General features: G+C 37.6%; 1 protein-coding gene across 1 annotated transcript; it reads right to left on the minus strand.

The window, feature by feature from the left end:
* Positions 1 to 28,276: 28,276 nt before the first annotated feature.
* On the minus strand, positions 28,277 to 110,597 carry FGF10 (fibroblast growth factor 10). Its single transcript, XM_086678455.1, has 3 exons — positions 109,339 to 110,597; positions 33,994 to 34,097; positions 28,277 to 29,915 (listed from the first exon to the last, which is right to left on the minus strand). Exons 1-3 carry the CDS (start codon positions 109,709 to 109,711, stop codon positions 29,718 to 29,720), a joined length of 675 nt encoding a protein of 224 aa, XP_086534581.1. The 5' UTR covers positions 109,712 to 110,597; the 3' UTR covers positions 28,277 to 29,717.
* Between the last annotated feature and the right edge of the window lie 33,582 nt (positions 110,598 to 144,179).

Genomic DNA, 144,179 nt, shown 5'->3' on the forward strand with positions numbered 1-144,179 from the left:
TTGAGGTCAGGTAAGATTAGGAGGGCAGACTATGGTTGGCTATCTAAGAGGAGTAGAAGTAGTTTTCAGGACTTCAGGAAGTCATGGATCTATAAGACTAGAGATTATGGCTTTTCGTTTTTGGTGTTTGTGTGGATTTTGAGCTTCTCTGGGATAATAACAAGGCTCAGTATGTAAGAGGAGACTAATCCAGGAGTGATTTGTCCCAAGTGAGTGAGGTTTTGGGCGGTGATAGGTGATGGTACTAAGTAAAAGTGGCAGATTGGTTCCGACATGAGGTGCCCAAACCAGAGGTGCCACGGGTATGCTCTCACATTTTCCATCATAGAAAAATGCTATTAAATGAATATGCCATGTAACATTTATCAGAAAGAATATTGTAAATAGAGTATTTCACATTATCTGTTATTAAGCAACTTACATAGTGACATAATTTAGAAAGGTTTTAAGACATAAAAATCTAAGAAAGTGGCTGTTAATACTGAATAAACATTATACTCATTTGGGGGAGTTAAAAAAAACTAATTCCTGGCAACAACCCAATCCCTAGGTTGTTTTCACTTTGTTGATGATTTGCTTTTGCTGTATTAATAGAAATTCTTAATTTTAATGTAATCTAATCAACCTATTTTTTGTCATCAGTTTTTTCTTGTACCCAATTTAATACATTCTGTCCTTCCTCAAGGTCATGGGTATTCTACCTTGGTTTCTTAAATTTTAAAGTTTTCCTTCCACATGTCTTTAATCCATTAGAAATGTTTATAAATAGCATAAGGTACTAATTAAATTTTAATTTTCCTTTGTGGTCTTATTGGTGATCCCAGACTTTTTTTTTTTAAAGGGCTCAGCCTTTCTTGAGGGAGTTATAATTCATTTCTCTCATTTGTCTCATATTCTCATATCCTTAGATGTATGGGTTTGTTTCTGGCCTTCCAATTTAGTGACATTAGTCAATTTGGCTATCCCATTTCCATGCCATACTGTCTTAATTATTACAGCTTTACAATAAACATTGATGTTTCACGAGGGCTTATCATACCATCTTCTTATCCTTCTTCAGCAATACTTTGATTATTTTTGTTTTTCCACTTAAACTTAGAATGAGCTTATCAAATTCCTTGTAAAACCCTTTTATAATTTAGGTTAAAATTAAATAAATCCGAAAGTCAATTTGAGAAGTGACATCTTAAAACATTGAGGACTCCTACTTATGGTGCAGATGGTTTACTCGAAATTCCTGATTTTAAAGTACTTTCAGTGGAGTGGAATTGATACACCAAACATTCAAGAAAGAAATATCAATTCTACACAAACTTTTCCAGACCACAGAAGAAGAGTAATAACTTCTACATTCATTTTATGAAGTCAGAACCTTCTAACAAAACCAAAGACATTACAAGAAGAGAAAACCATAGACTGGTATTTCTCATGAGGATAGATACAAAAATCCTCAGTAAGATATAATCAAATTAAAATCAGTAATTTTAGGAAAATGTTAATACACCAAGGTTGAGTGGGATTTATCCTGGAGAAGCGGGGCTAGTTCAGTACTCAAAATCAATGCAATCAACATGTCAATAATTAAAGAAGAAAGTCCATATGATCATATTTATACAAAAGAAGCAGTTGACAAAATTCAACATCCATTCATGATAAAACTCTTTACAAACTAGAAATAAATGTTTATTTTCTCAAGCCAGTGAAGGGATCTACTCCCCTCCCATCCCCCACCCTCCAAATAGAATTAACATAACACTTCTTTGTGAAAGGCTGAATTCTTTAACCCTTAAGATTGGCAAAGGGGGAAGTATGCTCCCTCTCATCTCACTACTATTTGACGCTTTGCTGGAGGTCATAACCAGTGCAATAAATAGATGCCATAGAGATTGGAGAGAAAGGAATAAAACTTACTGTATTAATAGATGAGATGATTGTCTATGAAGAGTATGCACAGAACCTACAAAAAAGTTATTAGACTTAAAAATTGACTTTAGCAAGGTCAGAGGATACTAGGTCAAAATATAAAAAGAATTTGTATTGCTACATACTGGTAATGAGCAATTTGAAATTGAACCAAAATCTAGAGAGGAATTTAATGACTGGTCACTTATTAATTTAGTAAAGTCAGCTTATTTTTCTATATATAGGATGTCATTAAGAAGCTTGGTCAGGATTTGACTTGGATTTTCAGAGCCCTTCAAAGAAAATAATTTATTCATTGGTTGGGACTTCCCATGGTTCAACTCACTCTTGGTGTTATTTCAAATCTCCAATGATGCAGTCACAACTCTGCAGTTGTTACATCCAACACAGATTGACAAGAACTGTTGTTTTCAACAACAGATCTGAAATAGATTTGGCTGAGTTCAAATAATTTGTGGACAGAAAAAGGCATGTGATCTGCATCATGGCATCTCATCACCCAAAAACATATGCTTAATAAGTTATAAGGAAGGGACAAAAATGAAAAGATTTCCTGAACAGGAAGCCCGTTGGTGACAGTTGAAAAGACCTTCAGATATCTTGGAACCCAGCATGTCACTGTGCATTTCATAAAAAATGTCTGTCTTTCTGAATTGCCTACAGGATGAACCTGTTAATAGATAATAACTTGCAAGTGAAGCAAAATGTGGTCTGGTGATAGTTCAGCTTTTATTTACTTTTAACTTAAATGTTAAATTTTCTTCAAATCATTGACTTGAAACATGGTAGGTTCCTATCTCTTTAATATAGATTTTTCAGCCTGGGCTTTACAGGGCACCTTATATAATATGACAGTGCTATGTTCATAAGCTGCCAAGGTGTTTCTTCCTAGCTCCCTTGATGATAGATGTACCGTTATATGTGCCTCCACCAGAGCTATAAGGCATTGAAATTTTTTTTCTGCCACATGTCTGCAAGGCCCTCAAAAGAGGAAATAATTATTTTCAGGCCACCTCCATGAACTAAGTAAAAACATCTGGTATTTCTACATCAGTATAATGTAGGCACACTAAAAGCGACCCATTTGATGGTTAAATAGTTATTTTAGAGGGCCATTATATATTCCATAATGATAAGATTTTTAGTTTTCCCTAAATATTTCTCTATATACATTATTCATTTGTTCAAATATTTGTCTCAAATATTCTTCAAAGCTAGTGCATGTTAGACACTGAACCAAGATGCATAGCTGCATAGGAAGCAAAGTGATATAAGATTATATGGAATTATTTCTAAGAACTAGTCAGCCCAGAGAAATAAAATCTTCAGACAGAGGCAGTAAAATACGCCAATTAGTTCTCTGTACACACAAGTAAGCTTACCTTTTCAATCTGCTGTCTGAGAGGGTACCTATACAGAAGACAGTGTCGCATGGCCTGTCACCGTTCTATGGCTTTGAATGTCATGCACAATTTTTTTCCCCACTTTTTTCTTTCAGATAAGAATGCCAAATTAAATATGTAAAGCTTTTAAAATATGAAATGTTGCCAAGAAGATTAAAGGATATGTTACTTCCTGCTGTCCTGTCAAAATAACTTTAAAATGTACTTGAGCTGGAAGAAAGTGAGATTGATTTTAAAGGCGGTTGCCCTCCAGAGGGGTAGCATCATTTCAGAAACAAGAGAAAGTGAGAATTCAGTAAGTGAAGTCTAAGAACTTTTTGTCAGCAATGGTTGGTGTTCATGTCCTTGAATTCTGTTTACTCAAAAGAAAAAACAGGGTCAAAAAGCCCAGAAACATTTTGTGGGCAGCTTGTATAGTTCAAAACCAGTTTATTTGCTTTGGTGGCTAATTCTTTGTAAGCAGATTCTCCTGTTTTTCCAGCCACAGTAGCCACACCATTGCTCAGAGAACACTTTCTGTATTCTAATATTAATAACTAAGAGTGAAATGTTACCACAAATGTGGAGAGGAGAGGGAAAAACTTAAAACAAACATACTTCTTTTATATGAATGATGCCATTGGAAAAAGAACTTTATAAAATCGGAGGCAAGACTTAGGGCACATAAATGGCATCTATTAGTTTTTACAAGTTTGTTTTGAACTCACAATTTAAGTTTGGGGGTCTAGTTAGCAGAGTGCCTTATTAAAAACCTGCAATCTGGTGATCCCGATTCAGATAAAACCAATAGAAATATATGTAAGTCCTTATGTGTTTTTACAGATGAATTTAAGTATTTGAACCATTTAGCAGATTTAAATGAAAATATCACTTTGATACTAGACTTTAGACTGAAAGGTCTTATTTGGCCAAAGGGGATGTATCTAAACCCCCGGAATCCTTGTGATAGCTATGGGAAGATATTCTTGTTGAGTTCTTTGCATCTTTAGTGAAACAGCGTTTGAATCCTCTCGAGTTGTGCCTTAGATTTCCCATAACACAATACCAATTTTGCCTTTATTAAAACACAGAATATGAGGTCACTATATCAAATTATATGGTTTCGTTGATACTGAGAAGAAATTTTAGGACGTTAGAAACATCTTACCAAAGAATATGTAAGCTCAGGGGCTCCTGGGTGGCTCAGTTGGTTGGGTGACCGACTTCGGCTCAGGTCATGATCTCACAGTTTGTGAGTTCGAGCCTCGCATTGGGCTCTGTGGTGACAACTCAGAGCCCGGAGCCTGCTTCCGATTCTGTGTCTCCCTCTCTCTGGCCCTCCCCTGCTCATGCTCTGTGTCTCTCTGTCTCTCAATAATAAATAAATGTTAAAAAATAAAAAAAAACAGATGTAAGCTTAGGTAATTTTTAATATCTTTTACCTCATGCCAGAGGATATGCCAGGGAATCAGAGGAGGAGGAATAGCAAAGAGACAAATGGAAGAAGCAGCACACTATGGGGTAATCAGTATGGTGGAGTTTGGATTTCAGAAGTACAAGTTGTAGTACAGTGTATTCAGCTCAGTGAAGTGTGGATCCCGGGAGTACAAGCTCTTGGTTTGGAAGATATTCTATGTCCATGAACATAGAATCCTCAGATATAACATTAGACATTACATATTTATAACCTAACTTGCAAGATCATGGAAAGCCAAAGAATATTGCCTGATCCTAAGCTTAGAACACAGTTGGTCCCCAATAATATCTGGCTTCTCTGCTTCCTACTGTTGCATTTATTATTCAGAATGGGATTTCTATTTTAAGCATACTGGATTTTGAAGTCCTTGAGGAATGAACCGTGTCTCATTCGTATTTATACTCTCTGTGATAATGGAATTCAAAAATATTAAATGGAAACAATTGAATTTTTGTGTTTAGGAAGTCCATGAGGGGAAATATTTCAAGAATAAGCATGTTAAAAGTTACCTAAGCATTATTGGTGGCACAACAGTAGGAGTACTGCTGGTAGAAAAATAAATGGTTTTCAAATGTGGTGAAGGATTTCAAAGTCAGTGAAATATGGTCGAGGCGAGTTCTTTATCAATCACGACAGATGTTTATTAGTTCTTAGTTAACAACTCTGTAAGAACTAAAGATGCACTTGATTGTTGAGATCCTGTTTGCTCCGAGGAGGAAGTGCTTTTCGTGTGTGCCAACTCTAATGAACTCTCCTTTTTTCACGTGCTGTCACATTCACGATCAAGATGATGGTCAGAAACAGTCCAGACTATAAAGTTCATTGTTACTGTGTACCAGGCAGTGTCTTAGTCCCTGAGGATGGAGCTGAATAAGACAGCCAAGGTCCCTGTTGCCAATGTCATTTACATTCTAGTTGGGATGTCAACATTAGGCTGAGACCTGATTCATTTTTTAATTTTCCGTTTCACATGTATAAATTTTGTCTCCATTCCTTTTGTTCCCAGCAAGACCGATAGTTCCATTTAAATAAATTGTCAGGGCACTCGGTGACTCAGTTGGTTAAGCGTCGACTTAGGCTTAGGTCATGATCTCATGGTTTGTGAGCTGGAGCCCCACACTGAGCTCTGTGCTGACAGTGCGAAGCCTGCTTGGGATTCTCTCTCTCCCTCTGCTCCTCCCCGACTCGCTCTCAAAATAAATAAATAAATAAACTTAAAAAAAATTGTCATGCACTTCTTTCATAGCATTACCCTTGCTGGGGTTAAATGTCTAAAAAGCAAAACAAGACAAAAACTAGTGGCTGGGATGGGACCGTAGGTTCTCAATTTGCTGCTCTCAGTCCTACCAATCTTTGTGTCACTTAGATCAATTTCAGGAAATAGAAATGGGTTACTTAGGCATATTCCTAAATAGGAATGGTTGGAGAAACTCTTAAAAGAGAAGTGCTTAATCATCAGATAAAAATGCTTACTGTCAAATCCACAGTAGGGGCTCCATTGACACTTCCCCCAATAGCAAGTTGTCTTAATTATCGGTCAGAGGTGCACTGTACTGTATTCACCGCATAGTGCAGCGTGAGACAGGTCACAAGAAAAATAACATGTTGGAATTCTAACTAGTGAATGGAATTGATGAGGTGAAATTCCACACCTAAGGGTCCTAATTATTCTATAAGCTATTGAGATGCAGCTGAATCATTTTTTCCCCTGGGATTCGCACGCCCAAGTTATAACGGGATGGCTTATAGTTAGGTTTCTGAATTCATTTATAGACAACTCATCTGTGCTGAGAGTGCTGTCCAATACAAACACAAAAACACAAAATTATTTGCTAACCACCAGAGTTTTTTGGTAACTTGAAATAATAAAATTCATAATTCCTTACAGAATTGGAAAAACACCAGCATAATAAAATCTTAAAAATCCAAGAAATATTTAAAAGTAATTAAATTACTTCAGCAGGAATTATTATAGAACATGCAGAAGATTAGGTTTCTCCAACTAATAGGATTTGCTTCCGTGTGCATGTGTGTGCAAGTTGCTTTAATTCACACGCACACAAAGGAAGGTCACATGATGAAGTGACAAAACACTTTCTTTAACAAGATGTATTGACCTAACATGAAAAACTACAAAGGATATTGTTTCTTCTTCAGTATCTGTACGCATTAAGTGTTAAATAAAATCAATAAATCCATATCTAACTTTAATTAGTAATATTTAGTAATTTGGGGTGAAATATAAAACATTAAAAAATGGAAAACTTGGCTGGAATCAGACTAAAAAGATTGTTTTATTATATTTAACGTAAGGAAGATATCAAATAGACTAGTATTTTGAAAAGAGGATATGAGGATGGTCAATTTGCAGAACCTTCAATGCAATACATCCCCACCTCACATTAAGTACTCCAGGCAAGGGAGAGCTATATATCTACTCTCTGTTTCCTTCTAATGTCTCTTTACTTGTGGGATAACATACCGTGTTTTGAAAATACCTAAGTTATTCACCGTGGAAGGAGCTTGGCGGCGGGTGTGGGGGCTGAGGGTAAACCTTGATGTTCTTGAAACAGAAATGAAATGCTAGTTCACCTCCTTATATGGAATGACTAGTGTCTTAGAGAAAGCAACCTCAATAATTCCTGGAAGTAACAGGAAGATCTCTGCAAAAGGAGGGCAGGCGATAAAGAACCCAGATGTTTTCTAGCCTGCCTTATGATCTAGGGGAAGAATTTGAATGTTGAGAGTAAGAGGATGGAAACTGAAACATTTTTGTCTCCAGTGTGCAGAACTGATCTTTACTGTCTAGAAAAATGCTTGGAGGATAAAGTTGAAAAAAATGTACATACAAACCCTTCCAAAATAGTGTATTTCTAATATTAAATGCTATAGTCATAAATGTATAATAATGTCTAAAACCTGGGAAATGGCACACTATTTCAAGAGGAAGCAAATAGAAAACCAAAACAAAATGGGAAGTTCTAAGAAATAACCTTATGCTCTGCGTTTTATGGAGGGGAAGGGCTCACCTCTGGCCTCAGAAGGGAAGCTTCATTTTCTTATATAGAATGATATGATCATACTTGCGTAAGTAAAAATACTTAATTTGGTGTCTACATGATTCTGTTGACTTGATTCTTCTATTTCTTTTCTGGAAATTATTTATTTTTATTACCTTTATTGGAATGGTGAATTAAACATTCTTTCTTTCTTATTTAAACTATATATATTAAGTGTGGCAGAAAATCCCAGATGGGATTAACTCAAATAGTTAACATATATTTATAAAAATAGCCATCCAAAAAATATATATAAAATTTATAGTGGCAAAAATACAACCACTCACAAATGTTAAAGGTGTAAGAACAAACAAAAGATTCCAATGACTGTACCATTAATTTTATTGTAACATATGTCTTTAATAAGAAAAATATCCATTAGGTTCTTGGACTGTGTGGATATTATAAAAATATATAAAGATTATTTGAAAAATATTACTTTAAAATAATAGCTTTCTACATGATTTTTCTCTGTTCAAAGAATAATGAGGAAAGGTGATAAAGTAAAATATAATTGTGTGAAAAAGGGAAGGAGGAAATGATTTTTGATACATAGAGTCTAAGGAAACCGTGGACCCAGAAACTGATGGAAGAATCAATAACAGAAAGAACTGCATATTTAAAAACCTTGAGGCACAAAGGTCAGGCACATTCAGAAACCTGAAATAAGTTCTCCATGGCTGGAACCTATGTTTAACTTAACAAAACATTAGGGGCGCTTCTATAGTGGATATTGAGCCAGCAATTACAACTGATCTGTGGTCATGATTTTTAAATATTCCTGTGATCTGTAACTACAGATCTGTTAAATAATGGTTAGTAAATCTAATTTTAAACTGCCTATCAAACAGTTTGGGAAATTTAAGGGCAAGCCAATGTTATCTGAGCATTACTCTAATTAGAAGCAAGTATTCTTGTAGATCCAGTGCAAATGATAAGAAAAATCAGAGTTAAATAAGAAACATACCATTCTGCTTTGTTTCTACAGAACCGACCACAACTCTAAAAGATATGTAGCAACATTTTCCAAATACCATTGGTTTTGTTTTCAGAATCCTTGGTACCCTCATAAAAACAGTAGGATCTTACTATGCCACTACTCATGATTTGATAGAATTCACGTAGTGCTGTTTGATTATTCGTCATTAATTTAAGAAACCAGTACTGGGGACATACCTTATGCCAAGAATGACCTATAAACATATGAAATACTCATCTTTATTAATAACTTCTTTTTTCATGATTATTTTCATGATTCTTTTCATGATTATCACACCACCAGGTCACTAAACTATTTTTTTAAAGTTCTAAAAATACGGTGTGTTGGTAAGGAATTGTTGGGATGGGAACGTCATGGAAGTGTAACTATTACCATTGCTGTGAAAAACCATTTCATATTACCATGTAAAGTAATAAATGCACACATACCAGCAATTTCGCTACTAGGTGTGTGCACATCCTTGAAGACGTGTTACACCAGCAAAAACTAAAAAAAATAAAACCTAGATTCTTTAATACTAGAATAATTAGTTACATCTTTATAAAACGGCAAAAAAATATGAATTAACTGCAGCCAATTTTTCAACGTGGATGAGTCTCAACCCCAAATTTGGGTAAAATAACAAAATACAGGGGCGCCTGGGTGGCTCAGTCGGTTAAGCGGCCGACTTCGGCTCAGGTCATGATCTCGCGGTCCGTGAGTTCGAGCCCCGCATCGGGCTCTGTGCTGACAGCTCAGAGCCTGGAGCCTGTTTCAGATTCTGTGTCTCCCTCTCTCTGACCCTCTCTCATTCATGCTCTCTCTCTGTCTCAAAAATAAATAAACGTTAAAAAAAATTAAAAAAAAATAACAAAATACATACAGTTGGTTTCTTTCACATGAAGTTCAAAAGTAAGTTAAACTAAATAGTAAGTTGCTTAGGAGTATATCCATATGTGATAAAGCTATGATGGAAAAGCAGATATTGATTATCCCAACACCGTTTTCCCTTGGTTCCCTTCTCCTCGCCTTAATGGTACTATTCATTTGGCTTTGTGCTTCTCCTCTTTCTCTTCACCTAAAATCACCTGTTAAAATCTTACCCTGTTTTGAACGGCCAAATGTGAATACTTTTTCTCCATGACCCACCATTTACCCAGTCTTTTCTATAATATGTATTTATTGTATTATCACATTATATTTTGTGCAAGATTATTTATCTACTTGTCCATGATTCCTTTTATGTTGCTGACATCTCAGATAGAGATAATTAGTCCTTGATTTTTTTCAACCTCACAGCCTTTAGCAAAGTGCCTAGAATATGTACAAGTACTCACATTTTTTTAATGGAATTGTATTTTAACTGAAATTCACTTTATTATAAAACCCTTAAAGCCTTATAATGAGGTTATGTAAAGGAAGAAGACTTTGCTCTGTATCTTCAAATTTTAAACAAAATATAAAGAGGAGGATTGTTTTAGGGGCAAAGTTATGAAAATGGAATTAGGAAAAAGAATTCACAGTGTGTGGTTCTGTATATGTATGCACATGTTTGTGCATAGGCACAGATATTTGAGATTTTTTAAGTAATATATATAATTTTCAATATAAAATCATAACAATAGAAATATTTCCAAGCCTTTATTTTCAAATTACTCTTACCACATAATGAGTGTGTATTTTTTATAAAAGCTTTACTTTCAAGCTCATTGATAAAATTTTACTTTGGAGAAATAGATCGTTTATATTTTCAACAACTACACACAGTATTACTGTGTCAGATGGGGTTGCTCAGTTACTGTTTTTTTTTTTTTTTTAACGTTTATTTATTTTTGAGACAGAGAGAGAGAGAGAGAGAGAGAGAGAGAGAGCATGAACAGGGGAGGGTCAGAGAAAGAGGGAGACACAGAATCTGAAACAGGCTCCAGGCTCTGAGCTGTCAGCACAGAACCTGACGCGGGGCTCGAACTCACATACCACAAGATCGTGGCCTGAGCCGAAGTCGGACGCTCAACCGACTGAGCCACCCAGGCGCCCCACTCAGTTACTGTTTTGAACTTTGTGATGAAGCTAAAGCTTGTTCTTGGAATAGAAGTGCCAATTCTAGTATTATAGTTGTTTTCTTGTGCTTCTATTAATGTTATCTTTATTCTGAATATTTATAGAAATGCTTTAAAGTCATTTAAAACATAAAACAGTTGTCCATCTCATTATCTTGTTAGGGCCAGTTGAATTAAAACTGGCTCTTACAGGGGCGCCTGGGTGGCTCAGTCGGTTAAGCGTCCGACTTCGGCTCAGGTCATGATCTCGTGGTGCGTGAGTTCGAGCCCCGCGTCGGGCTCTGTGCTGACAGCCTGGAGCCTGTTTCAGATTCTGTGTCTCCCTCTCTCTCTCTCTGACCCTCCCCCGTTCATGCTCTGTCTCTCTCTATCTCAAAAATAAATAAACGTTAAAAATAAACCAAAAAAACCCCCAAAAAACTGGCTCTTACAGGGGCGCCTGGATGGCTCAGTCGGTTAAGCGTCTGACTTCAGCTCAGGTCACGATCTCAGTCTGTGAGTTTGAGCCCCGCGTCGGTGTTCTGCTGTCAGTGCAGAGCCCACTTTGGACTCTCTGCCTCCCTCTCGTTCTGCATCTCCTCTGCTCTTGGGCTTTCTCAAACAAACAAACAAAAACAAAAACAAAATTTAAAAAACCTGGCTCGTATAACCTAATAAGTCTACTTTGCTGGCCACACGTCAATTCCCTTATACCTAACCTGCCAAAAGCAAACAAATCTTGAGGGCCTCACTGTCCCTCTTCCTCTTCCCTTAGGACATCTCACCTAGTGAGTGATCGTGGCTCTTGGACAAAAGGACTACAGGAGGTCAACAGTGTCCATGCATCTGTTAGACTTGAAGAGAGTATAGTTTCTGTTTTACTTTTTCACTTAAACTATACAAGAAAAATTTTCATGTATGACACAGATAATTTTGTGGCTTCTTCATTCCACTTTTGAAATCCTATGAATTAATAATCTATTGATTATCGATGCAGCACGAAGAGATGAAGAATTAACAAAGAAGCTTTTACACTGTCATTGCATACATATGATTTTCCTCTCCACTGTATCCCTGGTTGAGGACCATGATATTAGGTCACAGTGGTCACTTACTTGGATAGGGAGAAAAAGAAAATTCTAACCGAGTGAGTATAGATGTGAAGACAGTTGGCCATCCAGAATTTGAGACCATCAAATAACAGTAATTCCCCAAACAGGATATTCTTTTTCTGTGTTTCTTCAACTCTGCTTCTTCTTTTACTTTTTAAATCACAAGCTTAAAAAAAAAAGCTATAAAATTGTATTTAGGCTGTAATTCCAGCACATGAGAAGAAATATCCATATGGAAAGAGATGGGAGGAAAAACAACAGGAAAATTGAAGTGATCAGTCATGGAATTGTGAATTTCATTTTTTTAGTGATTTTTTTGGTCATTACTCTGAAGCCAGGCTACCTGAAGTTTTGTCTCTTCCATCGCTTAACTTCTCGGGGTCTCTGTTTCATCATCTCCGAAATGAGTGGGTTGAACTGGTTGATCTCTAAGTCCCTTCCAATACTAATGTTATATCAGGTATCTGAAAAATTTAGGAGGCAAGTCAGTTTTTTATTTGAAACAAATATCAGTAAGAATCTTTAAAGCTTTCTTATTAGAATTCAATTGGTTTTGCATTTATTGAACATTTTCTGTAACCCAGGAGCTGCCCTGGGAGCTCTGCATGCACTGTTTCAGGTTTTTATACTAACCTTTGAGGGGAGAATTCTAATCCCTATTTTATCGTAAGTAAAGTTCCTTTAAATTCGGCTAAATGAGTAAGCCAGAATTTGAATGCAGGTTATGTCAGACTCCAACATTTTTTTAAAAAAACGTTCATTATTTATTTTTGAGAGAGAGAGACAGAGTACAAGCAGGGGAGGGACAAAGAGAGAGGGAGACACAGAATCCGAAGCAGGCTCCAGGCTCTGAGCTGTCAGCACAGAGCCTGATGCAGGGCTCGAACCCACGAACCGTGAGATCATGACCTGAGCCGAAGTCAGACGCTTAACCAACTGAGTCACCCAGGTGCCCCTGTCAGACACCAATATTAATATTCTCTCCACCATACTAAGATTGTTGAGGCTAGTTCTTTAACAAGCCTATGAAATGGTTTACGACAAAATGTGTTGTTACTTTACCTTGGGCATGTAGGGGGGCAATAATGAGAAGGGGCGAGAAATGCTAATGATTATCATCATGGTACAGTATACTTTCATATTACTGAAGGGAGTGGAAGGTAGTTCTTTCTCAAACTTGGTAAGTTTGGTTTTAGGCTAAACTGCATAACAACTACATGTAAAATATTTTCTACAAGTGTTTATTTTTTATTTTCCTCTATCTTTGAAAACTGTTGTGTATGAATGTGTACACTATCATATATATTTATTGAACCTGTAATTCTACATAGGTGACAACAAATCTGTTGAATATTTCATGCTCAATTAAAAAGAAATCTTACAACTCTTCCACGTATTATGGAAAGATCGACATCTGTCCCCCATTTAATTAGGTCCATCCTGATTATGTTAAATGTGTTCTGGCTCCCGTTAAGAAAATTATCTAAATATACGTGAAGGAGAACCTAGTTAAAAGTGAACTGTCAGCAAGAAACAGGAGGGATTTACGGGGCGCCTGGGTGGCGCAGTCGGTTAAGCGTCCGACTTCAGCCAGGTCACGATCTCGCGGTCCGTGAGTTCGAGCCCCGCGTCGGGCTCTGGGCTGATGGCTCAGAGCCTGGAGCCTTTTTCCGATTCTGTGTCTCCCTCTCTCTCTGCCCCTCCCCCGTTCATGCTCTGTCTCTCTCTGTCCCAAAAATAAATAAACGTTGAAAAAAAAAATTTTAACATTTAAAAAAAAAAAAAAAAAAAAAAAAGAAACAGGAGGGATTTAAACAAAGAAACTCCAAAGTAGAGCTTAACCAAAAATTTATCTCAAACATGAGTGATCAGACTGAATAATAACCCTCCCCCTTCTTCTTTCATAATCGATCCACACCAAAATGCAAATGCAACTTGACGCCAATAGTTTTGGAAGCTTCAAGAGTTTGGTTAATTTTTCCTTCCTGTTACTTTTCACTTTAGAACACCTTTTGGCTTCTGGGATCTGACTGCAGCCAGGAGAGGAAATGCCAAAATACTTTGGGGAAAGGCTTATTCTTGGGGTAATTTAGACCTGATTTGAGGAAGCCAACTTCTGCTATAAATTTTGCATTAAAAAACTTCTGTCTATGAAATTTCTAGTGGGTTGAACAGATGGAAGAATTTCAGATAATAAAATTTAGATAATAATGTAGAAGTAGAGAATTGTCAGAATTCATGGAAGAGATTGATTGAAACTTTGGATCCTGAAGCTTGGGTTCTACTCTTTGTTTTGCCAATAATTCTGTGATTGTCTTCAAACTTGTTCTCTGAATTCCTACCTTAAAAAATATGCAGCAGTAAGATCTCCCCATGCTTGATCACTAGGGATATACAAGCATCCTAAGGGGGTGAAAATTCCTTCTATCATTTACTTATTCATTTGCTCAACAAATATTTCCTTGCTAACTACCTGTCAGGAAATAGTCTAAGTTCTGGGGATATAATAGTGAACAGAAAGAATCTGTTCTTTTAGACCTTAAATGCCAGCGGAGAATACACCAATACTCGGTACGTTGAATTGTATTAAGTGCCATGCATAAAAATGAATCCATGTACAAAAATATTTTATGTAGAATAGTTAGGAAAGGCCTTTATGAAAAGTGATCTTTAGGCAGAGACCTGATTGAAATGGGCGAGGAAGCCATTAGGTGCCCTGGGGGAAGAGTCTCACAAAGGAGGACCAGCAAGCACAAAGCTCCTGAGGTGCCCTCATACCTGTGTATTTGAGAAGCAGTGAGAACAGTGTGTTGGAGATGAGTGAACACGGAGGAAAATAGTAAAAGGCATGTTCAGAGCGTTAGCAAGGAAGAACTCCCCAGTTACTGAGTCTGGAGCACAGGCTGGCATGTGAAAAAACCAGTAATAAGCAGGTTCATTCATTGACACGGTTGCTGTTCTACCATAAATTCGTAGTGCTGCTGGAAGGGCTCTGCCACATGAGTTTAGAATTTCAGACTCTTCCCTTTGCCAGATTTGTCAGAACATTGGCAGGGATGCAATGAAAAAGGAGGAAACCTAAATACACAAGAAGAGGTGGAAAGCTTGCTGAAACAAGAGAAGCAGATAATTGAGAGAAAAAAAAAATTCCCCTAATTAGGCTATGCATTTTTAACAATTCAGGCAGCATCCCAAAATGATGCCTTCTTTTTCTCTTTTCCTTCCCTCCCCTCTTCTTGCTTTTACTTTCAAAAGGTTACATGCTTTATGATTTCATTATATGACATTCTTGAGATGACAAAACTGTAGAAATAGAAAACAGATTAATGGTTGCCAGATGTTAAGAGCAAGGGAGTGAGAGGGAAGTAGGTGTGGCTAATAAAAGGGCAATATAAGGGGTGCTCGTGGTAATGAAAATGTTCTATATGGGGGCGTCTGGGTGGCAGTGTTGGATAAGCGTCTGACTCTTAATTTCAGCTCAGGTCATGATCTCGCAGTTCATGAGTTCGAGCCCCATGTCGGGCTCTAGGCTGACAATGCAGAGCCTGCTTGGAATTCTTTGTCTCCCTCTCTCTCTCCCACTCCTCAGTGGCTCAAGCTTGCACTCTCTCTCAAAGTAGAGACATAAAGTTAAAAAAATGTTCAATATGTTGACTCTTCCTCCCAATATCCTGGTTGTGCTATTGTAGTAGTTTCACAAGATGTTACCATTGAGGGGAATTAGCTAAAGGATTCAGAATCTTGATCTATTATTTTTTGCAACAGTATGTCAAATCTGTAAGTATCTCCAAGTATAAGAGTTTAAAAAATAATGACCATCATGATGCTAGAGGGCAACTTGAGGCAACTGAACTCTCTCACTCACATCACAGTTCCTCTGGCATCTTTCTACTGAGGCTGTCTTGGCACTCTACAGTCTATGGCATGTTTATCCCTTAGTGTATTAAAGCACTTGTATCCCTTGGTGCAAAAAAGCAACATTATTGATAATTTAAATTCACTGGTACTCTCCTAGGCAAGTGGGCTGTGATGTGGCCAGCTGAGAACAGAACAGCTACTCAGATGAAGCAAAACAATTTGCAGAGGAGTAAGGTGAGTTGATTTGAAAACTCATGTAAAATCAAAAGGGCTGTGGAGCATTTTGGAACATTTTTGATGAAGATGCTGGGTAGATTGTTCTTCTTTTTCCCTCTCTGTTTGACAAGACCCCTGCAGTACCTACGATTTTCCATTTTACCAAATCTTCTCCAGCACTTAGTGTTGTCAGAATTTCTAATTTTTCCTAATTTGATGGATGTGAAGTGATCTCTTTATTTTAGTAGAGGTTTGTAGTTCTCGATATGTTCTGCATATTAATCTTTCTTAGTGTTATGAGCTGCAAATATTATTTCCCATCTGAACTTTATATGAAAAAGTTTTCTACTGCAAGATCCCATGGTTCTTAAAATTTTGTTAAAACTGGCCTGAAATTATCTGGCATTATATATATATTTTTAATTTTTTAACATTTATTCATTTTTGAGAGAGAGATCGTGAGCAGGGGAGGGACAGAGAGAGAGGGAAACACAGAATCTGAAGGAGACTCTGGGCTCTGAGTTGTCAGCACAGAGCCTGACACAGGGCTCGAACCCACAAACCGTGAGATCATGACCTGAACCGAAGTTGGACACTTAACCGACTGAGCCACCCAGGTGCCCCGCTATCTGGCATTATAAACTCATCACTAAAATTGTGTGTTGCAGCTGCAGGCATCTAAGCTTTAACGGAGGAAACCAAATAGTCAAAAAATAGAACCACACACATATTTGAATTTGATTTATGAGTGAAATGACTATATGTCCCAGTTTGCATGGGACAATTTTTGCTTATGCTTGTCTGAGCATAATTATTAACAATCACCCCTTTAATTTCAAAAGCACTTTGCTTTCTATGAACAAAAATATATGGTTATCCTATATATATGCTAAGTTTGGACCTAAAAGTAAGTAGGGAAACCACTGGCTGTCTATGTTGAAAAGAATAAACTTGTATCCATATTCCACACATAACAAAAATAAATTTCACATGAATTGAAAATCAAAATAGGAAAGAAATCTTCAGAACTTTTAGAAAAAATCTTGTAAGAAAAATTTTATAACATTAAGATGGGGAAGAATTTCTTTAAAATGACATGAAAACACAAACCATGTTAAAATTAATTTTTTTTTCTTTTGGAGAGCAACTTGACAATATATGGGAAAGTTCAAAGGTGATAAAACCCTAGAGTCCATCTCTAATTACACACTGAAGAGGCCTTTTGACTTTGTACCCCAGGGGACTTGCATGAGATGTTTTACTGTATCGCTGGCTATAAAAGTTTAGAAACAAACTAGATGTGTATCCATTTGAAGATAGATGAATAAATGAATAATGTTACTTTCTTAAGATGGAATGCCATGTAGCAATTAAATATGCCAAGTTAAGACTTGCACTAAATCATAGAGAGATGGATGTTGGCGTTTCTTTCCAGATTGATGGAGCCACCTGTTTTCTTGTGTTTTGCATAACCAAGTCTGCTGAAGCCAGCAATTATGAGCATAAAGACCTCATTATTTTTGTGAAAGTGGAAAAAGAGGAATACTATATACCTTTATATTTTAAGATTTATTAACAAACTCAATATTTTTTTAAGAACCCAACATATTGTATATTGTGTTTTAGCTGCCCAGGGAGATCTTAGATATAATGAGGAGTGAAGTTTTTAAAAGGTTCAAGGATACATTTTATTTTTTTTAGATTTTTTTTTTCAACGTTTATTTATTTTTGGGACAGAGAGAGACAGAGCATGAACGGGGGAGGGGCAGAGAGAGAGGGAGACACAGAATTGGAAACAGGCTCCAGGCTCCGAGCCATCTGCCCAGAGCCTGACGCGGGGCTCGAACTCACGGACCGTGAGATCGTGACCTGGCTGAAGTCGGACGCTTAACCGACTGCGCCACCCAGGCGCCCCCAAGGATACATTTTAGAACTTAAACACTTCCCAAATTGTTGTCCTATCCTACATTAAACTTATACGTGTTAATACAAATATACTAGTTCATATAATACTTTAGAACCTCCAGAAAAGAAACATTGCACATGTAAGGTGAATTAAATATATTTTGTGTTTTCTTGGATCAAATTGTTATACCATATAACTATCTCTAAAATTTGTTTTAATCTAAGTTTGTTCTCACATCAGAAGGCTGTGTATTCCCTATATTCCATTTCTGACTTGAGTTGTTGAAATATTTTTTTAATCCATTAAAGTAATAAATCCACTAAATTAATATTTACCCTTGTCTCATGGAAATTTGGGTATCTATCTCTATTGGGCTTGAAGAATGTTTCTGCTTTTCATCTTTGGTTTCACTATTGGCCACCATTTTACCACAGTATTAAAACTGTATATCAAGAGGCTACAGGGATATCAGTCCTAAAAACAAATCACTTGCTCCCTGAAACTTGCAGGTTTTGGTTAATGTTGAGGAACCAGTCCAAGGACTGAGACTCAGGGATCTGGTCATAAATAGTATCCAAGGTGGAAGGCAGCATGTTCTTGTTCTTTGGTCCGCTCTCATTTTGCTTCTTCATCTCTGAGCTGAACATCTGTCTCCTAAATCCTATTTCTTTTTGCCTCTTGTCATGCCTCACAAATGGTAAAGTAGTTAACAGGAGGGTGTTAAGGCAGAGATGATGGTGATAAGGATTTAGTTGAGTGATTAGGAACCTTTTTCTGTCTGCTTTATATTTTAATGAGAACCTGGATCTTGTTGATACTGCCCTGTTTGAGAATTCTTTAAGTAATTTCTTTCAGAAGTCTTTCATAGAAATAATCGTGTTTTGTGTTCTGTGTTTCTTCAGAGGCATCTAGAGTATGCTCACCAGAATATAAACTGGCAAATACCAGCATCACATAACAATGTGGAGGCCCTCTGACTTGTGAGAAACACTGTACCTCATTTCTTTGACTGGCCTTTGCTATGTGGTAATTGTTAGGGAAACATCTGGTTACTGTCACATATTTTAGTATCCGATCTCATTGCGTGACATTTTGTTCTGTGACATTTAGTTCCCGCTTAGGACTTGGAATTGAAAACCTAAAATTAAGTTCCATTTCCAACATAATAATAGGGAATTGTCCTGGATAATGATGTCTGAGGCTCTCAGTAATGGAATTTCAACATAGCACATTGGGAAAAAAAAATAATAGCAAATTGTTATCAGTGATTTTCTTTAGAAAAATACAAATACTTAGGTTCCAGAAACTGTTTGGAGGGGCTGCTCTGGAACTTTTCGTAGTTTTGAGAATAGCACCCTTGGCTTTCTGGACTCCTGGTAAACTGAAATGAACCCTCTTACAGTGAAGTTCATATACCTACACATGTCTCATTTTATACTGACCTTTTTTTTCCTGTAAAGAAACATTTGGGAATGTTCCTTTTTAAATGTCTTGAGTATACTTTTGGGGCACCGGGTAGTTCAGTCGGTTAAGCATCTGACTTCGGCTCAGGTCATGATCTCCTGATTCGTGGGTTCAAGCCCCACGTGGGGCTCTGTGCTGACATGGAGCCTGCTTCCGATTCTGTGTCTCTCTCTCTCTATTCTCCTCCCACCCTTGCCCTGCTCACGTTCTGTCTGTCTCTCTCTCTAAATAAACACTAAAAAAAGATTAAAATGCCTGAGTATACTTTTTTAATCCTTAGGTTTTCCACAATAGAACCGCATCTACCATAACTTCTCTCTGCGGGTTCTGTCAAAAAATAAAAAGGAAAGACTTTTAGACAATTGCCATTTTGCCCTTGTATGGCTTTGCGCTTAGCTTATTGCCCATTGACCTCTAGTTCATATCCTGCAACTGGATTGGCAAACCCATTCCCAATCTCTTATGCTACTGGCTCTCTCCATGCTAGTCCTAAACATTGCTGCTTCCCGCATCAATTTATTCCTAGGAAGTGTTGTGCATCCTTAGGTTTCTCTGGTGGACTTCTTAAACTCACATGCTGTTTAAGTTAAAACTGAGGCAACCATCGTTCAGAAGAAGGGGTAGTCATTTTGCTACAGTTTTGTCAAATAGTCCCTACCTTAAAAACAAACAAACTACACTTACAGGCTGTCTTCGATCTAGTTCCAAGAGAAACGGACTCTGTGATGGAGGTTTGCATGTAGGAAGTTTATGGGGGAGTGCTCTTGGAACGAACACCTGTGAGAGGTGAAGCTAACAGCTGTAGGCAGAGCGAAAAAAGTTGATCTGAGATGAAGTCACAAGAGATGTCTCAGCTGATCCCACGGGGATGACCCGTCAAATAAGGGATGAGCTTTATGCCCAATTGAGCAAGGGGGCAAGGCTTTAATACCTGCATTGATGTGACTGCCACAGCAGGCGGCAGGGGGAGCATGCAACTTGCCTTTAGCACCCAGGGAATGAGTGCCTCGGTCCTGCAAAGAGCATATTTACTATTTACTGTGGGCTGAATAGTTGTCACTTTCACTTTCTATGAAAGTGAGGCTTGTATTAGTTGGGAGGGAGAGGGAAGCTGAAATACTGCTAAAACACTGCTAAACGAAAACCTCTATAATTTCTCTAGAAACCCTTGCGCTCATAGTGTTTATTCTTCCTTCCAAGTGAATATTTTAAAACGTCGATCCCTCTTGTTCTCAAACCAAACTTTCCACAGACAATGTCACCTCTATATCTGAAGAAAGCTATGTCCATGCTTACGTTCTTTTCATATTATCTGTGCCTCCTTTGCTCCAGTGCCTCAGAAAGCCCGTTTTATTCAGGTGAGAAAATCGTACTTCAGAACCACAGTACTTCCTCACAAGCTGGCCCAGAGCCCAGTCATCAACAGTGCTGGAGAAGCTGATTTTAATATACAGTGATGATCTACTCAATGGTCAGAAAAAGATTTGAAGAAAGGAAGAATCATAAGTTAAACCTGGAGTCTGTGTGTTGAAGTAACCTCCTGAGTAATGTAGAGATTTTGACCCAGTCATTATTTTAGCACATTGGGACACGTTTCATAAATATTAACAGTTGACCAACGAGAGGGCAAAAAACCAACATGTATTGAGTACTTATTGCTTACCAGTCATTACACAAAACAGTTAACAAATATGATCTTTCCCAACATTAGGAATTATTCAAGTTTTTTTTGTTCATTCATTTTTATCTTAAGTGGGGTAACTTTTTTAAGTTTACACTGCTACAGAATGGCAGAGCTAAGATTAAAAATTGTATCTCTGGAGCACCTGGGTGGCTCAGTCAGTTAAGCATCTGATTTTGGCTCAGGTCATGACCTTGCGATCCGTGAGTTCAAGTCCCACGTCGGGTTCTGTGCTGACAGCTCAGAGCCTGGAGCTTGCTTCAGATTCTGTGTCTCCCTCTCTCTCTGTCCCTTCCCCACTCAGGCTTGCTCACTTGCGCATGCGCTCTCTCTCTCTCTCTCTCTCAAAAATAAATAAACATTAAAAAAAATTCTATCTCTCTGATTCAAAGTATATATACTATTCCTCTCAAAAAATCATCCATAAGAGGAGATGTATCACTACAGGAAACACCTTCATTATCCTTAGACGTACATTGAAAAAAAACAACAACCTTGGACTGTAAATGGTGTGGTTCTCTATTTATTTATTTGTTTGGCAAAGTTCTCATCTAATGGAAGGAAGAGTGATTTTGGCATCAGGAGACCTGCATTCATTACCTAGCACGGAGCTCTGGTAAGGAAAATGAACCTCAGTCTTATCCTTTATAAAATTAGGGGAAGAGCCGAATGACAGAGCTCAACCTTTCAGCTATTTTACTGCATTTGATATAGGAGACAAATCTTGGACAAACCTTCCAGTGATGGTATTATGTTGTGTCCCGGAACCAACCTGTGATATTTTGAATGTTGAGTTTTCTTGTGGTTAAATGCAGCACTGACTCAGCATTGGATTATCCTGGAGTTATTTTATTTGCCTAGCAGATGTCTGTTTTGTTGAAGGCCTGCTAGCTTCTTGCTTATTTGATTACTAGTTGTACAAAAGAAGATGGACGTTCAGATGGGAAATGATCAAAGGAGGAGGAATAAACAAATTAGGAGAAACGGTTTGGCAAATGCGACTATATTTACAGAAGATCCTTGTAGTTTTTGAGTACATAACACAAGCATTTCATTGTTTTATACATTTTTGGTTCTGGATGGATTTACTAAAGTTTTTGAAGATGGCCCTTATTAGCCATCCATCTTATGGTTGCACAACAGTAGGATCATAGAAACAAGTTCAGTAATGTATTCGGACTCAAAAGCTAATTGTGTAATTCTACTGGGGAAATTAAGACTAAAACGATAAAAGCTAGGATTGTAAATGAGTGTGAGCACAGGTGCCCATCTTTGGTATGAACTACTATGGATGGGATGGAACCAGAAAGTCCCCGGCATCAAATCAGTGCTTTGAAAAGGAGGTAGGAGCTGAGAACATTTGATTTCTAGGATGAAGAATATTATAAATATGGTCTCCTAATGTTCTCTGAAGTGAGCAATATTCATTAGACGTATACATTTTAATATATTAGCCAATTCCATTATGTTATCGTCACGTCTTCGTTGTAGTCTATTGTAAATATTTTACATAAAATAATGGAGATGCTAATTCATAAAATTGTCAGAAATTAGTGGAGGCTACCATATGTAGATTTATACTTTACGTACTAATTTGATTGTTTTTTGTTGTTCCTCTAGTAAACAAGGAAGGTCAAGATTTAAAAAAAATTAGAACTCCCCAAAGTATGTCTGTTTCCCACTAAATTTTCTGGTTACATCAAATTCATCTAACTACCATTTTGAGATTTGGGTCAAGTGTAGGTTTTTGAATCTATCATATTTGGGGTCATTAAGAAACCACAAAATTTGTGGGGAAAGTATAACATGATTGTGGGGACACTCCAAAAATTTATGGCATAAGTATAGATTTATTGAGCAAAACTGTACATTGGACTTCTCAGGGACATGGCTTAGGAGTGTGTTACAGGTTGTTTGATATGACGGTTGATGTCAAACAATTCTATGTACTGACATGAAAGCATTATGATTCCCAATGTGTCAAACATCCTCCTGATTTCTGTGGGTCTTAAGTTATGGACTCTGTATTAGTTTCCTAGAGCTACCGTAACAAAGTATTATAAACTTGGTGGATTAAACAACAGAATTTCATTGTCTCACTTGGCTGAATGCTAGAAGTCTGAAATCAAGGTATTGGGAGGGTTGGTTCCTTCTAAGGCCTGTGAGAGTGGAGAGCTTTTGGTGGTTTACTGGAAATTGTTGGTGTTGCCTGGCTTATAGACTCATCACCCAGTCCCTGTCTTTGCGTTTGTATGGTGTTCTCCCTGAGTGCATGTCTGTGTCCAAGTTTCCTGTTTTTTTTTTTTTTTTTTTTTTTTTAAATTTTTTTTTCAACGTTTATTTATTTTTGGGACAGAGAGAGACAGAGCATGAACGGGGGAGGGGCAGAGAGAGAGGGAGACACAGAATCGGAAACAGGCTCCAGGCTCTGAGCCATCAGCCCAGAGCCCGATGCGGGGCTCGAACTCACGGACCGCGAGATCGTGACCTGGCTGAAGTCGGACGCTTAACCGACTGCGCCACCCAGGCGCCCCACAAGTTTCCTGTTTTTATCAGGACACAAGTCATGCTAGGTTAGAGGTCCACTCTAGTTTTAGTGATTCATGACTTACATATAACACCCAGTGCTCAACACAGGTGCCCTCCTTAGTACCCATCACCCATTTATTTAATAGGACTATATCCTAAAATACTGGCAGTTAGGACTACAGCTCCTAGTAGGTCCTATGTTTAAATTGTTTTTCTTTTATTCTTAAAAGTAGAGATGAGTAATTTAAATGATTAGGAACCACTAATTTTTATCACTAGGGAATATTTATAACCATAGAGAGAAATAGGAATAATAATGACCAGAAAGGAGAATGTAACAATTCCGAGCACTCAATATTAGAGGCCTCCAACAATCTCTACTAACATTATTATTGTGGAGTCTTTACTTGTTTGAAGCAGCTGAAGGTAGGTATGGATATAAAGTCTGTCTTTTCTTATGAGTCTAACAGGGAAGTCGATTTCACATAGCTATTTGATATCACCTGGAGTTAAAAATGAGGAAAGAGAGAAAATGTTGCAGTTGAAATGTGGGGATTTGAGTGTTTCTTAGGAGATTTTAGAGGATGGAATGCAAAACTTCCCTGGGGTAGGATGAGAAGGAACATTATGTAATCGGACCTAAAAAAATTATTAAATATTATTAAATTTCATTTGTTTCCTGCATGAGGATACAATGCATTTTACATTTAATATCAATTTATTAGGAAAGTAAATAAGATATTATTTGCATCTTTGCTTATTTGCAATACCATTTTTCAGTGTTTTGTTCGTTGCAAAGCTCCCTAAATACAGATTTTTTTCTCATATCAGTTTTACAGATATTGGCTGAAATACTATTAGTGTCTGAATATATTGATCATGTCACTGAAAAAAATGGATATTGAAAAGTCTGGTGTTTAGCAGATGTTAAAACATTTTTAATGTTGCATTGATAAGTGACCTCTCACCTGAATATCTGCTGTAACCATAAAAGGCAGTCTTTGTTGTTGTTGGTTTTTAAAATAATACCTATGAAACACTGATTTTAATTTACTGCTCCTTGAAAGACCTAGGAATCTTTGCATTGTCAGCAGCTTAAATTGAGCACAGAAATGATAACTAATTTAGAAAATTGTAAGATTATTTAGTCATTTAGGATGTATATAAGGTAATTAAAAACAAACCCTTAGGAGGGTTAAGACCTGACTGTAGTTGGTTACTCTGTAGCTGGGGTCACTGCCTAAGTTGTACGAAGGCATATGTTCAATTTACAGTTGTAATGAGGAACATGGGATGTTTTGATTCTTCATTTGCCTGTGCTCATCTCTAGAGGATGCAATGGCCTGTATTAAAAAATGAATATAGGCTCTTTTATGGGGGATAATAAAAATGTGTAAGATAATACGTGCCACATGCATATATGGTTGACATATGGCTTTTCTCTTTGAGTATGGAATTGTTGCCCTTAGCTGCTATCACGGAGCAGCCACATGGGAATATTCATTAATAGCCACTTAGGAATGAGACCAGTTCCTTTGATCTCATTAGTTTGATCATGATTATTCCATTTTAATGAATACATAGTGTTTGTAAAGGTGTTTTTCAGTAGATTAGTCCCTTGCAAGGACATTCTGTGTTTTATTCTAATCAGCAAAAGAGAGAAATGCATGTTATAAGGTTTTCTTTTGGCTCATAGTGAATGTATAAAAGATGTAGTAAAAGATATAAAGCAGGTTTTTTTATTTTTCTCTCCTTTTTATTCCATATTTTAAATAACGAATGGCATTTGAGTTGCAAATTTTTTCTACATGTTGATAGACTTGAAAATACTGGGATATACTCTTGAGTTAAATAACTTTTCTTGTTATTATGATAGAGGCTGGTATTGAGTAGAAGAATTACCTTTTGACTTAGTGAAAACTTTCGTTCATCTGTTATTATTCCGTAAAGTTTACAGAATTACAGTGATCCTGGCTACATTCAGGGTCCTTCTCTTGGCTTTAGAACAAAGCAAAACAAATATAATCTTTCCATTATAAAAGATGCATAAAAGAAAAACAATCTTGAGATGTCTCTGATTTGAACAAATTAGATGAAGGCTAATTAGAATTAGTGAAAAATATAAGATTAAAAGATCTATGTTTTAAAAAGAGATACATGATTAGGTCAGTGGTCTCACTGATATAACTAAGAACCGTTTTGGGTTTTGCACCTGTCCAGCACTCTGCCCTTTCCTTGGTACACTGTTCTTCATTACTTCCAGTTGTGGGCAGAAGCGGCACCTTGCAGCTCTGTGGTCATGTGCTTGACACTTGGCCGGTCCCCATGCCAGACTGTTTGCTCTAGAGGTTGTGATGCTCTCCACACCTGGCCAGTAACAGTCACACCTAGTGTATTTGCACTTGGAGATCTTGAGAAAAAGAGATTTGCGGTTTCAGAGTTGGAAGGATGGAAATCGGTGGCAAGCAGTAAGTAGCCCAGCAAAAAAAGCCAGTCTGAGGTAAGAGGAAATGAGTGGCTGTGAGGAGGCGGAGCTTAGTTGCCTCATATCCCAGTTCCAGTGGAACTCAGACTTGTCCTTTTCTTTCCAGTACGCTTCCAAAATACTCCTCTTTTTTCCTTACTGCTTTAAGTTGGAAAAGTTCTGTCAAGTGAAATAGACAAGAATTCTTATTCAACATGGTATTTGTTTGCATGTAAATGGGTTACTTCTAATGCACGAGGTATTGTAAGTATTTCATGGTTTCCTACAGTTAACTTTTTTAAGCAAAGTTTGGAACAGCTAATGCCTTCACTGATAAGGAAAGGGTAAATTTTATTTTTGCTGAATAATCATAAATCCTGAATGAACAATGTCCAAATTATTGGCACTGTGCAGTATTCATGCTGGCCAATTTAGATAGTGTCCATAACTTTTCTTGGGTCCCGGACACACCTTGCATAATTATATGCTTTTCTGTGTCTACTTCTCAAATCAAATTCATTGGCCTATTCTCTCCCCTTGAAATCAGATTTTGCAGCCTCCTGGCTTTCCTCCAAAAGTCTTTCATTGTTTCACAAGCCATCCTTGTTTTCAATTCATCCTTCTTTATCCACTGTGTAAATTAGGTGGACCTGAATACTTAGGAAAAATCCAAAGCATTTGGTTGTTATTAGAGTAAGGATAGCTGACTCACACATGTAAAACATTAAAGAAAACTTACAAATGTTTGAGTGATGTTTTTCTTTTGTTGTTGTTTGGGACTGTGGGGCATTTAACCACATCCTGCCATGCACAGAACACTAGAGCCTCTCTTTCTATTCCCAGGTATAGTTAGGTATAGGCTAATAAAACAAACAAGGACAATATTTCTGTTTTCTTTTCCCAGCATTTTTATTGATTTACTTAAATGTAACATACTATACACTGTTCAGCCTTTTGGGAGGTAGGAGGAGGAAGGGATTCTATATCTTTGTGAGGAGTCTTCTCCGAACCAACACTCAGATGGGGACATACATTTGTGGCTGACACGCTTTGACATCATGGCCAGGGGCCACACTTCCCACAGAGGCTGAGCTCCCCAAATCATGATGATTTCTTTTTAACATATAATATTCCGGACTGGAACTGCTTTTTCTTCAGTAGCACAATCCAGCTGCAGAGGGGACCAGAATTCTGTCTCAATTATCAAGCAAAGATGCCATTTTTAAATGCAGGAGAATCTCCTTACTCCTTACCATACTGTTTCTGTTCTTATCTCTGTGTGTGTGTGTGTGTGTGTGTGTGTGTGTGTGTGTGTGTGTTGGGGGGGAGGTGAGGGATATGTTTTCTATTTTTGGCTTCTGCAAGCTTTGATACATTTTGCTAGAAGCTGTTTTAGTGTTTCGAGTGCAATAATGATGCCTGTTTACACATAGTCTCCTTGGTAATCTAAATGGCTATGTGAAATACGAATCCAGTTTGTGCCCTGTTTGCTGTTAGTGTAGTCATCTAATACTGTATTTGTCTTACCAAACGTTTAATTTTGGTTTTGGGTGGTCCGTGTTCATGTGTCAGGTGCAATTATTATTTAAAATAAAAGAACAAAGATAATCTAGTTCTGATAGCAATACATTACATTACAACTCTCAGACTCAGTTACCAATTATATTTTAACATACAGATTCCAACCACAAAAATTAAACATTTTTAGAATCTGATTTGTCAAGAAGCAAGTTGGAAGCCAAATGCTATGAAATGCAACTTTAGCCATAAGCCAAAACACTCTGCCTCAAATGCATATCTTTTGAAATTCCAACTTTTTTAAGGAATGAAAAAAATAAAGACCTGTAATGGAATAACTTCATGGGAAAATGTCTTAATAAAACTAATTCTTAAGTAACAGATTAACTGGACGTGCTGGTTAAGTATCGACACAATGAAGTTGTAAGAGAGGATCACAAAACACCAGCCTTTCTAGAGGTTAAACTTTAGTAAAAAGACATTTAGTGAGTCTTTCCCTTGTACCAAAATGCTGTGTCTGAACAATAAAAATAAACAGACCTTTTCAAAACAAGAAATATGAAGATAAAACCGCAGCATCAATATAATCTTATAGTTATGATTTAAAGTATTTAAAACAAATAGTATTTTTCTACACTTTTCTTTTAAAATCACTACAGACACTGCAAATAAGGCTTATGTGTTTATTTAGTGGAATACAATGTGACGATGACTGGTATATTCCTATGTATTGTTTTCTATGCCTGCTCTAACAAAATGAATTTTGATATGGTTACATTATGGAATCTTCCAAAGCTCTTTAAATTTACAGAAAATAAGTTTTATTTGGTTTTGTAATGACTAGGCCATACAGCTGGAACAGGTTTCCGTATGTGATTAGACATATACCAGGATATATTTGCTCAGTTTAAGCCCCTGGAAGGGTTGCACTTCAAATTCCTTGATAATTCCTTTGGGGGAGATGTGCTATGTGGGACTTACAAAGGGTTCTTATATATGCAGACAGCCTCTTCATCACTTACTACTGTGAGCCATGGCAAAAAAAATCATTAGCAAATAATGAGGCTAGGCTACTAAAATTTACTTCACAATTTTCCTTCTTTTTGTATTGGAGACCCATCGATATACTGAGAGAAAAGAATTTGGCGTTCTGGTCTATTTTTTATGAAAGGAAGCCTTAGGAGTGATAGCTCTTTCTAAATGATGGCAGATATGTCTCATCAAGCCATGCCCCAGCACTGTCATATTTACTGTTGATTCTTCTTGTTGCAGAAGTGATATTAAGTTAACTGATATTACACGGGGCTCTCACCCTCCTTCCCTAGCTCCTCTCCTAGTCTTAAGCGTTTGCCAAGTTTTAAAAACACTTTGTCATGAACATGCATGGGGTGTGCTGAAGAAAAAGAAAAGGTAAATCAGAGGGCAGCTGCTGTGGATACTCTTTAAAACCCCAAAAGATATTTAACATCCTATTAAATAAATAACTTAGAAAGAAATAGAAAGGGATGAAGGCAGAATGCACAAGCATACCATACTATTTGTTTTGTTAGAACAGTTTTACGCTAACATGTTTACATTTTTAAATCTTATCCAATTCTTCCGTGATGCCACGCCCAAAGCTCCTTTGGTTGTGCATATGATATGACCCAAGTGCTTTCCAGTAAATGCTTGCATGTCCTACTGCTCATTGAATCACTAGGCTTGAATGAGCAATGAAAGTTTTTGATACGAGTTCGTATTCCATAAATAGCTTTCCCGAAGATCATTCAACAGATTGTTCCATGTCCTTTAAGTTCTATCTCAGAGGTTCAAAAACAAGAACATAAACAAAAACGTAACCAAAAACCCAGCCACAGTGTCGTTCACTTAGGAATAACTTCCATCCCATTTAATCTGCCTATTATCTCGATTATAAGGCATGACACAGAACTAATTAAAAGAACATCATATGTCAGCAGTGAGTACAAAACCTTCAAAGACTTCCTTTCTTGCAAGCAGGCAGACATCTGCAATGTGTCTTTGCCTTTTGAGCTACTGTCTTCATGAAGAATACCGACTAGTCCTGGCGAAAGGGCCTTTAGTTCTGCTGTGTCCACAAACATTCCTTCCTCTATGAGTGGACCACCATTGGAAGAAAATGAGCTGAGGTGTTTTTCCTTCGTGTTTTCTGTCCTCTCCTGGGAGCTCCTTTTCCATTCAGTGCCACATACATTTGCCTTCCATTGTGCTGCCAGTTAAAGGATGCATACGTATTGTATCCGTTTTCCTCTATCCTCTCCTTCAGCTTACAGTCATTGTTAAATTCTTTCTGCAAGTGAAAAATAGAATCTTTTATTTCTGTGATGATGATACTTCATTCCATTTGACACAAACCATCCGGAGAACTCCAGTTCAAGAGCTTTCTTTGCTGTTACCATTTGTACCTAAGTTGTGCACTTAAGGCACATTATCAACAACAGCAGAGTAAAACTCAACCACAAAGCAGATTCTGTGTTTGAAGGCTCATGATTCATTTTAATTGACCATCATAAACATATTAGGGTCCCTTTAAAACGCTAGTGTGTTTTGAATATGACATGGTTTAAGTGCCTAGAATGATTGTCGAGAGCAAAGATTCTACTGGTGGTATTTGTGAAGAACCAATGACAAACAATAGTGTTACAATCCTGTTTTCAGAGTAAGGACCATGGGGTCTCATCGGAAAAATAGAATTACAGAAAAACCTGTGTTTCTCAAGTTTGCAGACTTTGCCTGTAAATCCATAATAAATACATCCATGTTGGTAAGAAAACAGATCTTATAGGAAAATCATAATAGTTCTAGATAATCAAGAGGCCAGGGAGGGGTGGAGGGATGCCTTCCTTTCTTAAAAATACTAGATTTCTCCATAACCTGGAATTTTAACAGATTTTACTCTGAGCTCTAGGAATGATTGAAAATTAGGACATGAAATGCCTTGCTTTGTGAATTACCATATCAAAGAAATTACAAACATGGTGACTGATCACTGTGTATATTGTATAAACCTGAGACTTTGACCCTCAGAAATTCCACTCAGTTGTCACAGTCCTTTGGCTTTGTTATAGGTGACCATGTGTTTTTAAGGGGTCTTTGGGACAAGAATTGATTTTCCTTCATTCCATAGATCCAGTGTCTCACTCTGGAGTTACTGATGTAGAGGAGGTACCTCACTAATCTCAAAACTCTGGCTTTGGAAATGTCCCTCTTCCCTTACACTCACACTAAAGCAGGTAAGAAGCTAAAGAATTGGAGCTTTTGCTCTTCTGGTTCTACCTTTTCCAATCCAAGCCAAGGGTATTATAGGCATCTTTCGTTGGCCTCTACCGGGCAGTTCAAACAGTTTTTCTCACCTCGGGATTAAAAAAAAAAAGTTACTAAATTCTTAACTCCTGAACGTGTGTATGTTTAAATATTCAGGTTTCTGTGAACTGGATCCTAATTTTGAACATTATCAGAACCATCACAAACAGGTATATATTATGTTCATGTTTCTAGTTTAAGCTTTGTTTCCTGGAATTTATTTATCCAATGTGCTTCTCTTCTATAACGTAATATTGAAGTGTAAGATTCAAATGGTTCATTTGGTTGAAAGTAAGAGGAAAATCGGTAAATTATTTAAGGTAAATATTTTAATGTGACAAAAATTCTGCATTAGAAAGGAATTTAAGTCCTTCCTATGTTTTTTTTTCCCATTTATTCATCTTAGTTTGTCTAAAGCTATGTGGCTTTCAAAGCAGAGATGATTTTTTAACATAGTTATATTCATTCTAATAAAGGGGGCGCAGTTTAGAGGCTGTGGGAGGACTGAGGTTTTTGGGATGACTTTATTTTTTTATTTTTATTTTTTAAAATTTATTCCTTTTGAGAGAGACAGAGACAGTGCAAGTCGGGGAGGGGCAGAGAGAGATGGAGAGACAGAGAATCCGAAGCAGGCTTCATGCCATCATCGCAGAGCCCAACGCGGGGCTCAAACCCATGAAGCCGTGAAATCATGACCTGAGCCGAAATCAAGAGTTGGGTGCACTTAGCTGACTGAACCACCCAGGTGCCCCGAGATGACTTCATATTCGCAACAGAGCTGTATATAGAAAAGAGCAGTGGATGTGTAGTTATTTTGTCTCCCCAATATAAATTTATAGAGCAATGTCTCTTAAAGTGAGGTATACCTGTGGCAGACTCCTAATCTCAAGTGTTTTTTGATATTTACACTTTAGCTCAAATATATCAGAATCTCTGGAGGAGGGACCTAGGAATCTATGTGTTTACAGCATTTAGGCGAATCATCAGTATTAAAGTTTAAAAAAAAAAAAGTCTAGGCTAGAGCAAGATCTCAAAAGTAGGGTTTTGGTAGTTTAGAGAAAGGTTTTAAACTTCCTCAGGATGCCTCATAAATTTCTTTGGTCCTCAAATCAGGCTGGATGAGAGCCTGTTTTATTTAAACACCATTTTCTAGTTAACCTAATTCTGTCAGTCATGTGGAAACCAAGAATACCATAGATGCATTATTCAGAGAAGGAATAATGTAAATATAAGAGAGACATACATTTCCCAAAAGGGAACAGAGGAAAATATTCAATACAGAATAGAATAAAGAGCTGGTTTAGTTAATCACTCTGAGTGTTGGCCTAATATTTTCAAGAAGGTTTCTGGCATCAATGGAGATCACCTGAAAAAAAGATGACAGGTATTTATAAGCATTGCCACTGATATACAGAATTATATTAGGTATGTCCTCATGAATTTTGATGGCATACCCTTCAGTGCAAAATTCCTAGTCCTAGTCCACCCTGAGAGGGACATTCAGTTTGAGTAGATTTTTCATTTAATTTGAAGCCATCATAGTTTACTCTTCCTGGTGGTAATGGAAAATTGCAAACCAAATGCACTGTGGTTAGAAAATGGACTTCTTTCTGAAATGGGCTGAAAGTGGAGAGTACAGCCTCCGATGGGATGAGCTGCTAGGAGAGGTGGTTAGGTTTATGCATTTATGACTTTGTGCTCTGGATGGACTGCGTGCTGAGGGTATAGTGCAGGACAAGGCAGACCCTGCCCAATTGAAGTTTACAATAAATTGGGGGAAGATAGTAAACACTAAACACAGTAATGAGAGCTTTTTCCGATGAATCCTATTGCAGATAAGTAAAAGGGGGTGCTATGCTAGAAAGTGGGCGTCTACTTTAGATACAGAGATGGGACAAGATAATTCACACATCTTAGAGTTCAAGAAGCATCATAGGCACAGTACATGAGCTGTGTTGGGACAGAAGAAAAAAGTGGGGAAATGAGAGAAGTAGTAAATATTTTGATGACACTGTTCATTTAAGAATTATCCATTTCTTGAGGTGCCTGGGTGGTTCAGTCGGTTAAGTGTCTGACTCTTGATTTCAGCTAGGTCATGATCTCACGGTTTGTGGGATTGAGCCCTGCATCAGGCTCTGCACTGGGAGTGGAATCTGCTTGAGATTCTCTCTCTGTCCCTCTTCCTTTTCCCGTCCTCTGCTTGTCTGCTTGTTCTCGCTTTCTCTCTTTCTCTCTCTCTCAAAAGAAAGGAAGGAAGGAAGGAAGGAAGGAAGGAAGGAAGGAAGGAAGGAAAGAAAATAAAGAAAGAAAAGAAAAAGAAATGCAAATTCCTAGACCTTACCACAGCTTTAGTGTATCAAAAAATCTAGAAATGTGATTTAATCTTCCTGGTGATTGTGATGCATACTGAAGTTTGGGACCTGCTGGCTCTACGCAGCCACTACCATCATCCTTATGCTAACCAACAAAATAAGGTTATTTACACATTTTGAAGTGATAGTCCTTAATACTTGCTATGAAACACCAGAGATATATGTACTCAAAGCATTGGCTGGATTCCAGCTCCATCATTGAATTAATGATTGTCGCCCACATAAATAAAAATATGGAGTTGATTGAACGGCACACAAATAGTAAATTTCTTAATCTGTCTCCCCATCTCATATTTTAAAAGAATACAAAATACCAGCTCTAAAACACAGTATATGATTTCCTCCTTAATTTAAGATCTTTGTTTTCAATGATTCTTCTCCAAGTTGTCTGCAGCACCCGTGCCAATCTGACCAGATGCTTCCGTGAGAGTCTGACCCTTTAACAGTTCAGAGCATAGACTGACGAATGCCAGTAACAGCTTGTGTGGTAGACTGATGGGTGAACAACAGAGGAAATTACAGAGTTGCAAGAGCCGCTTTGCCAGCCCTTGAAACTCTGGTGACCAGCCCACTGTGGCTCTATTTACTAGCAATAGAATGATAACAAAGCTCTTCAATGTCTGAGGGAAACATTCCAAAACTCTGGTAATGATTTACTACAGCGGACTTGGAAAATTAAAGCAGAATACTTACTGAGCCATAGAGTTTCCCCTTCTTGTTCATGGCTAAATAATAGTTGCTGTTAATGGCTTTGACGGCAACAACTCCGATTTCCACTGAAGTTATCTCCAGGATACCTAAACCATACAATGGAAAAAACAAACACACAAAAAACAACAATAGCTAAACTTAAAGAGTCGCATAAATTTAGGTGAAAGAAAGAAAATCAGAAGACCTACTGAGTTTTAATTTCTGATCGTTCTAAAATTAGTAGATTTTGGGGCGCCTGGGTGGCGCAGTCGGTTAAGCGTCTGACTTCAGCCAGGTCACGATCTCGCGGTCCGTGAGTTCGAGCCCCGCGTCAGGCTCTGGGCTGATGGCTCAGAGCCTGGAGCCTGTTTCCGATTCTGTGTCTCCCTCTCTCTCTGCCCCTCCCCCATTCATGCTCTGTCTCTCTCTGTCCCAAAAATAAATAAACGTTGAAAAAAAATTTTTTTTAATTAGTAGATTTAAAAAACTGGGGAAAAAAAAACCCAAACCTCTTTCAATGTGCCTAAAAACTGAGGAGTTATATTGAAAAAATAGTAAGTCTTTAAAAGAATTCCCCTATTTTTATTCTGAGCATATAAGGAAAAATGTTGTTTTAATTAAAATACTTCCTTTGCTAACTCTACATTTTCAACCCCATAAATATTGAAACAACTCTATCGTAGCCTAGATTTCACAAAAAACTTATCAGAACACACATCTGTACTATGGTATTAAATTAAATCCATAGCATATGTCAATAATATGTCAGATTTACCTCAATCTGTAAAAACAGTGGTAAACTATTTCTCCATTGTAGGATACTCAGATAAACTAAATCTCTTGGCTACACTTAACTGATAAATTCAGTTTCGGAAAATGTGTTGACATTCTGAGATACAGAAAGACTGATCCCAACATCCACATTATCTGTAAAATGGCAAAATCACTACTCTGAGTTGGGAGAATATCCAGTATTCATCAGCATTTTTAAAGGCTTTTTCCCCCCTAAAAAGAATGGAACGCTGAAGGTTTTTGTAACTGATAGACAAGAGAACTTTTGTCCTCATACACATATTTTGGTTGGTGCATCTAAAGGTAATTTTCTCTGAAAAGTATGTAGGTAACTAAAGGGAGAGCATTTGATATTTTACCCCAAATCTATTTTAGGTTAAGAAACCCTCAGGTGCTAAGACTACTTCTTATTCTAGAACTCGGAAAAGCTTACTCAGGTGAATAGCAAAGGCTTCTGGATCCAGAGTGTCTGGGTTTGAATATGGCTTTACATTTACTGGTGAATGACCACAGGAGAAGTCACTGAACTGCTTGTGTTTACATTTCATTTGTAAAATGGGCAACACGATAGTACCTCCTTCCTAGTCGTGTTGTGAGGAATAAATGAGCTGGTACGTATAAAATAATTAGAACTTGCCTACAGCTAGAGCTTTAGTGCCTCCTTAAATATTATTAAAGAAAATAAATTTCCTCTCACACTTAATAGATTTTGGAACTCCTCCTTCACCAAACTGTGTAAATCCTGGACAGAACATACAAATTCCCATTGGCTTAGCCCATAAAATCTGAAAGGTGATTATACGTTATCATTTATTATGTATCAACTGTCATAAGAAATGCCGTTCTAAATGTGCTCAACAAATTGGGTGTTTATACATATACCTTCCCGTAGGGGAAGAGTGGCTTGTTCTTAAGACATGAATACCTTCTTTCTTCCTCATCTGTCCTAGGTGGACCAGCCATGTGGAGACCAATAGAAATGTTTGAGTTCCCCCACTGCAAAGTTGACAAAAGCAGAGAGCTAGACTACATGCCATGAATGAATCATTCTTTCCATGTATCTTGTAGGAAGCCTCTGACCTAACACAACACACTCCCTCAATAATAGGGTGAAATAAATCTCAGTTGGCAAGCTCAAACCAAGGATAGGTTACAAAGGGTGAAGGAGACCGTATCTGTATTTTTAGTATCCTGTTTCCTTATGCAGCTAGTTGCCCTCAAGGTACAAACAAATACACTCACTTATTTGCATATTTTAAAATATTTTCTTATAGTTTATTTCTTTAATTCTCACAACAGTCCTCTAAGATGGGCATTGCTCTTAATTACAGATGAAAAAAACCAGAGGATATGAGATTATATAACTGATACAAGATGATGAGGTGACACAGGTCAGTAATGATGGCTCCAATACCTAAGCTTCTGGCTTTCAAACTATTTCTCTCCATCTCTGACTACTTGTCTCTCCATCATATCTCCCCTCTCTTTCCCATTGTCTCAAGGGAATCCTGTTGGAAAACCATCTGACAAAATGACTCATCAAGATAATAGTCTTTAATAGGCATGCCACAGAGGAAAATGTCTAAGTATCAGGGAAGGGAATCTAATATACTTTATGTCACAAGCAGAAGATACAGAGTGAGGCAGGAGGTTGAATTCTGGGGCAAAATATTTAGGCCAGTATTTACTTTGCCTAAGAAACAAGTAAGCACTGTCAGTAAATTGCAAGGTGTTCCCTATATGTGCTTTTGTAACTGGAAATTGTTAGAATGAAAGATTGAAGCAAAGAGTAAAGCAGGATTTTTGAAGGTGAACAAGATGTAGTGGGGTTAATCTATAGTAACAGACTGAGTTGACAAAAGGAGAAACGTGAGACAAATGTTACCAAATCCTTGACCAATCACTTTTGAGCATGCACTGCACATGATATATCATATTTAGCTTGGAAACCCCTGGGTTTTTCTGCTGTGCACAAAATAGAATCTCGATATTGAAAGAATCCATTCAGTCAATGAACCATTTTCCCCACTCTGTAACCAGTTAAGACTAGTGTGAAAAGGTTCACTATGCTTCAAAATACAAAGTGGGAAGAACTAGATGATTTAAGGGTCTTTCAAATTCTGAAAAAGAACTTTTATGGTATAACATATGCCAGCAAATTATAATCTGATAATTTTGTGGTAATGAACAATGACTGTCTTTACTATGAATATCTGTTAATACGGAAGTGACTTTCTGAGGGGCTCAAGTCTAGAGGACTTGTCCATTTTTCATAAAAAATCTCTCCAGTGTTCTATGTTCTTTGGTGAGAATGATCAAGTCTTCCAATAAAAAAGTATTTTTGCAGGGCGCCTGGGTGGCTCAGTCAGTTAAGCATCAGACTTTGGCTCAGGTCACGATCTCATGGTTCACGGGTCTGAGCCCTGCGTTGGGCTCTGTGCTGACAGCTCAGGGCCTGGATCCTTCTTCGGATTCTGTGTCTCCCTCTCTCTGTGCCCCTCCCCTGCTCATACTCTGTCTCTCTGTCTCTCTCTCAAAAATAAATAAACACTAAAAAGAAAAAAAAAGTATTTTTGCAAAGGAGAACCAGAATTTTGCTTTATGGTTGTTAGACTAATAACTTAGTGTCTTTTGGTTCAAAATTCAATGCCAATTAAAGGATGACCTCCTAAGGGAAAGTAAGTGAAAGACATACAAATTGTTCTGTATTTCTTAACAACTTATATGAGCATACAATTATCTCAAAAGTTATAAAGTACTGTTTTGTTACTCAAAGAAACTAACACCTAAAAATTATATCATCAATGAAAGGGAACACAAATTATATTTCCCATTCATATAGGTCAGCTGTTTTTTTTTTTAATTTAAAGACATATTCTTGTAGTGAAATTTGTTGTAACAACATCAGTTTTGATGTCTCTTAAAAGATGAATATCCCAAGTGGTTTTCTAAATCTGTTTAAGAGCTTCGGGACAGTTTAATTCAGAACATAGGAAGACCTATGAGGAGAAGGGCACTCTTGTAGGAAATGGGAACATAAAGTCAAATGAATCAATCAAAATCTAAAATCCCTCCTCCTCAATCAAAATCTGTGCTCTACTGGGAGTAAAAGACAAACACACAGGGAATTACAATAAAACATATTAAGTGATAGTGAGAGCTAAGATGGAAGACAAAAGAGGCAAAAATAAACGTGGCTCATATTGGCTGTGGCTCCAAGGCAGACTTCCTCTTTGGAGATGAGACTTGAACTGAGTTTTGAAGGTTGCACAAGAGGCATTCAGGGGAAAGGTGGGAAGACATGAACAAAAGCATTCATTAAGGTGAAAACAGTATGGTGTTTTCCAGAAAAATCATAAGTTTGATTTACCAACTAGAGAACAAGGAGCAAGGCAGAAAGTCATAAGAAGTGAGATTAGGGAGTTAATAAGGCTCAAGGTATCAACAATGCTGTATTCTGGAAAATAGGAAGTATTTTATATAAAAATATATTACTTAAAAACCGTATTAGAAAAAGCCGGTATTTGGCAAATTCAAATTCATGTAAGTAAATAATAGCAATCTGTAAAGTTTATTGTGAATTATACTTAAAATCCTACATGATGAAGTTTGATTATTGACATTACAAGTGATTGTGACATAAATCAGCTCCTGTTGATGAGCAGATTCTACCAAAGAATGGAACATCACCATAGTAATGGGGAGGATTTTGCAAACTGATGAAGTCCAAATGGAAATAACCTAGAAGTCACAATTTTCATGTAAATCATCTTTTCTTTTAACTTGCCAAGGCATGAGTTATGTTTTGATGAATCATTGGGTAGTTAATCTGAGGAGGGCCATTCACAAGTTTCTCTTCCAGTTTATGCTTTTCATCCTTCTCCAGAAGAGAAGCATCTGACTGATTTTCTCCCCAGCAATCAGGTTGGACCAAGAATACTTCTCTTTTGGGGCTATTAGAATAAACAAGCTATTGGCCATCATGGTAACTTTCTCCTTAAACATTTTTTTAAAAGTAAGAGGCAACTTTAAAAAGTAGGAGAAAGTAAAAGGCAAGTAAAACTTTAATAAAATTGGTACAGACAAGGGGAAAACTAGATATAAAAATAAATGCAAAATTCCGTTATTCTCTCCTAAATAAAGAGAACGTGAATATATAAAGGAATCCTAGAGATTATTTGAGTAAATTAATTTGGCTAATACCTATTAAGCAACACTGTGTAGGATTTATGTTATCTCTCACTATGGAGGAGGCAAAGACAAGACACAATCTTTACCATCAAGGAGTTTTAAACCTGGGTAGAATAAGGACACAAATAATTAAAGTAATTACAATACAAGGAGAATGTTTTAAGTGCCATATGAGAGAGAAAATACATTGTCATGATTTTAAATAATAAAATGTTGTCCTGAAGAAGATGGTTGATGTTTTGGGTGAATCTTTCAGGGATAGGATTTTAGTAGGTAAGAATTTGAAAAGTCGAGGAGAATAATCTGTGTGGAGAGAAGTGAATGAGTAAAGAAAGGCATGGGGGAGGGAGAGGGTTTCAGTGTGTATTTGAGCTATGGTTGACTCTCTCCACCAATTGTACTTTGTGGGGACCACTCTCGATACAAGTATAGATTGTATGTTATTGAGTAGCAGTGGTGCTCTCCTGGGTGAAGAATGTACTTTTGAAAAACTTTGTTGTGAAACTTGGAAGCACCTCCATAAATGTCAGAGCCTCACGAATCCAGAATCTGTCATATCTGTTATTTCGCTCCGAACATTTTACTCAAAATTATAATGTTTGATAGTTTTAGACAATGTACTGAAACATATTATAATTAGTATAGTGTAGTAAACAAATCCTAACTTCTCTAAACTAAATCTTTCTCATGATTGTTGTCAAGTGTCCCAAATAATATAATATAATATAATGTAATATAATATAATATAATATAATATAATATAATATAATATAATATAATATAATATATCCTAATTATAATTTCTAATTATATACTAATATAAAAAGGCCTGTACTCCCGACTCTGACTTTCTGGAGTTGTTATCACATTTACCCTATACACCTCAGAGATTGTGTGGCCATACCCTAGAGTATGGGGCTAAATGGCTCCATCTGCGGTCTTGAGAATCACCTGTGAGTCGTATCTCCGTAGTGTATCTTTCTCAAAGAACCATAGAAATCGCAGTGATGTTCATTTTTTTTTTTTTTAATTAGAACAGGGCATACATACATGGTTCATAATATGAGCTCAATATATTTTTATTGAATGAATCATAATGAATCAATGAGTGGGCAGTCCAGCAACTAGCTGAATAAAGGAAAACTCAGCATTCATTAAATACAGAATTTTTTTCTTTCGATAGTATAGTAAAATTTGTAAATCCTTGAGATAAATTAATAACTCTACATCCAAATAAAATGAAAATGGAAGTAAAAGGAAATGCCAAAATGTGTATACTTCAAAGGAAAAGTCAGTGGATTGCAAAATATAAATATTTGTTATTTATAGGCAATTATTACAAATCTGAAACTCCTTTAAACTTTCTTAATATATGTATGGCTCTTCAACTAGTCATTATTAAAATTGTGAGAAAAGGGGTGTCAGACATGGATCAGAAAGGCTATCTAGAGCATGAGGTCTCAAGGCAGCTTTCTTGGTTAAGAAAAGCACCGGTTGGGGTAAGTTGAATTGGAAGAGAGTAATGGTATAAAAATCAAGAACTAATACAGAATGACTGTCTTGTATCATATACTTTTAATATTCATATCTCAGTCTCACAAAACGTATCAGCTAAGCATTATTTTCTGTACATGTTGAAATTGGGCCTTGGAGAAATTCAATCAGTTGGTGAACACACACTCACCTGGGGTAGGGTGGGTTCAATGTTTGGATCCAAGGCCCATTCTCTTTCCACTAAATCAGGTTTTGTTGAATAAAGTTAAAAATAGCAAAATAAAAAAGGCAGTAATAAAGACTGTTTTATCTGTTTTGAATACTTTTCTCCATATTCTAGCAGACACTTGATTTTTAGATTTCAAAAGGTATTTTAGAGACGCATACCGATTAGTTAACACAAAGAGATTAATTTTTATATAGATTAATTTTCTAGGTAATTAAAGTTTTATAGCTTTTTAGACTTTATTAAAAAATAATTTGGCACCTTCATCTTCAAGTTCATTCACTTTTTTGTTCATATATGGAGATTACTAATCAAAATTTAATGTTTTTCTTGATGACATTATCTCTAATGACTTCCTCTGCTGTGAAAGTAGGATGCTCTAAGGAGCTTATGAGTACCTCCATTAAAATAAGCTGATAAATTAATATGAGGTCTGGTTAGAATTGAGTCAAAATTATGAGCAGGTTTTGATGGTGTTTTTTTCTGAGTACAGGATATGAGGTTTTGTGTAGAAATCCTAGAATCTCTTTTTGATACATTCTTTCTTACATTCCAGAGAGTGAAGTTCTATACAAATGTGCAAAATTCTGGGGAAACATGATAATATTTAGGCTTATATTTAGAACAAATTGTTAGTTTTATCTTTTATATTTATGATAAAACAAATATAATTTTCTTATGTTATAAAAATTGTGATAATTTGCCAACAATCTAATGGGGTATAATTTTGCTTCATAATTACCAAGGTTGCAAAAATTATACAGCAATTATTATTTCAGCTGGTAGTTCATTTACACTCTTTAATTTCTTGAAAACATGATTCCACTCATGGTTTTTGACAGTGAAATGCTACTTTACATCTAGGAAGTCCAATAGATTCTAGGCTCATAAGATTATGTCCAGAAAAAATACCTAGCAGTTTTCAAAGCTAATTAGTTTCCATCGTAATAATTAAAAATATTTCAAATAATGTTTTCATTTCTCTTTAATGTGAAAGTTAAATTAATTGAAACCTCAACACATTATGTAACTGCTGCTCTCACAGAGCACAAAGGATCTTCCCTGAACACTTTGCAAAGAGACTTGACCACACTTAAGCCTGCCTTCCACCTGCAATAGGCTCTGTCCTTAAAGGTGACCTCGGGTCCTATGCTGAGTCTTTACTTAAGAAAACACAATTCTATCCAGCTTCAAATCATACGTTGTCCAAACCTACCTTCCCAGACTATTTTCAGTGATTCTCTACTTATTCCCTTCTATAATTTTTCACTTCCATGTAGACTCTTCTCTTTTTTCTCACCTCCTCCAGTCTCATAATCCTTTGTTCTCCCTTAGAAACCTCATTCATCTTTGGCTTAGTTGGAGTTGAGCTCAGTTAATATTGTAATCTCCCTCCCTTACTACAGTAGTCTGAATAAAATCTGTCTTATCACCTTTAACAGCATTTGATGCTGTTTGTTTGCTTCAATTACATGAGCTCAAAAAGTTTCACAGAAATTATGAGTAGAAAACTGTTACCAAATTCATGGGTAGCCTATGCCCTGCCAAATAGTCTATGAGTGGTGAATGCAAAAAGGAAGAAGAGAATATGTTTTTGAAGACTGGGAAAGAAAAGCACATAGCTGAGGGGTATGGCTCTTAGCTTAAGTAGCCCTGTTTGGAATTGCATATTCACTTGATTCAACAATATCAAAAAGTGCATCTAGACTCTAGCTTAACTGTCTTGAAAGAATGTCAAAATGTTTCTAATGCTGTAAATGGAGGGTAACTGGACAGCAACATTTGTGATACTACTTTTATTTTTTGTATTGCCTACTTATATTCTCATTTCATTTCTCTCCACCCTGCCTTCCACCATCTGTCTGTCTGTCTCTCAATCACGCACACACACACACACACACACACACACACACACACACACACGCACAATGAGGCAGCCAGCAATTTCAGACACACATCCACACAGAATTTTAAAGGGAACATCAAAGTCATATTTTATGTGACGAAATTAATGGAAGAAGTATAAATGAGAGGGAAGTGGCTCTAAAAGAGCAGAAGAACTTGGCTTAGCATCTCAGCCTTGTTACTTAGCCATCAAAATGACTTTTAATAAGTGATTTGTAATTCCTGAGTCTTGGTTTCCTCATTTGCAAATTGGAACGAATTGCATACAGTTCATGGGATTGCATGGAATCTGGAGAAGTGGGTATTGAATAGGTATTTACTATCTGCTGAAGCTGGCTCATGTTTTTTATATCAGCTGTTCTCAAACTTAAGCATGCGTCAGAATTATCCGGAAGGTTTGTTTAAACACAGATTGCTGGGCTCTTTAATTTACTCGATCTGGGGAGGTGCCAGAGAATTTGAATTTCTAGCCATTTCCTAGGGAATGGCTGAATCTGTTGGTGCAAGGACCACACACTGTTCTATACACTACAGTTCAGAAATGGAGCAGGTTTTTGACATCAAAAAAGCATCGACAGAAACAGAGAAACAGAACCACAAACAGGAATAGACACACATAATGTTAGCAGCCTAACATCAATGAAAAAATTTTAAAGAATGTGGAAAGAAGCACTAGGTTTTTCTTTTGTGTATTTTTAAAATGTTTATTTATTTATTTTGAGAGAGAGAGAGAGAGAAAGAGAGAGGGAGGGAGGGAGAGAGAATCTTAAGCAGGCTTCACCCTCAGCGTGGAGCCAGATGCAGGGCTTGATCCCGCGACCCTGGAATCATGTCCTGAGCCAGAATCCAGAGTCTGAGACTCAGCCAACTAAGCCACCCAGGCACCCCTCTTTTGTGTATTTTTGACAGGTGTGGGACTCAACATCTGCATGACTATAGCCATGTGGACTTGGTATTTGTGTACAAATCTACCTTATCGTTGTCTATAGGTAATTTTTTTTAGAGATTTGCAAGCAGATTATCATAATCATCATTTTCTTACCCTGAATAAGAGTGTGGAAATGTTGGTTGAAACTTAAGTGCCTTCAGTTACTCCTTTAAGTATTTTACATGCATTCTCATAGGGCTACTTGTGTCCCCATTCTAAAAATTAAGGGACCATGTGACCCCTTTATTGTTATGCTTATGGCCAAGAAATTGCTACAAATCAGTAGAGAGTCACTTGATCTGTTATCCTCCACCCAGAGTTAAAGGCATATACTTGCTCTGGAATGATCTCCCCACTTTTAAAAAGAGGACACCAGAGTGGGCTAATCATTAGCCTAGTTCTGGGCCACCCTGTGCTAATTTAGACTCCAGATGCCCTTTCAGCATAATGCAACCGAAATGATTTAGTTTCTCTATCATCCACAGTTCTTTGAGATACCGTGACATGAATTTAGAACCGCAGACATAAACAGGACCCGCATTAGCAGAAAATTCTCTATATAAGAGGATACATATTTTTCTTAATTTGTTAAAGACCAGAATGACCTTTTGACATTTTTAACTGGTGCTTCAAGGACAAATGTAGTCATTAGCTTGGCCTTATTGATGAACACAGTGGCACATTCTAAATCATTTCTCAATTTAAGGCTATATTCAATTGAACAGTATTATAGTTTAGCCATTGTCATTGACCTACCGTTAAAAGTACCAGAAACTAACAACACAATTTTAGGGACAATACTCCCGATTGTAAATTAATTGTTAAAGTGTGTTAAAGAATAATTTTCTGCTGCATTTTTAACTGCAAATTAAATGTGACTCTGGAGTGTTCCCGATTGATCATCAGTCAACAAATACTTGCAGGTGGTCATTTAAGGTCTCTTCATGGCACTGTGCTAGATCAATAGATTTAATAATACAACAAGTTTTCTTTTTTATTTCCCTCTCCAAAGATTGCTTTTTGTCCATTTAACCTTATTGAATTATGTCAGGAAATAATTATTTATCAGCATTTTAGGCAAGTGTTATTTCACACTCATCTTTGTGCAAGTCTTAGTCAACTTGTCTGAATAAAACATGCTGAAAATTTAGTATTTAAGACTAGAAGGTAGGTTACAACTACTATGTACCTGAGTTCTTACACATAAAATATTTCTGGGATCCGGATTATAGAAGAAAAGAGATGAAGAGAAAACCAAAACTGAAAAGTTGATAGAGGAGAAACACTGCAAGAAACAGAATGAATGCACTGACTTGACCTAAATCATGCTAACTGCAAATGTTTCACTTTACTCAAAATTTTATCCAAAATTGTGAAAACCCTTAAAATTTGGGGGAAAAATTATATGCAGAGAAAAGTTGTCTTAACTTCTTTGTAGGATACATTAGTTACGCTGGATGAAATGCCACAATATTATATTTTGAAGAAATGTTTCCATTTATGTTTATTTATCAAAATCTGAAAACATCCCCCCCAGAAGACTCAATTAATATTATTTAATTCATACAATAAATTGTAAGAAGGAATTTGAATTCAGTTGCTCGATTCAGACTAGTGTATATAGTATTGTCAAATAATGATTAAATTCACCTGAAATATGATAATTTATAATAATTTATGATGATTAAAATTTCAGTGTATAGATATGGGATAGGGAAAACAGGAGCTAAAAACTTGAAAATAATTTGTCAAACTGCCATTGAAATGGCAAAATACATTTCTAGGCAAAGTGGTTGGCTTTTGAGCAAGTCAGGTTAGTAAATTAATTGAAATATCTATAAAAATCAAGTAGCATTCAATAGTTTCATACTATTTGATTTCTATTGCAAATGTTTCCTCCTCTCCTACTAATTCTAGATAGCCAAAAGAAAACTCTGATTATAATATTATTTAATTTAGTACAAACATTGAAATATTTCAGTGGAGATTATTCTTGGGTAAGATTCAAAGTAAACCCTGTTTGGGGCGCCTGGGTGGCGCAGTCGGTTAAGCGTCCGACTTCAGCCAGGTCACGATCTCGCAGTCCGTGAGTTCGAGCCCCGCGTCAGGCTCTGGGCTGATGGCTCAGAGCCTGGAGCCTGTTTCTGATTCTGTGTCTCCCTCTCTCTCTGCCCCTCCCCCGTTCATGCTCTGTCTCTCTCTGTCCCAAAAATAAATAAACGTTGAAAAAAAAAAATTAAAAAAAAAAAAACAAAAACAAAGTAAACCCTGTTTGTTTTCGTATAAGAATCTTTACAAATGATGTCCAAAGAGATGTCAAATCTAGTGTCATAATTTAATTTTAGGAGGAGCTATATTTAAAGTCTCCTTATTTTACCAAAACAGACCCAGAAATCCAGGACCATAATACAGTATACATTTTTGGTCAGTGTTATTAAATAGATATATGAATAGAAACATGCACGACTGTCTTATCCAAACAAACTGGTTAAAATACAATCATAAAAATTAAAAAAAAAAAACTAAGCAAATAAATAAATAAAAATAGACATGCTCTGAGAAAGCTCAAAAAGCATGATTAAACTATGGCAGACCATAGAAATGGGGCTGAGGAATAAAACTATTAAGCAGTTTTTATTTATGGACAGGTTACAGCTACTCTGTAGCTGAACTTAATTCTTGATGCACTGATAAAAGAACTAGGCCAATTTTCTTATCAAGGAGAAATGGTTCAGTATGCCTATTGCAACTTCTTTCAAAAGTCTGATCGTGGATCATTTGGCAGAAGTGAGAACCACAGTGAAGAACAAGGAGAATGAATTTGGTTGGAGGTAGAGTCTCAATTTTCCCTTAGTTTATTGAAAGCATGACTCTTTTGTTTGTTGTATGGGCCACATCTGTACTACCAGCACCTTGCCCATAGCAGATGCCCAATATGGAATCATGGAACAAATTAATTTATCTGAATAAATTAATGTGCAAAGTACCTGTTTCAACTTCGGCCTACTTACTTTCCTCTGGAAAGAGGAAAAGAGAGAAAGCTATTGGCAGATATCCCTTCTTAATCTGGGGTGCCAAGCGATCCTGGGTACTTGGGTAAAATCAGAAGCCAGTTCATTTTCACCTTCTGTGGCAGATAGGAATGTAGAGGAGCACAACATTGTCCCCCTCCACTGGCCCAATTTTTCTTCTACTGGGTCTCTGACCCAGAGACTGATCCCTCACATTAATCTTGGGTATATATATTCAACTCAAAGTTATGAGTCGTTACCTCGAGGGACTGATTACCTTATGTAATCCTATGAAAACATTAAAAAATACTGGATGTTTACTGTGTATGAAAGCCACCTACCGAGCATGAAAAGAGCCACCGTAGCTCGCATGGTATTGGAAGAGAAAGAATAAAATGAAGTCCCAAACCTAAGTACAGAATTATTCTGCTCAGTCTTTTCCTCCTAAATTCTACTCGCTTCTTCCACAACAAAAGTCAAAGACCACTTTATTCCTTCTCCTTACATAGGTGTGCAGTCATAAGAACCTATTTGAAAAGCTTTAAAAATGTCCCCTAACCTTGAAGTCTAGTATCTCAGTCCACACCACTCCAGTGGACTCAGTCCACACCAAAGGCCTGTCCTTTGCCTCAGAAACTTTGGTCAAGAATGTTAAGGTAATGAAGTCTGCTGCCAGTGTCCAAATACAAACAATTACTTGTTGACTCTGAAACCCCAATGGGTGTTTTCACCTTGAGTGCTTAACAACTTTCTGACGTGGTGGGAGATCCTATCTTTATTCCTCTAGCCTACAAACAGCCTTCTCATCCCTCTTTGCTTTCTCAGTCAACACTTTAAGTCCGGAGAGGATGACAGAGTCTTTTCTTTATGTTGAGACTTAAAAGCTCCTAGAAGAGCACAGCCATTTCACGCCCTGCCCCATTCATCATCATCAACTCCTCTTTTTACTGTTTTTCTAACCTGCCATTCAACAAAAACAGCCGCTAATAATTATGTTTGTGGTACTAGGCTATGTGATCTAATTGCACAGACTTGTGGCACATGTCTTGTCCAGTTACACAAACTTGATTTCCAAAAACAGAGCTTCTGAGACATTTTCTTAGCTGTCTGCCCACTCACAAACTTCAAGGGATATGAACACCATCCTGTGAAATGCCTGTACCTGACCATTGTTTCCATTTTTTTTCCCTTTCAACTTCATTCAGCCTTCCAAAAATACTGGCATCCCTAGAGAGTGAGGAGTGTACTACCTACTGGAATCTGATTGTTTTCTTTTTTCAGTTGCCCTTGCTCACTAATTACTGTGTAAGGTAATCGTGTTGGAAAGTCAGAGGTATTTTTGACTTTTAAATTGAAGCAAAGTATTGACACACTAAGTCTTTAAGTAAACAGAATGTTTTGATCAATTTATTAGAGGCAGAAAAACATATAGTTATTTTCTTTGCAAGATACTTTCTCAGATTCTTCATACTTCCCTTAATTCTTACCATAGCCTGACAGTCTTACCTATGTTCATAAATACTTTAAAAAGATTAAGGAGAAAACTATATAAGGAAAATTATCTCATGTAGATCCCTATCCAGAATAACTTGTTGATATATGATATATTTGAAGAGTTGATATTACAAATGAAGATTTTGCTCTTACTTTTAGCAAACAGGTACATTTCATTGATTTTTTTTTTTTTTTGACTTCACCAAATCTAGTTTTTATGATGTCTGTTGAAGCAGATCTTGTCCTAATAGTTTGGCATATTTTGATAGTAGGCTTTTAACCTGACACCACTCTCTTCTTCATCAACACCTCCAACCTCAACCAGCACCCATATTGACATGATAACTTAAGTGAAAAATACCACGGAATGAGCATATACTCAATATCAAAAACATTTGTTTTGACATCGATGGCTCAGACCTTCTAAGTAGTCCTGGCAAAATTACCTTCTAGGCTCCAACAGAAAACAGCTGTTGTAGGTGGCAAACTCTTGTCAGCCCTTCAGAATGGCTAACTGGCAAGATCTTGTTCCAATTCATCTTTAGCCTCTGCTGAATCTGGACAAACAACTGTGAATTTGTGCCAAATTCCTCTTCCTGAAATAGGCACCCTGGCTTCCCACGGAGACATAGAGTTTTTAGAGCCTTAGTGTCCCCAGGGTATCTGCTAGTACAAAGCTGGTCTAGGATAAGCCACATTAATAGCAGTTTCCTCTTGTCATTCTTAAGCTGTCCTTTTATATTTATGAGCTCATCCGTATGAATTAAATGTTTTGCATATATTTTTGCTACTTCAATAGCTGATACGTACTCAAAAACTGCAAGTTCTTTAATCCTTCAGTGAATAGCTTTTCAACATTTCCAAAAGTATTTGATTTTCAAAAGAAAGTTGACTAAAAAGGCATTATAAACAAGGTGCAAGGAGACAGTTGTAGTTGATAACTGCTCTTTCTCAACATATGGCTTATGTTACAACTGAACAGGTCCTCAGCTTTTATCTGTGGGAGCTGTGAGGGTGACTGCTTATAAAGTCTCATTGTCTAATTAATCCTTACTTAAAACTCACCTAAGTAAGTCTAACATGGATAGGAAGTTGGTTTCTGTTAGCTGTTCCACCTTTCACCCTACCACACATCTGGGAAATATTCAGTTTAAGATCAGACCCAAGCCTTTTGGCATTAACCACCTCTAAACATTAAGATATCACCAGCAATTTGCCTCTGCTTCAGAAAATTAAAAGCATATTTGAGATATAAACATGAATATGCCACTAATGTTACTGGCAATAATTGAGAGCTGTTCTTTTTATTATAGTGGGGAAAAAAAAGAAAGAATATTCTCAGATGAAATACATAGCGTAACTCCAAATGGTAATATTCTCCTAAATAACTGCATATACATTTTTATATAAATGCTAAAAATAAAGTTTATTAAATGCTACTGTTTTTCTTTATGGTCATACTGTTTTTATAGTAGGGGAAACACCCTATAAAAGTAGTTAGCAATTTAAATTGTTTACAGGTTAGGGATTGTTTATTTGCTCAATTGATTAGATATTGTCATTTTTTTGCTAAACTGTTGCCTATTCAGTTTAAAATAGAAACAACTACTTGGATCTTTTATTCAGACTGATTGAATCATAGCAGTTATATTTCGCATTCATATTCTGATAATTAAAAATGATCTTGTGGGGCGCCTGGGTGACTCAGTCGGTTAAGTGTCTGACTGTTGGTTTCTGCTCAGGTCATGATCTCTTGGTTCATGAGTTCGAGGCTTACATCAGGCTCTGTGCTGACAATGCAGAGCCTGCTTGGGATTCTCTCTCTCCCTCTCTCTCTCTGCCACTCCGTGTTCACTTGTTCTCTCTGTCTCTCTCTCGGTGTCTCTGTCAAATAAATAAACTTAAAAATAAAAAAAATTAAAAAAAAGATTTTGTGGCTAACACTATAAACAGTTGCAACCGGTAAAATTATTACCATTGGTTATGACATCATTTGCACAGGATAAAGGTTAAAAGAGAGGTGGTACATGGGAAGTAACTTGGAAAAAATTATTTGGGAGCTGGATTGAAATTTTTTGTCAACATAGAAATTAAGCAAGATTAGATACTTCTTTAAGAAACATATGCACTAATTTTGGAGCTTCTTTGTTGCTGGGGTCTCCCCAGTCAGATGTTGTTTCACCATATTTTTTTTTTTTTTTTATCTTGGAGGTTTGCTCAATAACTGAGACTCTAGGAATCTGCTTGCATTATAGCCATCAATATCCAAATGCTTATGTCTGCTAATTTTTTTTTAATATGAAATTTATTGTCAAATTGGTTTCCATATAACACCCAGTGCTCATCCCAACAGGTGCCCTCCTCAACACCCATCACCCACTTTCCCCTCCTTTCCACCCCTAGTTTATTCTCAGTTTTTAAGAGTCTCTCATGGTTTGCCTCCTTCCCTCTCTGTAACTTTTTTTTCTCCCTTCCTCTCCCCCATGGTCTTCTGTTAAGTTTCTCAGGATCCACCTAAGAGTGAAAACATATGGTATCTGTCTTTCTCTGTATGACTTATTTCACTTAGCATAACACTCTCCAGTTCCATCCATGTTGCTACAAAAGGCCATATTTCATTCTTTCTCATTGCCAAGTAGTAGTCCATTTATATATATAAACCACAACTTCTTTATCCATTCATCAGTTGATGGACATTTAGGCTCTTTCCATAATTTGGCTATTGTTGAAAGTGCTGCTATAAACATTGGGGGTACAAGTGCCCCTATGCATCAGCACTCCTGTATCCCTTGGGTAAATTCCTAGTGGTGCTATTGCTGGGTCATAGGGTAGATCTATTTTTAATTTTTTGAGGAACTTCCACACTGCTTTCCAGAGCGGAGCTCTGTTTTGAGGAACCTCCACACTGTTTTCCAGAGTGGCTGCACCAGTTTGCATTCCCACCAACAGTGCAAGAGAGTTCCCATTTCTCCACATCCCTCCCAGCATCTATAGTCTCCTGATTTGTTCATTTTAGCCACTCTGACTGACATGAGGTGATATCTCAGTGTGGTTTGGATTTGTATTTCCCTGATGAGGAGTGATGTTGAGCATCTTTTCATTGCCTATTGGCCATCTGGATGTCCTCTTCAGAGAAGTGTCTATTCATGTCTTCTGCCCATTTCTTCACCGGATTATTTGTTTTTTGGGTGTGGAGTTTGGTGAGTTCTTTATATATTTTGGATACTAGCCCTTTGTCTGATATGTCATAAAGTCAATACTACCCAAAGCAATCTACACATTCAGTGCAATCCCAATCAAAATTGCACCAGCATTCTTCTCAAAGCTAGAACAAACAATCCTAAAATTTATATGGAACCACAAAAGACCCGTAATAGCCAAAGTAGTAGTATTGAAGAAGAAGACCAAAGCAGGAGGCATCACAATCCCAGACTTTAGCCTCTACTACAAAGCTGTAATCATCAAGACAACATGGTATTGGCACAAAAACAGACATATAGACCAATGGAATAGAACAGAGACTCCAGAGTTGGACCCACAAAAGTATGGCCAACTAATCTTTGACAAAGCAGGAAAGAATATCCAATGGAAAAAAAAAGACAGTCTCTTTAACAAATGGTGCTGGGAGAACTGGACAGCAACATACAGAAGAATGAAACTAGACCACTTTCTTACACCATTCACAAAAATAAATTCAAAATGGATGAAGGACCCGAATGTGAGATAAGAAACCATCAAAACCCTAGAGGAGAAAACAGGGAAAAACCTCTCTGACCTCAGCCTCAGCAATTTCTTACTTGAGACATCTCCAAAGGCAAGGAATTAAAAGCAAAAATGAACTATTGGGACCTCATGAAGATAAAAAGCTTCTGCACTGCAAAGGAAACAATCAACAAAACTAAAAGGCAACCAATGGAATGTGTCTGCTAATTTTACATAACTTTAGTTTTTCTTAAATAATTGCATTGATAAGAGAAAAGGGAAGAGGGAATTGAAAATGTAGCTTTGTTCCTTTAATTGGAGACTCCGAATTTTTCCTCATGCGATTTCCATGTTTGGTTCAATGTTTTCTAAAAAAGCACTGACATTTAAAACATTCTTTAAAAGGTCATTTTGAAGACATGTGAGCAAGTTGTACTGAGGGTGTTGTATGTGCAATTAGGATTCCTTTCTCTGTAAAGCCTCGCCAGCTTCTTAGATGAATGAGGATATACCAGTTCAGTTTTCATCATCTTCTGTATCTTTGGGTCTGACACAATGTTGTTGATCCCATTTTGCATGCAAAAAACCATATGGGACTGAGAATTAAAAACAGTTACCAGGCAACCTATTATAACACACAAAACCAAAGACCACCAAGAGCAGAAACCATGCTAGCATCATGCTAAAAGGAATGTGAAACAGTGCCATGAATATTATGGTTACTCAATACCTAATGATTGGTTGATATTTACATGTGGACACTTTGGGTCTGGAGCTGCAGACATCTACTTTGTTTCTGATGGTAGTGCGGTTGCATGCAAATAGCTGAAGGGAAACACACACACACACACACATGCTTCCCTTTCTATCTTCCCTCTTAAGAAACAAGAACTAATAGTGTTAAACCCACCATATGTGTAAAGCATAAAAATGAACTCCATTTTACCATGGAATACTACAGAGATATGTTTAGTGTTTTGTTAAAAACTTTTTACTCTTGGTAGGGAGTCTGTTGATAGTAGTTCCAGCTTTGGCTTGGCAGATAGTGAGTATATGAATTTGGAAGAGCCAGTTAACCTCTCAGAGTCTCCTTCATCATCTGTAAAGTAAAGAGGTTGCCCCAGAGGTGATTATCAAAGTCTTTTCCAGCTTTATAATTCTGTGATCTTCGAACAAGAGCCAAAAATACAACTTAGGATTTGGCACCTGACTTTATACTATGCTAGTGCCATGGAACTGCTTTTTTCATTAATCTCACATGTTGAATTTCTCTATGTAACCTGGTTTGACTTTGTGGTTTTTTCCTTTAAAGGAACTAAGTATACTATCCCTGTGGCAACTGCAGGTGATTCTTAAAAGAACTTTTTTTTTTTTTTTTTCCAACGTTTATTTATTTTTGGGACAGAGAGAGACAGAGCATGAACGGGGGAGGGGCAGAGAGAGAGGGAGACACAGAATCAGAAACAGGCTCCAGGCTCTGAGCCATCAGCCCAGAGCCTGACGCGGGGCTCGAACTCACGGACCGCGAGATCGTGACCTGGCTGTAGTCGGACGCTTAACGACTGCGCCACCCAGGCGCCCCAAAGAACTTTTAATCATACTTGAGAAATAAATGCGGTGCTCGGTGGTGCACACGTGCTACTGCCCTCTAGTGGGTGAAACCATATCTTCCCTAGATCGCCCACAAAATAGGTTAGTTAAGGTAAGGCTTCTCAAACTAATCACCTGAGGTGGGGGTCTCAGCTTCTGCATTACAAATTCCCAGGTGATTTCATTGCTTCTGGTCCTAGAATCAGCAAGAGTTTGACTAGCAAAGAGTTTAAATGATTAGTGTTCTTTGGCACAAAATTGGTCCAAGTAAGGAAGGAAACCCATTCAGCATGTGCTGAGAAATAAGTTTCTAGTTAGTAAAAGATGAAAAGGAAGGAGAAAAAAAGGAGGAGGAGGGAGAAGTATAAGAAGAGGAGCAGGAGAAGGAGGAGGAGAGGGAAATAAGTGCACCAGATTGAAAGGACTCATTTGGCAAAGCCACACTGCTCTCGTTCAGTGGCTATCTCTAGAAAGTTTCTAAGTCTAGGCTTCATATGACAGTATATGCATTAGGACTTAGGGCCCCTCTAATGTTGTATTGTATTTTAGTAAATTTTAATTAACAGGCCTACCAAAAAATTAGAACTAATTGAACCTAAATATAGAAAACAATTCTATAATTATGGACAAACACATTGGAATCAGTCTAGACAGAAAATGATCTCCATATTTGTGTAATTTATTGCAGAAGGAAGCTGTGTTGATGGGAACAATGAGTACATATGTCCAGATGCACTCAACTCTTGGCATCGTGGGATTTCTTTTCAGACAGAAGAGCAGTCTAAGTTTAGCAGCAAAACATTATATCTGTTCAAAGCACTGTGCTGGGTGTAGACCTACCCAAGGAAGACAACAGTGGTATTTCGTCATTTCACAGAGGGGAAGAGAGAAAATTAACATTAACTATGATAAAGTGTAATGAAGCTTGTAGGAGATTAATAATCGCTCCAGTGTATGGGATATCACCATGTACTTGACCCTAGGCTAAGCACACTGTGGTCCTCACCTTGATGGCCCCATTATATGCATATGGAAGCTGAAGTTGAAAAAGCTCAGAGTTAAGATCCCATCTCTTATGAGACATCAGATGTGTAGGCTCTTAACTGCTAGATTATGTTGCATTTCATTGGTTTTCAAAATGTTAAATCCAGTTGACTAACAGATGAAGTCAATCCTTTTCCTGTGTGTGATTTGTTTCCATATTCTCAGTAACCACTTCTGTAGTGCATTGGAGGGAGATGATGCTGAGACTGCCAGTTTGAATAATAAATGATGTGTGTCTGGATCCCACTATCTCTACATTTGTATTTTATGTGTGGGGAGTTGACTGTAGGAAGAGGGAGGAGCTGGCAGGAGGAGAGAAGGCAGAGCCTGACCCTCTCATCTGTTTTTAGATCTGGCTTCCTTCTCCTTCATGAGAGCATTCATTCTCTTCCACTACCTCTTCTGGGCCTCACTCTCTTTTCAGAAGCAAATGGTCTCATGGTACAAAAAGGTGATTATCACTTCTTTTGCTCCTACAGCTAGCAAGGGCACCACTCCCTCACACTAAGTGTTTCTCCAAATTTATCTTCCTAGCATTATGCTTCCAGTAAGCCTTGGTCTTGAAACTTTGTGATCATGAACATTCAGATCATGATTCTGAATGAGGATACAAGCTCCCTATCATCATGTCCATTATTCTAGGCTCTCTATCTTCTCCCATTTTGCCATATTATCCCTGCACTCTAGAATGAGAATTCCTTTGAAAAATACTGCTTCTTCTAGCCCTTTCCTTAAATGTGTTTTGAAGATTCCTAGGCATCTTCTGCAAAGATTTCTTGAAACCCAATACCAACATAAATTTTCTCCCAATTCACTGAAAAGAAATGCTTGCCACATTCTCATCCCAGCTACGAAAGGGAATATAGTCACTTCACACAAAAACTACATTCAGAAATGCCTTAGAAGCTTATCAATAGCAATGCTTATAGAGGTAATATTAAAGAATATCAGTAATTTGGATTGGACAGACTAGATGTACACAGTAGTTAAAGGAATTATCTCACTTTATACAGTAGTGGTTAGTCCATGTTTTTTCAACCCCAACTTAATGTTCTTTCTACTAGCTCTAGAAAAATGATGCTATGCAAAGTAGCTTCTACCTGAGATGGTTAATGACAGGAAAACAAGAAAGCTGATGTCTAAGAGGTTCAGTCATCTGGAAAACCAATTTACTGGTCATGAATCAACCTCAGGAAGGCTCAGTGGAAATTGATCATAAATGCTGAGGGGAAATAACTGAGTGTAAGAAAATGTCTCTCTCTTCCTAGTCATTCTCATTTGAACGTTTTCCCTGGTAATGTTATATGATTTTTTAAAGATCTGCTATTGCATGTAGCCTAATCTCTTTTTACATAGTGCCAGACTCAGAATTTAGCTTCAACATGAAGAAGGGTGAATAACAACAAGAGAATAAGTTAAAGATGGGAATAGATTGTATTTTTCTAACTACCAGTTAGAAGGACTTATGCCTACAGGCGGGAATATGTGGGTCACAAAAAAACAATGATCATCCACAGTGGTTGCTTACCAAGAGACACTCATGCATCATCATGAGAATGACCTACTCCACCTTACCTTAAGCAAACGCTGATATATTGGAAAAGTCTCCAGATTTCTTTTTGTATCAAGAAATGTTGATAATTTTGATAATTGAAAATCTTCAGTTTGGGCTGTACCTTCAGTCGTGTTCACAGCTAATTTTCTGCTTAGTATATATCTTGGTATATAATAAAAAACCTTTCATATTAAGTACACTTTACCAAAAGAAAATTTAAACAGAAGTCTTCTTGGGAATTCTCCTGGGTGGAAACATTCAGATTTTATGATCCCAAAGCTACATGCCAAATACAACTTTTGGCATGCTAAATTATATGCTGATTTACAACTTGAGCATCATTAATGGAAATCAATGTACTCTTTAATACATGGAAGCTAATCATGGAAAACAAATCCTTTGTACTGATTCACAGAGTAGTTAAACTATATGCCTAGACTTTGCCTATATATCAAGCTTTAATTTACTGTTTTCCTCCCTGTTAACTGTACATGTTGGAAAAATCCAGATTGTAAAAATGGAAAAAATAATTCTGTAAACAAACTGTAGAATATACTATATTACATATGCACACCCAATTTAATAACCCCTATAACTTTATATTCTTGAATATTAAAAATATCAGAATATAATTAGTGAAGGTTAATAATGATAATGACTTGAACACCAGGGGTGACCTTCAAATATCCTTATAACCTATGTTCTTCATCACCTGACTCAAAGTGAGAAAAGAATCTATTTTAAGATAGAATACCACATTTACTACTTCTACTATTATAACAGTTTCTCCAATCCTAACAATGGATCTAATGGTTGTTATTATGAATGTTATTTAATTTTCAAAACCAGGTAATCCCATGCTATATTAATGATCTTTTTCTTTTTTTTTTTTTATATATGAAATTTATTGTCAAATTGGTTTCCATACAACACCCAGTGCTCATCCCAAAAGGTGCCCTCCTCAATACCCATCACCCACCCTCTCCTCCCTCCCACCCCCCATCAACCCTCAGTTTGCTCTCAGTTCTCAACAGTCTCTTATGCTTTGGCTCTCTCCCATATATTAATGATCCCATTTTGCTTTTGAGAAGAAAAAGCATACAACTGACCCTGAAATGTGATAAAGATAACACAAAGAGAAAGCTCCGTTGCATCTTAAATAAAATACTAATTAATCAAATTCATTAATACACTATAGAAAGATGACATTATGATCAAGTGAGATTTATCCAGCAATTCAAACATAGTTTAATACCAGGTAACTACACCCTCTGCCACAACCAGTATTTAATATTAACCAAGAAGTTCAGGTCAATGAAATACAACATTAAATAGAAATTAGAAGGATAAGTATTGAAAAGAGGAAGCCATACTATCATTACCTTTGGGTGATAGGATTATCTAACTACAACATCAAAATAATCTGGAAACCTTAACAGTTCTTTAAGTTGGTTCAATACAAAGATATTTAAAATTAATAGTTTTTCTATATGCTAACTACTATTTCGAAATAATCCCTGTGGGGCACCTGGGTAGATCAGTCGGTTAAGCATCCCGACTCTTGATCTCAGCTCAGGTCATGATCTCATGGTTTGTGAGTTCGAGCCCTGCACTGGGCTCTGTGCTGGCAGCACAGGGCCTGCTTGTATTCTCTCTCTCTCGCTTCTCTTTCTGCCCCTCCCTTGCTCACATGTGTGCTCTTGCTGTCTCTCCCACAATAAATAAAAACGTTAAAACAATCTTTTAAAAATCCCTTTATAAATCATAAGAAATAAAAAATAAGAGATAATCATGAACAAAATACGCATGGCCTATGGGAAAAACTTATGCAATGTTGAGATATAAAAGAAGGGGAGTATAAAGAATTACGAACATTATAAGCATTTCAGTTTTTCATTTATTATGTGCTTGATTCAATTTTAATGTTTTCACTTGGTAAAGGGGTCTTATCTTTCATTGAGAAAAATAAATAGTTAAGAATAACAAAATTTCACCTTTAAAAATACATAATTCTGAGGCACACATTTTCTACCTGATCATAAAATGTGTTATACAGGTATAAGAATTCCAACAATGCGACAGTGGCACAAAGACTGATGGGTGGAATAGACAGCTGGGACACTGGTTATCCTACATATAAACATTTCCTTCAAGCAGAGGGAGTGTGGACTTCTGTTAGACATAAGACATGACCTTTTATCACTTCTCGGCTGGCTCATGCAGATGTCCTTTCTAGCCTAACTCTTCGAATTGCTCATCGTCCTCCTGCCCTCAACTGTTTGCATGCCTTCGAGGCACTTCAGGGACCTTCTCAGCTTGGATATTTCTGAATTTGTGGCTGCACAGTATCTTTAAAAAATTGTGTAGTGGTATGAAAAACGTTGAAGGATATGGATTCTGTTCTTACAGTTACGATTTTTAAAACTGTAGTGAAATCAAACTTAGCAGAAAGTCAAAGCCATGGGCTTGAAAATAGCCTGTTAGTAAAAATGTTGCTGTTTGTTACAAAAACAAAGAATATATTTTACCACATTCTGGTGTTCTTCATTATAGTTTCATTGAGCAGGTAATTTGTAATTTTTAAGAGCGTTAGTTTTTTATACTTATGAGTCTTGAATCCTGCAACACACCAAACTTGTCTATTCTCACTAGATGCTTAAAAAGCCTAAGGTATGCTATTTATGGCCCATTCCTTGAATAATTATGATGGAAGGTAAAAAATTTGTGTTATTATTGACTCCACATACAATTTCAATTATTATTTTTTCTTTGCTTAATTTTACCTGTGTTTTATCCTTTTCTTTACATGCTTTCTTAATTTAGAATTAAACACAATGTAAAGAAATAATAAATGATTAGCATGTCAAATAGAGTTTATGATTCAGGTAGCATGAAAAATCAGAAGATTCAGTATAGGATGCTGAGCAATTACCTATCTGGGCAAAAAATGAGGGGTGGGGAGTGATTAGATCCTGTCCTCAAATCAATATTACACTCTCTGAGTTAATGAAAGCATTCACTTTCAAAAGCAATGGCATCATGTAATCAGACATAAAAATATAGAGAAATAATGTGGTCTGGGGCATAAGAAAAAAATAAAATACAAGGATATACTCTCAAAGTGAAAATGATATATTTGAATATAAAAAATTAATGATTCTCTATGTCAAAGTACATAATAAACCAAAATGTTATAAAAGAGAACATTTCTACCACAAATCTGACAAGGAAACTAACCCCAGTCCATTAAGAGCTCACATAAATCAATGAAAAAGAAGAACTAAAATTCAGCAAGAGGTCACCTGGGTGGCTGAGTAAGTTAAGTATCTGACTCTCAATTTCAGCCCAGGTCATGATATCATGGTTTGTGAGTTCGAGCCCCACATCGGGCTCTGAGCTCTCAGCACTGCTTTGGATTCTGCGTCTCCCTCTCTGTCTCTGCCCCTCCCCTGCTCGTGCTCTGTCTCTCTCTGTGTGTGTCTCAAAAGTAAGTAAACATTAAAAAAAAATTTTTTTTTTTAAACTGTTAAACCCTTTAACCAAATAACTTCACTTTTATAAATCTGTGCAAAAAAAAGTTAGGAATGGAAAAAAACAGATTTATATATTAAAAAGTAAATTGACATCATTACATGTAATACCAACAAATGGAAAACAATCTAAATATCCAACTAAATGTACACATGAAATTATTATTGTCATATTATTATATTTCCACTGGCAATCATATAAAACATGTTAGAAAAATGTTAAAATAACATTATTTAGTGATAGGACGATTTGATAATAATACAAGCTTTCAATATGATGCTATATGATCACCATCCTGTAAAAGCTACAATTCAGCACATATCTTATATATCACATATAATTATCAGAAAGGAGGAAGATAATCTAAAATAATCGTGATTATTTCTGAATGATCACTTTATTGGTGATTTTCCTTTTTCTTTTTAATCTTCTGTATTTTCCACACCCAATATTTTGAATGTTTTTTTTTTCTTCTGAGTGCAAAATTGTCAGAAAAGATGACATAATAATAAAGCGGAGAGATGCTAGAAGACATAGAAATTTTGAAGCTCTGTGTAGGTCTTCTAGAGTTCCTGAAGTGATGGGGCTCCTGTTCACCTTTGAGAGAAGATCAGTGCCACATCTCCACAGGAAGATGGGCACAGACACCATCCAGGTTGACAAAAGCACCTGTCCGACATGACTGGCTGTCTACATGTGTTTAAAAGATCAGCAAAGCTTCCCTGTGCCTTCCCTCACTGCAGCACAAGTTCAAAGAAACATTTATTATGAAGAGACTAAATTGTAACAGAAGCTCCTCCTAGTTTTGATTTCCAAAGTAAAGTTTATCTGCAACTTTATCAGAAATGTCCCAACAGCTGAGTTAAAGTACTCTATTAATTTTCACTGGGCCTTTGCGATGTATGTGTTCTGTTTGAAGTATCAAAGACAAATAATAGAGGCATCTTGTTTTTCAGTGAGGAATGTCATGAGGTGGAAAATTGATTTAGAACAGCAAACTGTATTTTTATAGTGTGAGATTGAGATTATCTAACCAGCTACTTAATAATGAATTTAAAAGGTGGGTTACAAATGTCAGTTAGAATGTGGATAGAGAGGGGCGCCTGGGTAGCTCAGTCGGTTAAGCGGCCGACTTTGGCTCAGGTCATGATCTCGCAGTCCGTGAGTTCAAGCCCTGCATCTGACAGCTCAGAGCCCGGAGCCTGTTTCAGATTCTGTGTCTCCCTCTCTCTGACCCTCCCCCGTTCATGCTCTGTCTCTCTCTGTCTCAAAAATAAGTAAACGTTAAAAAAAAAAAAAAAAAAAAAAAGAATGTGGATAGAGCTTCACGTAAAACCAAATCAATGAATTGAATTTCCTGGTCATTTAGCACCAAGTATATTTAATTATAAAAAGTGCCTTCTCTCTTATTGTTTTCCTTTCTAAAAGTGATCAAAGCAAACAATGAATATGATTTAAAGAGGGTATTTTTTGAAAATTTCTAAAATATTGAGTCTGTCTCAAAGGAGAGATTAAATCCAAGAACATTTAAAAATTTTATTTACCTATTTTTATCTGAAGTCTGTACATCTTAGGTTCTAAGTGTTGCAACATGATGATCAGAATAGTTAAATCGGTTTAGAATTTAGTAACACAAACGAGTGTAAATTAACCCACACCTCAAACATGTTACACATATCATAATCTAATTGATGTTTAACTTTTAAATGGAGAGATGATAATACCATTCTTATATATTAAAGAAACGTAGGGTTGAAGACAATAGAAAAAAAAAGTAAAAATTAAAATGTAGTAGAAAGCATCCTGTAAGAGAAATTATCCTTCTTTTATGAATGAGCTATGTTCTGTCCTAGCAAGAGAATTTTTCATGTTGTGTATTTGTTGATTATCTGAAATGCAGTGATAACCTCCTATCAACACACCATATAAGAACCAGTGACCTATTAGGCCCATGCTGAGAAATTTCCACTTACTTCTTTGTTTTCCACTTTGAGATCCTTTGAACGGTGTCCTCTTATCTTAAAGTTTTCCTCTCGCCATTTGACCCCTATCTTTAACATCTTGCTTTCTGCTCTTTGCTCTTCAGCTTCTCACCTTCTCACGTTTGACTGAATTCTCCCCCTTCTTCAGGCTCTTTATTATCTTGAACAAAGGACTACCATTCCAGGCCATCTGTCCCCATTCTTTTTATGCTCCTATCAACACCCATCTCTTGCCTCTGAAGACTTAGGTCTCCATTCTTAGATACCTCTTTAAGCCAAGTGAAACCTTATTCATTTCCCTTAACTTTAAATTTCTTTCTTCACTATTTGGTTAATGGGACAGTAAGTGGAAAGAAACTGGAATTTATGGAAGACTAGGGATGAAGAATTTTAGAATATAGTCATTATTTTTTCCACTTACCAGTTGCCACTATCGCCAAAGTGACCATGAATTCTTCCACTTCACATGCATTTGCTACTTTAGACAGTTAAGGAGGAGTAGCAGTAAAGAAGAGAGGAATATATAGAAGCTGAAATAGCAGGTGGAGGGAAAAAGTGGCAGTATGCATCGACACAGAATTTGGAAGGTGGAATGAAAGTAGCCCAAAGGACAGGAATAACATTCCTTGGGCTTGCTTCCCTCCCCATCCCTACAATAATTGCCTAAGAGCTATAAACTTGAGTGAGAGTCATAAACCTTTGAAATCTACCCTTGTACCCATAAAGTGACTATCCTTTTTAGCTTCTTGATACTTGCCTTTAACTATTAAAAAAAAACACACACAGCACTGGCCTGGTAGCAAAATATTATGAGACATAATAAAAGTTTGAAAGTTTAAGAACATGGCCATATGCAGGCTCGAAGAAGCAGTTAATTCCAGGACACAGTTAATTGTTTCTTTATAATGATGGCAATAGGCATTGTCTTTTGCCAGTGTGATAGTTTAACTTTTCATTATTCTGAGGATAGTAGCATAAATGATTGCTAGCCCGTACCTCTCACTTTATGACTGAAGAGTGGTAGCAAACATTAAATGTTTCTTTTCTTTTTTTAAAAAAAATGTTTATTTATTTTTGCGAGGGGGGAGGGGTAGAGAGAGAGAGGGATATAGAGGATCCAAAGCAGGCTCTGCGCTGACAGCGGAGAGCCCAATGTGGGGCTTGAACTCAGAACTGTGAGACCATGACCTGAACAGAAGTTGGACACTTAACCAACTGAGCCACCCTGGTGCCCCAGCAAACATTAAATTTTGAAAGAGAGTGCCCTTTGAGAATTTAGGCTCTGATGGAATAGCTGTTTTTGATACATACCCCTCTTCTAAGATTTAGAATCTACCTCTTTGGGCAAATTCAAAAAAGGAAGAAAAGAGAATTAAGATTTTGTGTATTCTTTTTTACCCAAAAGGAAAAAAAAAAAAAAGATGAAGTCAAAGGTAGAATCAGCCCAGGAAGAAAAAAATCCACTTCCTTATGAATGTCCTAGAAATTAACATGAGAAGCACCTAAATTAGGATGGATTTGTGTGATGATCTGATGGGTATCACTGTCTGTCTAATAAGAGAAGTTACTCTAATCAGTTCTTTATGTGTTCCTATTTTTCACCACTCTGGGGGTTGTCTGATATCTACATTCCAGAGAGAAAGCTTGCACCTGAATTCTTGAGGAAATAAATGGTAATAAATGTGTACAAATCTAAAAATATGATAGTGTAAGGTTTAAAACAGAAATTGCTTCTTTCCTATTTATATTATGCAAAACCATTGAAAATGTCTTCTTGGAATTTGATGTATGTAATAAATACTGGTCTGAGTAAAAATTGGTTAGATTTCACTTTTAAGGAATTCTTAGAAAGGAGCAAAAATTTAAAATAAAACTACATCAATCAGTTCTACCTCATTAGGTCATGGATCTGATTTACCGAATACAGTGAAAGACCAATATAATATGGTTCATTATTTTACATAGAAAGTAAGAAGGAAAGAAAGTAAGATAGAGGCGGGGAAGAGGAAGGAAGGAAGGAAGGAAGGAAGGAAGGAAGGAAGGAAGGAAGGAAGGAAGGCCATAAAATGAGTTTACAAGTGGGTAAGTTATTTTACAACTCAAGACATTGAGCAAAACAGTAAAGGCTCTATAATGTCCACATTATAGACCACCCCCATGATAAGGGAATTGTCTTAGAAGAGATTTCACACCCATTATTTGAAGACCTAAATCAATTAGAGAACTATCAGGATTACTCAGCACTATATATTTTAGGACCCAATTGTAAGAACAGAACCATCACAGTAAATGATCTGAAGTGACTGGGAAGAAATCATAGGATAGTGGATTGATCATAGAATTTAAAATCAGACAGACCTGAACCCAGTTCTACCTTTTATTATTTTAGGTGATGTTGAACAACCCTACTTTCTAGAATTCATATAAGGAATAAATAATTCAATGCATGGAAAATGTTCAACAAATAATGGCTATTTTTAGTTCTATATTGTAACTAATCCAGTAGGCTTTGCAGAAATACCATTTAGTGATGATAGAGCCAAAGCTGGGAAGGTTGCTCTGTCTTTTCTAACATAAGCTTTAAAACCTAGGTATGTATCCCTTAATAACTCCATTGTTCCTTAGATATGTGTGAATTTAGTACCATTTAGAAGCTGGTAGATTTATATTTTCAGTCTTTACCACCTATTGCTACTTATTCCTTAGTTGTCTCCTCCATAAAACATATTCTTTTAGCTTTAAATTTGAACTTCATAAGCATCACAGACAAATCAGTGACCCTTTGTCAAGTACCATATGCATACTTTACTGCAGGAAGTACAAGTCACACTCTAGCATCTAGACCTTGTTCTTAGTCCAGTTACTAAAATTCACTGAACACCGTATTAGGCAAATCCTGTCAAGGGGCAAAACAATTTGTGAAAAGTTAACAAATACTAGTTAATGATGTCACAAATCCATCTATAAATATATATGTTGCCAAATGAGTAGTACAAACAATAACTTCAATAGAAGTTCAAGGGAACAAGGATTTTGGATTAGGAAAGTTACAGAAGGCTTTATGGAGACAGCAGAATCCATTATTCAAAGTATTTACTGACTGCCAGCTCTAGGTCAAGCACTCTAGGAAAACACAGGTAGGAGGAGGGAGCAAGGGACCCTTAGAATAAAGGAAATGAAAATTCTTTGTAACCTTGCCCACCACATTCAAGCACACCTACATTTAAAAACAAAAAAACCCAGTTACACACGTTGACACATTTCAATAATTTAGACTGGGAAGTGTTTCTCCTTAGAGTTCAGTGTTGTCTGCACATGTAACTCTGGAAGAGGAAAAAATCCTGCATGTCAACATTTCAGGGAAAAGCTATGATGAAGAAACCAGAGAGGTGGACGGATAGGTATCCAGACATAGGGACCAAGTGGACAAGGTTTCTGTTAGAAATCTGGGCAGAGAGCAAACAAAGGGACATCCAGAGAGAACAATGAGTTGGGTGTGCATGACAGGGCAGTAAGGGTATCTGCTCCAAGGCTGAGCAGAGTTCCTTTCCCAGTCCAAGCACTTCAGTGCAGTCCATTGTCACAGTCCAGTGTTGAGGCTCCAGCAGACTTTATCCCTGCATGGGGATACCTTCAGGCAGATGAGGGTACCATGTTCGAGTAAAGACAAGCTGGTAGCAAAATAGCATTTTGACCAACTGTAGTTTTCACTAAGTTGCTATAAAACCACAGGATATATCATTTGAAAATTTTAAAAAGATTCAGTGAATGTTTTCATCCCTAAATTTAAATTAAACACAGTAACAATGCCAGATTTAAGCTGAGTTCTAATTGGGCAATAATTTTTCTTTTTACCAAAATTAGGGTTTTCTCAGTTTTTTTCCCCTACCAACTCCCTGACCCACTTCTGTTTCCAGGGATAAATATTTTGTATTTCCAGTAATTAGGATTGAGAGAGTACAAGTATTCCTTCAAGATGATTTTCTGTGAAACATTTGCTAATAATAACAGTTTCAGCATTGTTCTGATTTTATGGTATGTACTGGGTCAATGGTTTCTAGGGGTCAGTAAAGGAAAGGAAGTGTTCGGACTTTCAAAGGATTTCATTTGAAAATAACTTTTTGAATTTGGATAAAAGCACTTGTATAGTCCTAGAAACTTCCCTGATTCAGGCTACAGTAGTAATTACAATTACTTGCTGGCTCCCTTTTTTTTTTTTTTTTTTTGTATTGTATGTGGACCTCCAATCTGTGGCCTTGGGTACCTTAAGGATTTCAGTTACTGTGGTCAGTGGTCACATTACACATCACCTATAACCTGAAAAAACATCATTTCCCAAGCATATAGACTCTTTTTCAAATACATTTTGCAGTGATATTTTGTAGAATATTTTGTAGTGATAAAATGATAAAATTTTTTAAAGCATCTTATTAGCTTTTTATCATTATGGAATTATAGTGATTACACGTGGAAGTCTGCAAGATATCTTAACCTAAAAAATGGTCTTCAGATGCCAAAAGATTAAGCATTACTGACAGCCTATTGGTTGTTTTCTTGAAAAATAGCGATAGAATGAGAAAATGAGAAGATTTGACTTGAAGGTACATTAGGGAAAAAATAAGTAAAATAAAACTGAACTAAGATTGTATTTCCCAAGACCTCAGATTTCAACCACATTTGTATTGTTTATAAAAATGTTAATACATTAAAAATTCCATTATTATTGAAATTCCATTCATCTTTGCTCAAGCAAAAGGCCATTACCATTATCAATTTCAACCCAACTACAGGATCATTCTCTGCAATGTGTTTGAGTATCTCTTATCTTAAAAACAACCTACCTTTTTTTTTTTTTCTGGATTTCAAGTTTTTTATTTTTTTAAATTTTATTTAAATCCAAGTTAGTTAACATCAAGTATTTTTTTAATTTTATTGTTTTTAATTTTAATTCCAGTAGAGTTAACATACAATGTTATGCTAACTTCAGGTGTACAATATAGCGATTGAACAATTCCTATATATTGCTCTGTGCTCATCATGATAAGTACCCTCCTTAATCCCCATTACTTATTTACCCCACCCCCACCCACCTCCCCTCTGGTAAGCCTCGGTTTGTTCTCTGTAGTTAAGAGCCTCTTTCTTGGTTTGTCTCTTTTTTCCCCCCACTTTGTTCATTTGTTTTGTTTCTTAAATTCCACATATAAATGAAATTATATGGTATTTATCTTTGTCTGACTTATTTTGCTTAGCATTATACTTTCAGGCTCCATCCATGTTGTTGCAAATGGCAAGATTTCAATCTTTCTTATGGCTGAATAATACTCCATTGTATGATTGTATGTATGGAAGATATATATATATATATATGTATGTGTGTGTGTGTGTGTACACACACACACACACACACACACACACACACACACACACTTTATCCATTCATCTATCAGTGGATACTCAGGCTGCTTCCATAATTTGGGTATTGTAAATAATGCTGCAATAAACATAAGGGTGCATAGTATCCTTCTGAATTAGTGTTTTTATAATTCTTTAGCTAAATACCCAGTAGTGTGATTACTGGGTCATGGGGCAGTTCTATTTTTAACTTTTTGAGGAACCATACTATTTATCACAAGGGCTGCACCAGTATGCATTCCCACCAACAGTACACAAGGGTTCCTGTTTCTTGCCAACACTTGTTGTTTCATCTTTTTGATTTTAGTCATTCTGACAGGTGTGAGAAAAACAACCTACCTTTGACCTCAAGTTTTTCTCAAGTTTCTCTCCATTTTTTTTCCTATCTCGGAAAAACATAAGTTGCTTATAGATCCCCATTTTCTCACTTTTTATTCTCTTCCTCAGCTCAATAAGACTGGGGTTCCACTTGGTACCCTTTCATGAGGCAGCGATAATTTCCATGTTGCCAAGATCCAGTAGTTCCTTCTTGTCTAAGCCTTTTGCAGCGGCATTTGAAGTAACTGTTCTTCCATACTTCTGGAAACAGTTTTCTCACTTGTCTTCTGAGATATCGCACTGTCTGCATTTTTCTCCTATTCTTTGGGCACTCTTTGTAATATAACTATATTCTTGTGACTTCTTGTCATCTATTCAGTAAGGAGATATTGGATTGACTTTGGAGTTAGACCCAGGTGCAATAAATGTATGAAGGAAAAATGGATAAATGAATGAATGATGAATCCATCCCTTCTGCTTCTTGCTGAAGTTAGGCCTGTGTCATAAAATCCCTGGTTTATCTTCCCTTGAGGACTACTTCTGCCTCACTTAAATGTACCCTTAATGTCACCGTCTAAATGATCCTTTTGAGTTACATATGTGTTCAAGTCACACACTACTGCTCAAAACACATTGATGGATGTCATGAGAATCCCTTAATGATATGGTGACTTCTGCCCAGCTGGCCTTCCTTACCTCCTATGTTACACTCAAGAAATACTGAAGTGTTTGCAGTGTTCACACATCCCAGTCTGGTTTGAACAAGACTTCCTTTTCGTGTTTAGGATACCCTTATGTATCCTTCAAAAACCTGAAGGTGTGCTCTGTATGATGATTCACCCATGGCAGATATTCCTTCTCTTGCTGAGAATCACTCCCTTTTTTGTATACCTTTCATATCTCACCCATGCTTTTATTGCTATATGAATATATTGTACTTAGGTTCAGGGACAGTGACTTATGTTGTAACCTCATCACAGAGCAGAGGTCCTATATGTAACACATAGTAAGTGCTCCATCAATAATTGTTAATTAAACTCAGCTCATGCCCTTATAGTAGGATTCCATAGCACTGGTGGATGCAACCCAATGGCTCTGGCTCAAGACTCTTATTATTCCTATCAAAGAAGAAATTTTTTTCTTTGCATTTTACTTCTATAGAACAATTAGTTTTAGTGTCTGGAAATAGGATTTTATTTATGTTGGGGCCATATTTTTATTAAATTTAGAAGGTAAATATAGGAATCTTCAATACCACCATTCTGCAGTATGTCACTTTTCTTAAGGCTGTCATAATTTGGTATAAAATGTAAATAGAACCTGAGTGAAAATATTTCACAAATATGAGAATGGTTAATAGAAGATTCCAAGGGCTCTACCTGCCTTCTGGCTGAATCATGGCTGCTAGGCCAGCAGCCTTTTTCTTCTTTATTTTTTTATTTATTTTATTTTTTAATTATTATTATTTTTTAATTCACATCCAATTTAGCATATAGTGCAACAGTGCTTTCAGGAGTAGATTCCTTAGTGCCCCTTACCCATTTAGCCCATCCCCCCTCCCACAAACCCTCCAGCAACCCTCCATTTGCTCTCCATATTGAAGAGTCTCTTATGTTTTGTCCCCCTCATTGGTTTTATATTATTTTTGCTTCCCTTCCCTTATGTTCATCTGTTTTGTATCTTAAAGTCCTCATATGAGTGAAGTCATATGATATTTGTCTTTCTCTGACTAATTTCACTTAGCATAATACCCTCTAGTTTCATCCATATAATTGCAAACGGCAAGATTTCATTCTTTTTGATTGCTGAGTAATACTCCATTGTGTGTGTGTATGAATATGTGTGTGTGTGTGTGTGTGTGTGTGTGTGTGTGTGTGTGTGTGTCTTCTTTATCCATTCATCCATCAATGGACACTTGGGCTCTATCCATACTTTGGCTGTTGTTGATAGTGCTGCTACAAACATTGGGGTGCAGTGCCCCTTTGAAACAGCATACCTGTATCCCTTGTATAAATACCTAGTAGTGCAATTGCTGGGTCATAGGGCAGTTCTCTTTTTAACTTTTTGAGGAATCTCCATACTGTTTCCAGAGCGGCTGCACCAGTTTGCATTCCCACCAGCAGGGCAAAAGAGATCCTCTTTGTTGCCTGAGTTGTTGATGTTAGCCATTCCCGGAAGCCTTTCTTCCTTTTTCATTTAAATTTTTAATTTTTTTTTTCCTGCAGCCTTTCTTTAAGGAAATGTCTTAGCTATTCTAAAGAGTTGTGCATTTAGAGGTGAGTGAGCAGTGAGTTGTTAAAAGTCTAATTTTCTTTTATGGAACCAATAGTAAGATGGCAAAGTAGGATGAAGTATAGGTATCACACTATTATTAACTATTAATTTTATCTATTAATACTATTTATTAATTTATTTAGAATTTATTAATTTATTTGGAATTTATTAATTTCATCAATAAATTAAATAATTTTATTGATTTATTAATTAGAATTTGTTAATTTAATAAGAACTTAATTTAATTTAGTATTACTTTAATTAACAAGAATTTTAGAATTTACAAATTAATAAATTTATTTTTATTTTATATTTTTTGTATTTATTTAGATTTTATTAATCTATTTATTAATACTATTTATTATTAACACTAATAAAACTTGCTAATGGAATAGTCCTGTCATAATGGAAGCAGAGCTAGGGACAGAAACAGGGTACTGTTTTGTTCTGGTCAGGCTGCTGTAACCAAATACCAGACTGGGTGGCTTATAAACAGAAATTTGCTGCTTGTGGTTCTGGAAGCTAAAAGTCTGAGATTAGGGTGCTGGGATGGGGGTGAGAGCTCATTTCTGGGTTACAGACTTCTAATGTTCTCACAGGGCAGAAGGGAGCTCTGTGAATCTCTTTTATAAAAGAGCACTAATCCCATTTGTGAGGACTCCACCTTGGAGACCCAATCACCTCCCAAAGGTTCCACCTACTAACACCATCATCTTTTGGAATTTAAGATTTCAACATATGAATCTTGACAGGATGCAAACATTCAGAGTATAGCAGGCACTTGAGATTTTGCTAACATTCTGACACTATGCATATTAGAGTTTGCCCTATCCTCTGAGGTGTAAGGAAAATTCTTATTTAACTGTATTTTATCCGGCAGCCTGCTTGGGGAGGGTGCTGGGAGGTGGTGACTTTTGCTTCTTTTCATCACCTCTGGTTCTAAATTTTTGCTTGTACTAAAACCCTGAATCTTAGGTGTCAATTTCCATCTCACTTTCCATGAATCTTCTCTTTCTTATGCTCCATACTGATTGCATTGTGAAACTGGGCTCCTTCTCTGTAAATGTTTTCCCCTGAACTCATTCAAGCCATTATGTATATAGTGGGCTTCCCTTAACATTTGCAGCTAGGGAGGGGATACAGGTCTTCACAGTGTAAATAAGATTCAGGAAAGATGAGCTTATTTTCCAGGATACTTCATCCCACTTTGCCCTTCTCCTACATTCCACTCTGAGCAAATTTCTCACTCACCACTTACCTCTATAATCTTTTACTTCCTCCTATTTTGTTTCACCTCTTCATTTCTTCTCTTACTACTTTACCCCAGCAGCCAGATTTCTATTCAGTTCACATGCAAGGCAGTTAGCTATCTTGTCTTTTTTTTACCATCACTTTACAGACCATGTCTTCATGGCCTTAATTTTTTAACAATGGCAGTTCTTCCCTAAGAAAAATCGTGTGTGTGTGTGTGTGTGTGTGTGTGTGTGTGTGTTTGCGTGTGTTTGCGTGCTTACGTGTTCTCTGTATCTCCCTACCTTTGGTGAAGTCCAGGTATTTCCCTTGCTGGAATGTAGTCTCTGTTTTGAAATCAAGTTAGACTTGGTCTAGGTGTACATGTCATTATCAGTTTGATTCATGCTTGGTTTTGAAAATAGAGAGAGGGAGAAACAGAATCCCAAGCAATCTCCGCTCTGACAGCGCAGAGCCTGATGCAGGGCTTGAACCCATGAATTGTGACATCATGACCCAAGCTGAAGAGTTGGTCCCTCAACTGACTGAGCCACCCAAGCACCTCAGGAATGTTGATTTTTTTTTTTGTAACTTACATGTTGAGAAAACTTGCTTATATTTGCATCATTAAGTAGCTTAGAAAATAATGCCCAATGAAAACTTATATGTGTTATATTGCACCTAAGAACTTAGAAAGTACTTAGGTAAATATCCATTTCTTAAAATTAATCTTCTCAGGTCAACTTGCTTTCTCTGGCATTGTTAAGTTGATAAACATAAGCTAATTCAGTTTAGCCCAAGTTAAAATTTAAATTCTCTTGGGTTTTAAATAGTCCTATTTTCTCTCTTTTGAGAGAAGATAATGATCCATGATATGAGTTTCTTATTTATCTTATTCAAAATATACTAATCAGCACACAAGGCATGATTTAAAGACATGACAGTGTCTTCCAATTTTCTTACATAAAGAAGTGCTTTATCATTCAATGTTAGATAGATGAACAGATAGATAATAGATAAAATGAGTCAGTGATTCATTCTCTTATTATTTATGCTTAGAGGTTATGCTTGATAAAAGACAGGTCATGTTCTCTGATTTGTCTTATTTAATGTAATCTACTTTGTTTTTAAAGTTACGTGGGTCTCCAAATATTTAAAAACAGAAAAATCTCTGAGGATCTGAGAACGATAAGTAAAACTTGAGTCAGATGATTACAAACACTGCCTGCTTAATTAAACAGAGAAACATGCTACAATGCATGCTATCTCTGAAAACCAGAAGTAGGTGTTTTTCAGGGCAGATCATTGTTGGAATCATCTTCTTTTTTTTAAATTTTTAAAAAATATTTATTCATTATTTGAGAGAGAGAGAGAGAGGGAGAAAGAGGAAGGGAGAATGAGTGGGGGAGGGGCAGAGAGGGAGGGAAACACAGAATCCGAAGCAGGCTCCAGGCTCTGAGCTGTCAGCATAGAGCCCGATGCTGGGCTCAAACCCACAAACTGGGAGATGATGACCTGAGCTGAAGTACGATGCTCAACCGACTGAGACATCCAGGTGCCCCTGGAATCATCTTCTTAAGGAAGGAAAGTTTCCATGTCATCACTGACTAATTTCTATGCTAGCATTTCTTTTTTATTTTGTTAATGTTTATTTATTTTGAGAGAGAGAAAGCAAGTGTGGAGGGGCAGAGAGAGAGGAAGAGTGAGAATCCCAAGCAGAATCCCCATTATCTGTGCAGAGCCTGATGCAGGACTTGATTTCCATGATATCATGACCTGAGCCCAAATCAAGAGTCAGACGCTCAACTGAGTCAGCCAGGCACCCCCACTATGCTAAGTAACATTTCTATTGCTACTTTGCTGTTAATAATAATAGTCTGTTATTTGGAAGTACTGGATTGGACCATGTAAATTTCAATTTTTTTCGTAGTTAAGATTTGGAGGAATAGAGTTAAAAGTACATGATTCAACCTAGTAGTTTGTGCTAAAAGATGCACAATGGTCATGTTCCTTTCTTCAAATTAAAGACACACACACACACACACAGATACACACTCTAGAGTTAAATTATTTATTGATTTATGTCTTACTTATTATTTTGTACTATAAGTTGTGAATTTTCCAACAACTGAGAACTGTGTTTTAATTTGAATTCAGTGGTAAAATTTAAAAGCTAGGGGATATTTGTAGGATCGGTCAATTATTCTATTACTAGTGATTCCATCTCAGGCTAAGAAGAGCCCAAAACAATCAGAATCATATTCCATGAAAGATGAGCACACAAATTGTTATGAGTGGGTGACTGTCATTTAGCACTGGTCATAGCATTGGGGTTGAAAAATGCAGAGTCAGCATGACCCTGTTCTGGCCCAGGGTCCAAACCAGGCTCTTAGATTTTAGGAACAAAATATCCACTGCATTTCAGAAGCTTTGCCTGACTCCTTCCCAGCTCCTGTCAGAGCTTTGAGATAACTGATTTTTGAGATCAGCAGTTGAAAGCCCAAGAATATCAAAGTATTCTAAGACGCACACTTGTGTTAATTTAGATCACCAGGAGTACATGATTTAGACATTATCCTGGGAACCTTCTAGGTTCTATAATTATGAGAACGTTGGAAAGTTTCCTCCTCAGTAAAATAGATATTAACAGTACCTAACACAAGGGGGTTTCTGAGGCTTAAATGAGTTGATGTATGATGTGTGCTCCGTAAGTGCTAACAGAAGTTGTGTTGTTACTATTAGAAATAAGCTTTCAGTCTCCTTATTATTATCCTAGACTTGTCACAAAAATGGATGAGATACTCTGAAAACATGTTTTGGAATTTAAAAACATCTCCCTTAATGTGACATAGGGCCATGTGTAGGTAGAATTAAATCACACAGCCTCTGTGTGGTCATCCTTCTCACAGAGTTAATACTATTCATTTCACCGAGATCTTGTAATGTTTATGAATTAAATGACGTAGGCACCTAAAATAGCATCTGGTCAACATTCTCTACGTAGTAATATTAGTTTCCATTTCTGTCAGCCATTCCCTGTCTTCAGTAGTCACAAAAGAATCCAATGCCGAGATCTAGTTCTGACTGTCCAGATAACCTCCCCGTTGTTTTGCTTTTCTATTGTTGTTGAGAACGATTGCATCGTTCCATTTTTTGGTTTACCTTCAACAATAAGCTCAGAGCTAGATGTTATGCTTAAGAGCAACCTCTAGCATAGTTTTCAATAAAACTATTGCAACAAAATTCTTGTATAATTCCTATTCTTATTTCCTTATTTCAGTGGTGGTGTCTTGCGTTTGTATTTTTTTTTAATTTTTTTTTAACGTTTTTATTTATTTTTGAGACAGAGAGAGACAGAGCATGAGCAGGGGAGGGGCAGAGAGAGAGGGAGACACAGAATCCAAAGCAGGTTCCAGGCTCTGAGCTGTCAGCCCAGAGCCCGACGCGGGGCTCGAACTCACAGACCGCAAGATCATGACCTAAGCCGAAGTCAGACGCTCAACCGACTGAGCCACCCAGGCGCCCCTAGCGTTTGTTATTTTTTAATTGCTTCAGATCTTTTGGTAATTAAGTAGAAATAATAAACAAGAGAAATCCCGAGGGTACTTTCCAAATGTCACAAGAGTTTCTTAGATACCTTCTATTTTCTTTAAGTGTATTTATTTACTTTTAGAGAGACAGAGACAGCGCAAGTGGGGGAGGGGCAGAGGGAGAGAGAGAATCCCAAGCAGGCTGCATGTTGCCAGCCTAGGGCCCAGCCCTGGGCCTGAACTCAGAAAACCAAGAGATAATGACCTGAGCCGAAACCAAGAGTCAGAAGCTTAACTGACTGAGCCACCCAGGTGCCCCTTTTATATACCTTCTAAATAGGAAGATTCTGTTAGTAAAATTGGATATATCTGGAAAACTACTTCAGCAAAAGAAACTGGGAAGTAAGGAAATTTGTGAAGGCTTTACAATTACTTCCTATTAGGTTTAGAAGTAAGTCATGATTAGGGAAAGAAAAGTCATTTATCATGAAGAAAAAGGCTCTTATTTTCCTTGCTAGAAAGCAGCTATGCTTGAAAGAGTACTTCTAATTTATCCTGCTAGCTCATGTATTTCCATTTCTTTTTTTAAAAATTATTTTTAACGTTTATTTATTTTTGAGAGTCAGGGAGATATAGATAGAGTGTGAGCAGGGAAGGGGCAGAGAGGGAGACACAGAATCCAAAGTAGGCTCCAGGTTCTGAGCTGTCAGCACAGAGCCCGACGCGGGGCTCGAACTCAAGAACTGTGAGATCATCACCTGAGCCAAAGTCAGACGCTCAACTGAGCCACTCACGTGCCCCACGTATTTCCATTTCTGAAATGAAATGAATTTGTAACAAATGCACTTATTTCATAATTTGAAGATTTTTCCCTGTATTTTTGTCATTTCTACTGGTAGTAATACAACTAAGTAATAAAGCAAAGCACAGAGTAAGGTGGTAAATAAGAAGCTATAACTCTCTGGGATTCTTTTCTTAGTTTAGGAAAATTAGAGTATGTTAGATATACCTTACCTTTTGAATGTTAGAAAGGTTCCTTTTTTAGGAGAATGCAAACTGCTTAACAAAGAATATATAAGATTCTGAAATTGCAGTTGTAGTAACATTTAAATCTCCTTTTCAAGTTAAATTCTTAAATAGAAATTAGAGAGTGGGTGACATGTTAAATGTCTATGTTCTCAGTTGTTACTAAAATGTTTTGCCTAGCAGACATGTTGCCTTAGTATTGTAATTGATGGCATTTCTCATATTGATTAAGAGGAAGGTTAATTAGAAGTGTTTAGGGGCGCCTGGGTGGCGCAGTCGGTTAAGCGTCCGACTTCAGCCAGGTCACGATCTCATGGTCCGTGAGTTCGAGCCCCGCGTCAGGCTCTGGGCTGATGGCTCGGAGCCTGGAGCCTGTTTCCGATTCTGTGTCTCCCTCTCTCTCTGCCCCTCCCCCGTTCATGCTCTGTCTCTCTCTGTCCCAAAAATAAATAAAAACGTTGAAAAAAATTAAAAAAAATGTTTATTAAGAAGTGTTTATTATATTAGAAGTGTTTATTACACATAAATATAATCTGTAACATATTGTATTATATATACGTGTATATATATATATATATATATATTTATATGTGTGTGTGTGTAGTAGTTAAAATAATAAGTCTTCCCTGACTCTCCAACTATCCTATATTAAAGGACAATTACACTGGCTTTAAGTCAAATAACCACTTTACTCTTAAATCTAATTGCTTATGAAGAACTTGAGAGCCCTCAAATTTTGTTCATTGCCATGGCAAAGCTTTAAGCACCTAACATACATATCTAAACTTCCTCTCCTGCTGAGAAGGTGTCCAAATAGACCCCAGTCTTCATATTCAACATCTCTAAAAATGGCAGGATGTTTACTTGTTACACCAGGTGACGTATGGGCATTTGTTCCATTAGGAAAGTTATAATGCAGCTGGTGTTTTAATACTAAATCTGTGATGGATAAAACCCAGAGCTACTGGTCCAGCTACTGCCTGCCCTGAGTCACACTATCTCTTCTCCAAAACACATGTAACATATTAACAATCCGATAATTAGTGCACATTCCTGCCTGCTCCTTAAAACCTTACTCCCAGATGCGGCTTTGGTTGGATCTTGGTTTTATTAGGTTTTATGATTCACTACTGTTGTAATACTAGTGCCCTTTTCCTTCATTAGGCTTTCTCTCTGGCTAGGCAGTGTTGATATAAACCCGGATCTTAAAAAGACAGTGACTTTCTCCTCTTTGCATCCACCCAGTCTCTAAATTATATGTCCGTGCACTGCAGAACTGTGGTCCAAATGGCATGAAAGGGAAAATAGCGTTTATAAGAACATTTAGTTCACTTGTATGTAATGTTGGGAGAATGGGGTAGGTAAGAAGATAAGTAATTCAGGAAGTGTAGTCATTGCCTCGTGGATTCTTAGCATCTCACCAAAACACTCTTAACATATGTGGCCCCACTCTAATATTACAAATGATCTTCTAATGGGCATATTTATAGAAAAGTCCAAGTATATTCCCTATCTACATGGGATAATGCCTTTGTTGTGGACATGTTAAAAGACTGAACAGAAAGAGCAAACAGGTTACAAGGATCTGATATGAATAGTCTTGAGTAGCACAGAAAGCTTGTTGAAGACTCCCAAGTGTGGATATATCCTGCTTCAAGCCACATTATAATGGTATTCTTTACCAAGAAAATAGAGAACTAATAAACATCTCAGATTTATGAGCTTCAAAACAAAGGATGACTAATTAAGTGTTAGTATACAAAGGTATGAAAACAAGGAGAATTCAATGACCCATGTTTTTCTGCAATATTTGAGCAACCATAAAATAATAAAAGTACAACATAGTACAGAAGACTACTTATGTATGACTCCACATGGCTCTTTAAGAGCAGGCTGCATTTATTTTAAAGCATCATGATTCAATTTTCCTAATCTGAATTTTATAAGTAGAATAAATTGAGATGAATTATTCTGAGTGGTACTTTGGGTCAAATATTCAAAGCACAGCACTGCTTTTCCCAAGAGGCCTGATCCACTAATGCCTTAACAAGGGAATGCTGATCATACAACTCTCAGTGTCAGGAAAGGGTGGGAGGTGAAGTTGTTACAGTCTCCCCTAGGAAATTAATGATGGGGATCTAAGGATTTAATTTCAGTTCCATTCCTAAACTTTTACCAACTCCATTCCAGCTCAGAGTCTATAGGTCAGCCAACAGGGACAATAAAGAATAGTCTTTGCCAACTTTGTTTTAACAAATTTGAGAATCAAAATCAATTAGAAAGATGACCATTAGCAATTCGGTTAAGATTGGCCAATTTCTCCCACTGAAAAAGAGTGGTTCCCATGGGTGGTATCTCAATAAAGGATCTCACCCCTTACTATCAACAAAAAGTTGGGTATGTTTCAGTTTATCAGAAAATCAGCTCTCTCTTGTCCCTTTGGGGAAGAGAATTAGACCCAAATTCAACTTCGATTTAAGTCTAAAATAAGTAATTTTATTAGCTGATCTACCTAACACTTTATTACACAATGCATTCAATGTTGTAAACATGATTTTTGGCAATCTCTTACTTTAGCTCAGGAACTGAGTTGGAAAACACTGGATAACATTTGGATAATGACAATCTCGTCTTGTCTTCTTTGGAGAGTAATAATGTAAACAAAACGAGCTCTTTACTGGCAGCCAAATGCAGTGGAGTTTGTGTCTGTTCCTTTTCTAATATCAATGTCCCAGGGATATTTCCTGAACATGTTTCAGGAGGCAGAAATGCTCCGTGTCTTTATTCGGTGTTAGGATCTTATACGGCATCATTAATTCTTTCTCAGATTCTTCTCATGAGAACTATTTCTTAAGAAAATCATTAATTTATCTGTTTTTCAAAAAGCAGCTCTAAAGTTCTCTGATGCTTTAATGGAGGGAGTGTCCCTGAAAAGGTGTCTAGGATGGTTTTAGTTGTTAGGAAGGGCACGAGAGCCTTATCAAACTGATACAATATTACTCAACGGCTACTCTGAAAAACCAAGAATGAGGTGAGAGAGAAAAGAATTACACACTTTAGACTAACCGGGTGACCTTATAACCCTTTCCCTGCAATATACTTTGCTTTCAAAAATCTAATGTTTCACTTCTTCCTGCTCCAACTGCCAAAACTTTTAGAAGGATTGTTACAAAGAAAAAAAAAGTGTGTGTGTGTGTATGTGTGTGTGTGTGTGTGTGTGTGTGTGTGTGTGTGTATGTAGGTGAGGGATGCCATTTAGATCACTAACACTACCTGTAATTTCCTAAGATTTGGTGAGAAACAAATACTCTAATGCAATTTGGAAACATGGTGAGCTATTTTGGCTTGGCAACAACAACTCTAGGGTTAGAGTAATTAGACATTAGACCTGAAGAGAGCCATAGAAGTAATCTACTTCAACCTCCTCATGTTACAGCTGAGGAAACTCGAACCCAAAAAGATCAGATAATTGCATAGTCATACAGTTCACTGGTGCTGGGATACAAAATTTAGGTATCTTGTAATGTGCATGTGTTTACTTTCCCATTAGTTTACAGATATAAAATTTTGTCTGTATACAAATGGCTAACGAAGAAAATGGTATTAGAGAAATGGATGGAATCGATAATTTCCAGTTGAAATTTGAACGCTTACCACGTATCAAGTCATTTAACCATCGAATAGTCCTATGAGTGAGATGCTATTAGTATCCTAGTTTACTGAGAGATAACAGGCACCTGAATCTTAGGTAACTTGCCTGAGGTCATATGTTAAGTGGTGAAGCCAGGATTCAAGCAACATGGATCCTGTGTCCTTGATCTTAGCCATTGGGCTCCTGTTCCTCTCTCTGCAAGGTGCTTAAGCACTATAATGACAAAGATGCCAATTTGGGGCAAAATTCTCCTACTTTGTCAACATCTTAGTGAATATAGGTTTCTCTTTGTGAGCACAGTACCTTTTTACTTACAAGATCTTCAGGACCCTCAAGCTTCCTGCCCTTTTCATCTACAGAGGTAATTCAGAAGACCTGTAGGAATTCTACATTTCCCTCTGTCTCCTCCAGAATGTGTGAGACCCACCAGATGATAAGATGACGAAGCAGAGCCCTTATGAGGAAACGTGGCTCTGGTGTACTCCAGAGGCTGAGTGATGTCGAAGTTGGGAGACTTGATGGAAAACAAAAGCATTCCCAGGCCAGCCTAGACTATTGGGCCCCCAGTGTTCTTCTACCTGCTCCCCGCACCTTTTTGTTGTTGTTGTTATTGTTTAACAACTGAAAGAGTATCACAAAGGATTGTGATTCATTGAGAATTGGGAGACTTCTACATGGCAGAAAATCCAACAGATAAGACACAACATCCTCAGGGTAGGAGACCTTTCACAAATGCTTGTTGGCTAACTTCTTCATCAAACTTCTGCAGGTTAGGGAGGCTCCCAGCACTGCACCACGGACTGTGGAGTTCTGGGTGAACACTGGGATGCTTTCCCTGTGGTGCACCGGACTGCTGTCCTGGAGCACATGATCTTATATTAGGAACTATTCTTTGACACTGAGAATTTATATTCAATATTTTGATCCTCTTGGCTCTTGTTATTTGACTGAATAAATATGGATTTGAATAAACATACATTAAGCAAACAGAGGGCTATTTGAGTCAAAGTCTCTAAAAACCAAGAGGACATTATAGAACACAGACAGCTAGCTGCTTTCTTGCTCTGCTAATAAAGGACTCCCTCCAGATTGTTTATGTAGTGTGCACAGACTGTCAACTGATGTGGATTGTGCTGGAAACTTTCAGACATAATTAACCTCAGTAGCCTCGTAATGCAGTTTCACCTATAATCCACAGCTCAGCCTGTACCCCAGAAGAATCTCACAGCTAGCTCACCCCAGGATTGCAACATTTCATGAAGAATCTGTGATTAAAGCCAGACATATAGACAGTAAGAAACCATGTGGTCCATATTATCTCCACACATCAGTTTTAATGGTACATGCTCAACCCATAAGAACACTAAAAGCTAGTACATTGTACCTTAAATTGATATATCTATTTCAAAAGCCAAGAAAAAATGGAAATTATATAATTAATAGGATTAGCTTCCCCAAATATTCAGAATGATATGGTCTAAGAAAGACTCTGTTTTTATGGTACATTTTCTCTCTGTGTGATGCAGCATACACAGGCCCAACAAGCCTCCAAACCTCACTATGCACAAAGGCTCAAGCCTTTCAGCAGTTGACTATGTGTAGTCTTATATCCCAGTGAGAGTCCCCTAACAAGATTCAAAGTCTTATAAAGGCAGGTACCATCTGGTAGTTCTTTTGAATCATCCATAGTACATTGCAGAGTGCTTATATTTAGTTTGTGCTAGTGAAGTCCTCAGGGTTTTCTTTCTGTTGTTGGATAAGCTCTGAACTTTCACATTTTTACATAATGGAATTTTTAAGGAAAGAATTATATTGACACACATTGGATGTATCTATGGCAAAAATCAGATGCGTATTCAAAGACACTGATATATGACATTCTGGGTATCCTAGAGAAAATAATCCTTAATTATTGTACTTAGCATTTGTCACTGTGCAGTTTTCCAGGGAAATTACAAAACCTTCCACTTTACTGGGGAAGGGAGAAGTCTGGATTAGACACACCTTCTTTGGGCCAGTCGTGCAGGCTGCATCAGGAGAGTATTGTACATTGGACATTTCAGTAAGGACCTATACAACGGCACATGTAAATCATTTGCATATGGCAAATATTCTTTAATGGTTGATTTTACTTTGTCCCTTACTTCCCAAGGTAGCTTGTGCTAGCTAGGTAATGGTAGGCTAGTTTGGACTGGACTGGAAAACCTAATTCCAACTTGAACAATGGGATCTATATTTAGCTCTGTGATTGTTTAGAAAATGCTACCTCCCTGGAATGAATTATCTTTTTGTAATACCTGTATCCTTTTATTAACTCTTCGAGTTAGTCTTGAAATCATCCCAAATCCTCACAGTCCTAGAAACCACAAAAAGGCTTTGTATTGACCAGTGTTCATTCAACACATTGGCTCATAATGACATATTGTGATTTCACAGGATGACATTTGCCAAGACACATTTGGAGGATTTTGGAGCCCAAATGTTAACAATTCATTACTCCACTATAAAATGACGTTATCTTAACCACATAAGACTCATCTTTGATTGAAACAGACTTCATTGTTTAAAATATACCGTATTAATAAAAGTAGTTTTGAATGGTAAGACATTTAATGTACTATTGGACTTTCCTTCTGACATTTAAGATATTCTGACAGCTTTTGATATGCCAGTGTAGCTTTTCCTACGAATATCTCACATTCTCTGCCCTATGGCAGCCGTTGATTCTGCCAAAAGCATCCGGTCCTAGATCCCTGAACATACAAACCATAGTTCCAATATAAGCCACGGCCACCACCTTGAGTTCCTTGCCATCTCAGCCACTTTTCTAGATTGCATTCTTCCTTTAAAGGGCATCTTTCAAGGATGCACGGCTTCTTCATGCCTGCCTTTGTATTGACTTTACATGCCATTCTATTTGTGTTCAATAATTAGGAAATTGTGTATGTTCTTATAATTATACTACCAACCTTGTTTCCTAAATTAGATTGTAAGACTCTTAAGCTTGGGGGCTGGAATCTTATGTCACTTTGTGTTATGCCTGCAGGAACTCGGTGTTTGCAGCACATGATGATAATCATTTTCGCTACCACTAAAAGTAGCAAGACACCTGTAGCAACCCCATTACCAGTTGACTGATTGCCAAAGAATAGTAAGGGCGTGACTTTGTCTAGAAAATATTCTGTCTAAATGATATTTCAAGACTTGGATCCTCTAAAGAGGTCAGATGCTGATGAAAACATGGGTGAATTGCTAATTTTCTGAACTGAAACTTCTTTTTCTGAATGACCGTCCTCTTAGTTTTCTCATTGACCCAGTATAGAATACAAACCAAAGTGCCCTGAAGTTTTTGTATTAAAAGGTATTGTACTTACAAGCAATAATACAAATTTGTAAATGGAAAGAGTTGCCTGGCAGAGCAACTGTGTTAAGATTATTCCCCAGTGTTGAAATCTTGAATGATGACAATCAGAGTTTGCTAGTTCAGCTAAAAACGGCTTCTGCCGTCCCACAGAAGCTCTCTGGGCCTTCTTAGTTTGTAGTTTATTGCTTTCTGAGTTCAAAAATTTTTTAAGCTGGAGAAATAACAGCTGAGATTTTTCAGACACTCATGAGAGACTTCTATTTTAATGCAGAGGCATTTGAAGGCCACTCAAGGGGTCCACCCATCCCTCTCCTTCCCAGGGGCAGTGTCATAGATTTGAGAATTCTGACAGTCTCCAAGAACTACTGGGTGCATGGAGATGACCCATAGTGTTAATTAGGAGAGCAAAGCTTGGTGCATTACTCTGAAAACCCATTGGAGAGTAAGAGTTCCACTCCAGATGACTGATCATCAAATAAGAATTTGGAAGGGGTCAGAGCATCTGGAATTATCTCTCCAGATAATAGCTCTGTTTAGGAGCCGAGCCAGGGAGGAGAGAGAAGTCTGTCTTGCATAGTCTGGCAAAACTTAGAAATATCGGGCTTCTACAGATTCTTTGTGCCTCACAAACTCATTACTATGTTGCACTTAATAAATCTACATTGGATATTTTCTGTGAGTTTACTTGAAAATTTTCACTGATTTCAATTTGTCTGCTCAGCAGTTTCGTAGTTTCCATTTCCTGAGCACCTAGATGCCATTTTTTACTCACTTACATCTGCATTTGCAAAAAGTCTTCCTCTCAACTACACACACACACACAAAACTACCTCCTACCACTCTCTCAGTTGCTCCCTTTACCAGCAAGGTGATCTATGTTTATTTTGTCCAAATAAATCCTGTGCTTTTATGCCTTCTGCTTCCATTTCTCAAAGGAGGAGACTGTACTCTCTAAAAAAAAATCTTACTGAGCCAGATAAGACACACAGAAGAGGAAGAGTATTCTATAAGGATTAGATCCAAGCAGACCTAACTTGGCATCAGGGCTTTGCTCTTCACTGTCCTCGTCAACTGTGACAAATTATCCTTTAATTCTTCTGAAAAATGGAAAAAAAAAACCCACTCCATCTGTTCCATACTATTTTTGATAGAATTAACCAGCACATATGTAAAGCTCCTATAAGCTGGCATACAGCATAACCAGCTATTCTTACATTTCCTCATATTTGACAACATTAACACTCACAGCAGCTGGTCCTATATCCATTTTGTCATTTTCTCCATCCCACGTAGAGATATCCTAGAGTAAAAATGAATGCTATGTGCTAGAGAATAAATCTGCAGTGTATTCCTCTTTGCCTTATATGTGCTACTCTCCTTCCATTCACAATGTCCCTAACCTCTTGGAGATATTCCATATATCCTGTCTTCTCTGCTGAAGAGATTCTTTCCTAGAGAAGCTTGAATTGCCATCACTTATCTCTGCATGTTCCTGCCCAAAACACTCAGACTGAGGCAGGTTTAAGTCGTCTCTTTTCTTGTGCCTCCACTGCCCTGTTCTTTTGCACTTCGTGTACTATATGTGTGTGTGTGTGTGTGTGTGTGTGTGTGTGTGTGTGTGTGTGTGTGTGTGTCTGTCTCTAGTTCCAGACTGTGAGCTCCATGTGGGAAACAGCAACGACTAATTTTGTTATCCCCCAAATATTTCACAGGGCCTAGAATGCAGTAGGCACTCAGTATTTGTTGAATAGTGAATATACTCCTGAATATGTTTGCTCTGTAACTTGTCCAGTGTTTCACAACAGTATCAATTTTCCTGGAGTTCAGTTTTGGTAAAAGCAAGAGATGAATATAATTTACCTAAAATTAGCATGTTAATGAAGTAATTTGTTTCACTTCATATCTCTAAATGCCTGTCATTTAATGCATAATTAATATAGTTTTCAGCTTTTCGGCTTTTCAGTTTTCAGCTCTTTAAGTAAAAGCTTGCATTGGAGTAACTCTTGAATTTCAGTTCAACATATTCTCCTTCAATAGGCAATTGTGAATGTTAACAGGAAACTTAAATAGTCGTGGTGAAGTAAATATTTAACCTTTCTTAAGGAAATAAAATTATTCCTTAGGGAACCAGCAAGATTTAGTCATTAGATATTCTCAGAATCAATAACGATTTAAAAGTATGTAGATTGTAAGGTTTAAAGACATTTCAAGTAAAACTTGACTACTGTAAATTTCTGTGAGAATTTGGACCAAGCAAATTTCAGAATATGGGGTTTGACACAAATTATCTTAGACACCCAAGAAGCACTGAAGAAGATATGTTTGTTGAAAAGTGAAAAGAGAGTGTGAAGGATTTGTCCAGTTTAAATGTGACTTTCCAGTAAGGTCACTGACAATATCTTCCTTCACTAATTAATGAGACCCTCTTTATAATATGCAGAAAGTAATTTTTTTTTTTAATTTTTTTTTTCAACGTTTATTTATTTTTGGGACAGAGAGAGACAGAGCATGAATGGGAGAGGGGCAGAGAGAGAGGGAGACACAGAATCGGAAACAGGCTCCAGGCTCTGAGCCATCAGCCCAGAGCCCGACGCGGGGCTCAAACTCATGGACCGCGAGATCGTGACCTGGCTGAAGTCGGACGCTTAACCGACTGCGCCACCCAGGCGCCCCGAGTAATTTTTTATTTTAGAGAGAAAGCACGAGTGGTGGAGAGGGACAGAGGGAGAAAAAGAGAGAATCTTCAGTAGGCTCCATGCCCAACATGGAGCCTGGCACAGGGCTTGATCACATAACCCTGGGATCATGACCTGAGCTGAAATAAAGAGTCAGAACTCAACTGACTGAGCCATCCATGCACCCCTGTAGAAAGTAATTTTTGGCAAGTTGGTATATGTTCTATGTCATAAGGAAATTTATTAAATTAGAAAGTGGTTATTTACATATCTACTTGCAGTCACTCATAATTTTGCATATACTTTTGATCTATAGGAAATCTCATTTTTTTTTTGTTCTCATTAGTTATTTTCTTGGTTTCTCCAGATAAATTTTTCCTTTGTAATTTGTCTCTCCAAGTCTTTCATGTACCCCTGAATATGCAAGTAAGATAGATAGCCCTGGATCACATGGTAATGAAGTAACAAATTAATTGGTAGTAAACATGATTTCTTCACATTTGAATGGCATTGTAAAATTTACTATATATTTCAGTAGCTCTCAGCTTCAGAGTATACTATAAAAAATAAGACTTCAGGGCTCAGATCTTGGCTATAGACCAAGGTCTAGGTGGCTAAGAGATTTCCAAACTTATCCAAGGTACATTTTCTTCTTTTGCCATTTAAACTTCTAAGAGAAAAAGAAAAAAAGAACATTTCTTACTGGACTCTTTCTAAAGGAAAGATGGAAAATTACCTTATGATGGGAAACTAAAGGCCTTAGAAGAATTACGGGAAGGTAGTAATTTATATCCTCTGTGAGTGAATAGACACCCTTGTTATCAAAAAGGTGACGACTCAACAATTCTATGTATATTAATAGGAAGAATACACATCTTACATTTAAGGAATTTCAGGATAACTAATAGAAATTGAATACCGTTATTCTCCAGATATGATCTGCTTGGCAGCCTCTCAACCCATGGCCTGTGACAATGACAATTTTTTGTTGTCACAATTGGGACAGGAATATTACTGGCATCTAGTGGATAGAGACCATGGACACTGCTAAACACCCTGCAATGCACAGGACAGCCTCCCACAACAAAGCATTATTTGATCCAAAGTATCAAATGTGCTGTGGCTGAGAAAGCCTGATCTAGGAGAAACAGAATAGTGCAGCAGAAAGATTATTAATTAGAAATCAGAGGAAGAGAATTCTAGGTTAAGTGCAATATGATTAGTGTTTTCATATATATAATGAAGATATCACCACCTACCCTGCCTAATTGAAAGAGCTGTTGTGAAAATCAAATAAGCTCACATATGTGAAAGTATCCTGTAAACCAAATAAATATCCAAATGAATTCAACGAGTATAAGAGTCCTTTTGCTTTAAGGAAGTCAAGGTAGAAATATGGCAGTATAATCTCTGTAGATGCTCTTCATGTGGGAAATATAAAGTTGGGGGATACAAAATCAACATACAGAATCAGCCATGTTTCTACACACTACCCACCAACCGTCTGAAGAAGAAATAAAGAGTACAAACTCATTAATAATAGCATCAAAACCAATAAAATACTTAAGAATACACTAATATATATAAATAATATATTATATATAATACATATATATATATATAATCTCCAGATAGCATATTCAAAACTAGAATTGGGTATTAATGAATACTGTAGATTCTCCAATTATGATGATTTTTAAATATCTGTGTGGGTGTGAGCTGGCTAAAATGAGAGGAGTGTGGTTTGTGGAGAGAGAGAGGAGGTGATCTAAATGACCTCTGAAAGCTCCTTCCACTCCTACAACTTCCACTCAGACTCTATCCCCCAAGATTAGCTGTCAGCAGTCTCTGGCAGGTTGTGTGTAGGATTCCAGACATTGCCACGTTTAGGAGTTCTTCAATTAATTATCTTCGTTTGGTCTCTTCATGCCCCTTTACTGGTGGTCAATCCAGTTCTCAGAATTTGCCAAAGAAAAAGCTTTCTTTTAGTTATTATCTTCCTTTTTTCATAAATCCTGATTCCGTAATGCTTTTTTAAAAATACACTTGGAAGGAAATTCAAAACCTTCTTCTTGCACCTCCCCCTTCTTGCTCCATAAAGTTTCTACTCCACGGAGCCATGACTAACATGTACAGTATGCTTGCAATGAAAATTGTTTTTCTCTTTCAGTGTCCTAACTCCAGATTTTCACTCTTAGTACTTTAAGCTTGATTAAGACATATGTTAAAAGTAAAGATCTGCTTTCATCCCAGTCCTAGGTCCCTTCCTTTGTCACTAAGGTACTTGATAGAAAAATCTCATCTTACCATATGTTGCAGTTCATTACAGCATGGACAACCATAAATAAATAATGCTATTAAAAGAGGGTAATGCACTCTTTTAGGGGGTAGCGAACTACGGTCAAAATTAGCCAAAAGAGTGTGGGTTGTGTGTCTTTGGGTAAAAAGAATCACAGAACATCTGGCTCTTCTTTAAAAGTATTAAAAAATGTAAAAACTAGAAATGGTAAAAATAGTGTAGCTTGAACATGACTGACCACAGTTGGACAGTTTCTATGTGTGTAGAATTAAGATAAATTCTTTCTTTCCCTTCTATAAATATTATACCAATCATTTATTATTTGGCACTTTTGAAAACCACTCTTCCATCTTTCTGATCGTATTTTCAGGTTTTAGCCAATCCACTATAAAAGTTCATTCTCGCACCTCTGTATCAATTATTTCCTATTGTGTATTATTTTATTTGTCTTCCCTAATGGAAGCCAACTAGAATAATGAGGGCAAAAGGTTATATATACATCTGGTCCCTCCATTTAGCATCCTGGTTTATCTTTTATGCTTTGTTGAGAACAATGGTGAAAGGTGGGCAGGAATACGTTCTTGTATGTATTTTCAGTGCAAAAAAAAAAAAGCATTCAATATTTTGTGCATATGTGACATCTGAAATAACTCAGACATGGTAACATTAAGGAAATCATTGCGTCTTCGTTTCATGTTTAATTGTCAGAGCCAGGAAGGAAAGAGGTGAAGAAAGAAGGCAGGACTTTGCATGGGCTGACACTCTGAAGGACTAGGCTGGAGCAGGCATGGCTTTCATTATATTTAAGTGAATTAGTCTGTTTCCTTTAAACAGGAGAGATTAACAAGCCACCAAGGGCCTGCTGTGGATTCTGACACTTTTAGTGGCTTGTGACCTATGATTTGTGAATATCAATTCACCTTCAAAAGCAGAGAGCAAATCTACCATTAGCATAGGTATACCAAAAGCTGAGTTAGGTTAGTTTGGTTAAAATTCATTAGGAAAGACATTTGCTAAGATAGGGGAGTAAGTCTTTTATTTGATTCGATATTTGGATCATTTTTAAGTGCTATGAATTTAGAAATGGCTACATGTAGATGTAGGGGTTAATCTGAATGACTTTCTTTAATAAAGAGAATACTTCAAGTCTTGAACTTGGGAACTCTGGGGACATTAAATAAAAGGGAAAAGTAAACTCTTAAAATTTTGCTTTCTTAGTAAAAGAATATATCTTTGGGTAGTTTGGCTTCAAGACAAATATTTCCCAAACTGCAAGAAAACAAAATATTTTCTCCTCATATGTGATTAGGTCAAAAGTATTATCTTTGATATTAAGTAAATGACCTAAAGAATTTCAAGCTGAAAGAATTATAGAAAAATAAATTCATACTATAAAACTTTATTTTTAAAACATTTCCAGTTTATCATTCTTTAAAATGTTTACTACTGGAAAAGAAAAAGTACATATATTTTTTTTGATCTGTTTCTTTTTTTAGTCATCATATCAAGACAAAAGTGATCAGGAGCCAACCTTTTGGAGCTGCAGGTACAAACTTATAGATAGCAAGAAGAGATCTTCTTTGGTCTTGAGTAGGCAAAGTTAAGTCAGGAAAGCATAGAATACTGCATAGAGCTCCCCCCGCTATAAAATGCAATTTGCTGATGCACCATACTGCCCAGTTTGCCTCTGCTTGACTAAAGGATTTTAGGTTAGACTTGTTGTATGTTGTAACGTATTGAAGGGTACAATTTCATACTGATAAAGTACATGTACACTGGAGCCTCTCTACGTGGGTTCCAGTCCCACCTCCACCTCTTGGTAACTTAGTGAAATTACTCCGTCTCCTAGAAGCTTTAGATTTTGCCGTCTGTAATTGGGATGATACTAGTATCCACACCTTAGGGTTGTTTGACGTTGAAATGAGTACACGTGTGAAGTATTTAGGACTAATGAAGCATTTAATGGCTGTTATTATTTTATCCCATCCTAAAAACAGAACTGAAACAGTATCTCAAACTGTGGAGCTAGGTATCAGTAGTTAAGACTGTTCGCCCAGTTTGCATCCATCATTGAATGTTGCCCAATAAAATCCTTATTATGTTGTTTTTTAAATAAAGCTTTCCCTGATTATTCAGTGGATTCTGCTGATATCCAAAATGATAAAACAAACAATCAATAGGACATGAGGAACCCATATGTTAATGAAAACTTGACTGCTTCCAAACATTGTCAATGATCAACACAGGAAAACAAGGATTTTCTATGTAGTTAATCTAAGAGATTATAGGAGTATTACTGAATGTTTATTGTGCTTAAGGTAAAATAAGGATGACTTTAAATTTTTTTTTTTCAACATTTTTTATTTATTTTTGGGACAGAGAGAGACAGAGGGGCAGAGAGAGAGGGAGACACAGAATCGGAAACAGGCTCCAGGCTCCGAGCCATCAGCCCAGAGCCTGACGCGGGGCTCGAACTCACGGACCGCGAGATCGTGACCTGGCTGAAGTCGGACGCTTAACCGACTGCGCCACCCAGGCGCCCCAGGATGACTTTAAGAATACAACTTTTCCTCAGTCGTTTTTCTTTTTCTAGTATCTTTCTGGTTTTGCTGCATCACAAAATGTCACTATTACTTTACTTCAATTGAAAACTTTTTACTTCAATTAAAGTGTCAGTCACTGACTATGGCCATGGGATGGTGGGAAGGTCCCGAACAACATGCTTTTATTCTATAATCCTTGTCATCAAAATGGAAAATAATATGACAACTTATGGGTGGCACTTTTCTGATGAATAAAATCAGCAGTGTTCAATTTGAGATTTTTTTAAAAGTTGAGAAAATTTGATGCCTTCTTTGGAGCATAAGACATTAGGGCAAAAACACCTTTGGCCAGGCACTTCGTATAGCACATCAGGATATAACAAATAATTTAAAACCCTGTGAAGTTTTTTGGATTGTGAAAAACCCAACCACACTACTTTGGGTTGGTCAGTATAATAACCATCTCAGATTAATAAATTATAGCCAGCGTCAGTGGTTACATATAGCTAAACTCAGATGACTATATTCTGACTAATCTTATTAAATGCCTTCAAAGCCTTCACAGTACAAAGAAAAAAAATACAAGAAGAAAGAAACATGGGAAAAAAGATCCATCAGAGGGTATGCTAATTGTTGACTTTTTTTTTTGAAATTAACATTTTCAGATTCATATTCCCTGTGACTTCGCAGGAGACATTCTATAAGTTATTTGGGCTGTAAATCTGGTCTTTTGTAGGTATAAAGACATGTCACTGAACCAGAAGGGAGCCTATCATTTGCATATTCATGAAGCACAAGGTGGACATTCCACAGCCTTCACCATAGTGTCTGCCAGTCCGATTCATCTGAAAAAAGGGTCATATACAGGAACTGATGCTCAAATCATTTCCACAAGTGAAAGAAAGAGAACCTCACAACAAAGAGGAATTCCTCTCAATAATGCCGAAACCATTAAAGAGCTGCTGGAGTTTGAAAGATTGTTTCCGGGAAACTACAGAATGTCATCTGTATTCCTTTTTCAGGATTCTAGCTTTGGAAGTGGATCACTTTGAGGTTTATGTTCTTGCTAACCCTCTTGGGATAGAGGTGCTTGGTCACAGATTCCTGTGGCTTAACCAATCACAGCAAAACAAGTGGGAAGGAACCCTGAATCTGTAAAAGTTTGTTTGCACAACTGTCATGAGGTGTATACCCCTGGATCTTCCTCATAAGTAGCAGCCGCAGAGCACCCTGACACTGGGCGAAAACAGGCAGCTGTAGACGGCGGGGGGGGGGGGGGGGGGCGCGGGGAGGTCACATCTCCGCTCCCCTCACCCCAGATTTGGCATACACGACCCATGCACTTTACAGTAGGGAGCTGTAAACTGACCTAATCTCAGATGTATCAATATTTTCCACCGGTGAAAGAGTATTTACACTTTAGCATATGTTTTAACTCACTTTTAAAATTACTTCCTCTTTGCAAAATACACTGGCACTTTCCCCATTTCCAGATTATGTGCAAAAATGGAAAATATGCAGACATGGAGTATGTGTATGAAATCCATTCTGCCAAGTTTTTTGGATTATTCCAAGCTCAGAATACCTTTGGCCTTTCATCTCATCACCTCCACGCTTACCTTAGCGTCATCCTTAATTTCATTGTTTCTCAGAGGTTTGTTGGCATTGAGAATTGCTTGAGGTGTTTATTAAAGTTCAGATGCCTGTGTGTATACCTCTTATTAGTCTCCTCTTCCCCCGTGCAGCCCTTCTGAAACAGGACTCTTACCATTTGTATTTGGAGCATGCACCCTAGTTTATTCTGATCATGTGGCCCAGGGGCCCAACTCTGAGAAATACTTGGCATTGTCTATTCTTATTAGCTATTATAATCTGGCCTCTCTCTCTCTCTCTCTCTCTCTCTCTCTCTCTCTCTCTCTTTTCCCTAAATGTCTTTTCTGTATACTTTTTAGAAGGAATCTTATTTTTTAAGAGAAATAGGTAGGGGCTGCCTCTCAAGCCATAACTCACAAACAACCATTCTGTTGCTAAAAATGTCTCAGAAGTGTGGATTTACATGGACCTGTGCGATTTACCTGGTCTCAGAGACTGTAAGTTACAATCTTTGAATGGCACCAAGGATGGTAAGATTGACCGTGACCACTAGCATGCTCATTGTGCTCAAGATAATCGTGGATCAGATCTTTCATCCAGTTCCCTTGCAGAAGAGTCCTATTCCTAATTGCACCCACTTTCCCCCCAAATCACCACCATTACCTCTCTTCTCAAATTATTATAGGTCCAGCACTCAGTTAACAGTGAGTGCAAAGGAGAAAAAGGAGTGAGCCCCATAACACTCCAACCTAGGAGATGTCACTGTCCGCCTCAGCTTGGGATAAAAGCCCGTTACCCTAAGACATGACAACAAAACATTTATCTATTGTCTAAAACTTCATAGCCCCTGTTGCTGTGAGAGAAACTAATTTTCTGTAAGAGGAAATGTCAGTTTTTGACTCATGCTTTTTTTTCCAGGCTTTAAAATTTTAGGTGATCTAAACAGCCGTGATAATAAATTTTAGGAGAGTTGTACCATTACGGAAACATTTTGCAAAGTGAAAAGTTTAAACTAGGGTGTTAGGTGAATTTTATCACCAGTGACAGAGGAGGATGGAGGATGTGGGATATAGTTTCACAGAGAGCAAATGGAACTTCAACATAGACATTGAAATACTTTGGAAAGTACCACTTGCTTACATTTTAATCGTATTAATTATCCATTTATTAAATAGATCTTCTATCACCTTTAACTCTAAAAGGGCCTCTTTCAGTTGAAAAAATATGGGTATAGCATGCACGTTCAGGAATGTGGCTTCTGGACCAGTGAGGAGGAAGAGAACAGATACTTCTGGATCCGGATTGAATTTACAACTCGGTGGAAAATCAGACCACAGGTACAGCCAGGTTCTGCATCAGAGAATCAAAGCCCTTCCTTTGCTCTGGTAGTGCCCAGCAAAGAAGGTACTAGGTGCAAATAAACTATATTTTTTAAACAATGTTTTACAGATATATAGTCACTGAAAGTCAGCATCAATTTAGACTCAATTAAAATTTAAGGTTCTATTATAAGCTTGCTACTTGGCTAGATATTTTTACAGAAATTATTTTAATCTTCACGGATCAGACGAAGAATCCAGACACCCAGGAGGTAGACAAAGTGTTTGAACTTACATCTGAGTCCATGCTTAGTACTTTCCATGGCAAAATATTATTTTTGTCCAATTATCCTTAATGTGAGTCACATAGAACTGTCATAGGAGGCTGTATTAGTTTCTTAGGGATGCTGTAACAATTACCCCAAAGTTGGTGGCTTAAAACAACAGAAATTTATTTTCTCACAGTTCCGGGGGTCAGAAGTCCAATATCAGTGTCACTGGGCTGAAGTAAAAATGTTGGCAGGGCCACATTTCCTCTGAAAGCTCTCTAGGAGAGAAACTATTCATTGTCACTTCCAGATTCTTGAGCCATGTTCCTTGGCTCATGGTCCTTCCTTCAGATTCAAAGCCAATAGTATAGCATCTTGAAATCCCTTCTCTGCTTCAGTCATTAGATCACGCTCTGCCTTCTCGGTTTATGTCTAATCTCCCTCTGCCTCTATTTTATAAAGACATTTGTGATGGTATTTAGGGCCTACTTGAATAATTCAGGATAATCTCCTCATCTCAAAACACTTGACTTAACCACAACTGTGAAACTTTACTACATTTGATAACATCCAGAGGTTCCAAGGGTTAGGACCCAGTATCTTGAGATGACCATTATTCAGCATACTATAGTCCATCTTCTAGACCTGCAAAATTCACATGCACCTCTTATGTAAAATAAACTACATTCATCCTATCCCAACACCCCCCAAAGTCCACACCCAACATAAACTCCAGTCCTAAATCTCATTTAAATATCATCTTTTAAGAAATCCCAAGTCTCATCATCTACATAAATCTAAATCAGGTGTGAATAGACTCTGGGTATGAGCCTTCTTGGGGCAGAATTCCTCTATACCTCTGAATCTGTAAAACTAGAAAATATCTGTTCCCAAAATACAGTTGGGACGGGCATAGTACGCCAGGTATAGACATTTGCATTGCCAAAAAGCAAGCGTGGAAGGAAGACAAGTGTCAACAGTCTCCACCAGTTTCAAAATCTAGCAGGACAACTGCCCAGTAGCTTTCAGCACCTCGGAATAGTCCTCTGTGGCTTGAGGGTCCTGGCTCTGGGCCTGTGGTTAGTCTCTGCCTCTGCACCTACGGTTGTACCCTCTGTGCCCAAGGCTCTTCCCTCATGGTGATCCTGATGATCCTGCTTTTTTTTTTTTTTAAAGCCAGCATGTATTTGTAGCTGAATAGTTTTATCTGTCTGTTTCCTGCCTGTACAATTGTGGGAGTCGGACAGCTTTCCTTCATTTATCAGCTCTCTTTCAGTCCACGCTGGCAGTGTTTCTGCCGATGCGGCATTCTCAAGAACTTTGTGAGTCTCCTGTGTATGTCATAGGCATTCATGCCAGTAGTCACAGGGTCCTCTTCAGGTCTTGCTTTTATAATCTCTATTCCTAGCTTCTGTTGAGACGGCTGAAGGAACCGCTCAGTCAAGTGCCTCATCTCTCCGGCACTAGATTCAAGCTATTCAGCCACACCCTTGGCTTTGTCTTCACAGCACACTTCCTTAGCAGTGTACCTCCTAATTTAGCATCTTTTGCAATCTGGATAGGCTGAGAATTTCCCAGATCATTGAGTGCTGGTTCTGTTTTGCTTAACAGTTCTTTCTTCACTTTATTTCTTTCTTCTCACATTTTACTAAAAGCAGCAAGAAGAAATCAGGCTGCACCTTCAACATTTTTCTTGGAATTCCCCACAGTTACATTTCCAAGTTCACCACATACAAGTTCTGCTTCCCACACGACTATTAAACACAGCTCAGCTAAGTGTCTGCCACTATATAACAGGGACAGTCTTTCCTCTGGCTCCAATAACATGCTCCCTGTTTCCTCTAGCTGTCGTAAGAATCACTTTTATTTTTTATTTATTTTTTAAAATTTATTTATTTTTTTTTAGAGAGAGAGAGAGAGAGAGCACGGAAGGGGCAGAGAGAGAGGGAGAATCCCAAGCAGGCCCCACACCGTCAGCACAGAGCCCCATGCAGGGCTCAAATTTACGAACCGTGAGATCATGACCCGAGCTGAAGTCTGACATTTAACAGACTGAGCCACCCAGGTGCCCCAGAATCAAGTTTAATCTTCGTATTTCTACCAGTATCCTCTTTATGAGGATATATGCGTTCTCTAAGATAACATAGGCTTTCTCTTCTGTGCTCTTTACTTCCTTCTGAGCCCTCACCAGAGTGCTTTCATTGTATTTCTACCAGAAGTCTGTTTCAGACCATCTAAGCTTTTTCCATCATGTGTCTCAAAATTCTTCCTGCTTATAACAATCCAATTCCAAAGTCCCTTCCACCGTATGCTGAGGTATCAAAATCTGTATTTGTTTTCTTTGGCTGCTGTAACAAATTGCCACAAAGTTGTGACTTACTGCAATAGAAATTGGTTCTCTCATAGTCCTGGAAAGCAGAGGCCCAATATCCATTTTACTGGGCTCAAATGAAGGTGTCAGAATGGCCAAGCTTCTTCCAGAGGCTCTGGGGGAGAATCTGTTTGTCTCCTCTTCCAGCTTCTACAGTGACATTCCTTGGCTTGTGGCTCCTTCATTGTCTTCAAAACCAAAGCATCGCATCTTTAAGTCTCTCTTTCTCTGCTTCTGTCACCAAACTGTCTTCTGTGTGTGTGTCTAAACTCCCTCTGTCTCTATCTTATAATAACAACAAGTGACAAATGTTGTTATAACAACAGGTGGGTGGAAAGCCCACCTGGAGAATGCAGGATGATCTCTTCATCTACGAACCCGTAACTTAATCTACCTGCAGAAACTTTGTCATAAAAAGTAACATTCACAGGCTCTAGGGATTAGGATTTAATACCTTTGGGTGGCTATCATTCAGCATATCATAGTTGATATCTCCTAATATAGGTACGCTTGTGGAATTTGGTCCTTAATCTAGGAAATGAGTAACTTGAATAAAAACATTTTAGTACTAATTTAGTTCAATTCACTCATTTCATAGATTAGGGTCCAAGGTCAAGTTAAAGTAAATGGCATGCCTAAGGTTGCACAGTAAATGTTGTGACATGACCAAGACTATGAACCATATGTTCTGCCACTGTTCATAGTGTATACACTCTTCTTCTATAAATGAATTACCAAGAATTGATTATTTCTTAATTGGTACTAAATTACTCCAGAATCCAACTATAACTCTGAAACCAAAACTGTGTCACAACCAGCGTCAATTTTAAAAGAGAGCAGTCGTCACTTATATCCACTGATCATAGTCAATAGTAATCTTAGGAAAACTGGAGAAATATGGGAAACAATCCATTTCAGGGATTACACAATATTTCCGTTCAGAAGTTGGTATGACTTTAAGTTCTTAACATTCAGTTAAGTAATGATGGCCCTAACATTTTCAAGTTCTCAGAACTGTGGAACTTAGAACCTAATGTAGTTGTAAAAGATAATTTACTTCAACCACATGTTTTTAGGTAGGTGGCATATTAATCATACTTTCCAGACCAAGTGACTGAACCCAAAAGTCTAAGTGACTTGGATCAAGGATATGCAGTTAAAAACAATTTACCTGGTAAATAATATAGAAAGGACCCATTATAGGCCAGACTCTGTATTAAGGGCTTGGATGCAAAGGTCAATATGATGTATATAGTCCTTACCCTTCAGTAAGTATTCTGTGTAAGAGGAAACTAGATGGGTAAAGTAATCAAGTGTGGGACTGTGTTAAAATACCAGAGACAAGGTGTTTGGGAAGTGTTCAGGAAGGCTTCCTAGAGATGACATCCAATAGAAAGTTGAAAGGAAGAAGTACGAGGAGCAAAGATAGAAACGTCACTCCAGTCAGACCTAGTAATGTGTGCAGGGTCTGGACATGAGGGGTCAAGGCGTGTTCTAGAACTAACATCAACTCAGTATACCTATAATGGGAAATAGTAAGAAATGGGGTGAGTAGTCAGTAGGGAACAAATACTGAGGGCCTTACATGACATGCTGAGGAATACGGATCTTGTTCTAAGGACACTAGGAAGAAATTAAAGTATTTAATAGGGAACTGACTTGTGTAGATTTGTGCCTTACACAGACCAAGTTGGTTAAGGGTGATTTTGTCATGTGAGACCTGGAGAGTGAATAGGGTGCTATTAATAATACGCCAGAGCAAGAGGCACATCTGAGGCTGTTCCTGGGAAACCAAGTTAGAAGATGAAGGTCACCTTTGCTAAGACTGGCCTAAGTTTGAATCCTGACTCACTTATGCTAACTATCCAACTTCAGCCTGGCACCATAACTTTTGGACTCAATTTTCTCACCTAAATATAGTTTGGGAATTACAATGACTATTTTACCCATTTTATGGAAGTTTTCCAAGAATCAATTCATGAAAACATTAAAATACTTCATAAAGTATAAAATGAAGTAAAATAGTATGATATCAATTTCCTGTCTAATTTTATATTAGGCCATGGCTTAGGGATCCTTTCAGAATATGGGATAATTAAGGGACACCTGGGTGGCTCAGTCAGTTAAGGGTCTGACTCTTGATTTTGGCTCAGATCATGTGGAGCCCCATGTCGGACTCTGTGTCCGGTATTGAGACTTTCACATTTATAATCTCAGTTGCAAGTTTACAAGCTCATCCTTCCAACAGTGATGAGGTGGGCGGTGTTATTATCTTTACTTAACAGTTGCAAGGATCACAACCCAGTAATTTGCCCAAGGCCACAAAGCTACACACTTTTAGAACCCTGATTCTACACCCAGAAGTTTGTCTCCAAAGCTGATGGTCTTCATTATGGGTGTGACTGTGTATATACTGCCTGTGTCCTACTCCTTGTTTGTTTTAAAAATACATAAGTACTGGGGTGCCTGGGTGGCTCAGTTGGCTAAGCGTCTGACTTTGGCTCAGGTCATGATCTCATGGTTGGTGGGTTCGAGCCCCACACTGGGCTCGGTGCTCACAGCAGAAAGCCTGGAGACTGCTTTGGATTCTGTCTCCCTCTCTCTCTGCCCCTCCCCCGTTCATATCTCTCTCTCTCTCTCTCTCTCTCTCTCTCTCTCTCTCTCAAAAATAAACATTAAAAATTTTTTTTAAAGTATGTAAGAGAAGAGAAGGAGCAAGAGAAGGACCTGTATCTACTTTGTTTCTTTTCCTAATCACCTAAACCAAGTAAATCTGAGATAATTTAGAATTAGGAATGACAAGAAAAAATATACAATGGGAGCAAGTAATGTTGAGGCCTCAGTAGTTGCCTTTGGGAATCTGCTGAGAAATGACAAAACCCCACCCCGTGCTATGCATATTTTAGGAACTTCTGCAAAGGGACTATTTTAAATTTTTAAATAATGATGAATGCTAAAGATGATGCCACTTGGTATCGGTCAGAAGAACTACTTTCTCCGTGTCCCTAGTAGAAAATTAGTTTTGGGTTCTTGTTTGTTTTGCTGATCAAGCTAGAATTTCAATATGGGTAGGTTATGTCTATTATACTGTAATTTATATACTCTTTTAAAACACATCTCTGCTTTCTGTTTGTTTTTTTTTCTTTAAAAAGTAAAATAAGGCCAATATTAAATGAAAACTGTTAATGTAATATTTTAGCAGAAAAGTTAAGTTCTCAAATATAAGGGTGTTTACATTTCTCCCTCTCACATGACAACATGTTCCAGTGTATTTCACTTTGTGTTTCATAAGGTAAGCCCCCAGCCTGTAAACTCTGTTCCACGCTGTTTGCCTGCCTGTTATTACCTGGAAACTTCATGTAAGGCTCTGCACCCATATGCTTCTGTGCCTTCTTTTAGGATGTTCTTACTCCTCTCTTTTTATCTGTGTCTAGCTGGAGTCCTTATCCTTGGTGCGACACTGCCCATGTCATTCATGCATCCCTTGGGTTACCTTTCACTTAATTTCTGCTCTGCTTCTTTGGCGGTTAGTATAAACTGTCTTATATTATCTTCCAACTCCTTGGGAAGATCTCCTGTCTCTGTCTCTACGTTGTGAACCCTTTAAAGCTATGGGCCAAACAGGTCACTGTCGTGGGATGAGAAACAAGAACCTTAGATACAGAATTTACTGAGAGCTAAGCATCTGTGATAACCCTGGTTTAAAACCATATCATAACTTGGAACACAGTTTGTCTTGAAATATGTAAACATCGAGTCACTTCTTTTTTTGCCTCTTGTGCAGTAATCTGTCTTCTTCCGATCTCTAGTTACCTGTTTCATTCCTACTTTTCCCATTTGTTCTTTTCTAATATGTCCTGAACTCATTTGTTACCTTCTACTTATTTTCAGCTCCTCGCTCTTTCCTCAAATTATCTTCAGTTTTTAAATATCTGCTGGTAGTCTCTTAATAAACCAGAACTTTACTCTTTGCCCCCCACACTTCGGAACATTATGAATGCTACAATTGCAAACCTTAAATAATTTCAGATGTTGTAATATTTCCTTTTCTAAAAATGTCATTTCATTCCTCATTCCTGCCTCTTTCTTTAATTCCAATATTTTAAATTCTAACTTCAGCAAATAATCTAACTAGTTGGTTTCCCAGCCCTTTCCCTTCCAACAAAGGGAAGCATTCTCTTTACTTTTTCTTTTTTTTTTTTTAATTTTTTTTTAACGTTTATTTATTTTTGAGACAGAGAGAGACAGAGCATGAACAGGGGAGGGGCAGAGAGAGAGGGAGACACAGAATCTGAAACAGGCTCCAGGCTCTGAGCTGGACGCAGAGCCCGACGCGGGGCTCGAACCCACGGACCGTGAGATCATGACCTGAGCCGAAGTCGGACGCTTAATCGACCAAGCCACGGAGGCGCCCCTCTTTACTTTTTCTTTATAAAATACCCATTTGATGAGGACTTGTTATGCACCAGGCACCATTAAGCTATTCCGTGCATTACGTCTGACTTCTCCAAACTTCTCCCCAAACCCCAGGCTCAGTGTGCCTATTCTGTCCTTCTTGGAGGAGGTACCAAACCCTCCCCATGCTGTTCCTTCCACCCACATCTCACCTTCCAGGACTTCTTAGCCATGAGATTTAGAATAGTTTCCAATTATTTTCTTCTGGAGTACTCTCCTTCTTTCTTCCATAGCATTTACCCCAAGTTTTCATCACATAGCTATTTTTTTTTTTTTTTGACACTGTCTTTAGAGTGAAGCTCTCTGAGAGCTAAACCAGGCTCTTTTTTCAGTACTGTACGTATGTGTCAGACAGTAACTGACACAAAGCAGGCACTCAATTTCTGTTGAATGAATGAATAATCTCATTTAATCTTTATGGTATAGGAAAAAGGAAGGTATTGTTAATGTTGTTGTTTTACTGATGGCAAGTTGCCAAGTCATACACCCTGGCAGGTCAAAGCCTCCAATACACCCACTTTTGTGTCTCCAAAGTTCATTTTCAGTCCAGGGCCATACCTGTCATCATCAAAGCCCACACTTTTAATCCCTCTATCCTGCTGCCTCCTTAGCAAGAATTCTGGATTTAGCCTTCCTTACTTTGATACCGTGGCTGCAATTACTTCTGTGGGATTCCTTTTAGATCACAGGTTCTCATTTCAGTTAATTTAACATGCAGTCAAATGCCAGGGGTTGGGTTATATTTCCCTCACACCTTTCTTGTCATGTCCGTCCTTTTGCAGAGCTACTCATTAGCTTGATCTCTTTGCTGGGAGTTCAGAACCCTTGTCTCCATCACTCTAGCCCAGCATCTCTTCCTCCCTTCCACGGTCTGTCGAAATGCTCAATGGCTTCTCCTGCTTTTCCTCTGGCTTCTAACATTCTGATCATATGTTCTTTACCATCCCTCTTGCTTCTGCTTTAAAGCACTTCGGTAGTTTCGTTGATCTAGTTTTTATACCATAATCTTATCAACATCCTTAGCACTTTTCTTTTTCATATTTGTGGAATCATACCCTTCTACAGAGATGTTCCAAAAAACGCCCTAGAAATCTGGTTTACTTACTGTTATTAATAGCATTGTAAAGCTATTTCACTTTAGATAAGAAATAGCTTACAAATTCATATCATGTGTTATCATTTTGCTCATATTACAAAATGTCAATTTTTTCTTTTAATAATTCTATCAATAAGTCAAAGCTATTTAGGCTTTGGAAATCTATTTACATCTATGTATCTATATAATTTGAAACCAATTATAAGAAGCTTGACTTTTAATTATTATAACAGACCAATCTAACTTATATAGTCAGATTCTACATATCATAAAAATAAATTTAATTCAGCAATCAGTACAAAAAGGTTCTTCTTTAAAAGAAATAAGTGAGACGTATGCTCTTGATTCAAATTCTAACTCCTGTTGGTATCTTAATATCTTTCTAAAAATATATGTGCATTTCTATATTTGGTCAGCCTGGAGTATAAATGCATGTGTATTTTATATTTTTCCCCCTTGACCACCAGTATTAATGAGAAAAGTAGGTTTTACTTTGCAAAGCTACATTTGGCAGGGGTATACAGAGAAGCCCTGTGTTTTAAGGGAAATCATGGAAGTTAGAAATGGTAAAGACCTTTATGATTAGCATTCATCTTCTTTGAAATAAATGATGACTAAAATAGAAGAGCAGTAGTTATTGGACTTCCTAATTCAGCTTCACTTTCTCTCATAGGAGTCCAGACAAAGGCAAAATGTAGGGAAATTGGCAAAGTAGCTAATGTTACATGTACTAAAATAATTTAAAACAAAGGCAAAATGAACCTGCAAAGAGAGTTATTGGAGATAGAATATTTAATCTGGAGGAAAATGCAGAATAACCAGACAATCAGCATTCATTGGCAGAAGGTGCTTATCTGTGATTTGCCTGTTTCACTAAAGGCAAGGCTGTAAGAAATTGGCCTGAGTGCTGGGATAAGGGGGAATTCAGTGCAGATTCAAAATGAGAAGAGACTCCTCAGCATTTTGGATGCTGAACATCCAAAAAGGTCTAGGCTGCTGGCTCCAAATATAACATGGCATGCTGAGCAATGATAATGGATGACTTTCCCTGGCCTACATGACATGTAACGGGTTTGAACATCAGGGAAAAGGGAAAAAAAGAAAATAAGAAAAAGAGGAGAAAATAACGGAGTGGTGAAGGGGCAAAAAAGTATCATGATTCACAGTGCCATAGAGGCAGGGCTGTTGCAGATGTCTAATGTTCCAGATGTATAAATGCCTCCAGACAGAATTATTAGTAGTTGATGAGCCTTGGGGCGCCTGGGTGGTTCAGTTGGTTAAGCATCCCACTTCAGCTCAGGTCATGATGTTACAATTCACGGATTCAAGCCCCACATTGGGCTCTGTGCTCTTAGCAGAGCCTGGAACCTGCTTCAGATTCTGTCTCCCTCTCTCTCTCTCTCTCTCTCTCTCTCTCTGCCCCTCCCCTGCTCACACTGTGTCTCTCTCTTTCTCAAAAATAAACACTAGGGGCGCCTGGGTGGCGCAGTCGGTTAAGCGTCCGACTTCAGCCAGGTCACGATCTCACGGTCCGCGAGTTCGAGCCCCGCGTCGGGCTCTGGGCTGATGGCTCAGAGCCTGGAGCCTGTTTCCGATTCTGTGTCTCCCTCTCTCTCTGCCCCTCCCCCGTTCATGCTCTGTCTCTCTCTGTCCCAAAAATAAAATAAAAAAAAAAACGTTTAAAAAAAAATAAACACTAAAAAATTTTTTTAATATAAAAAAAAAACAAACTGATGAGCCTTGAATTGTAAAGACTCTATTAACATGTCAAGTTATCCTCAGACAGGGGCAATGCCTTGAAAAGGGTTAAGGATGAACTAACACACATGTTTATCAGTAAAGCATGATAACACCAGGTCCTTGAAAGACAATAATGATTATAGGAAAATGCCTTTTAAAGAAGTTCTCAATTTTGCAGTTAACCATTGCCACATAGAGTTGGGTTGCTGTTAACCCATACTATCCATGATCCATGATTAAGTTATAGTTGTGGTGGAAGTACTAGGTTATGTTTAGTTGACAGTTTACTCGAAGTTGGGTATATATTGACCTAATCAATACTTTACCTCTTCTATTATGGTTAATTAAATGGCTCATTAATCTCTCAATGTCACCATCCATTGTAGGAAGCATGCCAAACATTTGAAAATTCCTCATTAATGATAACACACATACTGACAGATTAGGTATAGGTAAAGGTGGACAGATTTAGGCTGAAGAATTATTAGGTGAACTATAAAACGAGGCAATGCTTTACTGCCAGCACTATGAATCTTTCAAATGGTAATTGGATGCACGTGTTAGCAGCAGTAAAAAGTCACTGTCCAGTTGTCCACCTTACATGGGAATCTACTCTGAGTGTCTTCTTTGATTTATTGTTCCAATTAGAACACAGTGTTCAAAGAAAGAACACAACTGACCGGATTTAAAGGCAAGGGAGCCTTTAAGGCCATTATTGGATGGCCTTTAAGGCCATTGGTGGGTGACCTGGCTCCCTTTTAGTTTATCTTGAAACTTTCTATTTGTGTAAAATCTGTACTGATTAAATATTTGCTTTTAAACTGATTCTATAAAGCATCAACATTTTGTATTCATTAGCTCTTGATCAGAGTATCACTGGCTTCCCAAGATGCAGGTATATTTTCTTTCACTAATTTTAAAGGCCTGTGTCTAGGTTATTACTTGTTATACTGACTGACTGGCACAGGCAAAGGTTAACGGGCAGTGAAAAAAAAGAGTGCCAATTATGAAAAGTAAATATTTTTAATCTGCAAAAACAGGTAACAAATACCATTGGTCAAATGGTAAGTGTAAATGATCTTCAGTGATTGCAATATACCATGAAAAATGAAGATATTTCTGTATAGAGGACTTGAGACAAAATGAGGTCCATTATTTTCTAAGCTGTGATAAAGCTGTATTAAAATTACATAAACATAAATCTTGTGTCCCATCTTGCTGGAAAATTAAAAGAGAACTTTAATTTCTGGGAGGGAAATACTAATATTTTACTTACTTACATTAAGCAAATATCAACTATTAATGCTAACAAATGTTGGAACAGTAATACTAAAAACGTCATCTGAATTACTCCCCGTTGCAAAGTTCACAGAATTAATGTTAAGATAGATTAAAATCACTTTGAACTAATACACATGTGTTACTCTTCCTTCTGAAGCATAATAAGGAAATATCATTGGTACTACAATTTTGGATAAGCATACAGACATTTAAGGCTTAGGAAAGATGTAGATATTCCCAGGCAGCTCATAAATGTGAGGAACATTAGCTCCATTTCAAATGAGCTGTCAACTTTTTTCCAACATTTTGGCTTGTGGAAAGTCAGGCGTTTGAATAATAAGTGGGGTTTGCCTCTGCACAGGAAGGTAACTACAGGAGTGTAAAGTGCTCCTTCATGTTCCACTGTAAGTTCATTAAACAGTTAAAAAAAAAAAAAAAAGAACTCAAATAAGCCTTTTTGCTCTAAAGCAGGCAGTAAAAATATAGAAGAAAATATGCGTGCATTGGGGTTTCCCTCACTTAATAAGACAATTTTTATTTTAAATTCTGTGCCTCAACATCATTTTGAAAACACCTGTTTTTAAAGAGTGGTCCATACCTTTGCCTCATAGATTCCTGAAATACCCAAGACTACCTAGAGATTGGTGTTTCTGAATTCTCATACTCCACTGTTGGCATGTGATTTCTGCCAACTGTTTTCTTGGGTTTCTTCTAGTAGAAGGTTATAAATCAGGTTTATGAAGAGGAAACTGGGTAATTGTGCATTTTTAATGGATTTATGATAAAGCCATCAAAGTGGAGGGTCCATATGGTAGGAATGCGGTAAAGGTAACGGGACAATGTCATGTAAACATTAAATACAGTGCTTCCACCTTCATAAATCCTCAATGTGCATGATTAAATGCTGCCAGTTATAAATTATGCAACCAAACTCTAGAAACAACCACAACTTAAATAAGACACCAGTGGAAGCCATAAGTTGTATATAGGTTTTCTTTTCAAAAATCCAAAATAAAATCATTTATTAGGAGATGATATTCAAGTCCCTATTTCCCTCAACACTTCCTTTCTCACTTTAGGTAACTTCCTACAATCAGCCCCAGTCCTGATTTAAACGTAATAATGCAAACCTTTAATCCCAGACAGTAATTTGTCATTTATATGTGGTGAAGTACCTTTTTGATTTGCAGACTCATTTTAAAGCCTTCTTAACATGTATATAGCTTTAGGTCTCTAAGATTTTGCCCTTTTTAGAGTCATATATCAGAAGTTTCTGCAACAGCCCACTTTCACACCGGTATTTACAACCAAATTATTTTATTACATGTGGGAACAATTAAACATTTTGCCCTCAGCTGTAAACAATTACGATATACAATGACATTCATGGATTTTCTTAAATGTATTCCTAATGCCCTCTGTTAAGAAGGTGAGATCCGTGTACATGTATTTTGCGTTTCCGTAAGCAAATATATTCCCAAACAAAATATCAGAAGAGGTATTTCACCTAGAGAATGCACTAACATTGTCTGATACCATGTCTGCATAGCCACCTGCAATGATAACCTTTAACATATTTCACTTCTCTTCCCCTCCCAATTTACTACTATTCCAGCGTGAACCTGAAGAACTGTTGGTGTTCATAGCAAGAAGCAATTAAGATTTCGGATAATTTGTTTTTTAGAGTTTTGAGATATCTAATTCTAATATATTGGTATTGTTGCCAGTAACGGAGGTAAAAGGAATAACGTAATCAAATAGATGTAGGCTTGAATCCTGACTCTACCAATTTCCAGTTGAATGGCCTTGGGTAATTAACTGTTTTCAGCTTATTTTTCATCTTTGAAAAAGTGTGGATAGTTAATATCTAAATTATAGGACTATTATGTGTCAAATGAAATATATATTTGAAGAAATAGGGCACTTACTACACAGTACATCCTGATTTCTCTATTGTAGCTTAATCGCCTTTCCTGCAAAGACTCATAAGCACTGTGGCTTTCCATTTTGAGAATATCCATTTTTGGCTGTCTCAAGTTTAGGGATACATTTTCTTTTCACTAGACTCCCCTTTTCTACCAGTGACAACCATGGGAGAAGCCCACAGCCCACTCGCATCCAGTCCCAGTCACAAGGGTACCCAACAGCTGTATCCAGCCTTTCCAGGAGTCCAGAAATAGAGCTGAGTGGTAATGTTTCAAGGGCAAAGCTCTAGATATAAAGAGTGATAAAACAAACTTAAATGAGCCTAAGCATATCTAGTGACAGATACACCACAGCTATTCTAAATTATTCAAGCTTTCTTACACTTCCAGCAGGAGAAACATAATTCATCTCTGCTCCCTTTATTCTGTTTTCACATAATGACAAAAAAGCAAACAAAAAATCACCCTCCCTTCCACACACACACACATATAAACGTTTGTAATCACCCCAAGCACATATAATATTTTTAGAATCATCCAATTTCTGGGAACCAGCTTTGGAGGTAGAAGTTAAAAATGATTTTGCAATGCTTATGGGTGATTTCCTTACTTCCCTTTTGTTAGTATTTTGCTGGCAAAAAGCCTGTAAAACAGTTGTTTAATTACCCAGGACATCCCAAACATGTCACCTCTCAGATAAGCTGTTACTGTATTTTAGCAGCAATAATACTAGGGTCAAAAGAACAAAGAAAATTAAGCTTCAAATAAGCAAACCTCAAAAGAACAGCTTTGTGTATTGAAAATAATTAATAACTTGTTTAGGAAAATGTTACTGAAAAGTGGTTTTTGGACAAGGAACTGACACTCTTCAGAAATCCTAATATTTAACAGGCTACCATTTGGTGGGCTGGCCGGCTGGTTACCCTGTAGGCATGGCAAAAGTTTGTTCACATGTAATTATGCAACATTTAGACAATATCTTAATGATACCATGTAGTTCAGCTGAATCAGTCCAGCTGGAAATTGTAGGAGTGTTCTGATTACCCAGCCACATGTGAAATTAAGGCTTTTTCAACCTTTACTTTTCACTTGCTGTGTCTTGATACAGATATTCTTGGAAAGCCTAAATTATTTATGGTTTAACATTATTTAACAGAGTAAACCCCACCCCCTCTCATTGTCAACCATTGATTAACATTGCATTATTACATAAGATATTATATTTTAATAAGGACTATTGGTATGCTTTATCATATGGAAGGGATATTATTCAATTTTGGACAATTGGGATGGAAACTTTCCATACTAGTTTTTATGCAGTAAAAATCAGATACTTTTCTCTTTGCAGATAATTCTTACTCTAAAAATATAATTCAATGTATACCCCTAGCAATCACTTTATTAAATAATCACACATGATTATGATTTTAGAAAATAGTCATTTCAGTTGTATAAACAAACTAATATAGATTGGTCCTTGCAGTAAATCATAAAGATACTTAAAATATACCAATAGCAAAATCAAGTTAGTATCCAAAAAAAGGAATTTTGCTCGAGCTTAAAACTGAAAATTTATTATATTTATCTCCATGAACTAAAAATACACAGAAGATTTTCAGCCCATGGGGATTATTATTTTTTATTTTGTATTTTTTAACTCTCAGCTCACTCTTCAGCAAGTGTTTGGCTCAGTTCTTCCCCATTTTCTATTAACTATTTTGTTTTAGAAGTGAACAAAAGTATTAAATTTTTAACCAACGATTATAACGTCTATACATAATACCTACTGAATTCAGGCAACAAATGACTTTCAACCCAAAGAAATCATAATGACATTATTTCAGCCACTTTCTATGAATCAGAAACAGAAACAGCTCTAGTATTAAATGTAAGATGGATACGTTAAAATACTTTGACAAGTATTTTTATTACTTACAAACTTATTGCTAATTTTAGTAAGTGGAAGCAGCAGCAGAAGTTAATGTCAAATGTATGTGGATCTCCAGAGAAGAAAACCAAGTTTTAATTCTTATAAATCCTTATTTAAAAAGGAAATGCTAAATTCCGATTAACTGTCTTTCCCATTGGTACCAGATACTTTACTGGGCCAAGGTGTCTTGGAATGTATGACCCATGTATTTAAGTTAGTTGGCAAGAAATTCCCAAATGACTGACACTTTAAGGTCCCTTAAAGAGGTGACTTGGTAGAACCATTGAGATAATGCTAAATAGTCATTAAAGATGTGTAAATGTCATTGTCTACTGTCTTCAGTGTGCCATTACATAGCCTCGGGCTCCTTTCAAATAGCAGTCAATAGAGGGTGAATAAGTCTCACCACTTGAAAGTAACTAGGAAAAGAAGCCAACAGAGTAATCTGGCTTTGCTGGACTGATTCAAGAAGAGACACAATATCCACCCCTCCTCCTCCAGTTCTCCCTCCCCCTACCCAGCCCACAGCCCTGCAAGAAAGAAAGAAGAGCAAGAGGTAAAGAAGGAAAGAATGAGAGAAAGGAAAATGGAAAGAAATGCAGAGGTGGGGTGGGCTGGGGAGGGGGTCATAATTTATGTATACAGAGCAGAAAAGTTCATCCAGTGGGGCAAACTATAGCCATGGAAACAGACTTATGACTTTTACTTTGAAAATAAAAGAATGACAATGAAATTTGTGTGAGGTCTGTGTGAATCCAGTCCCAGATGTTTACAACGCTGTAGTAGTATGGCTCTGCAATATGAGAGGTTTCAGAAGAAATGTACAACAGGACACCACAAAGCAGCGCATATGCCATTGACAATGCAGACATGAGCATCATGTTACCAAGAGAGAAGGCAGGCAGAAGACAAATAGTGGCGCTGGTGCCTGAAAAGCTAACTTCACGGACTGCAATCACTCAAACCAACATGAGGGGCCAAAAAGAAAAAGAAAAAAAAAAAAAAAAGAATCAAAACCAGAGAAATGTTTGCACTCCTGTCTAGATAGGTAGTGGGTAAAGGGTTGGGGGTGGGGAGCTAGTGGAATTGACTTTTCTTTCTTAAATAAGGCTCCCATAAAGCCCCTGTAATTGACAGCGGATAATTATTTTCAGCTTGAGGAAGCTGTCCCAAAACTCTTAATAAGATTGCCAGCGAACAGAAACAAAATGTGTTTACTTGAGCCATTTCCAGAAGGGAGGGAGAGGGGACCTTGGGACGAGGTGCGGAAGGGCGACGGAGACGGAGAGGGGGGCATCTATGAATCTCTGCGCCTGCACTACTCTCCAGCGCCCTGCGCGGTCCAGGTAATGACAAGCAGCGGAGACAGGGCAGCTAGGGTGGCAAGGAGTGGGGGGTGTGTGGAGGGAGCCGCGCCAAGGGTAGGGGGTGCGGCGGCACAATGTATGGGGGTGATTTAGTGTGAAAGTATTCCACTTCATCATTTTACAGGGGTTGGGGACGTAAATATTTAGCTGGCCACATCTGGAACAGATTTTCCCCCCCTTGTGGGGTGGGGGGGTGGATAATTGGAAGGAGGGGAGCGCGCATTTGTAACTTACTGTACGGGCAGTTCTCCTTCTTGGTACCGCTGACCTTCCCGTTCTTCTCAATCTTGAGAAAGTACTTGGTAAAAGAGAACAGCTTTCTCCAGCGGACATCTCCTTGGAGGTGATTGTAGCTCCGCACATGCCTCCCCGCACTGGAAGGAGAGGAAAAGGAGGACGAGGAGGAGGAGGAGGAGGAGGAGGACGAGGAGGAGGAGGAGGAGGAGGAGGAAGAGGAGTTGGTGGCCTCTGGTGACACCATGTCCTGACCAAGGGCTTGGCAGGTGACAGGGATTGAAGACACCAAGAACAGCAACAAGAAGCAGCAGCAGCAGCCGGGCAGCTGGGGAAAGGCTGAGGCACAATGTGTCAGTATCCATTTCCACATTGTACTGGAACTCTCGGCACTGGAAATTGTCTCATCAGAAGGAACATACTGGAAGGGTAAGACCTGGTGCGAGGCAAGGAGACAGCTGGAGGTGGAGGCCGCTGGTTAGCTCCCTCTGGGCGCGGATCTGGCCAGAAGTGAATACACCAACATCCATAACTCCTCGGAAGGGCCGGCTGCCTCTCCTGGCTCCTTTCTCGGATCCGCTGCCGCTGCCGTGAGCCTCTCGAGTCTCCCGGTGAATGGTGGATGTGGGTGGCCGCAGTAGCAGGAGCTGGTGGTGGCGGTGGCGGTGGTCACCAACGATCTTCACTCCACCCGGAGTTACTTTGTTCTCTTCTTCACGCCTTTCTTCACCATGTTAGATGCAAAAAAAAAAAAAAAAAAAAAAGTCTGAAAAACAGATGACAGCACGGTGAACAAAACCCACAGAGGCTGGGGGAGATATCTGCGCCTCTCTGAGGTTGGCACCTTCTGGTCCCTCTGCGCAGAGCCCCAGCCTGCTAGCCGCCTTCGAAAAGCGCGTCCCTTCGGAGTTGTCAGGGCTGGAGGCGGCTGCCGGTCGCCGTTGTTTGCTTCCCCCCTCCTGCTTTCTCTTTTTGGTGGTGCCTGTTGATTTGAAGCCTCCAGAAAGTCACTTCTTGTTTGGGGGGAGATGGCGGTTGGTGTTTTGTTTGGCCCTACTTCCCTCCCTCCCCACCCCCTTCCTCTGGAAAGCCCGCTTGTAAACAGGTTGCAGCCAGGAGTCCAAATGTCAGTGATTCCAAGCCCGAGGTGGGCTCTGCCTCCGCTGGTCAAACCTCATTTGCAGGGGTGGAGAAGCGGGGGGGCGGGGAGGGGGTCAAACGGCGGTGGGACATCTGAAACCCTCGGCTGCTGGGAAAGCCAGGAGAGGGAGGGGGAGGGGGCTGGGAGGGTGGGGGGGAGAGCAGGGGAGCAAGGAGGAGAGGGCGCGGTGCCTCCGCGCGGAGCTGGGGGTTGCCGGGTCCCTGCCTTGTGGCCCCGCGGCCGCCGCCTCCGCCCGCGCCTCCAGCTGCGGGGAGTTGCTGTGAAGTGTCCGTGTGCTGGCTGCGCTGGCCGCCGGCGCGAGCTGTAGCCTCAGGCTCTCCGAAGTTTGCTGTCTTCCAGCCTGAACCAGTCCCCTCTGGGGAGCCCCTTTCTCACTTGTTTTGCAGCGTAGGATCCCCCCCCCCCCCCCCACTTCTTTTGGCCGTGCAGTACTTGAGAGCCACCTGGAGCTTGGTGCTCGGCTGACTGTTCCCCCCTCCCGCCCCCTCTGGCTCCCAGAAGGAGGGGAGGCCTGGGGGAGAAAGCAGAAGATGCTGAGGATAAACCCTCCAAAGCAGCAGATTATAAACTGGTCGGAGTGAGCCCAGAGAAGGGAGACCATAATTAGCTTCTTTTCCTCCTCTTCTGCCAGCTTCCAAGGAGGTCTCTGCTTTAATGAATCACTGATTTCTCGCTTCCGTTGCTGAAGTAAAAAGTTCACACTTTGGCCCTCTCTGCCTTTTAAGCTCAGGGAGATTTATCGTCACCCTTAAAAGTCGCCTCTCTCTTGGCGCAAATGAAATCGGGGACCGAAAAGACCGATTTCTAATTGCTAGCATGAGTCGGTTACTGAACCACGCGTGCACTTCAAAGCGAACCCACTTTACTGAGATTGCGAAGATTTAACCATGCGATTTGGCCGAATTCTGTTTTCTATGCGATTTCCTTTGCACCCTGTCATAAAAGGGGCATTTTCTTTTTTCTATCTTTACTTTCTATGTTAAGTAAGAGAGCTTTGTTTTGCAATGCAAGTGAACTACCAGTCTCCCTCTCGGTTCCACACTCACCACCTGGAAACACCCTTACTGCTAGCAGTGCCCACAACCCAGGTGTAGACAGAACCAAATCCCTGACTAGGAAGGCTTGCCAAGAATTAAGAGGCGCGAGAGGACACTACTAGCAGAATTGGTTCCAACACGAGTAAGAGAGAGTTCCTAGAGGCTCACTACTAGAATTTCGGTGAACGAGGGAAGGCTTAACTGGAGGGAGTTACTGAAGATGTAAAATATTTAGCTTCTGTAAGGCAGCTGGACATTAGCCTTATGTGGAAGCATATGAAATGGCCACTATTTTCTATTTCTTGACCTTCCCAAGTGGCAATTTCATATGGTTCAGCTTAATCTTTAGACTGCTGTTCTAAGATGGAGAATCGCTTCAAGGTGAACTTGGGAGTTTGACCTCTGCAACTGTAATCTGGAGAGAACTAATCAGAAGTGCTTGTGTATATACTACAAGCCAGAATCCCTATAGTGTGCGTTTGACCTTAGTCTTCATTGTGAACCGAACAAAATTCGAAGAAATAAAAAATCTAGCTTTAGAGATGGGCATTAGGAATGATTGCCCAATTATGTTGTTTAGTGACCTGAAAAAATGACTTTATATGCATGCGCTTACATTTTCCTATGCATTCAGGGTCTTTGAAATAGAACCCTGTAATGCTAGAATCAGAATTTTAATTGCATTGTTTGTAACCAATTGCAATGCTTACTGAAAAGATTTTGACAATGTGAACACCACAGTAGGGTTTTTAATTTAATATAATCAGTTCTAATTTCTGTGGCTATTAATTGGAAAGTTAAACAAATAAAGAGCATATGTCATGTGTATGCTTAAAGTTTTGTTCTTTCACTAAAGCATGGGTGTTTAAAAATGAAATCACTGTGCTAATTTAAATTTTCTAGCTCACAGTTTTATACCTGAGCTAACAAATGCCTGAAAGAGTGTAGTGTTTCTAAGGGACTTGAGTTTCAGTCCAATTGTTCAGCAGAATCCAAATGTTTGAATTGACAACTAATTAAAACTACATGTTGTTTTTAAAAATATGTTTGATGAAACCATACAGTAAAGATTCTGCTGTGAAAAGTTACAAAGTTCAGGAAGTTATTATTTTGAGGTTTCTCTACACTGGGCATCAACCCTATTGATGCCAGCTTGAGATCCTTTTAATTTTTTTTAAAGCTCACAATAGACACTCCAACTTTCTGCTCCAGCAGAGAAAGCTATTCAGATCTTTGTGAGAAGTTTTGTGTTTTTATTCTGTTTGAAATGGGGGGGGGGGGGGGGAACACATCGTCAAACTTCCATATTAAAATCTGGTTGCAGCAGGTGCAGTGTTTAAAAGTTCTAGAGTCCTCTCACCGTTCTTCTGTACAGCGTGATGACAGGAAGGGCATTTACAAAACAGCCCAAAGGAAAAGCTGACATAGCTTTTTAGATTATATCTCATTCTTCTTTCTCTTTTCTGTACAGCCTTTCTTTTATAGCACAGTTGAATCCCTAAATACTCCACTGCTTTTCATTGTTAGGTCACCTCTTAGGTTAGCCCGAGAAAGCCTGAGAAAAGTTCCACAGGAAAGATGCACTATTTAACGGAATTCAATCTCTCCCAATAGATTTGAATCACTAACATAAATGTATGAATGTAGATTATATCTCTGTAATGAGGCCTGAATCATTCTCAGTTACTTCAAAGGACTGAAATTCTACCTTCCTTTTTTAGCAGCAATAATCAGGTCTTAATGGGTTCCTTTATTAATTGTTTCTCTGCAACGATTGAAAAGGACAGTACAAGCTTCAGATTAGAGTGGTACCTACTAATTCTCAAAGGCTGTGTTTCTTTTTTTTTCTAACCTCTGGAAGGCATGCTTTATTTCTATGTCCTAAACATATCCAGTAATATTAGATTAAGTCTTTATTGGAGGAAATAGATGTGGCCTTTTGTTTAATGTGATGCCTTGAGAAGTTATTGAGGCTTTTAAAAGCAAGACCATGGCAGCAGCCACTGAAGAATCGTAAGCTGTAGCTATTCAGCCTCAGAGAAGCAGTTTGCGTATGTACTTCCAGATCCTTCGGTAGCTCTTCTGTTTGAGCAGTTTACATTTTAAGTATGTATTTCCTGGATTCTTTATGTTGCTTGGCACTATCTGTGGCTCAATTACAAGATGTGTGTTCTATTATGTGTGATGTAATTGACAGTGTCAGTAAGCTGCTTCAAATAATAATAAGTCAGGTCAAAAGTCAGCCAGGCTGTTCTACGAAGTAGACATGTGCAGGCCTTATTTTGAAGTCTGCAGTTGTAGTCTTCCGGGCTGTGTGTCCCAGCTCTTACTCCCTTTCCGATATGGAAGAGGCCAGTTTTAAGGCATTGTTGGAGCTTCTGGTCTTTCCAGGATGAGGCTGGAGATGATGCGTATAGTCAGTGACATTTGGGACAAATCAAACAGTGATATCTTATTTTTTTAACAAGGGGTTTCAATTGAAAGGGAAAGAGGTCTTAAGCCACAGAGAGCAGTGCAATACTTCAGAGCTAGTGGGAACTTTAGCAACAGACGAATCTACCTCATTCATTTTATAGCTGAATGAACAGATGCCCAAGTCACTCAGTGATAGAACAGAGTTTAGAACTCAGGGGCTGAGTCCTAATGTTAACAATCAGAGGCTGCTGTCCTAATTTTTTTGGTAACACCTGCCTTGTCTGTTTTCTCTTTCCCCCCCTCCCTGCTCCTTTCCTCCTTATCAATGACCACTCATCACTCTAATATGTCAGAGATGGCAGAGTGGAAATGATAAGAATGGTTAGGAGGCTTTACTTATGCAAAACCAATATATGTTTGCTGGAAAAGATTAGGCAGAGAAAAGTAATAAAATACCTCTGTGTTGAATTATTGAGTACCAGTTAATCAGCCAAATAAATATTGATATATATTTGGCAAAGGGGGGCTTTTTTTATCAAAACTCGTGAAATGAACACAATTAGAAAGTAATGCATGCCATGTATTTTCAATGATTTTTTTCTATATAATCTGGATGTATAAGTTCTCCTCTAGGAAATCCATGGCATCTTCAAAAAAAAGAGCAGATTTATAATTTGATTCTGCCTTCTCTAAGACTAAATCTCCATAAAGCAGTGTGATATTTCAAAGCATAGGTATTGGCTTAACTATTTTTTTTTCAACATTTGAAACTAAATTAAATGTTCTATTCCCAAGCTTTCAGACAGACTTAATGATCTGTTGTGGAGAATGAAAAATGGCCCAGGTAGTGACAAAGATCTTTTGAAGGGGAAAACAAACAAACAAACAACTATATAAGAATGTTTAAATTATACAATAAATCACAAAAGTTCTTGGAAACTCCACTCTGCCTCAATTGGCACGAAACACACCAAACATATTTGCACAAAGCTTCTGTTTGTCTCCTCCCAGCTGATGGTAAACAGAACCTTCCCTTGACAAAGCTGTGAAGTATGAAGAGTTCTGTTTGTTTTCTGTGTTTCCAGCTGTCCCTTTGTAGCGCTGTCCTTCCTTCCACCTCATGCCCTCTAGGTTTCTTAGTCCTGTATCCTTGATCAGAATTTTAAACACTCTGATATCAGTAATTTATGTCTGTGACTCAGTTGGTACGTCATTACGTTTTCCTTAAAGGTGCAGTGTCTTAAAACAACAGACATTTATACATGTCTTTCTTCGTGCATTCATTTAACTGGTTTTGATTTAACTAAAGTTTATTGATACCTACTGTGTGCCAGCTGGGCGTGCATGGTGAGGGATTTTGCAAATAACTAAGAGCAGCATCCCTTGTAAAAAGCATGAATGAATGAATGGTTTTAGGTGCTTTATTATTCATGACAAATGAAGTAAAGTTATCTTAGGACCCAGAAAACATTTTGGAGGAGAAAATAGTCCCTGAATTTTTTTTTTTTTTTCTGGTCGTCCTACTGCCTATAAAAAGAGCTGAAGGGAACTGTGTGACTTCTATTTTCTGGCTTCATGAAGGATCAGGGTTCCATCTTTTCCTGTGATGTGTCCCCGACACAATCCCTCACAGTTTCTCCTGTAGTCTGGGCAACTGGGCTACATCCTTTTTGCCAAAAATGCAACCTGACTTGTTGTCCTTGCCTTTTGTTCTCAGACTCCTGTATGCATATTTTGTGTTTTCCACCTTATTATTTTAATTCCTTCCCAGTAAGGGTTCCCTAATCTATATGCTGTCCTGTGTGCCTCCTATTAAAACATATATATTACCAAATATAATTTGACCTGAAACTCATTCTCCCTATCTGACAAAATTTGCCTCTGTTAAATAGACTTCCACAAAGAAGATTATCCACTAATTACTATTAGAAATATTATTGTGTTGGGAGGAGGCAATATTCACGGTTCTGGGTTTTTCGTAGATTGGTTCTCAGATCCGTTTCCTGCCCATCTCTGCTCAGCTCTGTGTTAACGCCTGTGCATCACCAGTGTCAACTTGCAGTTAGTTTTCTTGGTGGGAGAATGGGATCTCCAGAAGATCAGAGCCCAGGAGAGAGAACTCTGGGTATTTCTTCCTCTCCTTCTCCTCTTCAATTGCCTGTAACTTTTCTGACATCGGCTGTGTCCTTCCAGATCCACATATCCTGCTGGATGACCCCTCCTCCAGGGATCCAACTTTCATTGGAGTCCCTGCAATATTATTTCCTCCGCTTGCCCCTTAAGTTCAAGGAGTGGTAACAGTTCCTCTCTATTGCTGGTCTGCCATCATCATTCCTTGCTTGTTAATTTCCCCTACCTACACCTCCATGACTGGTAACTTTGTTCCAGTCTCTTCTTCTGGGTCAGTTGGGATAAATTCTGTGTCATAGTCAGGACACTGACTACAGTGCACATCTTCTGCAGTAAGTAACCAGTGAGGAATATGTTTTATATGTGTGCAAGGTAACAGAGGAGTGTAATTTAATACGAAGTGCATTGTGAAACATTTAGTGCTTGCTTGATATGCTATAATCTTTGAACTATGTAGAAGACAATGACACATGGCACTTGACCTCAAGAAATATGTAATCTAGTATTGAGTTTTGAATGATTATTGCAGAGATTTTTTTTTTTTAATTTAGTGAATGACTTTGAGGTCTAAAAACATTTTGATTGCTAAATGTTCAATAAAATACTTTCACACAAATAACTAGAAAATGAATACAGTAAAGTAGAAATTTATGTTCATAAATAGCATGCAATTGTGGAAAGCTGTAGTAAGAGCTCCATATTAAAATTACCTTTTTCTTTTCAGTTAACTATGAAAAATTTGAATGTTTCCTAATCTTTAAAATCATTATTTTTGTGTGAGTAAATTTGTTTCATTGAACTTTACTGATAGTTTAGTTAGAAAAGAAGGACGGAGGTAAATAGTATTATTTTCTAGCCTGCTTTGTTTTTATCTAAAGACAAGTCTTTAAAAATGGGTACGCAGCTAGCCTTGAATTTTTCAGTTAGGCATAAAAGCTGGGTACAGGACCAAAACTTGCAAGACAAACTATATATACAGATAATTTTGTGGATTGATCACTGTCTAGACAATTCCATAAATTTCACAAATAACTTTTCACAGAAATCAACATAACCCAGAATTTATGGAGCTCAGATCAAGCCTTTGTCTTTTTCTCCCCTTTGTCTATCATCTCCCCTTATCAGCATGAACAGTTATAAAATTGTGAACCTTTATAGTTGGAAAAGACGTTAAATTTCTTAGTTCTGCTGCCCTTGCTTCACAGGTGGGGTGTGGGAGGAAGAAAGAGAACAAAAAGGAGGAGTGGGAGGAGGAGAAGGAGGGAGAGCAGCTGGAGGCTGGTGGCCTGGGAAGATGAGGCAAACTGCCTAGGGTGACAGGGCTAGTAGTAATGAACTACTACGCCTGCACGAAACTAGTGAATTGCAAGAAAGCGTCATATACTTAAAAGATGTAGTACACTTGCAAGAACAACAGTGGCCCCTGCTGAAGCTGTGGGATAGGGAGGAAGAACATTTCCTAATGTTCGGGGCATTTAGCAGGTTTTTTGGAAAATTCTCAGAGTTTATTCCAACTTGTGCCTTTAGAAGAGCACGTCCTTGTGGTTGAGAACATCCTAGACTATCCGTGAATTAGGAGAGCATTTCAATAAATTGCTTGAATTCTAGCTAAGGGATAAAGAGACTGCCCTCAGGATAATAGTTCAAAAGTATGTCATTTTAAAATTAATTTGTGCTCAAGTATCTACAATGGCTCCTTCTTGCCTATACCATTCTGGCTTTCACATTGCGGTTTCAGTTGTCAGTGGGGTTTGGCTATTTTGATTTGATGTATTTAAATTTTATGGGCAAAGGGAGAAAGGACTTAGAAAACTTTTTGGCTAACTTGTGAGAAAGAAATACTGTTTTGCCTTTAACCAAAGTCATGCTCATTTGTGGGTGGATTAGGGTATATTCTTCCTACTTTATAGCACTAGGTAGCAATGTTTCCTGGATTTATTTACGTAGCTGGTATTATTTTTACTGTTTTACCTATTTCGCCATGTTTAAAAATAGGGAAATGTATATGAGTAGTAGTTTATTCTTGTATTTTTTGCAATTAGAAGTATAACTGTGAGAAGTTACCTTACTCATTTATTAAACATACATACACAAATACACACTCCTCTTCAAGCACCTCTTCTTAGACATCTGATCTTTTTTTTTTTATTTTTGAAATACAGAGCCTGTCAGATTATTTGGAATTGATTGAAAAATAGGGTTTTTTTTTTTTAACTGCAAAGCATGAATTAAGAAGAGGGCCAAGAGCTAACATGGCCCATTTTTATTTTTCCCTGTTTTATTGAGAAATAATTAACATGCATCAGTGTAAGTTTAAGGTATGCAGCATGATGATTTGACTTACATATATTGTGAAATGCTCACCACAGTAGGTTTAGGTAACATCCATCATCTCGTATAGATACGATAAAAAGAAAAGAAAAAATGTATTTCTCCTTGTGAGAGAACTCCTAGGATCTGTTCTTTTAACAACTTTCCTGCTTATCATATAGCAGCGTTAATGTTGTTCATTACATCCCTAGTACCTGTTTACAACAGGAAGTTTGTACCTTTTGACCACCTTCCTCCAAATACATGAACAGCTTTTGCACTAGTTCAATATTTACTTATAACAGATTAATGTTATTTATATGAATTGGTGCTGGGTTCTTTCTCTTCTGGAGGTCAGCTTCTAGATTGATAGAAATAAGCCCAGTAAAAGAATTGCTTAGTACAACTGGGAAAGCAGCCCATTGTAATTGGAAGGCAACTTTGGATATTTGATTTATCAAAGAAATTTAAGTGCCGTACAAGAATAAACATGTGAGTTCGTCGTCTTTGACAAATAACAGAGGGAAGCAGAAGGGAGTATTGACCTTAGATGTATGTGTTGGAGTCCAGTAAGGTGAAGAAACCTGTTCCAGTGGCAGAGCCAGGACCCCTCTTCGGACACTCTCCTGTGAATAGAAAAGTCCTGGGTACCCAGTCTGAGGACTCTGAACTTCAGAAATACCAGTATCGAAGTTTGGGGGTATCTGTGTTGGAAGGATCTAAGGAGTAGGGACAGTGGTTCTTTACATTGATGTTCCTGTATTTTTCTCTTTCAGGTGCCTGATTTTATTCTTCCAGAAAGTTCTGGGTTCTGAATACATACTCAAACGCATGTCCTCTGCTTCTTTATTCCTTTCCTAAACGTAGACACTTGTTCTGCATAACTGCCTCTTCCATTTAATTATTAATACTACCACAGTAGTAGTAATGACAGCCTTTTGCCCTAACTTGAGGGCTTGCTCTATGTGCCAAGTTGCTACTCCCTTTCTTTTGCTTGGGGTAGAGACCTGACTCTTGAGCTAGTTTTGTGCCAAGATTAAATACAATTTGGTTTTTTTGCTTAGAAATCTAGGGCTGGATGGCAGCGGATAGATTCTACATAATGAGTGGAGAAAAAGCCTTTTTAAGCTACTCGAGGACATTCCCAGTAAGCACTTGGGGCGTCTTTCAGTGAGGATTCTTAACACCAGATCCCAATCTGAGCACTGAAGGCCTGAGGGATGATGCCAAATCATTTTTTCAGAGAACAATGGGGGCTGCGAGAGGGAAAAAAAAAATCCCTATGGACTCATTGCTTATGAGTTAGAATTTAGGTAGCAAACTCTGCTGCTGTTTTCAACTCTGTTTTTAAATTTTAAGTTTGTTGGTTGACTTTCTGTTAGTGCATTTTTAAACTGAGTAAAATTTTAAATTACAACAAACTCAGTAAACCTAAGGACAGGATCTCCCATTCTCAAACTTCAAAAGAAAATTGTCCGTGAGGTTAAAAAAAATTAGAACTAAGCAAAGCCAGGGGGGAAATGTGACTAGTTTATCTTTTGGTAAATAAGCAAGGGAAATGAAATACAGACAGCAAGGAAGCCACATATTTGGTAAAGATAAAAACCTCAGATTTTTTTTTTAAATAAAGCAACTTCCAGATTTAGCAATATAAAGTATAATTAGTTTTGGTACTTAGGAACATTTTATTGATAAACACTACCCTTTTAGGACTACTGAAAATGCACAAGACTGTATCCACATGACAGCAGACGAATGTTTTAGGAAGAAATGAATTGTGTAAAGGTTTGGGAGCCAGTTTCATTTACATGATATTTTGTCTTAAAAATATTTGCTTCTGTCATTTGGAGGGAATTTTTTTTGTTCCTTCCTATCTGACTTGTCTTTATTACCAAGTGAATTTTTCAAAGCCACCTCACTAAGTGGCTATTAAGGAAAATTAGAAATTTGTGGCTGGCATTATGTTGGTGGAGGATAAAGAGAAAGCTGGGTATCCCTCAGCTCCTGTCAGGAAAGAGCAGAAGCTGGAAGTAAATCCCAGGTGGGGAGGGATGAGTTTGAGGTGAACTGTTTTGTCACAGTGGCTGTCTCCTACAGGGGCGCAGTGAAGGGAGGCTGGTGTGCAGATGGAGGGGATCCCATCTAGATCCCTATCTTCCATCAAAGCAGCTGTAAGACTGACAGCTGGAGCCCAGGGAGCTTTCCCCTTGGGTAGAGAGAAGCAGGTGAGGCACTGTCCTCAGTTCTAAATGTGTGAGGTTCCTGTGGAAGGAACTGGAAGATTAGACAGGGACAGGACCCATGGGAGTGGTTGCCCCCTGCCCTACATTTTGCAAAGAGAACCATTTTAAGAGCCTTTACATAAATCATCACTATTTTCTTATGATGTTTTATCTTCAGCACTACTGTACAGAGACTAGTAAAGCTAATAAAAAGTAACATGTTTTTGTTGGAGAGGCAGATCATCTTTAACCAGTAGATTTTTAATGATTTTTCATTTAAAAATGTCTTAAAATGCGTAGAAAGGAAAGGGGATGTCTTTTAAATTGAGCAATATTTTGAAGCTCAACTCAGCCTTTGACTCAGGAGATGTGTATGCTATTTGCTGTTGGATGTTATTCTGGGTTTATCTTCTGACCAAGGTGTATTTCCTGGCGCTGTTTCTTACAGGAAGATATTTAGTTTCTTAGCCTTTACTTTCAAGGCTTTCATTACTATTGGAGAATGCTGAGTCTGTCCAGATACGAGTAAAATGTGGAATGACAAATGATTGATAACCTGTGTTTTAATTATCTCCTCTGATAGTGTCTTCTACAGTGTTCACCTGAGGAGAAAAGAACAATTGAGAATATTCGTCAGACTCACAGAGTGTGTAATTACGACATTGTCAGGTGAAAAAAGAGGGATGTGCATCAGACCTAGAAGTTAGGAAATCTAGATTATATTTCTGGTTCTGACACAAACAATTGTGAGACCTAGGGCTAATATTTAGGCAAAGGGATAAATAACTTCTGGCTTTAAAGTTCTCTAAAATATGAGGCTCAGAATAACAAAGGTTCTATTTTTTCAGTACTGCACTGTGGATGATATTAAACATTGGAAGTGTGATCTTGTCACTGAGGTTATCTTCTGGAATCATGGAGTAATAGAACTGAAATGCCCATCTAATACCAAACTCTCTTTTCATTTTTTTTCTCCATAATTGCACATGAGGCAACTATGGTCCATAAAGGAAAAATTACTTGCCCAATATTATCCAGGTAATTACTGACAGAACCTTAGAAGCTGTGTACCCGAATTTCCCAATATTCTTCTCACTATATCCATCTCTTAAAGCAAAAATAATGTAAAATTGTTTTTTTAGGAGGATAGTAATAGAGTGAGAAATATACTGAGTAAATGTAAATGTGGATTAAGGGGAACTCTGACTAAATAGATTTTTAAAGATCTTATGCAAGCTACTATAAAAAAGACTGGCAAAAATCCAGGTACTTTAGGATGAGAAGGGGTTAGAAGTCAAATATCTGATACTTGATTAACCATAGGCATCCCTGATGAGACCACTGTGTTTGATGATATATATTTATAATACTTTATTTTATTTCTTTAACATTTTTTAAGTTTATTTATTTTGAGAGAGAGTGTGCACTTGTGAGTGGGGTAGGGGCAGAGAGAGAGGGAGAGAGAGAATCCCAAGCAGGGTCCATGCTCAACAGAGCCCAACATAGGGCTCAAACTCATGAACCATGAGATCATTGAGCCGAAATCAAGAGTCAGACACTTAACTGACTGAGTCACCCAGGTGCCGCTATGATATTTTCGAGGTCCAAAAGACACTGAAATGATCAGCAGTTGAAAGTTCTAGGTCAATTGGAAGTTTTGAAAAGAAATTGTCAAAAAACTGCATGAATGAGCAGGACAATGATACAATCTTTCATCAGGTGATTTCTGGGAATTTATTCCAAGAAAATAATCCTTGGCCTTTCCTTTCATCTGTGTGGAAAGATGACTTAATTTTTAATATCATTCTCACTCTTGAACTAACTGGACTTCATCCCTAACTATTTTGGTCATGTCTCCTCTAGGGTACTTCTTTAAATAAAGAAGGTTGCTTGTATAATACCGGGTGTTTCTTGTTTTTAATATACTTTCTTTGTTTTTTGTTGTTGTTTTTTTTAATTTTTTTTTTTAACGTTTATTTATTTTTTTTTTTTTGGGACAGAGAGAGACAGAGCATGAACGGGGGAGGGGCAGAGAGAGAGGGAGACACAGAATCAGAAACAGGCTCCAGGCTCTGAGCCATCAGCCCAGAGCCCGAGGCGGGGCTCGAACTCACGGACCGTGAGATCGTGACCTGGCTGAAGTCGGACGCTTAACCGACTGCGCCACCCAGGCGCCCCTGTTGTTTTTTTTTTTTTGATAAAACTTACCACCTTTTGAGAAAACTTAGACCTTTTAGAAAATCATAGTCTAATGATATCCATTTAACCGTATATTTTCTCAATATGATTATATATCAGTCCATATACTTCCCCAGCTAGAGTGCTCTCCCTGTTCCGTGTATATCCATGCTTAGAATGTTCATACCTTGGAATTCTTAAACAACACTAATCACACTCCCATTTCAGTGGCTATATAGTTGGATGAAAATAAATCAATTTTTACTTTGTAAATTTTCCAATACTATTTTCATAAAATTATCTAGTAATTAATTTTAACAGCACCACGTTGCACAATTCTGGGACCTGTCATTCCTATGTTAGTCTATGTGAAAAGTATCTCCTGGTATTTTGCAATTCAGAGTTTTATGTAGCAGACACTATTGACTGCCTATCCAAGAATCATCACCAGCTTTTCCCTTTGTGACATAGTCTCTAATTTATTTGGTGAACCCACCCTTCTCCCCAAGTCCATGTAAACTCACTAAGTCAAACATAAATATACCATTGTGTTTGCTGAACGGACCCTAGCTGAAGATAAAATAACTGTGCTGGGATTTGAGCTACTAAAGAATTTGCCTCCAACTTGAATCCAATTAAGGTAATCGGTAATACAACACGATCCTCAGCATATCATTCACAGTATCTAGTATCTAACCCAAGTTCACTTAATGTGTGACGAATCAGAAATATGTGATCCTTTCTCAAGAGAAAGGACACTCAGGAGATACCAATGCAAGAGTGACCCAACTGTTGAAAGTAGTAGAAAGACTGCAAAGAGTTGTACTCAATGAGGTAAATTAAGATAAAGGAAAATATACTCACAATGGTTTAAAAGGTGGGAAATCAAAGCAGAGAGATAAAAAAACATTCAAAAAAAGAAGCAAATGGAAATTCTGAAGCTGAAAGGAAAAACACAACATCCTTACTAAAAATGTCACTTAATAATAGAATGGAAATTTCAAAGGAAAGAATCAGTGAAGCTAACTAGGAAAATGGTAATAATCTGGAGTATATAGAGGAAAAGATTTTAAAACCGTAAACAGAGACTCTGGGACTTATAGCGTAATATTATAAGTTCTAATATATGTGTAATTGGTATGCCAAAGGGGAGAAAGGAGAAAATATGACAAAAAGGAGGAGGAGGAGGGGGAAGAAGAGAAGAAATAGTGGCTAGAGTTCTGGAAGACACAAAGTTACAGATTTACAGAAGCTATAAATCTGTAATTTTACTCCCAGACTCAAATGAATAATAGCTCCATATCTCCTAAGTAAATCAAATTATTAAAGAAGATTTTACCGCAAAGTAAACTACAGACCCAGATGGTTTCACTAATGAATTCCAAGAAACATTAATGGAGAAAAAAACCCAATATTACACTAAACATTTCATGAAAAAGAGGACAAATTGCTCCCAAATTATTTTATGAAACTAATAGTCTAAGATATTGAAAAAACAAAGGAAACCAAAGACCAGTATTTCTTGGGAATATAGGCAACGAACAAAATATTAGCACAACCAAATTTAGCACAAAAAAACATTAAGCCTTTACTACGCAGGATTTAAAAATGCTTTTTATAAACATTTAAAATTATAAATCAGACATTAAATCTTGATTAAATAGGGTTTAAGAATTCCCCTTTTAAACATTTAATATAAATATGTAAGTCACTGTATTAACAGAATAAAGGAGAAAAATATTTCAATAACTGCAAAGAAAAAATTTGAGAAAATTCACCCATATGTGATAAAAATTTCCAGCAAAGAATAAAAGGTGATTTCCTTAATATGATAAATGACATATGTAAATATAGTCACTATCATACACGATAAAATATTGAATATTTTCCCCTAGATGTTGGAAACAAGGCAAAAATACACATGGACACCACTTTTATTTAACATTCGTTGGAAGTCCCAGTATTCGTTGGAATAAGACAGGAAATAAACATCTTATTTTTTAAAATATTTTTTAACATTTTATTCATTTTTGAAAGGCAGAGAGAGACAGAACGCGAATGGGGGAGGGACAGAGAGAGAGGGAGACAGAATCCAAAGCAGGCTCTAGGCTCTGAGCTGTCAGCACAGAGCCCGATGTGGGGCTCGAACTCATGGACCGCAGATCATGACCTGAGCTGAAGTCGGCTGCTTAACCGATTGAGCCACTCAGGCGCCCCGAAATAAACATCTTAATTGCCTTTAATTCACAGGTGGTATGACTGTTTATATAGAAAATCCTAAGGAATCTACAAAAATACTAGAAATTAAATCTGACTATGATGCAGGACACTAAGCCAATATGGAAAAAACCTATGTACCTTTCTTTACAAACTCGCAGGAACAATTGAGAAAGTATAAAAAAATTCCATTGGCAATCATGTCACAATACATACAGTGCTTAAGAGTAAATTAAACAGTAGATGTATGATGTCTCTACACGGAAAACAAAACGTTTTTAAGAGAAATTAAGACCTACATAAATGGAGAGATACACTTTATGATTTGAAAGACTCAGTATTTTTAAGACATTAATTCTCTCAAAATCTGTAGATTCAATGCAATCCTAATCATAGTCTTAGCAGACTTAACTTGTAAAAATCTACACCTGATTCTAAAATATATATTGCAATCTAAAAATATATTTAAAGCACTTTTCAAGAAGAATAAAAGACTGTAATTCTGTATCATAAAGACAGCATGGGATAGACAAAAAAAAATTGACAATGAAATGGAAGAGAAATCTCAGAAACAGATCTATACTTGTGTGGTGATTTTATTTTCAACAAAATTAGATAAGCAATCCAGTGGTAGAGGAAAGTATTTTCAACAAATGATGTTGTAATAACTGGGAATCCAGGTTAAAAATTAAAAAAAAAAATTAATTGAGATTGAGGACTTGCAGGCCAGCGTGTGAGCAGCTCAGAAGTCACAACAGCTATCCTAACAACAAAAATGTGAACAAACTGAAAAATCAGCAGCTCTTCTTAGATCTTTTAGAGAAATGAGATCACAGATAAAACCACTGCCCCAAATATTGGAGAGACAGAGGCAAGGAAACAGAACTTACCAGAACAGAAATCCATGAGCAGGTATCCCCACCGGAACCAGTACCAGGGCAGGGAAATATGACAGTAATTGACAAGTGTTAGAGGCTATGTGTATACAACTCTGAGAGTTAAAAACTATGGGGACCTGGTCATAGGAGGCCTCCCACACTTCTGTGAGCTTTACTTCCAGGAGCTCTATCAGGTCCTCAGAGTGAATATTGGAGAAAAATCTCAGGCTTTGACAGGCGGAAGGAATAGGAACCATGTTTAAATATACCAGAAAATTCTGTTTTTCATAATGAGGTGTTTTCTCAGGAAAAACTATTTTATAAGAGTGTAACCTTCTGAGTTTTAATTCAACTTCAGTAAGCCCTAGCTTTAAATACAGGGGAAGGGAAATAGCCAATTCTAGCCTCCTCTAGCCATACTATTCCACCTAAGAGCAGGAAGATATACTGAGAAGTAATGGTGAAGTTCATAGTCCAGGGGCATAGATTCACCAAAAGGCAGGTGCAGTCCTAGGACTGTAGAATGCTTCTTCTCTTCCCCACACCTTGTCATTACATTACTAAAAGCCTATTTACCCCAGCCCCTTTACCAAATACATCATGTCTGCCTTTCAACACAAAATTACAAGATATGTTAAAAGGCAAAAAATATTGTTTGAAGAGGCTGAACAAGCATCAAAACCAGAGTCAGATAGGGCAAGACTATAGTGTTCATTGGAGAAGGAATTTTTAAAACATATATTAATATGCTAGAAAATAATAGATAACATATAAGAATATAGAGGTAATGTGAGCAGAAAGATGGAAATTCTAAGAAAATAAAAAATAAATGATAGAGAACAATAACAAAAAACTGTAATAGAAATGAAGAATGCCTTTGATGGACTCATTAGTAGACAGACATGGCTGAGAAAAGAATCACTGAGCTTGAGGATATGACCATAGAAACTTCTAAAACTAAAAAGCAAGGGAAAAGAAAGAATGAGAAAAAAAATGATTAAAAAAAGATCCAAGAACTGTGGGATAACTATAAAAGGTATAACATATACATATTGGGAATACTAGAAGTGGAAAAAAAAAATAGAGGAAGGAACAGAAGCAATAATGACTGAAAATTTTCCCAGTTAATGTCGGAAACTAAATTACAGATTCAGGAGCCTCAAAGTGTACTAAGCAGGAGATACCAAAAAATCTACATTTAAGCATGTTTGGTTTAAACTTTACAAATCAAAGATTAAAAAAATTTATTTTGGAAGAAGCCAGAAGAAAAAAAATACCTATAGCGGAAAAGATAAAAATTACATCTGACCCCTCGGAAACCATGTAAGCAAGAAGAGAATGGAGTGAAATATTTTAAAATGTTAAGAGAAAAAAAGCTGCCAACATAAAGTTATGTACCCTGAAAAATGACCCTTCAAAAGTGAAGGAGAAACTTTTTTCACACAGAAACTGAGAGAATTTGTTGCTAGTCTGCCTAGTAAGAAATGTTAAAAGAAGCACTTCAGAGAGAAGGGAAGTGGTGTAGGTCAAAAACTCTGATCCAGATTAAAAAAAGAAGAAGAACATCAGGTGATAAAGGTAGATCTTTTATTTTTCTTATTCTTTATTTTTTTAAATTAATGTTTATCTTTGAGAGAGAGACAGAATGCGAGTGGAGGAGGGGCAGAATCTGAAGCAGGCTCCAGGCTCTGAGCTATCAGTCAGCACAGAGCCGGATGCAGACTCAAACCCACAAACCTTGAGATCATGACCTGAGCCAAAGTTGGAGGCTTAACCAACTCAGCCACCCAGACACCCCTATGTTTCTTATTCTTAATTGATATATAACAGTTCAAAATCATAGCTACTATGTATTTGATTATATATACATATATATATATACACACACACACACATATATTTATATATGCTAATATGTGCTTATTTATAGGAAAAATGAATGACAGTAATGATACAAGAGAAGGGGAGAGGAATTAGGAGTATTTTGTTATTAAAAGATACTTGTATTACCTGTGAAGTGGCATAATGTTATTTGAAAGTGGACTTAGATTAGTTGCAATGTATATTGTGAATTAAGGACAACACTAAAAAAAAAGTGATTGATATGCTAAGAAGAAAACATGGAATCATACAAAATACTTAGTGCCACAAAATATATGAGAAAGTATGGAAGACAAAAACAGGAGCAAAGAATAGGGCAACAAATAGAAACAGTAGCAAATATAGTACATATTAATTCTATTATATGAAAATCACCTTACATGTCAATGGTTTGAAAGACAGATTGTGAGTGGATCTAAAACAAGACCCAACAATATGTTGTCTATAAGAAACCCACTTTATTTTTTTATTAAAAATGTTTTTAATGTTTATTCATTTTTGAGAGACAGAGACAGAGCATGAGCAGGGGAGGGGTAAAGAGAGAGGGGGACACAGAATCTGAAATAGGCTCCAGGCTCTGAGCTGTCAGCACAGACCCCAGTGCGGGGCCTGAACCCATGAACTGTAAGATCATGACCTGAGCTGAAGTCAGATGCTTAACTGACTGAGCCACCCAGGCACCAGGCACTGACCCCCACCATTCATTCATTCATTCATTTATTTATTTATTTATTTATTTATTTATTTATTTATTTAAATATATGTGTGTGTATGTGTGTGTTTGTGTGTATATATGTGTGTGTGTATATATATATATATATATATATATATATATATATATTTACTTTATATCCAAGTTAGCATATAGTGCAATAATGATTTCAGGAGTAGAATCCAGTGATTCATCACCTCCATACAACACGCAGTGCTCATCCCAACAAGTGTCTTCCTTAATGCCTCTTGACCATTTAGCCCATCCCCCTACCCACAATCCCTCCAGCAACCCTTATTTTGTTCTCTATATTTAAGGATCTCTTATGTTTTGTCCCCTCCCTATTTTTTTTAAATTTTTTTTTAATGTTTATTTATTTTTGACAGAGACAGAGACAGAATGCGAATGGGTTAGGGGCAGAGAGAGAGGGAGACACAGAATCTGAAGCAGCTCCAGGCTCCAAGCTGTCAGCACAGAGCCCAACGTAGGGCTCAAACTCACAAACTGTGAGATCAAGACCTGAGTGGAAGTCGGTTGCTCAACCGACTGAGCCACCCAGGCGCCCCTGTCCCCTCCCTGTTTTTATATTATTTTTGCTTCCCTTCCCTTATTTATTTTTAATGTTTATTTTTGAGAGAGAGAGAGAGAGAGAGAGAGAGAGAGAGAAGGGCAGAGCACGAGTAGGGGAGGGGAAGAGAGAGATGGGAGACACAGAATCTGAAGTAGGCTTCAGGCTCTGAGCTGTTGGCACAGCGCCCAACGCGGGGCTCAAATTCATGAGCCGCGAGATCATGACCTGAGCTGAAGTTGGACACTTAACTGACTGAGTCACCCAGGTGCCCCACGAAACCCACTTTAAATATAAAGACACATATAGATTAAAAGTAAATTAATGGAGAAAGTTCTACTATAGTAACATTAATCAAAATGAAGCTGGAGTAGCTATATGTTTGAAAGAGTAGACTTAAGAGCAGGGAGAGTTATCAGAGATAAAGAGGGGCATTACATAATGATAAAAGGGTCAGTACACCAAGAAGATCTAAGAATCCTGAATGTGTATGCATCTAATAATAGAACATCAAGCTACTTGAGGTAAAAACTGATAGAACTACAAGGAGAAATAGATGAATCCACTATTATATTTGGAAGATTCTAAAAACATTCTATCAGAAATGGCAGATCCAGTAAATAGGAGATCAGTGAGGATAGTTGAACTCAGCAGTACCATCATTCAACTAGATAAAATTGACATCTGTAGACTATTTCATCCCACAACAGCAGACTAAATACTCCTTTCAAACTCACATGGAATATTCACCAAAATGAATCATATTCTGGGTGATAAAACACATCTTAACAAATTTAAAAGAGTAGAAATCATGCAATGTCTACTTTCAGGCTAAAGTGAAATTAAATTAGAAATCAATAACAAATAAAATAGCTATAAAAAATCTGTAAAATCCCCAAATACTTGGAGATTAAACAATAGACTTCTAAATAAAACATGGTTCAAAAAAGAAATATCAAGAGGAATTTAAAAATGTTTTGAGGGCGCCTGGGTGGCGCAGTCGGTTAAGCGTCCGACTTCAGCCAGGTCACGATCTCGCGGTCCGTGAGTTCGAGCCCCGCGTCGGGCTCTGGGCTGATGGCTCAGAGCCTGGAGCCTGTTTCCGATTCTGTGTCTCCCTCTCTCTCTGCCCCTCCCCCGTTCATGCTCTCTCTCTGTCCCAAAAATAAATGTTGAAAAAAAAAAAATTAAAAAAAAATGTTTTGAATTAATTGAAAACACAATTTATCAAAATTTGTGGGATATAGTAAAGGCACTGCTTAGAGGGAAATTTATAGCATTGAATGCATATATTAGAAAAAAAGAAAGATCTAAGATCTAAGCTTCCATGTTAGGAAGCTAAAAAAAAAAAAGCAGATTAAATTTAAAGAAATAAAAAAAATAATATACTGGAAAAATAAATGAAATGGAAAATGGAAAATAATAGAGAAAATCAACAAAATCATAGCTAGTTCTTTGAAAAGATCAATGAAATTGGTAACCCTATAGCTACACTAACTAAAAAATAAGAAAGCAGTCATGAATTATTTATATTACTGAGAAATAAAAGGAGAGTCGTTCCTATAGATCTGATGAATAATAAAGGATAACAAAGGAATATTATGAACAACTCTCTGCCCCGAAATTTGATAATCTAGATGAAATGGATCAACTTCTTGAAAGTCATAATTTGCCAGAACCAACACAGGAATAGACAATCTGAGTAGGCCTGTATCTGTTAAATAAGTTGAGTCAATAATTAATAACCTCCCAAAGCACCAGGCCCAAATGGATTCACTGGTGAAGTCTACCAAACATTAAAGCAATAGATTAAATACATTCCCCACAATGTGCTTTCGAGGCTAGAACCAGAGGGAGTATTCCCTAACTCATTTTATGAGGCCAGCATACCCTAATACCAAACCAGACAAAGATATTACAAGAAAAGGAAACTACAGATCAATGTCTGCCATGAACATCGATGCAAAAATATTTGACAAAATATTAGCAAGTCAAATCCAACAATGTATGAAAATAGTCATATACCACAAGCAAGCGAGATTTATCCCAGGTGTGCAAGGCTAATTGAACACTCAAAAATCAATATAATCCATCACATCAACAGACTGTAGAAGGAAAAAAAAAATCACATAATCGTATAGATAGATGCGTAAAAAGCACTTGACAAAATCCAGTATCCACTCATGGCAAAAACTCAGCAAACTAGGAATAGAAGGAAAACTTCCAAAACTTGATAAGAACATCTACAAAACACCTTCAGCTGACATCATAGTTAATGGTGAGAAACTCAAAGCTTTCCCACCAAGGCCAGGAACATGGAAAGGGTGTCCCCTCTTACCCACTGCTTTTCAACATTATACTATCAGTCCTAACTAATGCAATAACCCAAGAAAAGAAAATGTGTACAGAATAGGAAGAAAGAAAACTCTTAGTAGATAACATGATTGTCTATGTAGAAATTTTTAAAAATCAATAAAAAAAACACTTCATGGAGCTTAAGCATTTATAGTAATATTGCAAGATACAAGATTAACATACAAAAGTCAACAACTTTTGTGTATGCCAGTAATTAGTGGAATTTGAAATTAAAAACACATTTACATTAGCATCCCTCAAATGAAATATTTAGTTATAAAACTAAACATGCACAAGATGTAAATGAGAAAATCTACAAAACTCTGATGAATGAAACCAAAGAACGTCATAAATGGAGAAGTGTTCCATATTCATGGATAAGAAGGATAAATATTGTCAAGTTGTCAGTTTTCCTTAACCTGATCTGTAGATTCCATAAAATCCTAGTTAAAATCTCAGCAAGTTATTTTGTAGATATTAACAAGCTGGTTCTAAAGTTCACATAGGCAAAAGACCCAGAATAGTCAACACAATAATGAACAAGAAGAACAATTGGAGGACTCACACTACCTGACTTCAAGACTTATTATAAAGCTACCAGTAATTGAAACAGCATGGTGTTGGTGAAAAGATCAACAAATATATCAGCGAAACAGAATAGAGATCCCAAAGGTAGACCCACAAAAATACTGTCAACTTATCTTTGACAAAGAAGCAAAAAAAACAATACATGAAGCAAAGATAGTCTTTTCAATATTTGGTGCCAGGGCAAGCGGACATCTACATGCAAAAAAATAAATAAATCCAGACACAGACCTTGCACCTTCACAAAAATTAACTCAAAATGGCTCATAGGGAGGCGCCTGGGTGACTCGGTTGACTGTCCAACTTCAGCTCAGGTCATGATCTCATGGTCTGTGAGTTCGAGCCCTGCATGGACACACAGGGCTGTGAGTTCGAGCCCTGCTGTCAGCACAGAGCCTGGAGCCTGCTTCAGATTCTGTGTCTCCCTCTCTCTCTGCCCCTCCCCCGCTCATGCTCTGTCTCTCTCTCTCTCTCTCTCTCTCTCTCTGTGTCAAAAATAAATAAACATTAAAAAAATTTCTTAAAAAATGGATCATAGGTCTAAATGCAAAACACAAAACTATAAAACTCCCAGAAGATAACCTTGGAGAAAAGTTAGACGCCTTGGGTATGGCAGTGACTTTTTAGAAACAACATCAAAGGCAAGATCCGTGAAAGAAAGAATAGAGAAGCTGGCCTTCCTAACAATTACAAACATGCTCTGCAAAAGAGAGTGTCAAGAGAATAAGTTGATAATATAGACTGTGAGAAAATATTTTTCAAAAGACATATCTAATTAAGGACTGTTATCCAAAATATATAAAGAAAGTTTAAAACTCAAAAAGAAAATGAACAACCTGATTTAAAACTGGGCAGGTTACTTTGACACCTCACAGAAGAAGATATACAGGGGCATCTGGGTGGCTCAGTTGGTTAAGTATCTGACTTCAGCTCAGGTCATGATCTCATGGTTTGTTAGTTTGAGCCCTGCATTGGGCTCCATGCTGACAGTGTGGAGCCTGCTTAGGATTCTCTCTCTTTCCCTCTCTCTGTCCCTCCCCCACTCACTCTCTCTCTCTCTCTCTCTCTCTCTCATAAATAAATAAATAAATAAATAAATAAATAAATAAATAAATAAAATAATACACAGAGAGCAAGTAAGTACATGAAAAGTTAATCGACATCATGTTACTAGAGAATTCCAAATTAAAACAGCAAAAAAGAGGGGCGCCTGGGTGGCTCAGTCGGTTAAGCGTCCGACTTCGGCTCATGTCATGATCTCGTGGTCTGTGAGTTTGAGCCCTGCATCGGGCTCTGTGCTGATGGCTCAGAGCCTGGAGCCTGCTTCAGACTCTGTGTCTCCCTCTCTCTCTGACCCTCCCCTGCTCATGCTCTGTCTCTCTCTCTCTGTCAAAAATAAATAAAACATTAAAAAAAACAGCAAAAAAGATCCCATACACCTATTAGAATGGTAAAAATTCAGGATACAGACAGCACCAAATACTGGCTAGGATTTGGAAAGAACAACTCCAATTCATTGCTGGTGGGAGTGCAAAGTGGTACAGTCACTTTAGAAGACAGGCAGCTTCTTACAAAACTAACCCTATGCTTACCATGTGATCCAACAATCATATTTCTTGGTATTTACTCAAATGAATTTTAAAATTTATGTTTACACAAAAACCTTCACACAGACATTTATAGCAGCTTTATTCATAAAACTGCCAAAACTTTGGAGCAACCAAGACGTACTTTATTAGTGAATGGGTGAATAAACTCAAATACATCCAGAGAATGGAATATTATTCAGCACTGAAAAGAAATGAGTTATATCAAGCCATGACAGACATGGAGGAAACTTAAATGCATATTACCAAGTGAATGAAGCCAATCCAAAATGGCTACATACTGTGATTCCAACTGTATGACATTCTAGAAAAAGTAAAACGATGGAGACAGTAAAAATAATCGGTGGTCACCAGTCTTGAGTAGGAGAGAGAGAGATGAACAGGCAGAGCACAGGATTTTTATGCTAGTAAAACTAGTGTGCAGACTGTAATGGTGGATACATGTCATTATCCATTTGTTAAACCCCATAAAATGTGCAGCACAGAGAAGGAATCCTAATGTAAACTATGAGCTCTGGCTGATAACAATGTGTCAGTTATAACAAATATACCACTCTGGTGCAGGATGTTGATAGTGGGGGTAGGTTATGCATGTGTGGGGACAGGTTGTGTATGGGAATTATTGAGAAATGCAGTCTCATACGTTCAGTCTTTTGATCCCTACTCTTCTGTAAAACAACGAGCCTTGGGCCTGCAGCACTAACTTACCAACAGGTAAAGAACTGCACAGCCTGTGCTAGATTTACCACCTTGTAGCGGGAAATTGTTTCTCCTGTTTCAGGAGCAGTGCGTGTTCCTTTGTTCTGCTTAAGCATGGAAGTCGTTGGCCCTCCCTCAGCGAGTCCACCAGCTTTGAGTATTTTAGACTCTACAAGGCGGGGCCGGGCGGGGGGGGGGGGGGGGTCAGGATTTTTTTTTTTTTTTTTTAACCATTGCTAGAGAAGGATGTAAGTAAGCAAACTGTCCTGTATTGGCTGCCAGGAGAGACCTGTTGGCCATGGGTCACACCCTGTATTGAAGCTGATCTTTCTCTGTCTCTTTATGTAAGTAAAGTATTATTCCATCCAGTGCTTAACTGTATTGTGTTTTCCTTGGTGACTCTAATATTAAGATTCAGTGGACAGAAGTATTTGTAGTCCTGCCCTAAGATTGGTAACAGGTAGTGCACAGTATGCTGACAGGAGCTCTCTCTACTTTCTGTTCAATTTTGCTGTGAACCTGAATTGCTCTAAAAATAAAATGTATTAAAATGCACTTTAAATGTGTGTGTGTATGTATATACATATATATATCTATGTATATATATAAATAATACATAATAAAATATATTATAAAAAAAGAAGTAGCTTAATTCTACCTCACTATACATAAAACTTAATTCAAGATGAGTTATTAGCCTAAATGCAAAAGCTTAAATCATCAAACTTTCAGGGGGGAAAAAAGAAAGCCAGGAGAATTTCTTCATTGTGTATATAAGCAAAAGTTTCTAAGGTTACAGAAAGCAGTAACTATAAAAATTGATAAATTATACTTTATTGAAAGTTAAAACTTATGCTTGTCAAAATACACAATTAAGGAAATGAATCGGCAAACCACAGATGGGGGGAAATATACACAAAGCATTCATCTGACAAAGAAGTGGTATATAGGATATAGAAGGAAACCCTATAATTCACTAAGCAAATAACAACCCAATTAAATATGAGCAAAATATTTGAGTAGACATTAAACATGAAAATGTGAGTTAAAAATCAGTGAGTTAAACTTGATTCTGCAATTTACTGTGAAATGTATCAAAAATAAGATGGCTGCATGGCTGGATAGAATGAGAAAGGAGAAGGAAACATGATACAGCAAATACAGCAAAATGTTAATGGTCAAATGCAGGTGATAAGTATTAGATATCTATTGTAAAAATCCCTTCTACTTTTTAAGTGCTTTTCATAATCTTGGAAAATATAAAGACAGAAATGCAATAATAAGAATTGAGCATGATTTGCATTAACTTATGAAGTATCCAAAATAATCTAGGATATGTAAATTACAGATTTTATTTAAACGTGAAAAATGCTATAAAAGAAAGGGAACAATTTAGGGATTGGGACATGAGAGGTGATTAAAAATTTTAAATAGGGTTGTTAGAGAATCTTCACTCTGGAGACCTGATCTGTCTTAAGAATCACTCTGACTACCATGTGAAGAATGGATTGTAAAGGAACAAAGTTGAAACAGAGAGACCATTTTGGCAGGTACAGCCATGATCCAGGAAAAAATGACAGCTTACACAAAGGTTATGATATTAAATGTGGTGAGAAGTGGTTATAGCCTGAATGTATATTAAACTGTAGCAAATGGAAGAATTTAGTTAGTGTGGGAGAACAGAAGAGGGGAGCATTGCTGGAGAAACAGCGTCCTTGAGTAGGCAAGGAGGGAATGAGATAGTATATGGACAGAGACATGGGGTTTAGAGAGGAGAATGGACCGATGGTTTATGGTGGGAGGGAGGACATGGTATATGATGCAGATCCTGGTCAGTGGGAAGGAAATTTGTTGGAGGCAGTTTGTGAAGGTTCTCCTCGGACTATTTCTATTTTCTCAGTGAAATAGGAAGCAAGGTGATCAACTGAGTTTCTCTTTACCTTTTAAAATTAGAGACCTACATACTCTTTGACCCAGAAATCCCACCTTTTAGTATCTATCCTATGTAAATAAAATACTTGCATATAAGGACATAGGTACACAAGTTTTTAGTTTAGCATTATTTATAGTGACATAGAAAAAGAATCATCTTTAATGTTTGCCATTTAGAGGGAAATGATTTAATACATTTTGGGTTATCCATATTGAATATTTTCTCTTATTTGAAAATGAATTATATATATATATGTATATATGTATATACATATATATATATGTATATATGTATTTATCTGAAAGGATGGCCATGTAATATTTTATGTGGGCAAGGAAAAAGTATTGTGTATGCTATTACCATTTATTTTTTTTATTTTTTTATCTTTTTTAACACTTTATTTATTTTTGAGACAGGGAGAGACAGAGCATGAACAGGGGAGGGGCAGAGAGAGGGAGACACAGAATCTGAAACAGGCTCCAGGGTCTGAGCTGGCAGCACAGAGCCCGATGCAGGGCTCGAACTCACAGACCGTGAGATCATGACCTGAGCCAAAGTCAGACGCTTAACCGACTGAGCCACCCAGGCGCCCCTACCATTTTTAATAAAAACAAACCTTACATGTCCATATGCTTACATAAATATGGGTAAAGATGTTAAGAATAAACAATTAATGATTTTAACATTGGTGACTTAGAGGAATAGAAAGGGAAGAGAATTTGTGGGAAATGTCAATTTCCCCCCTTTTTACATCCTTTTGTTGCTTTCACATATGACAAGAAACATTGCTTTTTCTTATAAAAGAATATTTAATCATGGTATCATATAAAAATATTGTTAATGGAACCATGTTTACATACATAAACTGAAATCATCTGTAACACCACCACAATTATCAGTCTTTTGCCCCGATTCCCCCCAGATGCTTTTAATCCTTCACAGAGTCCCTATTCTCGATGTGTTGCACTTTGGCTTTCCACAGCCTATACTTACGACATTTCAAAAGACGGCTACCTTTGCTTGCCTGTGAAGACAGTTAGAAGTGCCTCGTGTTGATGTCTGCTCAGGGGAATCCTAGCTAAGGCTGGCCCAGTGCAAGGTACGAGTGTGAAAGGAAGCCCCCTTGCTCAGGGACAGGAAAACTTAGATGCAGCCTACAATCAAGATGCCTGGTGGAATCAAGGTGCTGCTATTTTCCAGAAGCAGGGGGATTTGCTGTTGCACTCTTGTTTAGCTTTTCCCCTCCCTGTCCTTCTTTTCCCGCTCTTTAACTGGCTTTTCCTGGGAGCACTGTCTTCATAAATCACTTGTACATGAATTCCTGTAATTGTGTCTATTTCACAGAAACCCAATCTAAGGAAGTTACACTAAAAAAATACTGCTATTAAATGCTCACCCTGTCACGATCAAACCTTCACTCTTTGAGCCTCTGCTTTGTTAGGTGACAACAAAAGAGGATACGGATATGTGACTTAGTGTTTCATTAGGGTTCCCAGATTTTATGTAAGTCTACTTTTAGTAATTGATTACTCTCCACCAATGACTTCAGTGGTTAAATTTCAAAAGTCTCTTTGAAAATGAGTCAATAAAGAATATGATTAGGAAAAGCCAAAACCTATCGGCTGTTTTTCAAATCAAGTTACATTTGTTACCATTTGTGTCACATTCCTAGAAATCTTCTTTGGTAGAATTGATTTTTATCCTAATTTTTTAAAGTCAATTTGTTCATTGTCTGCTCTGTCCTAGATACTTTAAATCTGCTGGTTTGTCCCACTTTATACCCCACCTAGAAGAAGGATGGCCAAAATCATTAGATCCTGGTCATTACCTCCCAGTTCCCAATTCTGACCCATTGTTTCTTGGTATAGCCTTGCCTGGATTCTTGGCTCCCTTGGCTTGGCTCTTAAGCTTCTTTGGTTCAACAGCACATTTGGACTCATTTCTGCAAACTGACCCTTGGCATCTCTCCTTGGAACACAAGTGGTATTTGGATTCTGGCACTGTGCACCACAGATGCAGGCAAGAGCTTTTCTACCTTCTGAGGTGGCCCCTCAAATTCCAGCCAGCTAGGCCAGGCCTGTCCAGGCTTTCCTTCAGAGGAGATTGGAGAGTTACTGCATACTGACTTTCCCAAATGTCATTGTTTAACCGATGTTCTGAAGACTGAGCTTCGTGAGCTTGGATTCTTGCCTATGGTTACAATTCTAAAATATATTACCCTTATTTTCACCCTTAGTTTTGGCTGTTTCCGAAAGTTATCTTGAAAATACCTATCATCTGTTTGCATTTGTTCTAATTTTCTGACCTTAAGATCATCAATGAAATCATAGTGTAAAGACTCCAGGAACTCTAAGCTGTGCTTTTAAATTTTTAGTGAAATAGGTTTTGTGGTAAATTTTGTGAAAATTACCAAAAGAATAACAAATAGCACCTACCGTGAGGTAGTTTATAGGTCCGTGTAAAGAATATTATTTCTGGTTTATAGACTGGAAAGTCAATTTCTGTCTCTGTGCTTCAGAGCTATATTTAATGGATGAATGAATGAATTCTTGTCAGTCGTTGTTCAAATCTTACATCTCATCTAGAATTCTTTAGTTTCTATTCCTATATAAACTCCTGCCAATATTTAGGCTCATCTCAAATTCCTAACAAAGATCTTAAAAGATTGAATTTGAGGTATGAGATAGGACTGGTAGATTGTTTTAAGCAACACGATTACCAGAAAAAATATATTTGCTCCTAGTGATTTTATTTTGGAGATTGAGGAGTTTTTTGAAAGTGGAAAACCATATTTTGTCCCAAATATTAAAACTTGATGTAACTTATCGTTCAATGGAAGGCTCCAAAAGCCAAAGTACAAGGAGAACCTTGAACCCTTGCTGAAGTTCTTATGTTTAGCCACATCAACTAAAGATTCTGCTGAAATGATAAGTCTGGGTATGGTGTAGTGCCCAATCCTGAAACCGGTTCCAATCTAACCATCTTAGAAACATGTGCAGATCTTGGGGACATGAAGGGTTCTCTGTGTGGACTGAAAAGCTATGTTCTGAAACACTATGGGCTGTGGCAGGCATAGCCTGCTACCCTTCAAAAGTTTATGAATTGTTACTGAAAAGTGATTTGCCCATGTAGGTACCGCATTTCCCAGCTCTTCTTGTCATTATGTGTCATTACCATGGCTGAGTTCTATCCTGTGGGGTATGATAGGAAGTGATGGTGAAGGTGCTACTTCCAGGACTGGCTCATAAAAATCACACGTGGTGCTCTTCCATTCTCCTTTCTCCTTCCTGCTACCTATTTGAGACCTCTCTCAGGGAACTTTGGAAGCCACTTGCAGAAGATGGCAGAACCCTCATAAGTCTAGGTCTCTGAATGACTATATGGGAGACGGCTGCCTCACCAATCTGTTCTCCCACCCAGTATTATCACATGATCAAGAAACATACTTCTAGGGGCGCCTGAGTGGCTCACTCAGTTAAATGTCTGACTTCAGCTCAGGTCATGATCTCACAGTTTGTGAGTTCGAGTGCTGACAGCCCAGAGCCTGGAGCCTGCTTCAGATTCTGTTTGCCTCTCTCTCTTCCCCTCCCCAGGTCATGCTCTGTCTCTCTCTCTCAAAAATAAATAAACATTAAAAAAAAAAAAAAAAAGAAACACCCTCATATTGTTTTGAGGCTTTTACAGTTTTGAATCTACTTGGTATAATTGTGAGTTTACTCTTACTGGTACAGGTGTCCAACCCATCCATCTATGGAACCCTATCATCTTCTAATTGAGCTTAATATAGTGGTATGGGATGTTGCAAAGGCTACTGACATAATGCAGTACTGTTAGAGCTGAGAGCATTAATGTTGCAGATGAAAAGGTAAGGATAGACACCTTAGTGGGCTCAGAAGCTTGTATGGGATAACCAGACCAGCAGTGGTAATTAAAGGTGAACTTGGAGTAGCAGAGTACAGTGGGAGCTATGAGTTAGCTGATGTCGAAGTGCATAGAAAACCCTCTTGTTGCTGAGGTGGGGGAGAGGGTTAAGGCATTTGAGTTCCTGAACAAGCAGACAGGAAGTTGGAAATAGCAGTATTTGAGTACTAATATTAATGTGACCTAAGATGTGTCCTAGATTGGTGAGGCACTTTTGCATTGTATTATACTATCCTGTAATCAGGCACAAAGCAGACATTCAACAAATGCGTGAATCAAGAGATGCATGAGAGCTGTGTTGATGATAACTGAAAACATTGATTGAGAATGCTCTAGTTAAGTAGATCAGTGCTCTGCAATAGAATCTATGCTTTTGGCTAATTCCAGGCATTCAGATTATTCTATTACTTACAGATGGAGTGAAATGTCAGAACTCGAAGCACTCGTTCGATCACTCAAGTATTCAGAAATATTCACTGAACATATCTTTTGTTTATGGCACAATGGTAGGCGCTGGTGATAACATGGATCATTAAGACAAATGAGACCTCTGTCTCTGCCTGGGGCTTATTTGCCACTGGCATAGCATAGCATAAAAATAGCATAAAAATTAATAAGTGAGATCATAAATGTTGAAAGTAGTATTATGAGGGAAATAAAAAGGGCTCTTTTTTTTTTTCAGGTTAGTTAACATACAGTGTAGTCTTGGCTTCAGGAGTAGAACCCAGGGATTTGTCTCTTCCATATAGCACCCAGTGCTCATCCCGAAAAGTGCCCTCTTTAATGCCTGTCACCCATTTTCACCCTCTGCCCACCTCCCCTATAAAAACCTCAGTTCTCCATATTTAAGAGTCTCGTATGGTTTGCCTCTCTCTTTATTTTTATCTCATTTTTTCTTCCCTTCCCCCATGTTCATCTGTTAAGTTTCTCAAATTCCACATGTGAGTGAAATCATATAATATCTGTCTTTCTCTGACCGACTTATTTCACTTAGCATAATACCCTCCAGTTCCATCCACGTTGCTGCAAATGGCAAGAATTCATTCTTTTTTGTTGCTGACTAGCATGCCATTGTAATATATAAACCATATCTTCTTAATCCATTCATCAGTTGATGGACATTTGGGCTCTTTCCATAATTTGACTACTGTTGATAGCACTGCTGTAAACATTGGGGTGCGTGTGCCAAAAAGAATTTTTAGTAGAGAGCATCAGGGAATGTGAAAGTGAGAAGGAATCAGACATGAGGAGTGTTCTAGACAAAGAGAAGGGCAAGCATGAAAATACTGTGGCAAAAAAGTTTGGGAAGTTCAAGGAGCTTGGAAAAGGCTGATGTGGCTGGAAAATGGTATATAAACAGTGCTATTGCTTGATATAAGATTGCCAGTGTCGACAGGCGCTAGATCAAACAACACATTATGGGTCATGGTGAAGGTATTGAGTTATTTGTTTTTGTTTTGTGTATACGTGTTATTGAATATATCTGAGATGAACCATTGTGTAAACTCAAGGTGTACAACATGTTAGTTTGATTTATTTCTGTATTGTCAATACAGATTGTATTGTCAATATGATTGCCACTGAAGTGATAATTAGTTCCTCTATGATATTACATAATTATCCTTTTTAATTTAGGGAATAATTAAGTTCTAGTTTGATGATTATAATACAATATTGTTGTCTGTTGTATTAATTATGCAGTGCATCAATGGCTTATTTACTCATTGTAAGTTTAGGATCCTGAGTTTTATTCCCAAGATAATGAAAATAAAATAAGAGTCTTAAACAGAGCAGTGAAAAAAAATAAGTAAACAGAGCAGTGAAAAAGATCTGAAAATTAAGTAAGCAGTTAGGAGGCTGTAGCCATAAACCAAACAAGAAATGATGGTGGCCTGTGGTGGTGATGGTAGAGATGCAGAGAAGTGGATGGATTGGAAAAATATTTTAGAGGTAGACACAACAGGTTTTTACTGTACTAATGGTGTTGGGAAAATAAGTAAAGTTCTGCACCTTATGGTGCAGATGGCCTTCGGGACCAACATAAGCGCTAGTTTCTAGCTTAGAGACCCCTCTTCTGGGTTCTTCCTCCTGCCGTGCTTGCTGTGTGTGCCAAATTACTACTAACGCGGAATGCGGAAGTAACGGACTATAAATTGTCCCCCATGCTTGTGCTCAGGGCTCAGATCTTTGGAGAAACGGGTCTCCTCTGAGCCTGCCGGTGTTAAATAAATCTCCGATCCACCAAGATCTCCGAGTGCCGCTTGGTTTTTCCGCCAGCGTGCCAGCCTGGTTCCTGGAGCGGGAAGGTCTAGGGTTACTTTGAATTTCTTGTGTCACTCGGTGGATATGGGATGATTGGGGATGGGGTGAGGTATGGGACAGAAAATCAAATGTAATTTCTGAAGTGCCTCCCTTTCATCAAAGCAGATATAAGTAGCCAGCAGAACACAATAGTGTTATCATTACCCCTGTGCCAGCTTATCCGGAGAATATTTAGCTTTATGGGTGCCTGTAGTGTGTATGAAACTGCCGATTTAAGTTTGCTCTTACATTTAACTCAAGAGAAAAAATAGATGTCTCAGCTCTTAGTTCTAGTCCTTTATCTCCATTACTAATTGTTTCCGTTATATTTCTGTGTAACCCACTGTCAGAAAACTGAGTGGCTTTAAACATCTGCTGTTTTATTGTATCACATGGATTCTGTGAGTGAGGAATTCAGGCAGAATTTGACTCTTTGCTCCTTAGTGTATCAAATAAAGTCAGATATATAATATTACATATTATATATACATAATGTTCAGCCAATAGGCTGGTCTGTAGAGTCTAAGATGACTTCATTCACTTCGTTTGCCACCATGGCAGTAATAGCTAGGACTGCTGTGCTCAGCAGGACTGTCTGCATTAATTCCTTTGTGCAGCCTTTCCAGCATCTAAGACATTCACAATAGATTTCTTATATGAAGGCTGGCTTCTCCCAAGGTGGCCATCTCAAGAAAGCCTGGCAGAAGTTGTAAGGCCTTTTATGACCTTGTCTTGGAAGTTACATAGCATCGATTCTATATTTGTTCAAGTAGGCACAAGGCTTCCCCAATTCAATGAAAGAGGACACAGATTTTTACCTCCAGATAGGAGTTGCAGATAAATCGTAACCATTTTTTTCAAACTGCCACATTAGTATAAAAAAACTTCCAAATCTAACTTCTAGCACTATAGTTTTTTAAGTTGTTTTTAACTTCTAGCCCTTTAAAAAAAAAACCTAAGTACATCATTTTCAGGTGAATGTTAGTTCAGTAAATGGAAAAATGAAGAGGAAAATTAAAAATAAAAGTTCTTTAATGCCAGAAACCGTGAATTGAGAGGATTCTCTCAATGTAACATCTCCTAAAGGAAGCAAAATATAAAGAAAAGGGCATAGGTCTAGAAATAAAACCGTGTTTTTTTCAGTTATTTACTTTGGCTGGTGAGAACACATAGGTAACCAAGAAACTGAATTTGTGAGTGAGAGAATGCAATTCTGTTTCATCAAAAGCAAGTAGTTCCATCCTTCTTTTGTGTTGTAGTTGGTAAACTTGTAATGGTTATTTGATACATCAACCTAACTAGTCATTGTACCAAGGGATTTGACCAAATACTGTTCTAAATGTTTCTTTGAAGGGATTTTTTTTAGATGAGATTAACATTTAAATCAATTGACTTTGAGTAAAGCAGATCACCCTCCATAATGTGGGTGGGCTTCATCCAATCAGTTGAAGGCTTAAGAAAAATAACACACAGGTCCCCAGTGAAGAGGAAATTCTGTTTCCACCCTGTCTTCAGAGTAGAGCTGCAACATCAAATTTTCCCCAGCTCTCCAGCCTACTGGTCTACCTTGTAGATTTTGGACTTGCCAGTCTCTGTAATTACACAAACCAATTCTCAGAATCTTTTTTCCTTCTCTCTCTCTCTCTCTCTCTCTCTCTCTCTCTCTCTCTCTCTCCTTCTCCTGCCCTCTATAAATGTGTGTATATATGACAGAGGTGGGCTACTTTTCT

This window comes from Puma concolor, chromosome A1, assembly GCF_028749965.1.
Source record: "Puma concolor isolate L17-30 chromosome A1, mPumCon1.1.hap2, whole genome shotgun sequence".
Classification (NCBI taxonomy): Eukaryota; Metazoa; Chordata; class Mammalia; order Carnivora; family Felidae; genus Puma; species Puma concolor.

Bases quoted from the DNA above. Each gene is read 5' to 3' on its own strand.
- FGF10 (XM_086678455.1), bottom strand. From the start codon at position 109,711: ATGTGGAAATGGATACTGACACATTGTGCCTCAGCCTTTCCCCAGCTG. The intron at 34,098-109,338 runs GTAAGTTACAAA...TGTATGGTTTAG, and splicing joins GAAGGAGAACTGCCCGTACA to GTATCCTGGAGATAACTTCA. The intron at 29,916-33,993 runs GTAAGTATTCTG...TTTCACTTGCAG, and splicing joins AGGGGAAACTCTATGGCTCA to AAAGAATTTAACAATGACTG.